This window comes from Tenrec ecaudatus, chromosome 10, assembly GCF_050624435.1.
Source record: "Tenrec ecaudatus isolate mTenEca1 chromosome 10, mTenEca1.hap1, whole genome shotgun sequence".
Taxonomy (NCBI): Eukaryota; Metazoa; Chordata; class Mammalia; order Afrosoricida; family Tenrecidae; genus Tenrec; species Tenrec ecaudatus.
This window is the reverse complement of record NC_134539.1, coordinates 14104965-14249143: the sequence shown is the minus strand read 5'-3', so window position 1 is coordinate 14249143 and position 144179 is coordinate 14104965.

The window sequence follows — 144179 nt, the reverse complement described above, 5'->3', positions numbered from 1 at the left end:
GTCTGGCATGCCCTAGAACTGCGAGGCAGTCCATTTTTGTTGTTTTAAGCCTCTCAATGTGTTGGGGCATGAAAATTAAATGCAGTCCTTGATTACAACACCTGTTCATAGATGATTTACTCTCTATTACTTCTTGTCTTGGAAGAAAAATAGTCAGCATGCTCTTTCCAAGTAAGGATGGTGAGACTTTGTCTCATGGACTTTGGACATGTTGTCAGGAGAGACCAGCCCCGGCGAAAGGACACTGTGTTTGGGAAAATAGAGGGACATCCCCAAAGGAGGAAGATCCTAGACAAGATGGATTGACACAGTGGATGTGACAATGGGCTCAAAATTTTTTTTTTAATTGTGAGGATGCACACAGGGGTGCTCTGAGTCAGAACCAATTCAAAAGTAGTTGGCAACAACACCAAACTAACCTAAAAGTGGGCTGTTCAGTCCCACCCAGCTGTGCCACAGAAGAAAGACGCAGTCACTTGCTTCTGTAAAGGCTACAGCCAAGGAAACAGAATGGAACATTTCGACTCAACAAAACCACGATCAACTCAGTGACAACAGACTGAGTTCAGTTTGGTTACAGCAGTCTCAGGAAACTAACACACAGACCTTCTTTCCAGGTATAGCTTTCTTTTGTTTTTGTGCATTGCATGTTATATATTTGTTGTATATTCTGGGGTTTTTTTAAGTCATTTTACTGAGGGCTCACACAGCTTGTATCATAATCCATACATACCTCTATGGTGCCGAGCACATTTGTACATTTATTTCCATCATCATTTTCAAAACCTTTTCTTTCTACTTGAACCCTTGGTATCGACTCCTCATTTTTCCCCTCCTTCCTAGACCTCCCCTCCCTCATGAACCCTTTATAGTTTATAAATTATTTTTTTTCATGTCTTATACTGACTGATGTCTCCCTTCGCCCACTTTTCTGTTGTCCACCCGCCCCCTTTCTCCTCCCAGTTTACCCTTACCCTCCTGGTATTACTACTCTCATTATTGGTTCTGAAGGGTTTATCTGTCCTGGATTACCTGTGTTTCCAGCTCTTATCTGTACCTGTGTACATTCTCTGGTGTAGCCAGGTTTGTAAGGGAGACTTGGGGTCATGATATTGGAGGTGGGGGCACTAAAGAACCAGAGGAAAGTTCTGTTTCCTCAGTGCTGCACTGCTCCCTGACTGGCTTGTTTTTCCTTATGGTCCTTCAGTAAGGGGATGTCCAATCGTCTACAGACTGACTTTGGGTCTCCACTCCACATTCCCCCTCATTCACATTGATAGGATTTTTTGTTCTGGGTCCTTGACCTGATCCCAACGACACCTCAAAATCACACAGGTTTGTGTGCTTCTTCCACATGGACTTTGTTGCTTCTCAGCTAGATGGCTGCTTGCTTATGTTCAAGCTTTTAAGACACCAGATGCTATATTTTTTGATGGCCAGGCACCATCAGCTTTCTTCACCACATTTACTTTGTACCCATTTTGTCTTCAGTGACCGTGTCAGGAAGCTGAGCATCATGGAATGCCAGGTTATTAAAACAAAATTTTCTTGCATTGAGGGAGTACTTCAGTTAGAGGCCCTTACTGGGGACTCTTACAGATCTTATAACAATTTATTCATCAATTCTATCAAGCATATTTGTACATATGTTGCCATAAATATTTTCTAAACATTTGCTTTCTATTTGAGTTCTTGGTATCAGTTCCTCTTTTTATCCTCCCTCCCCCCTCCCACCCTTGTGATCCCTCAATAAATTATAAAGGATTATTTTCATATCTTACACTGACCAATGTATCACTTCCCTGTGGTTTCTTCCCTCCTCTTCTCCCCAACTTCCCCTGATATCCCTACTCCCATTCCTGTCCCTAGATTCCATGCGCTCTTATCTCTTATCAGTACCTGTGCACATGCTCTGGTCTTGCCCACAGTGAAAGGCAGGACTAGGGTCATGATAGTGGGGGGTGAGCAAGCCTGAAGGAACCAGGAGAATACTGTAAGCTTCATCAGTGTTACACGACACTCTGGTTGACTCATCCTTCTGTCTACAGATGGGTTTGGGTTCTCTGCTCCGACCCCCCTCATTCTCAAAAGTCATTTTTTTTCCTTTGTTTCTTTCTTTGATGCCTGTTACCTGATGCTATCGACACCTCATAGGTTGTTTTTTACATGAAATTATCCTTATTTTACTCTATCCCTTGAATGATGGTTTAGGTAGAGCTAATATGCTTGGTTGACAATTCTTTTCTCTCAGTACAATAATAAAGTCAATTCTTCGCCGTATGGGATCTATTGTTGCTGTTCAAAACCTATTTCTTTCCTTTGTATTCTTCTGGAAATTATCTTTTTCTCTGGTTATTGTTAGAATTTTCTGTCTCTGGTGGTTAGTAGTTTTAATAAAATGAATCAGGGTGTGGGTTTATTCTTATTTACTCTCTGTAACTTACAGTTCTTCTTAAGCATGAGAATTCTTGTTTGATATTAATTCTTCAAAATCCTCAATTACCACCCCCGTGCTACCCAATGCTGGTCTCAAAGTCATGTATTCCCTTTCTTGGCTTACTCTATAGAGTGACTTCAGCAAGTTGCTTTCCCAATTTTCAAATTTGTATCTTTAATTGTTTTAATATAGTTATAATATATATAAGCTATTTCAATTAACTAAGTTCTAGAGTCTGAACTTCATTTTTTATTGCTTTATTCTCAAGTCGATTGTATTATTGTGTGCTTAATATTATTTTTTTTTAACTGATGGTGTCCAGTTATCAAAAGATATAGATCCTGGAGTCTTAAAGGCTTGAAGATAAACATGCAGCCATCTAGCTGAGAAGCAACAAAGCCCACATGGAAGAAGCACACTAGCTTGTGTGGTCACAAGGTATTGATAGAATCAGGTCTCAGGCATCAAAGAACAAAAAAAGTCTAAAGCCTATCATTGTGAATGAGAGGGAGTGCAGAGTGGGGATCCAAAGCCGATCTGTAGGCAACTGGACATCCTCTTACAGAAGGGTCAAGGGGAGGAAATGAGCTGTCAGGGTGCAGTATAGCAATGATGAAACATACAACTCTTCTCTAGTTCTTTAATGCTTCCTTCCCTACACTATCATTATCCCAATTCTATCTTACAGATCTGGCTAAACCAGAGGATGTACACTGGTACAGATAGGAACTGGAAACACAGGGAATCCAGGACAGATAAACCCCTCAGGACCAATAATGAGAGTAGTGATACCAGGAGGTTAAGAGGAAGTTGGGGTAGAAAGGGGTAACTGATCACAAGGATCTACATATTCCCCCTCTTAGGGGGACGGACAACAGAAAAGGGAGATGTTGGACAGTGTAAGATATGACAAAATAATAATGATTTTAAAATTATCAAAAGTTAGTGAGGGAGGGGGTTTACGGAGGGAGGGGAAAATGAGGAGCTGATACCAACGGCTCAAGTAGAAAGAAAATGTTTTGAGAATGATAATGGCAACAAATGTACAAATGAAGTTGACACATGGATGTATAGATGGATTGTGATGAGTTGTAGGACCCCCCCCCAATAACAATATATACACCTTTTTCTTTTTTAATTGGCATATAATTCACATAGCATACAAATCAATAGTCCAACCATATTCAGAGGGTTGTACAATCACCACCACACTCAACTTTAGGTTATTTTCCTGCTTTATTGTAGTTATTTTTATTAGCTCCCCATTTCTCCCTCCCCAACCTCCCTTACCATGTTCCTAGGTAATTATTAATCTAGTTACTGTCTCAATAGCTATACCTCTCCTAGCTCTCATATGCAGAAGATCATACAAAACAAAATTAAGAAACAAACAAAATGAATAACAATGAAAAATACAATAGTGGAAAATGTCAATGGGACAGATAAAAAATCTTGACAACTGAAACCAATTTAAAATGGATCAGAAGGGAGGCAAAATTGTAACATGACATTTTCCTCTAACTGCATCCGCTATGATCAACTTTTCCACGCTCTCTGTATGGTGGCGAGACTAATCACACCCGGGCTATGGTTAGAGGGAGCCCATGGCTTAATACATACGGGGACACTACAAATGAATTGGGGCTTTCACTGTCGTTTCAAATGCCAGCAGTCACTCAAAATGAGCAGGTGTCAGCAGGGCTTCCAGACTAAGAACAGACAAGGAAGAAGAACTAGGCTCCCCATTTGAAACACCAGGGACAGAGCTGAAAGCATCACAACCACACACAAGCCTCCACAGTAGACAAAGTGACAGGCAGATGCCCCACTTTGGAGGAAGGAGCTGTTGGAAACCTTGTGCGTCACTCACTGATGACCCCAAGAAAGGAAGCAGAGCATTGTGAGAGGACCTCCCAGAGGGTGGGCCCTCAGGTTGAGGGTGCTGGAAGTGTGACTGAATAGGAGCTGATTTCTTGGAGGGGCGTGACCGCGGTGAAGAGAAATGAATTAATCAATGTATTCTATTCTTCATAGAGTCTTGAAAATTCATCTTTACCTCCTAAGTAGTTCTTCTCTGGTAGATACATGGGTGCTTCAAAAAAGTCGTGGAAAATTTCCCATTCTCCTTTAGTTCGATTTTCCCACAAACCTTTGAAGCCCTTCCCTATTGTCAATAATATGAGGTGAATATTTTATGTAGCAATGATAAGAAATTTTTATTCATATTTTCCTATTCTAAAATATTCATTAACTGGACCCTGGTAAGTAGGCATAACATTGCCCTTGTAATGCTTTTGCTTCTCTTGGACCACTATCGCTACATGGCCCTCCTTCGAGACTCTGAGCCAGGGGTAGAGGGAGGAAGTAGGCTGGGAGGTAACAAGACAAAACACTAGAAGTACCGACTTGTGCTCTCGCACAGCTGTGACATTGAACACCCCACACACGTGACCAGCACTAGGTTAAGTTGTTGCCATCGTTACGCGAAGTCATTTACGTGAAAATTAAGCAACCAGGTTGCTGTCAACTTGGATTTCCCTTAAAATTAGAAGCACTCTGCCAGCTATTTGCTAGACACTGCTTGAAAACATCACAAGACACTACAGGGTAGATGTTTTTAATATAAGAAGGGCTGAAACCCTGAGAAAATAAGTAACTGGCCTAAAATTATGGAGCTATTAAAAAGTGTAGGAGCTAGGATGAGACTTCAGTTCTCTGCGACGAAACCATGTCATTTCCACTACCTCATGCTGCTTCCCAAGTAGAGAGTATGTTCATTCTTTATGAGAATGTGTGATCCTGAACTGCCTAGCTATTTTCGTAGAACACATTAAAAGTCTGTTGGGTGTAGGTATTTGGGAAATCTTGAATTCATTATAATTATGTTTCTCTCGCTTATTGTTCCTTCAAATAGTTTTCTATTTTTTAAGTCACTTTTCTGATCCCAACTGAGGGGCTTTCAGGAAGTGTCGCGCTGGAGTGTCAGCAGCAGCACTTTAAAGGGCATCATGTAAATATTTACAGAGCATGTGGCAGATCACCAGAGTAACCGTCCCTGTTCTCCTGCTGGTTTTGGAATTCCAGCGACTGGACTGGAGACAGAGGATGAAAGTCAAGAACATTTCCAATGTTGGATGAAAAGGTGGCTCAGAAAGTTCTTCACCCCGATCCCCGCCACCAGCGTTTTCAACTTCTGGAAGAGAATATGAAGAGTAGCTCATTGTGCTGCCCGACGCAAGTCTCTGCATCCACCTTGCCGCTCTCTTCACGCCTCCGGATGAGCGGTGGCCGTGTCATGCTTCCGTTCGATATCAACCACCTCTGCAGACCAAAGGGCATCCCCACGAGTTTTCCCCCCGCAGAAAATTGGAAAAAGTGATCACATAATGCACTTGAATGAAAAATCAAAACCACAAATAGTTTAGAACTTTCTCCAAGCAAGGGGAGATATATGGAAAAGAAATAGTCCACAAGATATTTTTCCCAAAGACTCTCACTTCATTACCCCTGTGAAAGGGTTTTAAATTGCTAAATTGCCTCCTTCTGGGGCGTGTTTGTTTAATTCCATCAGTTATGTTATGTCAAAGGGTTCAGGCTCCAAAAACTCAAAATGTATTCAGCAGTGGTTGAAAACAATGGGAACCCTAGCCAGTTACCCAAAATAGAGAACACTTTTTAAAAAGATTCCTCTCCTGACCTATCTCAGCCCTATAATTTTCGACCATTTCTAAAAATCTTAAAGAGATCTCGTCGAACGAAACATGTCCTAGCTCAGCTCCCCTCAGTTTTGCTTCTCTGCCACGTGGAATTTTGCAGGACGCCATATTTCCTTGCGCTGTCACATCACCTCGAGATGACATTACTCCAATTGTCACATTTTCAGAGTATTTTTAATAAGGAAAAAATTTTAAAACACGTTTCATGATTTTGTTCTACTTCCTCACATTCCCAGGGAAGTTCTCTTTTGGCTTCGGGGCTCATTGAGTTAATTTTAAAAATATTCCATTAAGCTGATTAAGATCATTCACTGCTGCAGGTGTTGCTCGTCGACGGTGTGCTGCGAGCACCATAATCACTCAGGATTGCAAAGGGATTCAGCATCTGGTTCCAAGCGGCTCTTTCTAGAGGGTCTGCTTGGCACGGGAGCGTTATTCCGGAGCAGGGGGAAGGAAAGAAAGCAAGATCACTGATGGCGTGTACCACAGTTCAAGCTTGTTTTGCTGAACTGCAGCTGTTCTTGGAAAATGCCCCTGGTGAAGGGGACAAATATGCTGCACTTCCAGGGCCCCTTCCAGGACACACAATCCTCTCCTATTATCATGGGCATGGATGATCAGAGTCACAAGGACCGCCAGGAAGATAGGGAAGAGGGGTGGGTGGGAAACCCACACGGAGCAAGCAGTTTGCAAGGGGAAGCAAAGAAGAGTGTGTCTAATTAGAACTTCAGGGGTAATATCAAAGGCCTGGTATAATTACCTGAGTGGGAAGTTAGCCAGATAGAAGGCAACACCTCGAGTCAGGAGAACAAGTTCTATTTATAGTCACACTTGTTCAACTATAATTTCTAAGTGCCCAGGAAGCAAAATAAGATTTCTACCTTTCAAAATGTTGTGTTAAGTATGTTTTAAGGTTCCACGAGCCACGGTTTTACTGGAACTTGACATCATTAAGCAACAAATGACCTATTGATCCGGTGTGAAAGTGGGTCTGTTTGAGTTAGAGGCACAAACGCTGAAGGCTTTGTTAAACTCTGAAATCAGCTCAAGTGATTCTGGCCTTAAAATCTAAAAACACATATTTAACAGTTCATCACATTTATCATGTTCTAATCAGGGTGCAGGTTAAAATGTCTTTAATCTATTTTTTGGATACAATGTTTTAAAACTCATCAGATTGTAGAAAGTTATAGTACCACGTCATTGAACATTTCTATACATGTATGATTTAGGCTAATTTCCATTTGCTCATAAAAAGAACCAACTAGAATATCATCCTGGCAGAGAACATGCATGTGGAATAAGGATTCATTTAAACGTGGAGTAGCAACTCAGTCAAGTCCAGTAAACACTGATGACCATTGAGTCAAACACCACTCTTGATGACGCCGTGAGCTCTCGAGTAGAACAGAGCTCCGTCACTCTCTTGTCTGTGATCTTCTTGGAACAAATCTCTAGGCCTTTCTTCCACTGAATGAATACAGACTGCCTTCCCTTAGGTTTGTAGCGGAGCATAAACCATTAATCCACACTGGAGCCAGAAAGCGACCTAAGCATACTTATTTTACTCTTACCTGGCACAGACGGATTTCGCACCGTGCAAATGCTTGTGTACCAGAAAAGCAAGGCTAAGAATCAATACTATGCTAGGTTTCTTTGGCTTTACACTCACAGATGTCAGAGTTGGAGAATGGAGCTTCGTTTACAGGACCCTTTCTAGTGGCTGCAGACTGCTCACAGCCTCCATGGGGCTGGACAGGGGCACATAGTCACCTCGAAGCACAACACAAATGTCCAAGAGCCAGCCATCTGAGTTTGCAGAAGTAGAGCACTGATTCCGTGCCTTCTTACATGAGGTCCAGGCCTTTGTGCTTCTGCTACGGCAGCTGTCACTTTAAATTACTTCCTAGGAAGCACCAGACTATGGCTCCTCCATTGGCATAGAAAAGAGCAAACAGTACATCAGGATAAGAAACAATGGCGACAAGGTCAAACCAGATGCTTATGGGTTCTTGTCGATTGAACTGCGCCCCCTCTGCCAATGCCCCCGTGTTACCATCATCAACCTTGGACCAGTGAATGAGAATCTTCTTGGAAGCAATTAATTTTGTTATATTAATATTATCATACCAATGTGGTGTGCGTCCTAAACTCATTTACTTCTGAGTTATAAAAAGACATGAATAGATACAGAGATCCATAGAAGAAAAGCCGAGTGGTGTGTGTAACTGCCAAGAATGTCCTTAGCTACCACAAAAAGGGGGGGACTGTAGAGTGGGGGTGGGGTGGATACAACCAAGCCTTTGGCTAAGACTTGTAGCATTCTGAACAGTGAGAACATAAATCCATGCTCTTTAATCCCCACCCTCTTTGGTCTGTGGGTGACGGTAGCACTATGTCACGGAGGGAGTTGTCATCTCAACGTTTCATGTAACCAACACTTCCATCTGACAGTTGCTGATAGTGGTGGCCTCAAGTCGATGCTGGCTCATGGGGATGCCATGTGACACAGCAGATCTTCTCGGTGGCGTTTTCCAGGTTGTCACTTTCCAGAAAAACATGGTGCATTTTTCCCCAGGAGGACCACGGGGTGGATGGAACTCCTAATCTTTCCGTAAGCAGCTGAGCACCTAAGGTTGCAGCCCCAGGGGTCCTTCTTGGTTGGTTCCATGAAAGAGAGTCCTTCTTGGATCCCTGAAACTTACTGCTACAGAGTCGATTCTGGCTTTCGTTGTTGTTCGGGGACAGGCAGTCTGTTCCAGCGCTTAGCGACGCTATGTAACCACAGGACGAAGCGCCGCCCGCTCCTGTGCTGTCCTCACAATTGTTCTTATGTTTGCGGCCATCGTTGCAGCCACTGGGTCAATTCAACAGGTAGCGGGCTTCTTCTCTTTGTCATGGCCCCTCCACTTTACCGAGCATGATGCCCTTACCAGAGACTGATCATTCCTGGTAGCATGTCCAACATATAAGAGGCGAAGTCTTGCCTTCTGGTTGCTAAGCAGCATTCTGGCTGTACTTCTCCCAAGACAGCTAGGTTTGTTCTTTCTGTGGTCCAGGGTACTTTCAATATCCTTCCCTAATTCAAATGCATCGGCTTTTCTTCAGGCTTTCTTATTCAATGTCCAACTTTCACATGCATATGAGGCAACTGGAAAATACCATGGTTTGGGTCAGGTGCACCTTAGTCCTCAAATAACGCATCTGCTTTGACCACTTCAGAGAAAAAAAAAAAACTTATGTGCATCAGTTTTCCCCAAATTGATGTGTAGTTTGACTTCTCGACTCTACGTCCATGAGCATGGTTTGGTTTGGGGATACCAGCAAGACAAAATCCTTGACAACATCAGCCTTTTCTCCATTTCTCATGTTACCCATTGGTCCAGTTTTGAGGAGTGGGGTTTGATTTAGATTGAGCAGAAATGCACATGGCAGGCTGCAATCCGTGCTCTTCCTTAGCAAACACTTCGGGCTCTCCGCCCTCTCTCAGCAAGGTAGTGCCATCAGCCTCGAGGGCTGCTCAGAGCCTTCTTCACATCCTCATGCACCAGTCTTCCTCATATCATCCAATGTCTCTGAGGATTTGCTCAGCAGACAGACAGATTGAACAAGCACAGTGGGGGGATACAACCCCAACGCCCACCTTTCCTGAGTTTGTGGTCTGACATATGGTGAGAGGGTTACAGGGACTTAAAAAAATCTATTTAGGAACTGGCAAATTTATCTTTTGTCCTTAGACCAGCTGGTGGAATTTGAATTGCCAGCGTGGTGGTGAATAGCCCAACGCGAAATCCACAGTGTAATCAGGCATCTTCTCTTGCATCCAGTGTCAGACAAAATTTCAATGGCTGTTACTCTGACAACAGCTTAGAATGAATGATCGCAAAGAAAGTGGACATGCCGCTTCCCCACACGCTGCATCGCTTCTTTAAACGAAGGCCTTTGGCTTATGATTTCAGACTCTAATGACCCTTTCTTTTAACTATTATTAAAGCTTCTATTGATCCACCATTGAGTATATGATAGCATTTCATTAAAATAAGGATATCTAGGAAGGATTAGAAGTATTTACTGGAAAGCTCATTTCGCTAAAAGCAAAGCGGCCAGCAACTTCCTGGATTCTTTAGCTTAAAATTTCTAGATCCCCCAAAGGTAGAGAAAGTATTCTGATCCCAAGTTCATGTGCAGCTCTTCTTATTGGTAGAGGTTGTGACTTCATAATATTCAGAGCCTGATAATTAGGGGAGGAAGTCTAAGCCTAATCTCCCAGGGCACACTAGATACTAGGAAGGTGGATGTCAAAAAGGTCGAAACAAACACACAGGCATGAAAAACAGCTACTTCAAAGCCTATATAAAATCTTGAAATAAAAACTCAGACCATAGCAGGAAAGATAACAAAAATGAGGGTTTAAGTAAATATTCGCATCTTATCTCAGTGAAGTGGAGACCCTTGTGCTGTCCAGTAGGTGCTGGATTGTTAACAGCAAGACCCATGGTTCAAACTCACCACCCCTCTGATGGAGAAAGACGAGGCTTCTGTGGAGGTGTATGGACTCTGAAAGCCTGTGAGTTAGAATTGACTCAATGGTAGCGGCTTTGGTTTGGACTCTTTCCGGGAGGAAGAAGAGTAGGGGTTTACAAAGCAGAGGATTTCTCTGGTGAGTTTGAACTAGAGGAAGAAGAAGATATGCAGAAGACGTCCAGAAGGAATTCTCACTAGTGAAAACTTTTGCGATGGCATCGTGTCAGGCAGGTTCAGAAATGTGTTTGGAACAAACAGAACTAACAGAATCAAACATAACAAAACCAGACATTTCAAAGCAATAAGATTAATTGTTGGGCCGAAAGAAGCTTTATAGAATACAACTATTGACTTTGGGGTAAGATTTTATTTAAAGAGACGGAAAATAAAACCCATAGAATAATGACAGAGTCGCAAGCAGGCAGCTAATAAAGTAGAAGAGCCAAGACCATATCCTAGATCTTAACTCCAATCCTTTGCTCTCCCACTGCTTGAAAGAACATCTTACCAAGTGGCTTATGAGACGTCTGGTGGTGTTAGGACTACAGATCAACTGAAGAAGTGGTGGAGGCCTCACTTAAGAGACTTACGGGCAGCATGGTGGAAAATAACTCAGCTTTTTTAGCAGTCTTATCATTTTATTGTCCCAGGTTTTTAGTGCGGCTTGCCAGTAAATCAAGTTTTCACGCAAAGCAACTGCATGTGACGGAACAGAATTGTCCTGCATTTCCTAAGCTCTACCTTTATGGGACCAAATCACCCGGGTGCTTTCCCACAGAGCTTTTGGGTGGGTTCAACATGGCAGCTGTTTGGTTAGCGAACAAGCACTTAGCCATTGAGCCCCTCAAAGCCGGTTGATTGTCTCATGCTCAGCTGAAAATCCTGCAAATCATCTTAGATTATATTAGGAAGGGCACATGTCAAGAGGGTGATGATGATTGCTTTTCTATCCTTTGACAAGGCCCCCTCAGAAGCTCTCTATGCACGAATTGAAACCCCATAGAAGACCAACAGGTGAAAAGCTCATTCAAAATAGAGAATCTTAAGTTAGGGGATTGCAAACCATGTTATTTGGGCAAAGGCTAAAGCAGAGGTTGTCCATCTAAGTGCTTATACAATGCTGGCCATGAACACAAGTAGTCAAAATAGCATGAGAATAGAAAACACTTCTCTATTATTAGAAACAAAAAATCAGTGTAAGCCTGACGATAAACACAACCCGGCAGGTGACGACAAGACAGGCAACACCATAGAGGATATCAGAGATGGGGCGCATTGGAGAACTTAAACCCAGTCTAAGGACAGTAAGCCCTAAATACCTCTAGCCAAGTCATGCAATGTGGCATGCTTTGACTCCATGGCAGTGAATTTGGTTTTGTTTTTGTAGACATGTTCACCACGTGGTGACAGAGCTCCTGAAATTACTCCTTTTGAGGGATCAAACCAAGTTCAAATAAATGCACTGCCATGGAGTCAATGCTGAATCATAGAAGTCCCCTGAAGATTTTGGAGACCGAAACTGTTGATGGGAGCAGAAAGCCCAGTCTTTCTCCCTTGGAAATATAAAATATTATATCATCAGTCTATAAATTAGATGAAGGATGTGGCCATTAATTAGTGTTTAACATGTTAATTTTCTATCTGCATTTCTTAAGGGGTTATGATAAGCCATATTTCCCTATTTGTCTTTGTCCTTTGGGACCTCTGACACTTCTATAGTCCAGAGCAACTTGCAGAACTAATTATTCCATAGGAAACATTTTCAGAATCTCTGCCATAAATCATAACCATGGAATATCTGGTGTATAAATACTCAGAAGCAATCTACTCCAATTTCTCATTTCACGGTGAAGTAACAAAACTTCTGAAGGTTTGAGTAATTTTACTATTGATTTGCTTGATGCTGCAGTGATTTTCTTGATATGGCTCTTCTTGTCCTAATCTTTGTAATCCCCACCAAATGACTGGGTGTATTTCCTCTTTTCCTGATGGGCTGGGTAAGGGAAGGTGGATTATGTAATTCAGCAGTGTGAGATAATTGTGATTGTGAGAGCCGGGAACTCTAACGTGGGGATGGTCAATGTTGCCATCCTGCTGGTCATAAAATGAGTCATTTCGGTGCTAAGAAAGTTTCATAACATTGTACAAGGAGGGGAGAGTCTAGGCCAAGTGGATGTTGACCTGAGAGAGGTTGGTCTGTTGGCAAGGGCATGATAGAGAAAATGCTATCCTAACCGAAACACTGTATCTTGAACATTTCGGATCCTAAATTGTAATCTGTTAGCTTACCTAAAACCACCATCATCTTGAGTTTTGTGTGGTCATTGTGATGTGTTTTAAAAACTATAGAGAATACCATGAGAGGATGGCTAGTGTCAGAATTAGTAAGAAGGTAGGAGGGAGAGGCATGCCTGATCCCTGCCTCATAGAAATGGACTTGGACTGATGTGTAGTTCGATCTTTTGAAGTCTGAGTTTTCTGTCCCCATGCTGTTTTTCCAACAACTCTGCAAAGTATAGCCAGAATGGAATCAGGCACTCATAAATTTCACCACTACTTCATACTGTATTTCTTCACAATTTTTAATAATAAAAGATGGGGGCAGTTGACCATTGAATCAGCTCACCAAATCTACCTGGAAGAAAATGATCAGTCCTTGAGTGTAAGTGAGAGAGAAAGATATCAGTTGCCAAAACTTGAGAACATGGATACCATTGCCCACACCTTTGCTCTAGTCTACACAACACAGCCCTAGAGCTGGCATCTCAGTTTCATGATATCAGATAGAACCTAAGGAAACAATAGGATTCCTGATCTCAGGTAGATGTAAAAGAGGATTGGACAGAAAGCATTGTAATCTCTGTTGTTCTGCTCAGTGGGAGATCAATTTACATATTAGATGTTAAACAGGAAATGGGGTTCAAGTATTCCTCCTTTCAGAGGAAGTTCTGGTCCTATAGGAGGGGTGCGGGGAGCTCTTTCCAGGAAGAAGGCAGACACAGAATGCTGAGCTAACAAAAGGTGCAGCTATACAATCATACAGATTTTGCTTTGCTCATGTTAGCGAATTAAACAGGCAGCCCACTCTTGTCAAAGATGCTGAGGATTCTTAATTCTAGTCTCAATCAAAGAACAGTTAGTTCTTATAACAGAGCCCTGTGGTCTACTCACCTTCATGAAGAGATGGCTGAAGATCAGGGTGCTACAGCAAAGTGTGGTGAAGAAAGCAGATGGTGCCTGGCTCTCAACTGGGATAGTGTCTGGGGTCTTCAAGGCTTGTATTCAAACAAGCAGACAGCTAAGTGAGGCCTCAACTAAGCCCACCTTGCAGAGCACACCAGCCTGTGAGATCCAAAGATGGCGGTAACAAAATCCAAATGCGATGAAGGGAATGGTTTCAGAGCTTAAATCAGGACCACCCAATTTGTAGAAGACTACAGAAGACGGTGGGAGTCCAAAACCCATCTGCAGAGTGTCTAGTCTGATTAAGCCTCTGGCCGAGTCCCCTCTGGCCAATGGTGGGAGACTGGAGCAGCTTTACTGTCAGACAGACTATTGGAAACTTGATTATGTTGGATTGAGTCATGGCATAATATGATACTTGGCCAGTTGAACTCCCGCTTGACCCAACAATGTGCTGTGGGCTGAAATATTTCTCACGTGCTCCCCAATAGAAATTTCTTCTCGGGCTTTTTAAGGATTGTTGGTGGTCTTTTCTTTTCTACTCCTTATCTTGCTTTTTATCTTGTGCTGTTATTGTTATTTTCCTTCTGTTTAATTTTAGTTTTGTTTTGCTGTTGTTATGTTGTTTCCCAGCTTATAAACACAATTCAGTGGTTTGTCTGGGACTTGGGTGGGGAGCATGAGGAGAGTGGGGAGCAAACTGTGAATGTGGAACAGGGAGGGGAGCACTAGAGCCGATTGTGACGATGTATTTGCAACGCTCTTAAAAAGTGACTTAACAATGGAAGTGTATAAAATGTGAATTTTATATCAAGAAAACTATTAAAGAAAAGAGAAACAAAAATTGACCAATGGAATCTTTTTCTTTAGGTTGACTAGGAAAACAAATGCAGAGACACATGTGTGTAAGAGTAATCGTATATTGAGTAAGCATGCCAGCCCGGTCCGTAAGTCCGAGATTAGCCCATATGTCCGATACTGTGCATAAATTACTCTTCAGACTCACACAGCAATGCAATGATGGCACCTGCAATGATGGCAAACGCAGGGAGATCACAGGCCAGTGGGTGGACAGTCTTGAGGACACAATGCCAGTGGAAGCATCTCAGCCTAGGCAAGAGTCTCATGTGGCTCCTCAGCTGGAAGGCGAAGCAGAGAGAGAGTATGGCCCACCTCTTGGGAGAAAAAGAGGAAGTTCCCAGAGTCCTCTTGAAAAGGCGACGCCCACATGGAGGCATCATCAGACTGTGATTTGATTGACAGGCCAGATCCATCCCTATACTTGTTTATCAAGTTGACATGAAGTTATTTAACTACCACTGATGCCATGGGTGAAAGAGGAAGTGTTTTTGCTTAGGGGCCATTGAGTTTTTGTTAATAGTGGTAGAATAATTTGGAAAAGGATATCAATAGTGGTTTCAAAATATAGTATAATCAATGGCACTGAATTATACATGTAGGCCATATTGAACTGGATGTTTCATTGTGTATATTTTTGTCACAGTTAAAAGAATATTATGCTAATAATGAGTACAAGAAATAATAAAATGTTCTGAAATTGATTGTGGTAATGATTGTGTAACACTTCATGATACAATTGATCTATTTTATGATATGTGGAAGAAATGCCAATAAAACTTTAAAAACTACAGTAAAATAAGATGTTGGAGATAGAAGAAATATTGGAATAATTCTTTTATCTAATACTTTATCAAATATTTACTGTATACCTACTATGTACCTGGCATTGATCAGCATGTTAAGAATATATTGCTAGTTGAAGCTGATGCAATCTCTGCCCCCATGGAGGGACTTTTTAAGTCTTGCTGGGGGGGTGGGGGAAAGACCACCAGTACAAAAATATATAAATAGATATGAAGTTACTTGACAATACTTAAGAATAAATAAAAGCTGTATAAAGAAGGAGTGAAAAAGAAAGAAGATTCTTTTAGTAGGAATTTTTACCAGAGATCTAAATTAATGAGAGACTAGCAGAATGCAGAGGGAAAAAGGGGAAAATCAAAACAAGGACTAAAGTGTGTTCTGGAAAAAGCAAGAATATCCAGAGTGTGCACAACGACTCCTTATTACAAGTCCTCAAAAGTGATCATGCCATTACCACAGAGTCAGTCCTGACTCCTCCTGACCTTTTATGGAGCTTCCAAGGACTAACTACAAATCTTTATGGGAACAGGTAGCCTCATCTTGCTCTCATCCAGCAGCTGGTGGTTTTGAACAACCAACCTTTCAAGTAGCAGTTCAAATTAGGAATAATATATAAAGACTATAATTCATGGAAATACACATTTAAAACCCCAAAGTTAATAATAAGGTCCTCAAAGAGGGACATGAAATCCAAGTTTAGAGTAAATCCTAGGAAGACCAATTTTCCTTCCACAAAGATGGAAAGACCAGAAGAAAAACTAGTTACTCATGTTTGTGACTTGGACGTTATTAACAAATTTTTCATATGGATGACTTACAAACTATATATCTTATTGTGATAAAATTATATAGCATTCTTAATAAAGATTAAGGATATACTTAATTCATGATGAAAACTTAATCTTAACATAAATTCAAGTTAAACATTCCTTTGGGCACAGTTACTTAAGATAACAGAGTCAATATTCTAGTGTCTATTTTCATCTACCTGAAGAGTGTAGATTTATATAAAATATTCTGGCAAGCCATTAGGTTTTAATATATAAAGAGTCTTTAAAAAATCCATGTCATTAGACACAATAATTCCACTTCTAGGAATCCACCCTAAGGAAATAAACAACTACAAAGATTAATATGCGGTAATAATTTTAAAAGGTCTACGAAAGGTTTATAATAGTGAAAAATTAATAACGGCCTAAATGTCCAAAACAGAAATTACTGTACATCTGTTGATGTGGTGGAATGTTTTATGGCCATTGTAAAATGCAATCTCAAGTATTTTTCATAAGAGAGGAGAATTGTATGGATGAGCATTAAATAAGAAAGCAGTTGAAAATGTATAAATACAAAATACACAGAAGCACATATATTTATACATATCACGGAGAAAAGGTTACTAGAATATGCACCAGAGAGCTGTGTAAAGAAAAACTAAAACCACCACCAATAAAACCCCCTCACTGCTATTGAGCCAATTCCCACTCATCATGACCCTGTAAGGACACAGTAGAATGGCCCCAGAGGGTTACAAGACTGGTTTATAAAATCCTGTACAGGAAGAGACAGCCTCAGCTTTGTCCTGAGGAGAAGCTAGTGGGGTAGTATTTTAATTTGTAGCCCACTACACTCCTGAACTCTTGTGTCATGCAAGGAGAGATTGTTTTTATTTTCTTTATGTTGCATGTGTTTTCAAATTTTCTAACATCAGAACTTTTATTTCATATGTCGGGGCTGGGGGGAAACATAAGTATTTGGCTGTCCCTGGGCAGTTCCCTTTGACAGAGGGAGGGAAGGTGGGAGTTTGGGGATATTGGTATTTTGCTCTTTTTTGTTGAACTCTTCAGGTCTTTTTCATAAAATATCATCTGAAAGCATTCCAGTGGTACAAATAATCAACCACTCAGCTCTCACCCAAATGTTGGGAGTTCAAACCTACCCAGAGCCTCTGGGCAGGACAAGGGGGAAGGGGAAGCAGGGCATCTGCCCCCAAGCAAATGACAGCCTAGAAAACCCTATGGTGCAGTTCTACTCTGTCACATGCTGTTGCTCTGCGTCGAAATGAATTCGATGGTACCCAACCATAGCAACCAAAGAAGGGACTAACTAGAATGTATCACTCTCCTTGCTAACTGGGTATGTGGATTCTGCCTGCTTCCAACTCTTACATGTGATTTCAGAACTCCATCTTCGACTCTGGCTTCAAAACCATCTTCTTTGGCCTGATGCCACATCTTTGTCATCTAAGAACTTGTGCTCTTTGTACACCCCAGAATTCCCATTCTCAGGGAGCTGACATATTTGTGTCCAAAGACCACACAGATTAACAACAGACCTGACGGCTTTATACAGCAGAAGGTAAATCGCCCATTCAGGCTAAGAATTCAGATTAGGAAAAATGCTTCAGACCAAACCAGGGTTTCCGACAGCACATCCCACTGGGTTTCAAGGAGATGCTCCCTGACAATTATATCTCAAAATAGATTGAAAGACAAAATGTCTTGAAGATATTTCCGAGATAAAATAGAGTTCCAAAATTCTCCATGGTGCCACTTCTTCTGAGTTCATGATGCATATCAAAATGCTAAAGTTCCAAGGACAATATTAAAATAGAAGAAAAATAAACTGAATTTTTTTTCTCCCCAAATATACCAAACTGACCAAAGAACGCACTTTTGTTTGTTTGACTTCACATATTTTTAACATTCTTCAGAATCAGAGTTTCATGAGACATGTTATGTAGGATAAATATACATTTGGGAATGACAAACACATAACGAATGTTTTTAGAAACCCAAAATGCTTTGGAAAAAAATTCAGAATGATTAAACTTTTGCAAATGGAAACTAGAATGCAACTCTAACCTGATAGTCTCCCTGTGTTCTTATTACCAACCCAAGTCTCAAAGGTGTCATATTGCATTTTCTCGGGCAGTGGAGTGGTGAGGCATTTGGGTCACCTGCTCCCATAAAGATTTCTAGTCTCAGAAACTCAAAGGAGCAGTACTACTCTGTCCTGTAGGGTATCTCTGAGTGGGAGCCCATTCGATGGCAGTGGGTTTGGTTTTTTTGTTTTCTGGTGGTGGATATGGTGTTCAAGTGCTGAGTGAAAGGTTGGTAGTTCTAATCCATACTGGGGTCCGTGGGAGAAAGACCATGTGATTTATCTGCATATATATTTCAGCCTAGGAAACCAACCCTATAGGACAGGTTTACTCTGTCACATGAAGTCACTGCATCAGAGTCCACTCAATGGCACCAAGAGCAGCAATATGTGCTCATAGGGCTAACTGGTAGACTGAAAATGTTTCCAGGTTATTCCGTGAAGGTGAGCAGAGTATGCCTTGGAGAGGGTGGTAACTTGAAATGTACTGGTAGTCCATCTTTGTTTGCCTACATTATTAATAAAGAAGCAGAGCAACATGGGAAAAGCTTTAATGCTTAGTGTGTCGTTAGAGAGTTGAGCATGGTCAACTCCATTTTTCAAGTAGAACCCAAATAATGTGAAGCTACCTGCTCACAGACACATAGATATACTTAGTCTTCATCCAAGATATCTTGACTCTTCTCTGAAGAAGAATTGGAGGTGAGCGGCATTAGCCTGCCTCTGAATCTTTCATTCTCAGCTCTCTACTCTGGTCTACAACCATAAAACAATAACCCAACCTGTTCCGATGCCAATCAGGTGAATGCGAGTATGAAAGAGTAGAATCACTCTACAGGGTTTTCATGGTTTTAATATTTACGGAGTAGACTGCCAAGTCTTTCTTCTGTGGGCCTAGGTGAGATCAAACCATCAACCTTTAGCCTAGAAAGAAGCTCAAAACTCGGTGACATCGAATCAATTCTGACTCATAGCACCCCTCTGTGGTTTTCCGGCACTCTATATTCACATGAATCAAAAGGCCAGTCGTTCCCTGCAGAGCTACTGCTGGTTTTGAAGTTGAGGGTCAACTACTTGTGTCATTTGAGCTCATCTTCCACCCTTCTAAGCTCCAAACCCCACGACAGCCACTGCAGATTCAGAACTCAGACCAGCTCTCCAAAATCCCATTGTGTTCTACGGTCATTGGGATCAGAATTTGACTAATATTTCATTTCCAAGTGAAGATTTATTATTCTACCATAAGCAGATCCAAATACTATGGTCTAACCAGGAAACTCTCTATAACCAGGATATCTTTCACCCCATACCGATATGAAACCACTATTCTGTTGGTGTCTTTCCAATTTGGAGGCGGGGTGGGCGCTGAGCCATGTAGGACCCACCACTTCCAGAGCCCTCAGACCCTCTTTTGATAACTCCACTGACTGGGATCTTCTTCTAGACGTCCTCTTAGGGGGACGCCTGAAAGATTTCCTGGCTTTTAAAACCATTAGACACAGCGCCCAAGTTGTTTTCAATAGCTGATTTTTCAGAAATAGATTGTCTCATCTTTTTGTTCTCGCGATGCCTCTGCATAGATGTGAACGTCCCACCTTTTAGTCTGTGGTGAGCATTTGAACTGTTCACATACCGCCTCGCCCCCACCCCACCCCCCAAGATTCCTGAACGAATTTTGACTTTGTAACATTCAGAAAGGCTAAATGACTCGAAACAGAAACGTAAAGTCTGAATACTGCTAAAAATTAGGGACAGAGAAAATTCATAGGGAGAATAAACAAAACAAGATAATAAGCACAGTCACGGTACCTGCTGTTTACTGAGTGCATATGATTTTCAAGTCACCATAATAAAGATGTTTTCACTATTATATGTAGAGCTCGCAGGAACCTAGTCATCCCCACTTAAAAAAACAGACAAAAATAAGGCTTAAAAGTAGTTAAGTAGTTAGATCTCAGAGCTAGCAACGCCCACATGTCCCCTCCCTCCAAAACCCACTCAAGGGATATTCCAGTTAATCAGTCCCAGAACTTTAGGGTGAGACCTTCTTCTCAAAAAGCAAGAGGGAAAATATATATTTCTGAATAGAAAAAGCTAGGCTTTAAAAATAAGGATGTAATTTGGTATGACCCCCAAATAAAGAAGATTTTTTTAAATAAAAAAAGCAAAGGGAATATTGCAGCATGTTTCCCACCGATAATGCTGGTTAATTCAAATGGTAATGGTATACAAGAAGGCAGATATCAGAGCTCTAGTTCTTGTGTGGGCCTCTTAATTTTTTTTCTTTGGCCATAGATTGAGGGATTCTTCTAGCCAGCTGGCCACTGTCTACGATTTGCTGGTAAGAAACTTAGGGATTCTACTCTCATAAAGAGTTACAGTCTCGAAAACTCGCAGGGGCAGTCTTACCCTGTCCTATAGGGTGGCTGTGGGTCAGAATCAACTCGATGGCTGTGAGTTTGGGGGTGGGAGGTGAAGTTAAGAGACAAGGTAGCAAAGCAGTATGGGAATATTTATGAAATCCATTATAATGATACCCAAAACTACCAAGAATAAAGTTCTGCTGTTGGTGGTCAATGCCATCGAACAGGGTCATATAGGATCTCTACATGAAGGAGTTCCTCAGGCACCCAGTGGGCTGGACGCAGAGCTCTCGGTCTATACTGGAGCCATGAGAGGTGACAACAGTTTCTGTGGCTATCCCATAGCCCCATTTTACCTACTGTAGATGTCGGTCCCAAAGATTCTCTGCGAAGATGCTAGATCACACATGGAAGGAAATGGGAGGGCTTCTTAAAGTTTCCACCAGCAAATAGTAGGCAGTCAGTGTTTTGTTGCTGTTTTTCTTCCTTTTCTTTAGCTCCATGATTATTTCATCAGTGTTGAGCATATGGAAATATATCTAACAGAAGATGTGAGAGTTTAAAAGGTTCTTTTGAGGTGTTTATAACTAGTTCATCTTAGGATGAGGAAAACAACAAATAGAAATGTTCTCTCTTGACTTATAGGGAGATAAAGTGACACTGGTGACTGGTTGAATATCACATTGTTTTCCAAAATGGAAAAATAACTAGCTAAATAGATAAAGCTTATTTGCTATTTCCCATGAATGCAGATCACACGAACAAAATAACTCACTCAACATTTCTTCTCAAAACACGTGTAAAATTCTTGCATCTGATGTTTGAAAAGTATGCACCAAAATAACAGATTAAAGTGGTTTGGTATTGTAAAGGTTTTGCAAGTTTTAAGTTAAAAAAATATTTCCACTACCTATATTTGAGTAGTAATTAGTTTAAAGAAGTGTACAACTTGAAGGCCAGTGCGTATATAGGTCCCCGGCCAGCCTCCACCACTGGTCTTGTACTGCCAGCCTCTGATGTCACCATGGCTGTCACACGATAGGTCTAATGAGCCATGGATGTCACATGCTTTATGAATATTGCATTCCATTTGAGCACCTCTCTCTTTCTGTCTCTTTAACTAGAGGAGTCCCTCAGCGGCACAACTGGTTAATCATTTGACTACTAACCCATGGTTAGCAGTTTAATTACACCCAGAGGTGCTTCAGGAAAAACGACTCGTCCAGCCTTGGAAAACCTTGGGGCGCCTCTCTACTCTGCAGCACACAAGTTGCCCTGACTTGAAACTGGTTTTTGTGGGCAACTGTTTTGGAGCGGCTTGCTTTTGTGTTTGCTGTTGGTTTCTAATTTATTTTATTTCATTTTAAAAGAAAACTCCAGTTTAACATGATTTCAATGAAAATGAAGACTGATTTTCTTCCCCCTGTGTGTGCAATGTGCGGATCTGACCACAAAGGGTAAAAGAATGGGGCACATAAAACCCCGGACACATGCAATCAGATGACAAAGACTGGCTGACTGTCAGAGTCAAAGGCTTCCCTCTGCCACATCGCAACGGCAGACTTCCACACGGACCAACCTCTCTTCCCACCTGAACTTGGTTCTCCCTGTGAACAGGACGACGAAACAAACTGTGCTCCTCCCAGCTGCCTCAGAACTCACACCCTCTCCCTCCCACTCCATCTGTGACTCTCTCCTTTGAGTCGCTTTCCTCCCCCACCCTCCAAGACATGGCTTGAAGATAGAACTTTGATTTCCCTTAAGTTTGAGTTTCCTGGCTTTTGTCACTTTAAACTAGATCCTTGATGTTATTTAAATGTGGGTGTTTTTTTCTTTTCTTTCTTTCTTTTTTTTTTAATCCTTTGGGGCAAAGGGTGGGGAGAAGAATTTAATGTTATTTTTAACTGAACTATCTTGTTAACCTTGGGGGACATCCCTGGAGTTGAAACCTATTCAAGTAATAATAGCCCCCCACCCCTCACTCCCTGCAGACAGCTCGGGTGAGTCTGGAAAAGCTCTTTCAAAGTAGTGTCTCTGCCTGGCTCTTTTCTTTTCATTTCTGTGGGGTTTTTTTTTTTAAGTAACAATTTTTAGCCGAGGGGGTTACCGACTATTGTAAAGGGGGAAGGAATGAAAGGAGAGATAGGGCGGGGGACCGAGTGGTGGTGGTGGAGAGACGCTGCTTGCAGCACTAATTAAAACAAACCCTGGTTGTTTAAGCTGGGTCCCCTTTCGTGCAAAGGGACAAACAGCATTGGGGCCTCTCAGCCAAATGCAGCTCTTGTCTGTAGGGACTTAAATTTTAAATACAATTATAAGTAATGCTCCTTTGTTGATGATACTCTTGCTGCCAAACTCGAGGAGGGCCCAATCTGCCAAACGTTTACTTTTAAACTTTGTGCGGCGCAGAGCTGCCTTTCAAATGCTGTCATTGTCACCCAGGCCGCGGGAGCCAAGGAGGACCGCGTTCCCAAGCCCTGAGTCCGTCTGTCGCTGGGACGCTCAGACAGAGGCTGGCCCTGAGACTGAGCAGAGCCGGCCGGAATTTCGCGTCACTCTAGCCCTTACGTGGAGATAGGATTGTCCTTGCTTCTCGATAATGCCAGCCTTTGAGAGTGGGAAAGCCTCCACCCAAGCAGAGACCCCAAGTGGCTAAGGAGGTTATCCAGCCCCGACCTCATTAAAAAGGCCTGTCAAGTGAGAGAGAGCGCACACCCCACTGCCTGCCCCAGGCCCTGTGGATTGTCAAGCGCAGCTAAGGTTACACAGCCCACTCGAATCGTATTTACAGCACCCCCTCCCCGCTGCATGCCCTTGGGAGCTTAGTGGCTGGCCCCGTTCCTCGCTGTTCACGACCACGATTATTTTACAAGCCCTGATTGTAGTGGGGTTTATTGGACTTCACCTTTTTAGCGTAGCTTTATGCCTGGACGGTGAAGGAAGCATCGTGCCAAAAGGAAGGCGCCATGGGGTGGGGCGGAGGTTGACATGGGGAGCACTGGCGATTTAAAACAAAACGTCCTGGGGGTATTTTATATTTCCCAATGTGACATCTATGAGAAACATCTAGTTTTGATTCCCTGGTTGTGTGCGTCTGCAGAGGTACAAAGAGGTCCTTGACCTGACTCCGGCTCTCTCTGTTTGCCCTCCTAGCTTCTGCCCTCTTTCCCTCCCAGCGAAGGAAGCATACAGGAGGGAAAGACAAGGTGCAGCACCCCTTTACAATCCAAAGAAAGAAAGCAAAAGTATCAGACTCTCTCCTTCTAGGGCTGGTACTACGCTCGGTGAAGACACGGACGAGTGTGGTCGCTGAGGCAGGCCTGAGATGTAAGGTGCACTTCTGATTCAAGGCTCTGCGTATTTTGCAGCAATTTCTTCCCCTTCTAATGCAGCTCCATTGGGTTGCAAGGGGTTTTTCTCAAAGGCTGCACTTTCTTTGTGAAATGTTGCTAATTTCTACAGGCCCTGTATTTGACAGTTCCTTGCACTATGCATCTCTGATTTCTATTCGATCCTACAGGGGTAAATATTTGACATCCCGCCATTCCCAGCGGTGGTAGACCAGTGTACTAAACACAGAGCCGTTTCATTTCTTCCAGAGATGAAGTCAGACTCCAGGGGATAAACAGACATCCATAAATACCCTCTCAGAAATAGCCTAAGGAACATGTCCCACAAAGAAATCCTGGCTCAGGACATTCTATTTTGTTTATTTTGCATAAAAGTTTTCTTTGTCTAGATTTGTACAAGCATAAAAGCACTTTCAGCAAAACTTGCTGTTAAAACAAAACCAAACCAAGGAAGAAGAAGGGGGGGTGGGCGAGTCCCACCTGAAAGGAAATTAACTGTTGCCTTTTGAAATGCCAGGAGAAAATAAGCTTACCTGACATTCTAATGACTAAAGAGTGGGGAGAAGAGGAAGGAGGCATGACGGGAATTCTGTGCCAAGTGGGAATGCTCATATTCTCTGCCAGAAGCCCGAGCCCAGTACAGTACAGCTAGAAGCCCTTTCAATACCTGACCCTACAATACCCAGAGCCTAGTGTTCTCAATGATAAACATGATAGAAAATCTATCATTGGGCCAAGATGAAACTGACCAGACAACCCTCTGAGTTCTTTAAGTGTCTCTCTTTTTGGCAATCTAGATGAAATTGACTGCTTTTTAAAATGTCCTTCTGGAGCTTAAATTACTGCATTTGAGTGAGCTGAATTCAAGCCACGGTGAACATGGTAGGAAAGGGTTAAAATCATCTTTGCTTTGAATTGTGTTCACTTGGAGAGTTGTCTTTCTGGGCACTGTCACTTTGGGCACTTAAAAAAAAGTGATCCAATGGATACATTTGAATGTCTTATGTCAATTTACAAAAAATAATGCGAGGGTGACAGAGGCGTCAAGGGATCGACTAGTAAGTACAAAGTTCATATTGACAACCAGCTCCAAAGTTTTTAATCAATCAAACACTTAAGTTTTTTTTTATAATAATTTTATCGGACACTCTTATAGATATCATAACATTCCATAGTGCAGTCACATCAAGCAGTATTTGACTCTTGTTACCACAATTAGCTGATATCAGCTTCCCTTTATCACTAACCCTCTCCCCCAAATCCTTATTACTATTATATATACATATATATTTTTCTGTATCTTACACTATCCAATATATCCATTCACCTATAATGCTATTGTTCCCTCCCCTTGGGGGAGGTTTTACCATCATCATCACTATCAGCTCCTCCCTCCCACCTCTCTCCTTGTACCCTCAGGAAAATGTTACTCCCATTCCTTTTTCTGAGGGGTTATCTACGTTAACTTTCATGCATTGAATACTCTTAATTTTATCAAAGAGCATACACACATCTAACAAGGTTAATTAGGCAGAACTGAAACCATGGTAGCAGGGGGAGGAAATATTAAAGAACTAGAGGAGTTATGTGTTTCATCAGAATTCACCCTGGATTTATCATCCCTTCCTTTTGGCCCTTCTGGGGTGGACTGTCCAATTATTTTACAAGTAGGTTTTGGGTCCCACTACATCCATGCTCCTTCCCATCAATTTGGTTGCTTAATTTTTGCCTTCGGATATCTATTCCCATCGACGTCTCATGATCACACAGGCCGGTGTGCTTCTTCTATGTGGGCTTTGTTGCTTCCCTGCTAGATGGCAGCTTATTTAACTGCAAGCCTTTAAGACCCCAGACCCTATATCTTTTAATAGCTGGGCACCTTCAGCTTTCTTCACCCTACTTGCTTATGCACCCATTTTGTCTTCAGCAATCATGTCTGGAGGGTAAGTAGCCTACAATGCCACATTGTCAGAAGTTACCATTCTTGTACTGATGTAAGATTTAAGTAGAGGCCCAAAGTCCATCTGCTTCCTTGCTGTACACACACACACACACACCTACATTTATATAAATACTTAATTTTAAATGAATCTAAAGTCAGTTCTCCTTAAAATTTCCCTGGCCCTTTTCTCTGAAAAAAAAAATTTTTTTCTACCACATCTGGTCAAATTATTACCATATCAGAACTCTGCCATTGGCACTAATAACTTTCCACCATCTTTTCCACCAAGGTATCCTAATTTCCACCTCTAGATTAATTAACTTAAATCTGCTATACATTACATATTCACCTGCTCAAAGTTTGTGTTGGTGCCCCCATTCTGAATTTAGGGATGACAGAATAAACCATTCTTACAACTATTGAGAAGTTTGAGTCCATTGGTGCAACCACTGTGTCAATCCATTTTCTTAGGAACTTCCTAATTGAGTTGCCTCTCTGCTCTACCGGGCATACTGTCCTTCTCCAGGAACTGGTATCTCCTGAAAACCTTCCCAAAATATGTGACAAACGGTTTCACCATTTTCCCTTCTAAGAAACATGCTGCCTGCACTTTGTCCAACACAAATTTGTCCATTCTGCTGGCAATCCATAATATACTGAGTGTTCATCCCTTACACCAAATTTCAAAGGTATTACTTCTTCTTTGGTTTTTCTTATTAATTGTCCAGCTTTCATATACATCATAAGAATCAATTGAAAATAGTATGGCTTGAGTCGAGGGCACCCTAGTCCTCAAAGTGACTTCTGTACTTATGAACACTGTTAGAGAACTTAGAGGTCTTCTTCAGTTGATTTCCCCAATGCTGTAGCATGCCTTTGGTTTCCTGACTCCTGCTTCCATGGCTGTTTATTATAGCCCCAAGTAAAATTAAGTGAAACCATTTATTATGATGTTACTGATTGGTTCCCATGTGATGTTTTTGTTTTCTTAAGGTTGAGATGAAATCCATATGGAAAGGTATGGTCTTTGATCTTCATCAGTAAATGCTTCAAGTCCTCTTGGGTTTCAATAAGCAAGGTTGTATCATTCTACATAATGTAGATTATTAACGAGTCTTCTTCCGATCCTGATGCCATGTGAGTCAGTTCAAGTTTATTGTGCCAACCTTGCTGATAAACAGATGTGGGGTCGAGAGATAAATGGCTCAGTGAGCCTCACCTTTCTAGTTCTCGGGTATCTTGCTTTGTGATAGTCGGACCAGGGTGCAGCTGCCTTAGCTAGTTCCCTGCTTCAGCTGGCAAAGCTCACTTCCTGTAAGACATCCCCAAGGAGAAGTTGCATGGGCCTACCCTGATGCAGCCCTGGGTGCTGGAGCAGCCACATGGGACCCCTGCCAGTGCTAAGATGCTTACATGTTCACTTATTTGGCTTTCCTCCTGCAGTTGATGTCATAGTGTGTGTTTTGTGAGATGGAGGAGGACTTTTTGGATTGTTGGATTTATGGGCTTGGGCAGCACTGGGGTGAGATATTTGCTTGATGTGCACTTAACCTTTATATAAACTCTCTCTTATACATGAGTTTCTGTGAATTTGTTTCTCTAAAGTACCCAGACTAACACAGCATGTTTGTCATCATATTGTCCAATCTTTTTGATTATTTGCTCAGAATAGTGATTAAATAGTGTGGTGAAAGGGTGCGAGTGAAATGCACACTGTTCCTAATTTTAAACCATGCAGTAGCCCTTTATTTTGTTCAAACCATTGCCTAGGTAAAGGACCCACACGGCACAATTATCTGGTCTTTGATCATTAGTGATCAATGCAGCTAATCCATTTTTCAGATAGGTTCTAAATTCCCTACCTCCCTTTCTTTCATTTTTTCCTCTTTATTTCTAGGCATTATTTGAATCAAAAAATATTTTAAAACACTTGAACCTCCAAAGTCTTAGCTATAACTAAAGTCTATCATCTTTTCTTTCACATCATATATATGTATATATATATTTAAAAAACAACCTCAGAGTAAATGTTAACTATAAAATACCTAGAAAAATAGAAGAAAACATTGTGATTTGGGAATGGGCAGAGATTTCTGCTTTTTTAAAAATCATTTTATTGGGGGATCATACCACTCTTATCACAATCCTTACATCCATCCATGTGTCAAGCACATTTGTACATTTGTTGCCCACATCATTTTCAAACAGTTGCTCTCCACTTAAGCCCTTGGGTTCAGATTCTCATTTTTCCCTCCCTCCCTGCTTCCTCTTCCCTGATGAAATCTTGATGATTTATAAATTATTATTATTTTGTCATGCCTTACACTGCCTGACATATCCCTCCCTTCACCGACTTTTCTGTTGTCTGTCCCCCAGGGAGGAGGTTATATGTAGATCCTTATAATCAGTTCCCCCTTTCTACCCCATCCTACCTTCACTCTCTGGTATTGCCACTCTCACCACTAGTCCTGAAGGGATCATATGTCCTGGATTCCCTGTGTTTCCCGTTCCTAATTGTACCAGTGTACATCCTCTGGTCTAGCTGGATTTTTAAGGTAGAATTGGGATCATGATGGTGGGGAGGGGTGGAAGAAGCATTTAAAAATTAGAGGAAAGTTGTATGTTTCATTGTTGCTACACTATACCCTGACTGGCTGGTCTCCTCCCCGCAACCCTTCTGTAAGGGATATCCTGTTACCTACAGATGGACTTTGGGTCCCTAATCTGTACCCCCTCTCATTTACAATGATATGATTTTTTGTTCTTTGATGCCTGATACCTGATCCCTTTGATACCTTGTGATCACATGGGTTGGTGTGTTTCTTCCATGTGGGCTTTGTTGCTTCTGAGCTAGAAGACCACTTGTTTACTTTCAAGCCTTTAAGACCCAGATGCTATATCTTTTAATAGCTGGGCACCATCAGCTTCTTCACCACATTTGCTTGTGCACACATTTGTCTTTAGCGATTGTGTCAGGAAGGTGTGCATCATGGAATGCCAATTTAATGAACAACGTGTTCTTGCATTGAGGAAGTACTTGAGTAAAGGCCCAATGTCCATCTGCGGACAAAGATTTCTTATAGAGAACACACAAGGCGCAAACCGTTAAAGAAAAGTACTGACAAATGGAATTTCATTTAAATCAGAAAACTTCTGCTCTTCAAAGATACTGATAACAAAATGAATATACAAGATTTGCATAAGGACTAGATATTTGCACAATATACATCTTATAGAAAACTTATAGCCACAATAATGGTTGCAAGTTGATAATACAAGCAATGAAACAATTTTTTAATGAGGGAAATATTTGAAAAAGCAATTGAACAGAGCAGGATGAGATGGTAAATAAATTGGCAAATTATGCTGAAAAGATGCTTGCCACTGTCATTAGGGAAATCAAAATCACTGTGAGACACCATAAAAGACTTGTAAATATCCAGAAACGTGGTATACAGAACTGTGAGAATGAAGCAATGTGGAACTTCAAAGGGAGAGTAGAACTGGCTTTCATAGAGAATGTTGAGTATACCATGGACTTCCAAAAGAATGAACCAACCAGTGTTAGAGGCAATCCACCCGGGATGAGCCTCAGCAGTGAGTGTGGTACCGCTCCGACTCACTTTCATTGGGCATGCCCCCATGACTGACTAATCCCTAGGAAATGAGCTTTGTATATGGTCGAGATCCAAGAAAAATAAGGGAAACATTCAATGAGATGGAGTGACACAATAGCAAGACAATGGATTCCGAGATCACAAGTATGGGGAAGATGGCACAAGACAGGAGAGCATTTCGTTCTGTTTTACCTACGGTCATCATGAGAGACAGCTGATCGACAGCAACAAAACAATAGCAAGAGAAGCATTCCAGAAATGGTTGAGAAGTTTCTTTAAAAGCGAGCATACACCTACCACCTAATTCACGAACTCATTTCACGCCTCATTATTTATGCAAGAGAATGTTGAGGTGAGGGAGGGAGGGAGAACAGATTACAAGGATCTACATATAATCTCCTACCTGGGGGACAGACAGTGGATAAGCGGGTGAAGGGAGATATCAGATGGTGTGAGATATGACAAAATAATAATTTATAAATTATCAAGGGTTCATGGGGAAGAGGGGAGCGAGGGGAAAAATGAGGAGCTGATACCAAGGGCTCAAGTAGAAAGCAAATGTTTTGAGAGTGTTGAGGGAAACAAATGTACAAAAGTGCTTGACACAAGGGATGATGTATAGAATGTGATGAGTTGTATGAGCCCCCAATAAAATGATTAAAAAACCATTTCAATGTCCCTAAATTTTAAAAAATTGCAACATAATAGAAGTGAATAATAATAACAATAATAAAGGCATTTGTGAAGTATTTCCTATGATAAGAGAGTAAAAGAATGTCATATAAAAAACCCCAAATCTGAATAAATCAATGTAATTAACATGCCTTTAATAAACTTTGAATTTGATTCTGACTTCTCAGTCGCTGTACAAATATAAAAACAGCCTACTAGATTGCATGCTTTATGTGACTCAGAAAACTGGGATGGTCTTTTCCTAGGTTTCCTTGTTTCTTAGGTTTTAGCTGTATTTGAGGAACCACAATGAAACCAAACCTCGACATTTCTGTTTCCTTTCATTCTATGCACACATTATAAAAATCCATATTTTATTTGGCCGAAGTTGTGCATATTATGGCTTATAGTGCACATAAAAATGAAGTTTGATTGCAAACTGGCAGCTCACTTTGGGTAGTCCTTATTTACGACACCAGCACAAATGAAAGAGTTGAGTAATGTCGTCTAGGGGGTCGATAAGCACCCTCTGCAAAGGCAGAATTCTAGCACAGTGCTTCTTGCCCTCGGGGCTGTAAGTTCCTCGTTCTGCTTGCCAGTGAGAAGCAATAGCTAGAAAGAAAACCAAGCTACTCAAGTGTTAAAACAGATTTCTGTTTATAGTATCTGCTTTTAACTTTGGATGTTTTTGGTTTCTTTTCTCTTAACTCATGTCTGTCTTTTGGACCTTATCATTTTTAAATTTTAATCAAATCATGTATTTATGAAGACTCCAACTGGATGTAATTTGTTATAAAAAGCAACAACCACCCAACAAAAATCCTTCGGGAAAGTACTATTTGGACAAGAGGCTGGGAGATGGAAAAAGAAACAAGATTCAGCTCAAACTTATGAAACAATCTCAATCTTACAGAAACTCCAGGCAACTAAAATAGCCTCTGGGGAGTAACATTTCATGCTTAGGAAGAAGTTATTTACTTCGCTCAGGAAAATACTTTGCTCTTTAGAGGGGCCTTGGCTCACCATAATATTGGGTTTGGCCTATCATGGGAGTAGACTTAAAATATTTTATGTTCTCAATTTATTTTCTCTCGCATCTGGATTAGGGATAATTTTTCTAGACCTGAATTATGGAGATTTTCCCTTGTCAAATCTGTATGCCGTTCTTGACTATAAACATTTTGGTCTAAAGGCAAACTTGACCACTGGGGAAGCTAATTATTTCACGTGTGGGTTCAAGGGCGAATATCTCTACCTTTAGGTAAACCACAAACACATCTCTCTGGAAACTTGAAGGGTTGTGCTCCCCAGTGAAGCAAAGAGGCATTTCCTGTGGGGTCCTCCCATGGGGAGCCTTATGCTTTTGGTCAGGGGTTGTTTCCTCAAACTAGATGGGGGGGGGGTTCCTCTTGAACACAGGGGAATTGTGGTGGTCCTTTGAGGTTGCCCAGGGAATTATTTGGGTGCCTCCTTTCAGTGTCGCTCACATCCCCTCAGCGTTGCTGTAACAAGGAGCCCATTCTCTATAAAGACTTTCTTTGGCAATGCCTTAGGGGAGCTATTGCTGCTCCTTCCCAGACCCCCATGCATGCAGCAGCCAAGGCAGCAGAAGACAGGGATTCCCTTTTAGCTTTGTGCCCAGAGCATTCACAGTTCTGGATTGTTTTTGGAACCGGGCAGGAATTGTCAGTTTTTATTGTCTCAAAGTAATTCTTTGCAAGCTCAAACTTTACAGGCAAAAACAAAAACAGAAAAAAATACATATTACTGAAATGGGGTGTTGTCTCCTTTTAGAAAATGTTATGCCCAAGGCAGAGAGCAAGTAGAATTACCTACCAAATATAAATGTCAATTGTGCTGTGTATGAAATGAAATCTTTGATATGCTACTTATTGTGCTTATACAATGCATTAGCTGCTGTGTTAGACACAAAGACCATGAAAGTAAATAACACTTGGTCCTACTTTGAAAATATTCACACACACACACACACACACACACACACACACACACACACCTGCCTTGGGAACTCACGGTAAGGAGGAGACAGATACGTAAGCATAGAATTATAATCTCATGCATATGCCATTAAAGCTTAGAAAAACAGTGAGCTTTACTACCACACCTTAAAACAACTTGACTTGAGAGCTGTTTTTTCTTGTTTGTTTTGTTTTGTTGGTGTGGGTTTAGGAGGTTAGATAACAAGGACTGACAAGAAAAGAGAAAATCCCTCTTTCTAGGAAATGAGGACAATGTGTACAAATGCTCTGATTACGCATTACCATCTCGTCGATTCAAACCCATAGGTACCCTACAGGACAAAATAGAACTGGCCCAGTGAGTTTTCAAGACTGCAACTCTTTAAGGGAGTAGAAAGCCTGGTCTTTCTCCTGCAGTGCAGTGTGTGGGTTTGAACTGCTGGCCTTGTGGGTTACAGCCCAGCTCATCACTGCTGCACCACCCTGACTGCATAAATGGACAAAAAGTCCCCGGAACTCCAACCCACCGACTCAATTCCTGCTTATCATGACCAATAGGACAAAGTAGAATTGCCTCCATTGGGTTTCCACATCTTTATAGAATCAGATGTCACATCTTCATCCTTCAGAGTAGCTGTTGGACTTCAACAACTCACCTTTCAGTTATCAACCAAACACTTTTACCTCTGTGTCAATGGAGTTCCTCACATCAAGGTACAGATTCCCAGAATGGTAGGAATGTGTGGAGACTAGACAGCCGTATGGTCTAAGGTCAAGCAAGGAGTTGGAGTGGTTGGAGTGATGGCAGAGGAGATGGCAGATGGAAAAGAAGAGCACGTGGAGGCTTTGGGATGTTATTCCTTAAGAAATGGGGCACATGCTCAAGGATTAAAGAAAGGGCGGGTGGGATCATTAATTCAGAATGTATCCAATGCTACACGTTGGTCTAAATGTTCTACACAAGTTTCCTCATCTCTTCCTCATTATCCGTGATGGTACTGTCATGTAAGATTCAAATTGCTCAGCATAATGTCAGTGTTTCAAGCCTGGACAACTGCTACAGGAGAAGGGAATGAGATAGTCTATTCCTGTAAAAAAGTTAAAGCCATGGAAACCATGCAGAGGGTTGCTATGAGTCAGAATTGACTCAGTAGTGATAAGAAGTTTGGGCATTGTGGCAGTTATATAATCTGGGGGTCAATTTGAGGATTCAGAGTGAAGGGGTGGAGTCTAGCCTGTCAATCAGGTCCTAGCCAGTGAGGCCTCTGTGTGAGCATGGCCTTCTCCTGAGGATTCTGGGAATTCCTGTATTCCTCTTTGGAGGTGGGAGACACACTCTCTCTCTGCTCACACCCTGAAAGACATTTCTGACAAGAAGCCATATGAAGATAAACCTAATTCAGCCAGAGCCCGGGAAGTTGGAGAAGCCACATGGAGACCCCTGCCAGTGCTGAGATGCTAACAATGCCACTGGATCAACAAGACTGACCACCCACTAGTCTGTGATCTTCCTGCATTTGGCATCATTGCATGTGATTTGTGAGTCTGAAGAAGACTTTATACGTTGGGGTCGGACATATAGGCTAATATTGGACTTATGGACTTGATCTGGACTGGGCTGGTATGTTTTCTTAATATTCAACTGTTCTTGCATATAAAGCTTTTTCCTATACACATGAGTGTCTGTGAATTTGTTTCTCTAGTCTACCCAGACTGACAGGCAGAAACATAGGAGGGATGGACTGATTTCCAGTTTATAAATATTTCTGAGTAAATTAAAATTTCTTCATCTCTTTAAATTGATCTCTGTATTCTACACAATCTCAATCAAACCCACAACAGTATCTTTTATTAAAATTGGCTAACTGATTCTAAACTCGTATAAAGATAACATCTCAGTCATGCTGTGAGGGCTTCTTCATCTTTCTGAGCCTTCTGACTAACCTTACAAATAAATAAGTAAAATACAACTCAGTCTCCAGCTACTCAGACGATCAATATTTTGGACGAGACCATTGTTGCAGCCACTGTGGCAATCTAGGGGACTTCCTTTTTGTTCCCCAATAACCCCTCTGCTTTATCCAACCTAGTCTCCATTACCAGGGACTTGTCTTTCCTAAAAACATGTCCCAAGTACATGAGACTGAGTCTTAGAATTCTTTCTTCTAATGAGTGTCTGGCAAGATGCTATGTTGTTAGATGCCATCGAATTGGTTCTGACTCACAGTGACCTTATGTACAACAGAAGGAAACAATACCTGGTTTTGTACCATCTTCACATTTTTTTGGTTTTGTTTGAGCCCATCTTTGGAGCCATAGTGTCAATTCATCTTGTTGAAGGTCTTCCTCTTTTTCATTGCCCCTCTATTTTACCAAGCGTGGTGTCCTTCTCCTGGGATTGATTTCTCAGGCTTGTCTATTTCTCTGACAACCCATAATACATCCAATACTTTGCAATAGCATAATAATTCAAATTAATCAATTATTTAGTCTTCCTTACTCTTTGTCCAGTTTTAACATGCATACGAGATTGAAAACATTTTAGATCACACATACCTTAATTTTCAAAGTGATATCTCTTCCTTTAAGCAGTTTAAAGGGGTCTTTTTGTAGCACATGTATCAAATATAATCATTTGGAATCTTGACTACTGCTTCCCTTGACAATTATTGGGAATACAAATAAAATGAAATCCTTGATAAAGTCAATATTTTCTCTGTTTATCATTTCAATTATTGATCCAAATATCGATTGTAAGACTTTTGTTTTCTTCATGTTGAGATAAAGCACACTGACGTGGTAATAGTTTATTTTCATCAGTGAGTGCTTCAAGTCCTCTATTTTCAGCAAGCCAAGTTGTGCATACTGCACATTACAGGGTGTTAATGAATCTTCCTCCAGCCTTGATGTCTTGTTCTTGTTTATATAGTCCAAGTTGTTACGTTATTGGGCTAGCAAACAGTTTGGTGAAAGGATACACTCCTGTTGCACAACTTCCTCGATTTCAAACCATGCAGAACCCTTGTGTTTTGTTCAAAAAACCGACTTAGTCTGTGTAAAGATTCGCAAAGAGCACAATCAAGAGGTTTGGAAGTCCTTTCTTCAAATGATACCATAGTTTGTTATGATCCAATCAAATGGATCTGTATTATAAAAAAATACAAGTAAACATCTCTGTGATATTCTCTGCTTTGAGCCCAGTATTATCTGACATTGGCAATAATACTCCTTATTTCACCAACCCCTCTCCCCTCAAAAAAAAAAAATCTCACTGCCATGAAGTTGATGTTGACTCATAGCAATCTTATAGGACAGTGTAGAACTGCACTTGTGAGTTTCTGAGACTACAACTCATTACTGTTGGAAGCCCCGTCTTTCTCCCAAGGAGCAGCTGGTGGTTTTGAACTGCTCACCTTTCGTATCACAGTCTAACAATTGACCATTGTGCTTAATCTTGAATTTCTGACATTTTCAAGTTGATGCAAAGCTACAACCATTTTTGAATTATCTTTAGCTTAAGTTTACTTGCATGTGCTAGTATTTGCATATGATATTATTGACATTGTTCAATGATTTTCACATGATACTGAACAACCATTATTTGGATAGTCCTATATGGATCTCTTCCAGTTGATTGGACAGGTAACCAATTTGCATATTCCAAGTGAATGTTTCCAATGTTGCATCTGTTTTCCATAACATCTTCAGCTGGTATGCTGTCAGTTCCTGGAAACTTGTTTTCCAACCATGCCTGAAGCTTCACATTTTCATTTGGTGCCGCCAGTTCCTGAACACATATTATCTCTTGAAATGGTTGCATAATGAACAATTCTTTTTTGTTCCAATAACTCTGGATGTTCCTTTTATATTCTTTTGCTGCTTCCTGTATAGTTCAATGCTTTGCTTATAGAATCTGTGGTATACAAAATTACTTTATATAGTTCTTCCAGCCAAAGTCTTGGTAAAACATACCACATGACCAAGTGGGACTATGACTAGGATCTATGGGTCTCTGAAATGGGGTTAGTCAGCCTGGCCATTCCAGTGAACTCTCAGAAGCAGAATGCGGGTAATCTCACTACCGTCAAGATAGAAGAGACAAGAAGAGAGTAAGCCATTAGAACCCTTTGGTCCTTGTATGTTGAACGCCCTTGAAGCAGGACACAGAGACATATGACAGCAGATGCAGCAGCACCAAGAGCATATGATAGAGTGGTGGGATTCCCAGCCCGAGGAGCACGAAAATTTTGGACAGTAGGCTCACTCGTGGAACAAATGGTCTCCAGGCATTTAATTGGGAAGCTACTTTTACAGACCCAAGAAGCTAGACTTATTGCAAAAGACATGTTGCATTGGGTAAATCAGCTGCACAAGACCTCGTTACAGTATTGAAGAGCAAGGATGCTGCTTTGAGGACCAAGTTGCTCCTGATCCTAGCCATGGTATTTTCAATTGCCTCCTATGCAAGCGAAAGTTGGGCATTGAGTAAGGAAGACCAAAGAAGAATGGATGCATTTGAAGTATGAGGTGGGGGGAGAAGATTGAAGGTACCATGAACTTGCCGAAGAACAAACAGATCTGTCTGAGAAGATGTACAGTCGAATGCCAGGATGGCGAGCTTTCTTTCATCTCACCTACTTTGGGCACGTGATCAGAAGAGTCCATTGCATGGGGAAGGATATCTTACTTGGGAATGTAGCAAGGCAGAGCAAAGAGGAAGTCCCTGACCAAGAAGGATGGACACAGTGGCTGCATCCATGGCTCACACACAAGAACCATGGTGGCCCGGCACAGTGCCGGCCAGGGTGCAGTACTGATGCGTGCAGGGAGTCAGACTGACAGGAGAGTGCTGACAACAACCAGTGTCAGACTATTTAGAACAGCTAGCAATTCGTATAAGAAATCAGCTCGTGATCAGCCCTCAGGATCATAAAGGTTGTTTCTGCAGCTCATCATGCAGGCACCCAAGACTTGATAGTGTTTCGTGAGTGGAGTCCAACTGCACACCAGCTAACAGCAACAGTTTCTTACTGTTCATCGCTTCACTCTCCAGAGCAGCGGTCCTCAACCTTCCTGACGCCGCGACCCTTTCATACAGGTCATGTGGTGGGGACCCTGTATGTGGGCGTATCTGCATGTGGGCGGACCCGCCTGGAGACGGATAGAGGAGCTGTGTCTTCGTTCCTAAGACCATCAGAAATGTGTTTTCCCATGGTCTTAGGCGACCCCTGTGAAAGGGTCGTTCAATCCCCAAAGGGGTAACAACCCACAGGTTGAGAACCACTAAATTTAATTTTAATGCTATTTAGAGTCATATCAATATGCCACCTAAAATCTCTTTCAGGGTGGGAAATTTAATGTTGAATGGACCAAGGTGTTTCAAAGGCCTCTTATGAAAAGGCAAAACAAACAAAAAATGAAAAATCAGTCTACGTCATGCCTATTATAGCTGTCCTGATATTTTTAATATTTCTGAGGGGGAAATGATATGTCCCAATCATGTCACAGTGCATAGGGGGTGAGTCCCCATAGGTACGCAGACATTAGTGAAAATGATAGCCATTTTACTGCGAGACCTCATATATGTTCAATATGCTTACATACATTCAAGGTGCTTACATAAGTTCAAGGTGCTTAAACATATTCAGTGTGCTTGTTAGGACTTACAGTGGATAAATGAGAGGCAGAGACCTTGACTGGTTCAGTCCTTTCTTAGTGAGCCCAGTGTAAGAGGGGAAGTGACTGCTGACCATTAGTGGCCTCACAGGCAGTGCCTGAAGCAGCGTCTTCTTTATAGCTATTGGACAGCATCTTATCTTTTTTCTGGTGAGCAGAGCCTACTTTCTATAGTTACATTTAGTGAAAGAGAGTGCCCACCAGCTTACCAAGGGCACAAAATTGCAACTTTTGTCATCCAGTAACTTTCTTAGGGTGATTTCAGTGTGGTTTGGGTCTCATGATGAAGACTCAGTGTTATCTTCAAACCATGTGTGGAGAATACACAGTACGATCCTTTGGGTTTGATCTATGCTACATACATACATACATACATACATACATACATATACACATACATATATCTGTGACAGCCCTTAGTCAGCATTTGTTTCTGTTCCCCCAATGGGCTGCTTCTTGTGGCACCCATCAACCACAACATCTGGGGGGGGAAACTGGTTTCAGAGAATGCTTCTAGTAGATCAAAGCCATCATTTACCTTTACTTCTCCTGACAATACTAGTCTTTGACTCTGTGACTCTCGACCTTTAACGTAAAACTTTAACCTTCAGCGCCATTGGCTCTTTGGATCAATACGTCTTTGTTTTTGAGGTTCTTCTGTGTATTTGAAACTTTACTGGTCTCTGTCCTCTAGGTGCCAGGACACACGTCCTGGATGTGGCAACCCCAGATGTCTCTAGACACGTCACCCAACATCTTCTGGGGATCAAAATCCATCTCAGAGAGACCCACCGCCTAAGGGTAGCTATGTCAGAGTCTAGGTGAAAGCCACGCATAGGTCTTTGTAAGGCCCGTCTCAGGAAATGAAATCGAGGATTTATTGTGTCAGCCTTCTTGTTTAAGGTTGCTATTTCCTCCCAAGCAGCGACCATCAATAAGAAAGTCTCCTGTGCTAAGTCAAACAAAAGGAGATGGACATCTTTTCCCCAGGGGCAAGGATCCACTTTCTTTACATTTACAGACCTAAGAGGGACCACTTAATATCTAGGTTAACACAACTTTAACCCAGAACACATTATGGCGTATATTAGTGAGGAAAAAAGAAAGCTAAGAAAGCTTCAGTAGTGTTCCTTGTTTCATTGCAATTTTTATTGAGTATCATCTTCAAATAATTTCACTGAAAAAAAAAATAAGCCAGTTAAATAGCTTTACTATCATGCAGACTGTATTGGAAAGTAGATTGTTCGAGATACAGCTAAGTTAAATTTGATTTCACTTAGGATCCATTTAAATTTGTTCTAATTTTTAATATTTTCTGTTTTATTTTCTATTAAGGTTTTTATCTAGTTCACTTTGTTGTTCTCATTAGCTTTGTGTTTGCATTTTAGTGTTTTTCTGCATATGAAATTCAGGATAGGTAAATCTAAAAGGACAGTAACTGGCTTAATGGTCCCTTGGAAGAATGGTAGGAGAGGCTGGGGGAATGAGAGCTAATAGCGACATGTACAAGAATGAAGAAAACGTTCTGAAACTGATTTGCTGATGATTGTACGACTCTCCTTGACATGATTGAACTATTGATTTGTATGGATCATATGCTGATAAAACTCATGGAAAATGTTGGAAAGAGGGAACTGATTACAAGGATCTCATGTGACCTCTTCCCTGGGGGACGGACAACAAAAAAGGGGGTGAAGGGAGACATGGGACAGGGCAAGATATGACAAAATAATAATTTATAATTTACCAAGGGCTCATGAGGGAGGGGGGAGCAGGGAGAGAGGGGGTAAAAAGAGGACCTGATACAAAGGGCTTACGTGGAGAGCAAATGCTTTGAAAATGATGAGGGCAAAGAATGCACAGATGTGCTTTACACAATTGATGTATGCATGGATTGTGATAAGAGTTGTATGAGTCCCTAATAAAATGTTTTTTAAAAAACTGATGGAAAATAAGTAACTATGAGTCTCATAGACACTGCACTTTAAAATTTGATTTTTAATATTGTGCCTTAGAAGATTGAATACAATTCTCAATGCTTACTACTAGAAAAGGGTGTGTATTGCTTCTTGCGGTCTACCCCCTGCCCTCTTGTAACAGCTGAATAAGTAAAAGTAAGTGTTTCTTGAAACCAAATATAAGCAAACAAAGGGTAGTAATTAGAATTCATGTTCCGTCCTCATCAAGATTGTGCTCAGCTCCTCGGCTGAGCAAGTCTTTGCAAGAGATGTCATTTCTAATCGGTGTTTGACTGCACCCGCAGCTTTCAGGCAGGAACATGTTCTCAGTGACCTCTGCTGAGCTGAGGAACTGAGCAATGCTTCCAAAGCTTGACAGTGCCAAGGTGTCTTTGGTGTGTGAACTTTTAAGACCAATGTTATCAGTGAATGGGTTGATGGTTTCAAAATGTAGATTAGTTCTGATGATGGATTGGAAGCTGCAGGGAGAAATTATGGAGAAAATGAGTGTCTGAGCTATGAAAGACTGGCTCTGTTCTTAGCAAACTGACTGAGCCTCTTTTATTGTCTGCAGCCTTCTTTGAATGATCCCCCGGGATTTCCCCTGAGTTTCCAAAGGCTGTCCTTGTCTTCCATATCTTTTCCTTCCATCACTCTTTCCCCTTGGAGTTCCATATGCTCACATATCTGAAAAGAACTTCCCTTGGAAGCATGACTCAAAATTTTATCTCTTGGGTTCAAACTTCTTTCCTGGGGTGGGGGGTGGGAAGGTGGAAGTGCCTTTAACTACTTCCTGCATCCCCTTTGGATAGTCTATATCTTAACCCAGATATGCCGAAAACTAAGCCAATATCTGCACTTCCAAAAATTTTCTTCTCTGTGAATGTCATCCATGCCCCCAATTTAGGATTCATTCCCTTCTGTATTTTATTGGGGACTCTGTATCATTGATAACCAAGGGGCAGTGCTTTCTTTCTGTTTTTTTTTCTTTTATAAATCATTTTATTGGGGGCTCGTACAACTCTTATCACAATCCATACAGACATCCCTCGTGTCAAGCATGTTTGTACATTTGTTGCCATCATCTTTCTCAAGACATGTTCTTTCTACTTGAGCCCTTGGTATCAACTCCTCATTTTCCCCCCTCCCTCCAAGTCCCATCTCAGTTTATAAATTTTGATTATTTTGTCATGTCTTACACTAGACAGTGTTTTCTTATTCAATCAGGATCCATTCTCTATGGTTATGATTTCCTTTACACTGTTCTGTACAGGCCAGACATCCTCAATCCAAATGCCACCTAATCAGAACTGTCATCATCTCTTGTCTGGATTTGACAATGAAATTAGTGTATCTGCCATGAATACCTAACCTCTTCTTTTATCCTTTGCCTTGTTTTTGAAATTACCTTGCTAAATTAAACAGATATAATCATGTTACAGCCAATCTTTCATATTTCCAAGGATACAGTAAATCACCAATCTAGCTATCCCTTCTCTCCTGGAAAGATGGAATAAAAGGGTAATAGAATTTTCAGGGAAGTCTGGGAGTCTTCCTCATGTGTTCATTTTATATTGCTACCACTGAGTCAGTTCTAGTTGTTAGTGACTTGTCGTGACCCTAACGCGCAGAGCAGAGCTGCTCGATAGTTTTTCTGAGATTAAACCTTTAGGGGAGCACACAACATCATTTTTCACTCACAGAACAGCTGTAGGGTTTGACCTGGTGACCTTGAGGTTTGCAGTGCAATGCTTAACCCACAGGCCCAGTAGAAACACACAGACACACAGATTTCATTTATGTTACTATTGTTGATAATATTCACAACAAATGATACATCAATTCAGTAGTTTCTACATGTAGGGTAACAAGGAATAAACCTTCTTCCCTTTCTTTTCTTAGTTTTCCCTCCCTCACTAACAAGTTCACTAACCAGAAGGTCTCTATCTGATATTCCCATGTGCGGTAGTGACTTTGATTCCATACAAATTGTTTTTAAAAGAGCCGAATGTTCAAGGAAGATCCTTTTTTTTTCCCCCCTTTTTTTTTTAACTAGAAAGCTAAACTCTCTTTTGGTTAAGAAGACTTTGCGAGTTATTTTTGGTTGAAGGTTTAAAGATTATCTCAGGGCAATCGTGTCAGGGCTTACCCTTTTTCCATGGCTTCAAGAAGTCTAGGATCTGGGAAAATGTGAGATTCGGCCATGTATGTCCCCTCTTTGGATCAGGATGCTTCTATGGAATTTTTGTTCAAAATATTCAGTAACATCAGTCAGGGGAAGGCACTATTTCAATTCTTTGGGTCCCCTGGCAAAAGGAAGCATGGTCGAGGGAAGCAATGAACTAATAGTCTCCATGGACAACTGCCCCATACACAAGGCATCATCCAAAAGCTGATGAAAAATGTGTATGATGGCAAAAAACACAAAAATTTCAAAACATGTTACACCAAAATCAACGTGAACTAACTTGGTACAAGTTGCCTGAACAGGGTCTAGTGTGAAGCTTTCCCAAGGATAAGGTATCAGCTTGCAAAGAGTCTCTCTCATAGCAACATGAGTTCTAGTAAAAGTGAAGCAAGAAAAAAATAACAAATTGCTGGTGACTGTGCATAAATGAATGCTGAAGTCTTCGATGCTGTACAAATGTTTGTGGCAGGAATTCCCAAAGAAATCACAAGCTTACAAATGGATGACTCATCTTACAAAGGAACAAGGTGATGTTGAAGATGAAACCTGTGGGACATCCATATCAATTTCTGAGGGGAAAAAATCCTGTTCATGCCCTAATTAAAGAAGAGCAGCAATTAGAAGCAGAAGTGATAGCTAATTGCACATACATCTCAATCTGTTCAGCTTACAAAATTATAGCTGAAATATTAAAGTTGAGGAAACTTTCCACTCAATGGGTGCCAAAGTGCTGTATACAGATCTGCTACCAACAAGAGCAGCACTTTCTGTGGAAATTTTAAACATGTGGACCAAGAGCTTGATGCATATCCTGGAGTAGTTTTAATAGGATACAAAACACCGGTTTTTTAACAGCATGATCCTAAAGACAAAGCACAATAAAAGCAACAGCTACCAACAAGTGGAAGTGGGTCAAAAGCAAGAGTGGACGAGTTAAGAGCAAAGGCCGTGGCAAAGGTGTTTTGGGGTGCTCAAGGCATCTTCTTTGTTGACTTCAATTGATAACATATGCTTATTGCTAGAGTGTTTTGAGAAAATGAACAGAAACCACCTGAGAAAATTTTACACGTAGTATTTCTCCACCAAGACAATGATCCCGCTCATTCCTCTCATCAAAGAAGGCCAATTTTGCAAGCGATTAGATGGGAAATCATTAGGCATCTATGTTACAGTCCTGGCTTGGTTCTTTATAACTCTTCTTCATTTCTTAATCTTAAAAAATAAAAACTTGAAAGAGCTCCTTTTATGCAGGTAATAATATAAAAAAGATTGCATTGACATGGTTACATTCCCAGGACACTCAGTTCTGTAAGGATGAACTGATTGACTGATATCATTGCTTACAAAAGTATCTTGATGGATCTTCTGTTAAAAAATAAATTATATATATATATATATATATATATTTCCCTAGAAGATTTTTGTAGACTTCTCATATTTTGTGAGGTTATTAATGACTTGAGAGCAAATGTTCTTGCCACCAGTATTATGAAGAAGCTTCATAAAGTTTATGGGGAAAAGTTCCATTATCTTTTAATTTCACTTTCCAAGAACTTTTGGAAGCCCCTTAATATTTCACAACTCTCACATTGGGTACTTTCTTCCCGCAGTGCCTTACAGTATCACCTGCGCTACATCTCTTCCTTTAACAGTGTTTTCCAACGACTATTTGTCTTCCCAGTTAAGCTTATTTACTTGCATGAAATTCAATCAAAAGTAAGAATAGCAAATAGCTGACTCACTTACACGACATCAGGAGAGATCAATCACCAGAAAAAGACGTTGTGTTTGGTAAAGTGGAGGACTGGCAAAATTAAGGGAAGCATTCAGTGAGCTGGATAGACATAATGGTCACAACAGGTGAGGATGTAGAGCAGCAGTTCTCAACCTGTGGGTCGCAACCCCTTTGCCATTCAAAAAAATTATAGTTATGAAGTAGCAACAAAAATAATCCTATGGTTGGGGATTCACCACACATGAGGAACTCTATTGAAGGGTGGTGGCATGAGGAAGGTTGGGAACCACAGTGCAGAAATCAATAGTTTCTCCTTATGTTCCACATAAGGTGACCATGAGCCACAGCTGATCGACAGAACCTGCTAAATTAATTTATTTGATTTGATTTAAGACAATGCACCTGGTAGGACAGAACAAGACTACGCCACAGGATTCTCCTAGAGCAGCGATTCTCAACCTGTGGATCGAGACCCTTTTGGGGGTCAAACGGCTCTCATGGGGGTCGCCCAATCTATAACAGTAGCAAAACTCACAGTGATGGCGTAGCAATGAAAATAATTTTATGGTTGGGGTCACCACAACACAAAGAACTGTACAAAAGGATCGTGGCATGAGGAAGGTTGAGAACCACTGTCCTAGACTGTGGCCTTTACAGAGGCACATTGCCTCCCCTTTCTCCCTCAGAGCAACTGGATTCAAGCCCCCATCCACTCACTTAGCACCTCAAGGCTACCACACAGAAGTGTCTTTGAAGTATTTTATTCCAAATTATATTTGCCACATAAGTTAAAGTTCTTAGAAACTCTAAGAGGTTAGAATAATCTCAGGGTTCTAGAATAATCTTGGGGATCTAGTTCCCCTCATTTATTATGTTCTTTGCCCCAGTCTTCACCTAGTGAAAGAGCCCTCTTGAGGTACTGAGTTATGCACTGAGCTGCTCACCACTGTTAGCAGTTCAAACCCACCAGCTGCTCCCCAGGAGGAAGAGGAGGCTGCATCTCCTGGAAAGATCTGAAGTCTCCAAAGCCCAAGTCAAATCTATTCTATCCTATAAAGTCTCTAAGACTCAGTGTTGACTTGATGACAGTGAATTTTAGATGAATATTGAACTTATGGGTTAGAGACATGAATCCACAGTCAATTTTATAAACATTGCTTTATAAATTGGTGGCTTATAATTTTTGTCAGGAATTTTAAATCTTTCTCAAAGATAAGACAAATACTATTAACAACGTCATCAAGTTGTTTTAAGAGTAGCAGCACCGCACCAGGCATAAAGAAAGAGCTCAATAAAAGCTCACTATTATTTATTATACTTCTGTCTCCCCTTGAAAGCCACAAAGTCTTTGAATCTGTGGAGTTTATGTGTTATTTTAGGTGTTTCCACAATATTGATTTAATAATGAATAAGAGAATAATAAAAACAAGAATTCAGAAATTAAGTAGAATTTGAAGCTTATTTCAACACACAATCCTATTGCTCTTCTTTTCCCCCTGAATTGTCCTAATGATCTAAGGCTGTTATAACAGAAATATCACAACTGTCTTTTCCCATAATTTAGGAGACTACATGGCTGATTCAGGGCATGGCTGTCAGGGGAGGTAGTCTGTGTTCATTTTGGCTCCTGGTGTTAATAGCACTCCTTGACATTTTTGGATTCACAGAAGCATATATTTCCATCCCAGATCACTTCATATACTCGTGAGGATGCTGTACATGGATCAAAAGGCTTTTAGTAGAAGAGAATCAGGGAATACTGCATAGCTTACAATCTGGAGAAGAGTTTGTCAGTGCTGTGTCCTGGCAACATACTTGTCAATCTGTATGCTGGGCAAATAATCAGAGAAGGCACCCCACTAAACCCCCCCCCAAAAAAAAAACAGGAAAAAAAGCTCTGCTGAGTGGAGCTTTTGTACTGTGCATTTTCCAGGTAGGCAAGCATGAAGCAACTCACTCTTAGTTAGCGCACTCAGTGGCATCACCTGGGAAGGTTCTCTCTGGTCACAGTGAATTCTTTTGTAATAGAAGTTTCACTTAAATCTTGTTTTTTTTTTTTTTTTTTTTGGTGAAGGCCAATTTAAAAGAACAGCGTGGAGCTGTGAAATTTTGTTTCCTGCTTGGGAAAAGTGCCACAGAAACTGTTGTGATGTAGAACACTGCTAACAAGGACAGTGCTATGCAAAAAAAATACTCAAGTGTATGAGTGGTTTTCTTGTTTCAAAAAAGGGGAAATGTCGATCAATGATGGACCTTGTTCTGGGCATCCATCACCTTCCTGAACTGATGAAAATGTTGCCAAAATTCATGCACTTTGTGCTCCAAGATTGATGACAGACCACTGAAAAGAAGATGTGGGAGTGAGAAATGTTGCTGGAAGCTTTGCGGCTAGGGTTCTGCCTGACCGGCAAAAAGAGTGTCAACGGGAAACATGCATGCTTTGAAACAACAGCAATGAAGCCAAGCAGACGTTTTCCCCAGCATCGTTACTGGTGACAAGGAATAGGGCTTGTCACCAAGCAACATCAATCAGGCCAGTGGAAAATGCCATCAGCAACTCACCCAAGACAAGCTTGTCAAATGAAATAAAAAATGAAGACTATGCTCATTTGGTGACTTTGTTCCACCAGGTCAGACTGTTAATCAAGCTTTCTATTTAGAGGTTTTGTAAAGATTATATAGAAGTGTGTGACAAAAAAGGCCTGCTTTGTGGCAGACTCGAGACTGGTTCTGCCACCACAATACACCTGCTCATGCAGTCATCTCAGTGCACAGGTTCAGCCAAAAAGAAGCATGCCTCTCTTGCTCCACATGCCTTACTCACCTGATCTCGCTTCATGAACTTCTTTTTGTTTCAGTGAATGAAGCGGGACATGAAAGGACAATGAATTGATGATGTAGAAGAGGGAGGTGCTGTCAGTCATCCAAACAGATGAGTGTGAAAAATGTTTCCAGGAATGGGATTGCAGATTTGACAAATGAATTGTCATGGGGAGTACTTTGATGGTGATAAGGTTTTTTTGCTTTAAAGAACTTGAAATACATAGCTTTGAAAAAAAATCTGGTTTGGGGGGGTACCTCCTATTATGAATAATGTGACATCAAGATCAGAGGAAGGCTTATTAACAACCAGAGATATGCAGATGACACCACCTGCTGTGCTGAACATGAGGACTTGACGCACTTGCTGATGAAGATCAAGGATTGTAGACTTCAGTATAGATTACAGCTCAATATAAAGAAAACCAAAATCCTCACAACTGGACCTACAGGTAACATGATAAACAGAGAAAAGGTTGAAGCTGTCGAGGATGTTGTTTTGCTTGTGCGGGCAATCAATACTCATGGAAGCAGCAGTCGGGACATTAGGTGGCGCATTGTTTCAGGTAAATCTGGTGCATAAGATTTCTTAAAAGTTTTGAAAAGGAAAGATTTTACTTTGAAGACTCAGCTGTGTCTGACCCAAGCCATGGTATTTTCCCTTGCCTCAGATGCATGACAAACTTGGACACTGAATAAGGATGACTTTAAAAGAATCAATGCATTTGAGTTATGGTGCTAGAGATGAATATTGAAAGTGCCGTGGACTGCTAAACGGACAAACTGGTCTATCACGGAAGAAGTAGACCCAGAGTACTCCTTGGAGGCAAGAAAGGCAAGGCTCTGTCTTACATATTTTAGACATGTTGTGAGAAGAGATCACTCCCTGGAGCAGGACGTCACGCTGGGAAAAGCGGAGGGGCAGAGAAAAAGAGGAAGGCCTTCAATGCGACGGATGGACGCAATGGGTGCAACAATGGGCTTCGCACGGTAAGCAACAATTGCAAGAACAGTAGTGCAGGTCTGTGTAGTGTTTCATTCTATTGTGCATAGGGCTGCTCAGGGTCAGAACCAACTCAAGGGGACCTAACAGATCTCCATGATCTGATTTCTTCACTCCAGTGTGGGTCCTCTCTCTTCTGCTTTTCTTTTTCTCTCACACTGGTGAGTGATCAAGTGCTGAATCTGCATGTGTTAGTTTGGGTTGACGAGAGAAACAAAGACTCGCATGGATGTAAGAGATAATTTTATATCAAAGGGTAATTGTATGTTAAGCTAACATCCCAGCCTAGTCTAGATCATGTCCATAAGTCTGATAGTAGTCCATATGTCTAATACCAGTCTATAAATTCCTCTTCAGACTCCAGCAGCACATGCAATGACACCAAATGCAGGAAGATCACAGGCCAGTGGGTGGAAAGTGTAGTGGATCTCAGTGGCGGTGGAAGTCATTCACGTGACGCCTCCAGCTCCAGGGCTCTGGCTCCATCACAGTAGTTCCATATGGCTTGTCAACAGGACTGTGTTTCAGGGAGACTGTGGGTCTGGTCCCCAGTGAGCTATTTATCTCTGTTGCACCTTTAAATGAGGTCATCAAGCTGTGACCTGATTGACAAACTAAACCCTACCCCCTCACTCTTAATAATCTCAAATTGACACCAGATTATGTAACTACCACATCACATTATTCTGATATGACCTCATCTGCATAATCAAAGACTGTTCTGTTTCCAAATAGGGTCATGCTCACAGGCACAGTGGGTAGGATTTCAACACCTTTCTGGAGGGGACACAAGGTAATAATCCATAGCAGTAGAGATTGGAAGACAACATTGATGTCATACTGGAACCGCCGAGGAGATCATGACTAAAGACAGTATTTCTATCCAAGAGAGAATATGTTGGCTAGATTAAATCACAGAGATTGCATTACTTTATTGGGAACTAGTGTAAGAACCATTATAAATGGAGAAAACCTTCATTAAGTTTGTATCCACAATCAATGCCCATGGACGGAGCTGACAAGAAATCAAATAGCTTGTCACTGTGAGTAGACATCGACTGGATGGCAGTGAGTTTGGTTTGGGGTTGATGGGTGTTAAGGTGGTGTGGCTTCTCAGCTGGAACATGATTTTCAGTTGTTTAGTAGTTATGATGTAGTTGTTCCTCAAGGTGAGATCTGCTGTGGATCTAATCAATTGAAACTGAGTTTCCTTGCGGTGTGGCCTGTTTCCAATATATGAGAATGCTCTGGCAAAGCTACCTTAGAGTTTGTTGAATCTGAAAGTCATTATGAACTTCCAACCTGTAGGTCAGCAGCTTATCTTACCTGCTGACCTTGCCTGTATTCATTTTCACAACCTGCCATTTACCCTGCTATTCTGGGTTTCATCAGCTCCTAGAGCTACACGACGAAGGAGAAGCCTCCAGTCTGGCATCTGACCCATGGGCTTAGAACTTGTCAACTCTGCACCTGAACTATTTCCTTGATATAAAGCTCACTAGACATCTACATACACCTGTACTGACTTAACTAGTTTTGCTTCTCCACAGAACCCAGCATAGGAATCCTTTAAAGTGTTCCAAAGGAAAGATGTCACTTTGAAGACTCAGGTGCACTTGACCCAAGCGAATGGTTTTCCGGTTGTTTCATATGAATGCAGAAGCTGGACAATAAACAGGGCAGGCCAAAGGGGAGTTAATGCCTTTTAATCGAGGTATTAGAATATTGAATACAAGCATACCGTGGGCTGCCAAAAGAACAAACAAATCTATCTAAGAAACGCAGAGCCAGAATGTTCCTCTGGACAGTAAGACTTCATCTCATGTACTTTGGACATGTTCTCAGTAGCAACCGGCCCCAAGAGAAGGACATAGTACTGACAGAGGATAAGTGAATCAGAGGTTCAATACTTTCTGTGTTTATGGTGATTCTTGCACTATTTGTTACAAAAGTAATTAACACGGTGACTGCATCAGTGTGCTCAAAGATTGCGATAACTTTGTGGATGCTGACGGCCCTGGCCCTATTCTCTCTATTGCACCTTGGGTCTCCAGGAGCCCGCACAGATGCCATGGCACCAAACAACATTAACAAGGTGAACGCATTTTGTGCAGCTCTTTCATTCGCAAACAGTGCCTTAATCTTTGTCTATTTGTTTCCGTATAATTCATCCCCAGCAAGAATTTCAAAGTGTGTGATAATGGAGCAGCTTTCCAAGACGACAATTATGCAGAGCTCTGTAAAATAGTCTAAGGTCCCATTTTATCAGGTAGTTCAGAAAGCAAGTCGATCATGTTGCTTATTTCCCAAAGACATTTTTTTCTGTGGACTTGGTTGACATCAAGGGTCAAGTTATATACAAGTGAAAAGGATAAAATAGTAAAAACAACAGCAAAAATAAGGCACACAAACACAAATGAACCCGTTCTTTGTATTATCACAGAAACGTGTGTTGCTGTTAATTGCTTGAGTTGATCTTGACTCAGGGTAACCCCACGTGTTGAAAACAAAACCAAAAAACCAAAGTTGATGTCTACTCATAGTGAGCCTACAGGACTGAGTAGAACTACAAGGTTCCAGGCACTGCATAGTTTTATAGAAAGCCTCACCGTTCTCCCTTGGAGAGGCTAGTGGTTTTGAACCGCTGGCCTTGTGGTTTGTCTTAATCGGAGCAGATCATCAGAGCAGAGCATTTCTTCCATGATCCTACAGGGTGGGTTTGACCTTTCAATCCTCAGATTAGCAAGCATTTGTAAACAGTTAGCACCACCTACTTGTCATTAAATAAATGTCCTTCATTATCTCTCTGAGGATTATGTAACCCAAACAAAAATTTAAAGGAACACTACAATCAATGGTGGTCAAAGAGTCAAACATTTCCCAAATAGTCAAATACTCGGCAATACATAAATATTTGATTGATGCCTAATTTGATCACTTCTTGCTAATCCTCATTTCCACCCTGAGACTGAAACTTGTACGCTCGGTGATTGCTCTAGAAAAGCTGAATTAACAGTTAGTCATCTCAAAAAGTATAGCTCCTTATTGACTTCAAGGTGGTCACGTAGGGAAGTGTTAACCAGAGGCAGTGGGCCTGTGGTTAGGTGTTTCTGGGTTTATATTAATTTTTTAAGTGCTTATGTCCAACAGCTCATTTCCAAAACAAATAAAAACAAGGGCCCAGTAGCCTGAGACATGCCCTAACTTTCAGTGAGGGCCTGGAAGGAGGAAGGTCCTTAGAGAATTATCTAGGAGTGGATGACATACAATTTTGTTTGTTAAACATTCTTGACCTCTTGTCCTCGGTAAAAATAGTTTCTTTCACTGCAGCTGAGAAAGCTGTGATTTTGCCGTTCAGTCTCTCTGGGCTGGTGGCTTTCAGCACCTTGAAGATGGGCATGGTTTAATTTTCAAGATGAATCTGGGGGGGACAGCGGGGGGTGGGGGGGAATGGAGTGTGGCAAGTGTACCGTCTTCAAATCCAATGACACAGATTCATTAACTTCTTTTTCTTCTGCTATTTAGAATCACCAATGAAGAAGGCACATCTAACACCTGGAATATCAAGCACTTTCTCTGCTGCTTGTCTTGCTCTGACCCCCTTCTGGTACCCCTGACTTACTCGGTCCCATGCTTCCAGGCAGCCCGAGGCGTCGGCTGGACATTTCCACGGAATCCCACCTCTGCCGCTGTGGCTATCTCAGCCAAAGGATTTATGAGTTGCGAACGTTCATTTTTGTTTTTGCTGGTACAGCGCCAGTAAATAAGTCACCCCAACCAGGGTTGAGTGTCATTTGATAGGAAAAGGCTGGGGTCACAAGGAAGCCTTCTGTCTTTCAACCAAACAGAGAGAAAGAAGGGGGAAAAAACAGGGAAGGAAAATGCTGAGGTAAGCAGTGTCAAGCTCAGCTGCATCAACATGGTGTTGGGATGAGGGCTGAGAGTCTTCTCTGCCGGGGTAGGAGGCTACAGTGCACCCGGGGTCTGGAGAGCGAGCACCCTGGAGCCACCACAGGCTGAGGGCACCCAAGCTGCCAAGGGGCTCTTTTCCAAACACCCAGGGTTGATAAGAAAACCCGTCTGTGGCACACAGCACCCACGGGGCATCTGAAACGCTGCTAGTCAGGAAAATCTCAAACTAATGAATCAATGGGGGGGGGGAGGTGTCTATCTGTCTCTGTCTGTCTCTCTCTCTCATGCACACATGCAACTCTGGGTGAGGAAATCGGTTCACACACAGCTCTGTCTTGGCCTCAGTGGACACACACACACACACACACACAGCTCTGTCTGGGCCTCAGTGGACACACACACACAGCTCTGTCTGGACCTCAGTGGACACACACACACACAAACACACACACACACACAGCTCTGTCTGGGCCTCAGTGGACACACACACACACACAGCTCTGTCTGGGCCTCAGTGGACACACACACACACACACAGCTCTGTCTGGACCTCAGTGGACACACACACACAGCTCTGTCTGGGCCTCAGTGGACACACACACACACACAGCTCTGTCTGGGCCTCAGTGGACACACACACACACACACACACACACAGCTCTGTCTGGACCTCAGTGGACACACACACACACACACACACACAGCTCTGTCTGGACCTCAGTGGACACACACACACACACACAGCTCTGTCTGGGCCTCAGTGGACACACACACACACACACACAGCTCTGTCTGGACCTCAGTGGACACACACACACACACACACACAGCTCTGTCTGGACCTCAATGGACACACACACACACACACACACACAGCTCTGTCTGGACCTCAGTGGACACACACACACACACACACAGCTCTGTCTGGGCCTCAGTGGACACACACACACACACACAGCTGTCTGGGGGAGAAGTGTGTTCTAGCCCAGGGCGTGCGGTGGGCAGGGCTGTGTCCAGGCCTCTGGGGAGCCGCAGGGTGGGAGAAGAGGCGCAGGACACTGAGACAGGGGGAGGCTGACGCTGAGACTGGGCCAGCCTTGGCCCCTGCCCCAGGCCATGCCGCCAGCTCCCTGTGACTGTTGCCCAGGCGATGGCTGGGGGGTTAGCAGGAATGCCTGGAGCCTGTTTCCCTCTTTGGGACTCATGGATGGAGCTGAAGGGGGTGCATGGCTTTTCTCTGGGTCCCCCCCTTTTCATATTCAGCAGATTAGAGGGGAGAGTTGCTGTGGCGACCACACGGCCTAGGGCTCCGCACACCTGCACCACAAACGGGAGCCCGCCGGCATGGCCGGCCCCAGGCCGTGATGCGGTGGGAAACACAGGACAACAAAGAGGAAGGGAGCCAGACCCCAGGGGTGGCGCGGGGGGAGGGGCGGGGCCTGCGGAGCAAACCTGCCAGCCCCTGGAGCAAAGGCGGGGCTGCCTGAACTTGCAGGAAAAGTGAGGCCCCAGCAAGGCCAAGGTCAAGCGACTTTCCATTTCTGCCTAGGGCCTTCTCCGGGAAAGGAGCGCGTTCTAATGTGGAAAAAGAAAAACAACACGATGCGCTCTCTTTTCGCGGTTACAGACAGCAAGTGGGGGGAGGGTGCGTGGTGGAGGGATGGAAAAGGGCTGAGTTTCTAAAGTGGAGTTTAGCTCCGCCTGTGGAATGTTCTGGCTCTCCTCCAGCTTCTGCTAATGAAGAAGTCAGCCCCGTGCGGCGCGGGCGCGGGCCTCACCTTTCCCAGAGGCTCCGCGGGCCTCCGGCAGTCAGTTCCTGCCTGCATCTGCCCTCTCCCCATGCCCCCCCCCCCAAACCATCCTCCCCCCCACCACCCTCCCCACCCCCTGCGCGATCGGCTCCCTCTCCATGAACAAAACAGCGCCGTGCATTAGCCTGTCCGCAGCACTTTACAATGACAATATTTACAGAGGGCTAAGTAATATATGTGTAGGGAGATGGGTTGTGACTATGCAGGAGACCTTTTGTACTTTGAGCATGCTGGGTTTGTTTTTTAAGCTGGATTCTCCAAGATGCTCCGGTTATTGTAGTCGCTCTCAAACAATTCACTTGCAGAGCAAGATGATTAGAAGAAAACATTTTCCCCCATTTTTCTTTTCCAAGTAATGAGACTAGCAGGGGGCCTCGATGTGTATTTTTCACTTTTGGAATCGGGGGTGGGGGTTGGGGGGGTCGACTCACGAGGACCTCATGTGTGTCTATGTAGAAATGTGCTTCCTCTGGATTAAATGGCTGGTTTTCAGTGTGTGTAGATAGTCAGGCTTTTATTCCAAGGAGCTTCTGGTTCAACTTGAACTTCGAGTCCGTCAGTTAACAGCTGAGCGTGTGCCCAAGGACTCTTCTTTAATTTTCTGTGTCCAAACCAAACTGACCGACATCAAGTCCATGATTACTCAGGCAGGGTACAACTGCCCTCATAGTTTCTGAGACGGCCGCTCTTTACAGGCGCGGAAAGCCTGGTTTTTCCCCAGAGAAGTAGCTGGTAGTTTCCAGCTGTTGACCTTGCGGTTAGCAGCAACCAATCTCCCAGGGTTCCATTCACTCTTAGTACCGCCAAAAATATTTGCTTGGGGCAAATGTACCACAATGAACAGAAGTTCCTGAAATTCTGGATCTGGTTTCTTATATCATGGTGGCTAATAGATTGGTTTTGTTAGAGACTCTGATTTTCTCAGTGTTTCTCTTGATGTAAGTATGGACTTGCCTTTGACGTTAGGGGGAATGTGAAATGTTTTCACAATAAAGATAGTTCTATAGGGATTGACCGCCATGTGTGGAGTCTCCCTTGTCTAGTGCAATTGTAACAGAGCTCTGACAAGTGGGTGGTTTTGCAAACAGGTATTTTTTATCCTCTCCCAGTTGCAGGAGGCTGGAAGTCCAGATTCATGGTACCCGCTCTGTGAGAAGACTTCCTCTCTCGGCCTTGTCTCTGTTTAGGAATCAGCTTGGCATCCTTTAGAGATTTCTATGTGTCTTGGCATGATTTTCCTTTGGGTGTAAGGAGTTCCCAGTGCAGAAACCTCAGGTGCAAAGGACACACTTCACTCCTCTCTTTATTTCATAGCCCTTCAAAAGAGACTGAACCAAGTTACAGACCTACCTCAGATACTCTGGGCGTTTAGTTCCATACCACCAAGTCAAACAAATGTTATACCACAACTAGTCATACAAATATAGAATGGTAGACTGCCTCTGCGGGTTTCTAAGACTGTAACTTAAAAAAGAAAAATGTTTTACTGAGGTATGATGAGCATATAATTCAATAGTTCAATCATATTAAGAAAGGTGAGTAATCACCACCACAATCAACTTTGGAACATTCCTTCCTTCTTGTGCCCTTTGCTATTGACATCCTGTTTCCCTCAGGGGATTATTAATCCAGTAGCTGCATTCATAGATTCATCCATCCTGTCTTCCCTATAAAACATATAAAACAAAGACCCAGAACAACAATCAGCACCATAAAGGGGTCCAGCAACAATGGCCAAATAAAAGAGAGAAACAACCTCAATCAAAAGGAAAGCAGAAGATAAAAATAAAAAAAGAATAAATTCAGAATGAGTCCAAAGAGAGATCTATTGAAACTGCATTGCATTCCAGCGTACCTAGTGAAATCTGCTAAAGCCTATTTTAAAATATACTTTATCTTATATGAAGACTATTCCCCTTCCTAAACCATGGTCAGTGGGGGTTCACCAGAGACTCAGTCTGCATAAGGTCCCTCCAAATGGTTTATCCATAGCATTCCCCAAACTGGCTATTTATAGTTTAGGCTCTGGCACCATTCCTCCCCCAAGGTTAGATTTTATTATTTACAATCCTTGGATCACACAGGCTGATGTGCTTCTTCCATATGGATTAGCTGACTCCTCCAATGGCTACTTATTTTCAGATAAGTTTTTTCTGATCCCAATGACTATTTTGTCTGCTAGCCAAACACCATCTGATTTCTTCAGCACCCATATCTTCAGTGATTGCCTCATGACAGCGAATATCCAGTGGGACCATGTCAAAAGCCCTTATATGAGGGCTGTGATCAAGTGAAAGCAAATCCATTCATATCTCTTATGATTTATATATATGATATCCCTGTTTCACATTAGAGATGTGGGAGTAGAAAGCCTTGTCTTTCTTTCAAAGAACAAATGGTGATGTCAGACTGCTGCTCTTGCAGTGATGAGCCCATCTGACCAGTTGGCCACCATGGCTATCGTTATGAAAAGGCTCGCGATGTCGTGAGAATTGGTGAGATGAACAGAGAGACAAAAGTGAGGGTGTTCTGATGGGGAAATGGCACCTATGCACCAAAGAGTTTTTGCAAACCTTCCACTTAGAAAGAAACGTGATTTATGAAGTACAACAACGTGAGGGACACCTCTACAGCCTGCTCCTGTAGCGTGTGCCCTGCCTCCTTGCCATGGCTGAATCGAATCCTGCCGCATTTATATCATAGAGGGTGGGATTTCCAACACAGAGTACTCACATCAGATCATCCGGCAGAAGATAATCACATCAGAGCGCAAACGGAAGATGATTGCATGACGCCAAAGGCTGGTGAGATTATGTCAGGAGACCAAACCGAGGATTATTGCATAATACTGAGCACGCTGACTTCGCCAAATTGACAGATTTTGGGGGGTGAGGTGGGGGTGGGGAAGGGAGATCATTTCAATCTATAAAACATGGTAAAGGGCCAAATAATAACTACATTTTAAAGTTTATATTGTCAGGAACAGTGGTGGTACCATGGGTTAAGGGTTGGGCTGCTCATCACAAGGTCGGTGGTTCAAACCCACCAGTCATGCCATATGTGAGTCTATTTGCTCCCCTAAAGATTTACAGTCTCAAAAAACCTAAGGATGAGTTCCACTCTGTCTTATATAAACAGTTTCTAGGAATCATAATGGACTCAATAGTAGTACTTTGATCTGCTTTAAGTCACTGTAGCAAGTACTGAACATGCTGTTGACTAATCCATAACATATAATTGTGTGGACATGGCTTTTTATTGTGGACTGAATTACATTTCACAAAAAAAGTTATGCTGAAGTGATAGTCCACTTTTCTGTAAATATGAGCCTCTTTTGAAATAGGAATTTTATTTTGCTATTCTAATGAGGTCATGCCAGAATAGATGGACCCTAAACCTAATCCCTTCTGAGCAGCGTCTTATCAAAGGGAAAGCAGACACAGAGAATAACACACAACGGAGTCGAAATCCTATGATGAATTGTCTATAGGCCAGGAAACGCCGAGGACAGAGAGCCTGGTACACTGACAAGGCTAGACCCTCTCCTAAAACTACAACTAGCCCCAGGACTATGAGAAATAAATTTCTATTCTCTAAAAGTATCCAATTGTGGTATTTCTTCATTATCATCACACCAGGAAACAAAGACCCAATATCAATAAAACGTTATGTATGTGTGTGTGTGTGTGTGTGTATACAGCCTAATTTGTCCATTCTCTCCTTCTCTACGTACAGCATACTGATAGGTAAGACCATTCATAATTCTTTCAAAAAATTTCACTGTTATGCTCTTATTTGAGTTCCTAATCTTACCATGATTTCTGGTAAATAAGTATAAATAAGTACAACATATTACTTCAGTGAAGTCTGATATTAGCCCATATGTCCAATACCAGTCGATAAATTCCTCTTCAGACTCATGCAACATATGCAATGACACTGAATGCAGGAAGATCACAGGCCAGTGGGTGGAAACTCTTGTGGATCCCGTGACAGTGGAAGCATCTCAGTGCTGGTGTGGGTCTCCATGTGACTCCTCCAGCTCCAGGACTCTGGCTAACATCAGCATCAGCATGGCTGCATGTGGCTTAGCAACAGGAAGGAGAAGCAGAGAAAATGGTTGTCCTGTCTCCGTGGAGGAAGGCAGGAGTTCCCAGATTATCAGGAGAAGGCCATGCCTACACAGAGGCACCATTGGCTATGACCTGATGGGCAGGCTAGACTCCACCCCTTTGCTTAAGTTGACAGATTATGTAACCAACGCACTCTTATTCTTTACTTGTAATCATATAAAATTATTTGGGGTTAGGATAAGCACATGTTTCAATCTAGGTCTTGAAAAGACTTATACTTTGTATGTGAATATGTTGAGAAACATTACAAAATAGGATGCATCCCAAGAATTGATTTTCAAGATAAACTTAATGTTAAAATCTTTGGGGAAAATAAGTTGGTATTCTTGGTAAAGTTTACTTAGGCAAAACGTCTGGAATTTCAAGAGAGTGGCTATTTTCCTTCAATAGGACTGATTTGGGAAGTGACCTACGTGATGCAACGTTCGTGTCTCCTGGGGGGATTTAAATAGCAGATGATTACACTGATATGTTGCAATTTATTAAAATGGATTACAGCAGAAACACAACACGATGTTAGATTTTCTTTCTTTCCCTGTGCACTGATTGGTTAATTTGGGGGTAGACACCGGGTGTTTGTGTTTGTGTTGGGCAACATCACACCGGTTACAAGATTTTCCATCTAGTTTGCCCACTTGGTTGGACTTGACTACTGAGGGTGAGGATTTATAACTGATTCTAATTAATATCCTCACTTGCTACAGAGAAAGAAGAAATGCCTTCCTCATTCTCTTTCACAAAAGCAGAGGGAAAAATGATAGCCTATATTATTGTTCCCTCTCCCCTACAATTCCAAGTAACCGAATAATCAAACCAGTTGCCAGTGGGGAGTGTCACTTAAAAAACAAAATGTGTGCTGTGAGAACTGAAGTTTGGTTCTTTAACTTTAGAAGTAGAGTTGTAGTAATCCCTAGTGTGATGAAAAAGTTAATTGCTGGGAGAATTAGTGAATGGAAGATAAAGGAGACCATAATTTCCTTAAATTTATGCCAAGCATAGTAATAGTATCAAATGCACACAGAACTGTATAAGACAGATGGAACTGTCCATTTACAGAAAAGGAAACTGAGACTCAAAGAGCCTTCACAGCTGTCTGAAACCTAATCGACAAGTAAAGTCATGAATTGGGGGTCTTTTCGATGGTCGGTGACCAAGAATGATAATTTCTTAATTTGATCAAGATCCTATAGCAACAGATAAAGGGATGTACAATGGAATTATGAAAACATTCTCCCACAGCAGACTATAAGTACTGTAAAATGGAATGAATTCTCAGGTTTATAAATTGACAGCAAGCAAATATAAATATGCTTCCAACTCATTAAGTTGCTACTAATTGTTACTAGCTTAATGACCCTGGTTCAAGCTCACAATTTGCTAAGCAAAGAGCACCTAAAGAGAAAAAAATTATCATTGTTTTTCAGGATACGTAGTATACTGCTTAAGTGCCTGGCTGTTAACTGAAAAGTGAGTGGTTCAAATCCACCCAGTGGCTCGGCTGTAAAAAAGACTTGGTGATTTGCTCCCATAGAGAGAATAGCCCAGAAAAACGTACTGGGCAGTCCTTATCTGCCAAACAGGAGGGAAACAGAGAAAATGGTTTGCTATTAGAGGTCCAATTCATACACACAGGAATTTAATCCAAATGAAAGATGTTTGAACATATTTCTATGATCACTGGATTGTCAAAGACAAGTTTTCTCAGCAATATACTGTCTTAGTCTTGGTAAGGTGCAGTCCTAAAGAAGGTTTGACCAAAGCAGTGGCTTCTGAGGGGATCTTCTGGGCCCAGTTAATTAAAAAAATCTGCAAGCCTAGATCAAGGTCATTTATAATTTTTCACAATATTTCAAATAATCCTGTCAATATAACAGCTTATAAATTAATTATGCTCCATTGTTGAGCCTTGATAAAAATATATGTAGGGTGACGTGGAAGACGAGGTTCAAATTGATCAGTCTCAGTTCATTGGGGTTTGGCAGAGTAACATGGCAGCAAGTGGGTCTTCAACTCTCAATAGATTCAAGGCTCCATTCTGTACCGTGACAGGAGTGTGTACGTATGGATTCTCTGGCTTATACTTACAAGCTATCCGCTGCTCCTTATACACTCACACACAGAAACACACACAACAAAATAACAAACACACACACATATTAAGTGGCAATGGCTATACTTTGCACAGCGTATCAGCATCCTCATGATTTCCATGGTAGCTTCCCTGTTTCCAGTCACCTACCTTCCCTATCCTTTCTTACCTTCTCATCTTTTATCTAAAGTAAGTGTTGCCCATTAGTTTCATTGAGATGATTGTATAGATAGATTGATTTTACGATCCATTCTGCCTCTTGGATGATAGGGGAACACTGGGAGTGGTGATAAAACTCTTTTAATGAATAAATATAATAATAATAATCACGCCCATCAGGTTATCCTTCCCCAAAGTAGAAATCTCAGGATTTCAATGAATATTTAGAAACATCTTCAACTGGGAGCCATTCTACCACTCTTTTTCTCATAGTTTCGTTTACAATCACCACCTTTGTACATCCCCCTTTCTGTTGATCACAATTGTAAATTATTTATTTCTTGACCATAGTGTTTTATAGAGTCATGTTGCATTTCAGGTACATTAGTTCACAACTTATAGCCATCACTCTCTTTGCTCTTGTTTCAACACTGACTTTTCTCATCTGCATTCAAAACTATGTGATACGTGCACTTTTCAGCAGCATCAATCACATTGTAAACCAACAACGATCAATTTGATCTTTTTCTGCCCCCCTAGATCTAACTTTGTATATTGGTAGTACTTTAGGCTACACACCTATAGATGAATGACGATGAATAAGGCAAACTGAATAAGAATCATGATGTTGACAAAGAATACTAACTGTACCACATGCCACCAGAAGTATGAACACATCTGTAGTGAAAGAAGTACAGTCAACATGCTCCTTACAAGCGAGGATGGCCAAATTTTGTCTCATGTATTTTGAACACATTATCAAGAGGAACTAACGAGGCCTTGGGAAGGACATAAGGACGGGTAGAGGGTCGACAGAAAGAAGAGGACTTCAACTCGATGGATTGACCCAAGAGCTACAACAATGGGCTCAAATAAATCAACAATTATGAGGCTGGTTCAGGTCCAGTCAATCTTTTATTACGTTGTACATATGGTTACCAAATTAGAACCAACTTTAGAGCACCCAAAGACACCTATTTCTATAGATAAGAAGGGGCTTCAAAACGCTTGTGGAAAAATTCCATTATCTTCGCATTCCATTGCTCTACTAAATTTAAAAAATTTTGTTTTATGAATTGGGAGGTTTATGGAGCATTTAATCAGTTTCATATTCAACAACCCATACTTATTTTGTCTAATTTCATTCTTTTCAATCCTCTCAATGTAACATCATTTATCCCACTTCTTATCCATGTTTCCTGTTTCTACGTCTACTTCTTTCCCATCTCTTCTGAATGTTGTCTTTGAATAAATGTGGCGCTTTTGATCTCACATGCTTATATATTTAATGCGCCTATGTCTCACTGTTGTTATTGCTCCCTTAATGGGCCTGCCTATTATTTGGTTGAAAATGACTGGGGCAGGTGTGTAAATTCTGTTTCAGAACCTGATGGTCACAAAGGGCCAAGTCTTAGGGGTAAGGTCAGTTTGTATTGAACCACAAGGTCAGCAGTTTAAAACTACAAGCTGCTCCACTGGAGAAAGTTGAGGCTTTCTACTCCTGTAAGCATTAGTCTCCGAAAACCACAGGGCAGTTCTACCCTGTTTTATAGGGTTGCTATAAATCTGAATGAACTCAATGGCAGTGAGTGTTTATTTTTATCTATTGAAACAGTAATCCTGAACTTTTTTTAGGATTTTGAGTGTCATTTCCATACACTCCAGCTCCACTATATCAAGGAGCCTCTAATGACCTTTTCAGAGCAATTGGTAGTGGCCAGAAACCAGCTACTTCTACTCTTGGAGTTATGGAGGTTAATCTTTGCATGATCCATTCGTTCATTGCACTGTTTTCAAATGACTTTGACCTTCATCACTCTTTGTTGCTCCAGACAGGGAGAGCCTAATAGTTACACCTTACATTGCTGCACTTGGACCTTAATCCATACTCACTGAAGTAGAATGTGAAACATTGTCTTTGTGAACTCTGTTATGCCAAGCGATCCGGGGTTCCCCTCCTACAGACCTGCGCCACCAGGACTACCTACTGGTGTCCTCAAGGTGTTATGTCTAAAAAGTTCTCACAATTTTGTCACTTGTATACTCTGTTACATTCTTGGATATATTTGCAGCAAGGATAAGTGCACATACACCTTTATCCTCTGTCAGATTCATATATATTCATAGGTATACTACCTTTCTCCCACACACCTGTTCAGCCTGCATCTCTATTCAAGCATCTACTCAAAGATCATCAATATTGCAAGATTGCATATTGAACAGTATTTGCCTCTGTTGCCTTAACTCTTGCAATCTTTGTAGTATCTTATTTATCTATTTATCTATCTATATTTATTCATTGCCAACCTTCCTTTCCTAGTGTACTCATTTGTAACTTGGGATGTATTATTTCCATTTATTTCTAAAAAGAGATCCTCTGCAAGTTTCATTAATTCCTTGACACATTCATGCTCCTAAGTACATTAAAATAGAAATTCACTTTGTCAATTATCTTTAATGCAATTTTGGGCATGACCCTTCCTGCTAATTATAATTCAGTCTTACTAAATTTGAGTCTAACCCGTTCCTTAGTTAACATATTATGGATTCATAATTATGAATTCATGGAATATAAGTGATTGCTGTCCAACACTTAGCATATGACAATTTGGTCTTTACTTGCTTTGAGAAAGTAAATTGGGTAAATTTTGGCCCCAGGTTGAAGTTGGGGATTGGCCCTGATGAAGATAGGAAGCATAGAAATTTATAAAGTCTAGCTCAAATTTGGCTGCAGGGCACAATCCTACTTATCTGTGCAGGTATCAGAGAAAGGGTAGGGGATTTAGATTAGGTCTCAAATTCACTTAGGACACTTAGAAGCACCCAGATTTGGAAAAATTAACCCCTTAGGCCTCAATATTGTCATTTGCCTTCAAGTAAGTTCCAATTCATGGAAACGTGAAAGCACACTGCCACGTCCTGCGGCCCTTCATGATCACCGGTATGCTTGGACCAAGTGTAGCTCTCAGAGTGTGCTTTCCAACGTGGGGCTCATCTTCTAGTTTTATACTGGAACATCCCTGTTGTGACCCCTGATGATGTTACTGGCTAGTGTTCAGAAGTAGAGCCCATGTAATTCTTCCTACTACGTCTTAGACTGGATGATCACTGATTCCCGTCCGCCCTGAATAATTCTATTTATAGTTAAATTTCTGGTGTCATAGCTTCTAACCTCATAGTCGCATGCAAGACAATCTGTCGGACTGCCGGTGGTCGTTATTTATCATTTATAATACTCTATGGTTATATTAATTCTATAGTCTCTTTTAACATTTATATTCTATTCTTTAATCCCTCTGCCAGACCTGAAAATGCTTCTATTAGTTACTAAAGATTTGCTGAGAAAGTGGATCACAGTATTGGAGCCGTAGCTGTCTAATGCCACAATGAAGGTGCACTAAACATTTCAACAGAGGGTTGGTTGTTCCGTTTCGTGACAGGAGCCATCGGAAGTGACAAAACAATGAAGTCTGAGAATGTCACTGGGAGAGAGTGGGAAAGGGAAGAGGAGAGGAGAGTGTCAGATAGTCAAGAAATAATGTGATCTCAAAATTCACTCTCACTGAGCCAATGCTGATTCATAGTGACCCTCTAGGATGGGGGCCTAGATCACTGCCCCTGTGGTTGTTGAGACGGTAACCTTGTGAATAGAAAGCCTCATCTGTCTTCCTCAGAGTGGCTGGGTGCCTTTGAGATGCTGACCTTGCAGTTATCAGTCCAACTCATAACCACTACCCCACCAGGGCTTTTATTATTAGTGAGCTGACATATACTGGTATTGGTCATATTTTAAATCAGCCCTCAAATAACTTTCTATGCCAGGTCTGACAAACTGAAGATGGATAATATCACAATTAAGAAGTCCTGGTGGCTTAAGAGGGGTGCCTTTTGGGCTTCTTATCACAAGGTAAGCAGTTCAAAAATCACCAGCTGCTTCACAGGATAAAGATGAAGCTTTCTACTCCCATAAAGAGTTCCAATCTCAGAAATCCACAAGAGTTCTGCCCTATCCTATAGGGCCACTATGAGTCAGAATTGACTCAAGGACAGTGCAGTTTTTGTGTTTCTTATTTTGGGAGTGTTACATTCATTAGTAAAACTAACATGTCAAGAACTATCCTGTAGTACAGCACTGTCAATGATAGGATACCCATATACAATAATGATTAGTAATATAGTTACTTTTCCAATTTACATACCAAACAGTAATGCCAAAAATGAACAAAGTGAAGGTTTTACCCACCTTTCCATCTGAACCTGGTCAAGCACGCAATCAAGAGCATTGTTAATTACTGGTTATTGGAAAGTGAACTCAGTATTGGGGAACTATAGAAATGAGATCACATGATAGAATTTCACATGATCAAAGATCTGGTCTTTGAAAATATTTTTCTTCCACAGCACAGCTGGTGATATACAGGTGGACCTCACTGATTACATGTACATAGAGAAATCAAATTGACTGCATCGATTAATGGAGACAGTCCGTGTCATCAGTCATCATAAACAAAGCAAATGATTATATTGGGCTATATTAAAGGAAATATAGCATTGCATTAGTCATGTTAGCAGGAGAAAAAAAATTCTTTTCTCTAGTGCTTCTTTAGTTCTAATATTCCACTCCCAGGGGTTGTATCTCCAAAGCTTGGTAGATGTAGAGCCAATATCTCTAGCCTTGATGTGTCAAGATTAACTTGTTCGTGTCAGTTATTTAGAAGCAAAATAACCAGGTGGTATATATGTTTCCTTTACTCTAAAAAGATGATTGCTGACCCTTGCTCAGCATGTTATTGGAACGGGAGTTGAATAAGACTTACCGGCCTGCCAAATACCGAGTTTTGTCCTGCCTCAAACACTGCTCCCTCAGTCCAAAGTTCTATGCATTCCTGGAAGCATGTTTTGTATCTACTTCCTTTCTCAAGGACTCTGGAAACTTTGCACGGTGGCTAGAAATTTGCATGCAGTTCCTGACATCGCTCTGTGTTCTTTTCAGAAGGCAAGAGGGGGAAAAAAATCGTTGTGAAGGGCATCATTCTTTCTTTGATTAAAGGATTCATATTTGGGAAGAGGCAATGACTCCATACCAAGGGAAAACCTTTGTATCAATGCCCCTCTAGCCCTATCTACCAATTAAGTCAGCAATATTATTTTTCAGTGTAATCTTTGCACCCATCATTTCGCAAACCACATAGTTGGCACTTGATAAATATTGATTGAATAAACACAGGAGATCAGATGTTATCTTTTCCAAGAAGTCTTTTTGGGCCTAATCAGTAGAACTAGCATTTCCTCCTCTGTGCCCTACTGCCCCAGGATCCTCCTTTTCTTAATTTATTTTAATAAATGACACCAATTCATCTACTAGAGATCATCTCAATCATTTGTGCATTCGTAGCAAGGACTACCAAACATACTTTATTATCTCTAATAGCAAATACAAAACAACAACAAAACAAGCACAGGATTCTGATGCACAGTGACCCCATGTGTTATGCAGTAGAGTTTACGCCATGGAGTTTTCTTGGCTGCATGCTATAATTTTAATGAAAACACATTGCCAGGCCTTTTTCCACAGCCGTATTCAGTAGGTTCAAATCCCCTAAATGTAGGGGAGTATGGTTAGTGTTAGGTGCCATCAATATACAAACCCTATGTATAAACACAACCCAGTCTCTCACAGGCCTCGTCACTACAATTATGTTTGAGCCCATTATTGCAAGCCCCATGTCAATGCATTTTAGTGAGTGCCTTCCTCTTAGTTTTGCTGCCTTTCTACGTTACCAAGCATGATGTCTTTCCCAGGAGCTGGTCTCTTCTAAAGATGCCCAAATTGTGTGAGATGAAGGCTCATCGTCCTCTCCCCCCCAAGGGGCAATGTGGCTGTCCTCCCAACGGGCTTGCTTGTTCTTTGACAGCCTGTTGTTCTCGCAATATTCTTTGCCGGCACTAGAATTCAAATGCACCACTTCTTCTTTGTTCTTCCCTTACGTAATGCCCAACTTTCACAGGCGTATGAGGTTATGGCTTTGCTCAGGTGCATGCTAGTCCTCAAAGCAACATCCTTGCTCTTCAGTATAGGCTATATCCGCAAACTCTTTGTATCCCTAAAGACTAGCACCAAGTGCGCGTGATGTTTAAAATAAAGACACTGTCAAACAGTTGTGTTTTTTTAGTAAAAATATCATTAGTAACCTTCCCTATGAAGCTGCCCCATGTACTTTTTAGATTTTCCAGAGATTTCTCTTCACTAATTATCTCTAGAGCAGATCCATTTCTCTTAAAGAGTCATTTTGCTTTAGTCATGCACACTCAGTTTCGGTCAAATAAATTTCCAATTAGATTTGCATTCATTTATATTCTCCTCGGTCCCATTTTAGGCACCTACCACCATTTTCTTTTGTCTTTCTCACCTTTTGACACATGCTGTTTTGTTGTATTCTATTTACGTATCATAGAAAGCCTTTTTCTAAAATATAATAATAATAGGACGTGGTATAAATGACTTACATCCCTTAAAAAAACCGGAATGTAAATTACATAGATCCTTTAAAAAATATAAGGTAGGGTATAAAATCCCTATAAGATATTTATAAATTAAATGTTTTCATTCAACAAATGCTGAGCTAGGAACTACTGGCAAATCTCAGTGGTATACAATGCAGTGCTCTCAGTTTCTTTGTTTCATAGACATGAAACTCACTAGGGAAGAAGGAGCTGTCATGTCTCATGCAACGATGTGGATGCTGTCATGCTCTGAAATCGGGAAGAGAGCACAAAAACCACGTATGGAAAGTCACTGACCACAACTTTAATGTAAATATTGATTATACTAACAGTTGTATGGCCTTTTGTGAATTACAATGCACTGTAATGCAAGCAATAGGTTCCATAATAAACATTTGTATAGTGATTCTAAGTTTATAGTGGTATAAAGAGTGTTTGTTTTTATACAACAAGGCTGAGAGAGCGAAGAGATATGTCTTGGAGGAAGCACAGCCAGAGTGTTCCCAAGAGATGAGGAGACTTCACCTTACGTACTTGGGACACGTTGTCAGGAGAAACCAGTTCCTGGAGAAGAAGGCCGTAGTCCTGCTTGGTAAAGTAGAGGATCAGGGGGAAAGTGGCTGTAACAATGGGCTGAAACATAGGAACAACTGTAAGCACAGGCCCAGGCAGTGCTTAGGGTCACGATGAGTCGGAACTGACTTGCTGTCACCTACCAACATAGCAGGGGCCAATAGAATTGAATTCCCAGGTTGCAGATGAACCTGGGTCGCTTCAGAGAGACTAAAGATCCTAGAAGGAACTTACAGAAAGAAAGATGCCTTGGGGAAGAGGGAGTGGGCCACTGGTTCCGATGCTATCGGATGGTCTGTCTCCCACTGTACTTCTCGGGTTCTAGAGACACACTCACAGCAGGACCAGAGTAAGAAATGCTTTGCTTTATTACGGTGAGGGAAAAAGCCACCGCTGAAAGAAGCATTATAACCGGATGCCTTTCCCATTGCTTACGATTGTGTTCGCCAGTGATCATTTCCTGAGCACTGCCTGCAACAGTCACCCCTAGCTCCAGCTGCCTGGGTTCTGCCAGGGTTAACTAGTGCCCAGTCTTCTAGATTAATGGTCCATCTAGCAGGACATTTAATTGGAGGCTTAATTTAATAAAAATCTGGAGCAGAAGTATTAGAGTGACATTTCTGCCACAATTTGCTGACTTTTTAATAAAGGAGAGTGGCATGTGCTAAGTATTAAATAAAAACTTGATTGAATGATTGATTAATACACAGAGCTTATAGAAACTATTCTGTGAGGATCAAGTCTTGGAAGCATTATCAGACTTATGGCTAGACATGTTTACTCACACCATAAGAACATTATACCTTACAGCATAGATTGGAGGCATTTAACTGCAAAGGCATACATTTCCATTTTGATTCTTGGCTCCTCCACAGCAGACAACCATAAGAAATTGAGCTCAGGATTAAGACAGGGTTGAGTCGAAGGCTATGGCCTCTTCCCGGGAACGCGAGTTGCTGACATCTCTCTCTCCTCTGGGGGCAGAAATAGAGTCCAGTGGTAAAATGTCCTCTTCCAAAGGAGGTGACCCAGCTCCAATACCCTTAGCTAGTGTACCTCATGCCCAGCCCCACCAACTGCCTGTCAGGTGTCCTGATGCTAGGACACTAACCAGGTGTCAGCAGAGCATCTAGACTAACACAGACTAGGAAGGCCTGGTGAGCTAATTTGCAAAGTCAGTCAGGGAGAACCCCATGGATCACACCAATCTTCCAAATTCCCAAACAATCAGCAGATGGCATAGGGCCAGGCATCATTTTGTTCCATTGGGCACACATCACCATGAGTCGGAGGCCAACTGCACAGTGACTCACAACAACTATCTGATCCGCATGCTGGGACTGAATGCTGATTGCAAACCCTAAGAACCATAAGGCGAGACGCCCCGATACACATTCTGATAAACCCACCAAAACGGAACCTGCTGCCATCGAGTTGATTCCAACTCACAGCAATCCCTGGATAGAGTTTCTTAGAGTACAGATCTTTGATGGCGAGGACATCCTTGTCCTTCGCCCATGGAGCTAGTGTGCTTGAACTACTGCCCTGGCGATGGGTGGGCCAAAGTTTAACCCCCAAAGGCACCATGGTTCCATTCTGTATAAGATTGTGGTTATTTTAGGGAGTCCCTGAGATGCCTTGTGGGGGGGAGCCTGCTCTATCTAGTAAGACAGGTTTGAGATTCCAGATTTGAGATCGCGAGATACATTCTTGCAAGTGCTAATTCCTGTTCCTGAATCAGAAAAATAAAAAATAACCACAAACATAAATCCACAGATTAAAATATGATTCTGACTTGGTTTCATGGCATATATTCTAGAAATCTATGACCTCCACCAACCCATGGGGCAAAAAACAAAACAAAACACACACCGAGCACCTTACATATCTGGGTCCTGAGACCAGCCTCCCTGACTAAGACGTCTTTTTTCCCTTTCCACCCAGATAGGGAGCATTTAGCATCCGTGGGATCATCGCATTTCAGTGCTGGAAGGGAAGTCCTCCCTGCCTGGTTTTATCTGTAGGCTGGATAAAGGTTTGGGAGTTAGCAATAGGCTTTGCTAGCTCAGCTTGTGAAAAATCACATTCTTTATCAGCTCCCCAGATGGTTTAGATCATTAAAAACACAACAAAACAAAACAAAAGCCCTTCAGAGTGTACACTGTGAAGATATTCTCTAATTTCCAAGAAAAATAAATATATGTCAAATTTCTCACAGATTTCTCACACTTCCTCGGTATAAAGGCTGGATTGCTGGGGAGAGTGGGAGGCCGTAAAGCCACGGCGCTCACAATCGGCAAAGCCTCCTGCGGAATACTTAACCTCCAACAGCGCCTTGGCCTTTCCAGTTGATCTATCAGCCTCTGACTTCAAGTCAGTATTTATCTGGTAGGGCTTAGCGTGCACACTGCAAAGTGGATGTCTTTATTCAGTGAATTTGGGGCAACTGGCTCTCAATAAGCAACGAAAACAAAAAAAGGCTGTTTCAAGTCAAAGAGACCTCAAGAAACTACCCCGCCATCTGCCGAGGAGAGGGAATTGAGCGTGTGGACCCAAGCGCGGTCCTGAATAGAGGAAATTGTATTGTCGTCTAAATTTTCGGCAACATCTTTGGATCAAAATATTATCATGGCAACAAGGAGATGCAGCCAATTGATGTGGCCACACTTAAGGGATCCTCAAAGGGCCAGACGACTGCTTGGCTTGTGTCATTTACTATCCTGTGGAAGCAAACTTGGGGGCTCAGGGGGTTGGGACTGGCGGGAGAAAGGGAGGCCTTGCGTGAAGCTGGCATGCACCAGTGGATAAATGGCTGGCATTTGCAGAGCTGCGTTGCAGGGGAGCTGTGAGCAGTTTGCCGCTGCCAGCTGATGTCTCTGTGTGCATGAGTGCCAAGAAGGCAGAAAGGAAAGCAGGTGCAGGGGCAGAGGCCCTGAATGTCGGGGGCTGGGTGGGGGGATCCAGCAACAGAACCTCTGTTGTGAAAAATTGGTCGCCTCCATGAAAACCAACACAATGCCTCACTTTCACTCTGCATAACATGTTGAGCCCGCTGGAGTCCGGCGCACCCACTGAAGACGAGCGTCTTACATCTGTGCACTGGCCTCCGAGACGGGGTTTTGTCTGTCTCTCTGAAAAGCTGGGGGTTGTTTGCAGGGTTGCTCAAGTCCAGTGGGAGCAGCTTGCCTTCAGAAGCAGGGGCATCTGCTTCTCAGAGCGGCCTGGCCCTCCCAGAGGAGCCCTCCTCTCCAGAAGGGGACCTGGGCTGGGAACCACGGCTATGCCTGCGGCAGACGCGCCTTCTTCATTCTGGGCTGGGGCCGGTTCGGTTCTCTAAAACACTGTTGTCCGGTGAGAAAATAGAGGGGACACGGTCCAGCCTGCGATGTGCAAGGCCTTCAAAAGCTCCCCGTTCCGGTAATAGTGCTACCAAAGTCCACAAGTGACACGAGGGAGCACAAACACACAAACCCAAACAACAGTACCCAGGAGAACACACCCACTGCCACCGAGTCAAAGCTGACTCGTAGCGACCCAACCCCTATGGGGCTCCGAGACTGTAACTGTTTACCGGAGTAGAAAGCCCAGTCTTCCACCCGTGGAGCTGATTTCGAACTGCCAACCATGCAGATCACAGCCCAATGCCTAACCACTACACCACCAGGGTTCCCAAACAACAATCAGCATACGCAAAAGAATAGTAAGAAGATCAAAACAGATATAATAATTAGCTATAAACTATTAAGGGACCAGGGGGAAGGGGGGAGTGGGCAGGGAGGGGGAGGGGAGGGGGGAAAAAAGGGAAACCAAGCTGATTCCAGGAACCCAAGTGGAAGGTGAATTTTGAGAATGACGAGTGCAATGAATGTATAAGGGTGCTTTGCTCAATTGATGTATGTATGGATTGTGATAAGAGTTGTATGAGACCCAATAAAAAGATTTATTAATAAAAAAAAAGAATAAATAAAATAAAAAATACTGTAAAAAAGAAGATCAAAGGAGATATCTAGGGTCCCCAGAGAAAGAAGCAAAGCTTGAACACTAACAATTGAAAATGAATAAGGGGTCTCTTCCACCTCTGGGGCCCACATAGCTGTGCCAGTCTCAGGGTGGACCTGCCAGGCCCTGTCCTTCCACACTACAGAAGGCAAAAGCCACCATTCAAGGACGGAGGACCAAAATAACTGTCACTTGCATCCTTCTCACGACTGCGACGGAGGGAGAGCAGAGCTTACCAAGAGGAGAGAGCAAGCAGCCTGTGCTTGCCTGAAAATGCCCTCCCTGGTCTGTCCTAAGGGACACGAAGCCAGGGAGGAAAGATAAAGCCTCCTTGTTTGTTTTTACAGGCTTTTAGAAAAGATAGAAAGAGCCAAGGTCATCGGAATCCCAGACATTCTGCACAAACTAGAGAGAGCTCAGGCTCTGAAAATGATGACGCCGCCGCTTGGATGTCAGCAGTGTGGCCTGAGAACGTCAGATGGCCGTGGGGTCGGGCTCCTCTCTTGTCCTCCTACGTGGGGTGGGATCCAGTCAATCCAGAGAGGGCCAGCCAAGGCGTGCTGCTTTTGTCCACAGTGGCTTGGATATTGCCCAATCTTAAAACCCACAAGGAAGTTGAAAGACCAACCCCCCAAATAGATAAGAGCTAAAATCCAAACAACAAGGGGGTAAAAAAAAGAAGAAGATAGGTAGGGTCAGATGCCAAAAAAGAGGGAGCATGGAAAAACCCTAGTTCGCTTAGCAGGGAGACTTGGCGTTTTCGACATCAAGAAATCTTGAGTTGGAACGAACAGCGTGTTTCAAAATCCGAGTGAAGTGGGCTGTTGTCCAGAGTGGCCGTGCAGTGGGTTCTGACTCATCGCAACCTCACGTGGAAGAGCTTACTCGGAAAAGGTCACAGAGATCTGGCCGAGGCTAGGAAGAGGCTTTCCCAAACCAGAGACAGCGAACCCCCTAAAGCAAGGTTTGATCTGGGGACTTTCCAAAGGAAAACAAGGAAAAGTAGAAGAGAAAAAGACGACCTATAACGTGTGCAACGTCTCCTGAAGATGGCCTCGATACTTTGAAGGATTTGCGGGAAATGGCCTCAAGGATGAAGTCCTACAGGCATTACCACGGAGCCCGGAGCCCGGTGACTCAGCTGCAAGCACACGGGTCCTCGGTTTGAATGGCCCAGTGACTCCAAGGGAGAAAGAAGACACAGCGTGCTTCTGTCGGGAAGAAAGGCTTGAAGTTCCACTCTGTCACATGGGGTCACTCTGAGTGGAAATACACCCGCAAAGCACTCAACAGCAACCAAACCAAACCAAACTCACTGCCTCAGAGCAGCGCCCCTGTGGGTTTCTGAGTCCGTAACAACAAGAGCCACGTCAGAATGAAGGAACAGCGCAGGTGGCACACTAGTAACAATTTTTAATATTAGAAAGCCCGTTGAACACATTTGGAAAGTGCACTTGACTCTTATATTGACTTTAATTTACTTTGTGTTTCATTTTACACATAGACGCTAATGTCCAGAAGATAGAGAACTGATTCTCTTTAGACTGGTCACTTGTGTGTATTTGGCAAACAAACAGGCTAACCACAAAGAGGATTTGTGTGTGTGTGTGTGTGTGTGTGTGTGTTTCTGAGCTTGGGCAGGTTTGATTATCATAATGTGAAAAATAAGGATTATAATATGGCCTAAAAATATTAGGTCTGGAAATGCTGCCTTAATCATGTTTTGCCTTTGTTTCTACGTAGTTGGGAAGCAGGCCGTCCCATTTCACGTGGGCATGATGTAAAAGAGTGCGGGTTAAAAATGAGGGGTCAGACAGGGAAAGGAAAGGAGAGGGAAGAGGAAGGGCAGCAGGAACTGAGCCAGCTGCCGGCCTTGTGCTAGACTGTACTCTTCATGTGTAATTTACTTGGTCATCTTCCTGCTTGCCTACCCCCTGCTCAGATTTGGAACTGAGCTTCAGCGACATGAAGCAAGTTTCCCCAAAGTCATGAAGAATACAGACTTAGATATATTTCAGCTCCGACGTCCCCCACTCTAATTCACATCATTCTGTCCAGATTGTGAGGTGCTGTCAAGTTGGTTCCAACTCACAGCAATCTAAGGAACAACAGAACAAAACGCGGAGCAGCCTCGTGCCATCCTCACAAGTGTTTCTGTGCTTGAGCCCGTTGCTGTAGCCATGTGATTGTTGCGGGGCCTCTTCCTTTCCACTGGCCATTCACTTCAGGTCTGATCTCCCCTGACAACATCTTTATAGCATAGGAGGTGGAGTCTGGTCATTCTTGCTTCCAAGGACCACCAGGGCCATGCCTTTTTCCAAGAGAGATTTGTCCATTCTGCTGGTAGTCTATGGAATATTCGATAGCATTCACCAATACCGTAATTTATATGCTTTTCAGGTCTCCCATATTCACTGTCAACCTTTCACATGACAATGAGATGACTGAAAACACTACCGTCGGAGAGGTGCACTTTGAAAGTGCCCCTAGTGATAGCTTCGTTCTGCACGCCACAGACAGGCTGTTTGCAGCAGGGTTTCCCAATGGAAGGCACCACTGGAATTCCACCAGAAGATTCTATGGGGGTAAATGGTAAACACAAGTACAATGAAATCCCGTACAGTCAATTCCCTCTTTCTCGTGATGCTGCCTTTTGACCCCGTTTTGACCGACTGAGCCAGTGCAGCGAAAGAAAATAACCCTGATATAGCATCTGGGATCTTAAAGGCTTAAAGGTAAACAAGCGGCCATGTAGCTCAGAAGCAACAAAGCCCACATGGAAGAAACACACCAGCCTGTGTGATCATGAGGTGCCGAAGGGATCAGTTATCAGGCATCAAAGAACAAAAATTCATATCATTGTGTGCTCACCTTCATGATATGATTGCTGAAGACAAATGGGTGCATAAGAAAATGTGGCAAAGAAAGCTGATGGTGCCCGGCTATCAAAAGATATAGTGTCTGGGGTCTTAAAGGCTTGAAGGTAAACAAGTGGCTATATAGCTCAGAAGCAACAAAGCCCACATGGAAGAAGCATACCAGCCTGTGCGATCAAGAGGTGTCGAAGGGATCAGGTATCAGACATCATCAGAACAAAAAATTATATCATAGTAAATGAGGGGGGAAGTGTGGAGTGGAAACCCAAAGCCCATTTGTAGGCCACTGGACATCCCCTTACAGAAGGGTCTCAGGGAGGAGATGTGCCAGCCAGGGTGTGATGTAGCAACGATGAAACATACAACTTTCCTCTAGTTCCTAAATGCTTGCTCCCCCTCTACCACTATCATGATCCTAATTTTACCTTACTAAGCTGTCTATACCAGAGGAAGTACACTGGTACAAATCGGAACTGGAAGCACAGGGAATCCAGGGCGATGATCCTTCAGGACCAGGGGTGTGAGTGGCGATACTAGGAGGGTGGAGGGAGGGTGGGTTGGAAAAGAGGAACCGAATACAAGGATCTACATGTGACCTCCTCCCTGGGGGACGGACAACAGAAAAGTGGGTGAAGGGAGACGTCAGACAGGGAAAGATATGACAAAATAATAATTTATAAATTATCAAGGGTTCATGAGGGAGGGGGAACAGGGAGGGAGGGGAAATGAGGAACTAATGCCAGGGGCTTAGGTGGAGAGCAAATGTTTTGAGAATGATGAGGGCAATGAATGTACAAATGTGCCTTACACAATTGATGTGTGTATGGATTGTGATAAGAGTTGTATGAGCCCCTAATAAAACAATTATTAAAAAGAAAAGAACCATGACGCATCCCTTTCCTGATTTTAAATCATTTAGCATCCTTTGGTTGTGTCTGAACAACCGCTTCTTGATCTATGTACAAAAGTGTACTGGAATTCCTATTCTTTGCAATTTTATCTATAGTTTGTCCTGATCCTATGGTTGAATGATTTGAAGAGCCGATAAAACAAGTGAGCATCTTTCTGGAATCCCTCTGGCATCAACTGGCACATTCCGTGAAGCACATCCTCTTCTGAATCTCCCTGGATTTCTGGGAGCTCCACTGTTGGTTCACCACTGCAACCACTGTTGCATCATCTTTGCCAAAATTGGGCGGGTGCTACACATTCCTCGAGGTATGGTTGGGTTTTTTTTTTCTAGAACCCATATCATCTCTGTGTGATTTTTAAAAAATCATTTTATTGGGGGCTCATGCAACTCTTATCAAAATCCATCCATCCATCGTGTCAAGCACACTTGTACATTTGTTGCCATCATCGTTCTCAAAACATTTTCTTTCTACTTGAGACCTTGGTATCAGCTCCCCATTTCCCCCCTCCTTCTGCACTATCTCCCTCCCTCGTGAATCCTTGATAATTTATAAATTATTCTTATTTTGTCATATCCTACAGTGTTCGACATCTCCCTTCACCCACCAATGCCTTTAATAAAGCTTGGATGGCTTCCTTTGATATCATTTTAAAAAATAATATGCTACCTCTTCAAATAGTTGAATGTTAACCAGTTCTTTTTGGTCTCTCTCTCGCTCTCCCTCTCTCTCTCTCTCTAATGATCATTTTATTGGGGACTCTTACAGTTCTTATAACAATCCATACAACAATTGTTATCAAGCACATTTGAACATATATTGCCATCATAATTTTCAAAACACTTTCTTTCTACTTGAGACCTTGGTATCAGCTATTTTTTCCCAATCCTCCACACTCCCTTCTCAAGAACCCTTGATAATTTATTTTTTATGTTCATATTTTATACTTTCTGCTGTCTCCCTTAACCTACATTTCTGCTGCTCATCCCCCAGTGGAGGGGAGGCAGGTCATACATCAATAATTGTGATTGGTTCCCCTTTCTCCTCCTTCTCCCCCCACCTTCTGCAGAGGCCTTGTAGGATTGCTATTCTCATTATTGGCCCTGGGTGGGGGTATGGTATCTGTCCTTCATTCTGTGTGAGAGCACTTATCTATACCAGTATGCATGCTCTGGTCCAGCAATATTTGTAAGGCAGAACTGGGGTCACTCTAGTGGAGGCCTGGGGGGAGCATTAAAGAACTAGAGGAAAGTTGTGTGCTTCATCGGTGCTATACTGTACTCTGGCTGGCTCATCCCTTCCTTGTGACCCCTTCTGTAATAGGTGTCCAATTGTCTACAGATGGGTGTTGGGTCTCCATTCCTACCCCCTTCATTAGCATTGAAATTGTTGTTTGTTTTGGGTCTGTGATACCTGATCTTGTCGACACCTCATGATCACAGGAGTGGATGTGCTTCTTCCATGTGGGCTTTGTTGCTTCCCTGCTAGATGGCCGCTTACTTAACTTCAAGCCTTTAAGACCCCAGATGCTGTATCTTGTAATAGCTGGGCACCATCAGCTTCCTTCACCACATTTGCTTATGCACTCATGTGGATTTTTATGATCATGTCAGGAAAGTGATCATCACAGCCTGTCAGGTTATTAGAACAAAGTAATCTCGCACTTTTGATGGTTCCTGCATCATTCAATATTTTCTCCATAGAATCTTTCAATATGTCACCTTGAGACCTGCATTTTGTTCTTTAGTGCTTTCAGGGTGAGAAATACTGAGCACATTCTTCCTGTTTGGTTTTTTAGCTCCAGGTCTTTGCACATTGTGTCACCACACTTCACTTGTCTTCTCTACCTGCCATTCGACAGTTTTTGTTCAGCTCTTTCCCTTCATCATTTCCTCCAGTGACTTCATGCAGCTTCTCAAGAGAACGTTCGAGTCTCTTCTGACAGCTCTTTTCTTTCCTGTCTTTTGCTATAAAAACCATTATGTTTATTTAACAAAGATTTACCTACCATTAGTTAGGATGAGTATGTTTATATTTATTTAACTAAGATTTGCCTACCATAACTTAGGATATTCTGGGGTAAAATACAAACTGCTTTGTAATTGTTAGTAGATGCTTAACACCTGGTTCATACCTGGTTAGTAAAAAAAGAAGTAAGAGCACTGTTTCTACCCTTGCTCCTTGCATATGTTTCCGTCCCCTTTAATGCTCAACATAATTCTTGGAATCACTGTACTAGGCATTCTCAGAATGCAAATGTATGTTATTACTTGGTAAATATGATTCTAATTTACTTTTACGTAAGTCTTATTCGATCGGTGCCAAATTTCCATTCTAATACACGTTTCACTGATTATTGGTTTGTAAGAGTTGTATAGAAAGCCCTATTCTTCGTGAGGACTTTTATAGAGGAGTCTCCGGGAACTATATTACAGGCTAAGCCTTATTTACGAGTCCCAGGGTGGCACAAATGACTAACCACTCAGCCGTTAGCTGAAAGGCTAGTGAGTTCAAATCCACCCAAAGGTATGTCAAGAGACAGGCCTGTTGATCTGTTCCCCAAAAGTAACAACTTTGGAAGCCCTGTGGAACAATTCTTCTCTGTGGCCGTGGATTTCCTATGAGTTTAAACCAACATAATAGCCATTAACAGCAGTCAAGAAACTGCATGCTGCACCCCTGCACCTAGAGCGGTGCCAGCAGAAGAGACAATCCATCAGGAATCACTTTCTGCCAGACCCTCAGCTGGGCTGCCCTTTTCTTTTTTCCACTTGCAACCAGTAAGTAGAGATAGTAGAGATACAAATTCAATAATATGAATGTGGTAATACATCAGTGATCTAAAGGAGAGGCCCTCTGTCCCCAAGTTGATTCTGACTCATATTAACACTACAGGGTGGAGTAGAAAGCTTGGGGTTCCTGAGACTGTAAATCTTTATGGGAATAGACAGCCACCCCTCTCCCCTGCAGAGTGGCTGGTGGGTGGGCTTGAGCCACTGACCTTGAGGTTAACAACATAATACTTATTACACAACACTACAAGGACTCTGTGATGAGGCCCCTGTATATTGCATAGGATTTCATTCTCACCATATTTTTGGTGGTATTATTTATCATCATTTAACAAACTATAATACCAAAGCTTGAGAGGGTAATAGACGCAAGATCAAAGAGCTAGTAAGTGATGGATTTGTGATTTGAACCTAGACCTCTCAGACTTGAGCCCATGGATATACACACAACAGTCTGGTGGCTCTCTCTAAGAAAAATGTCATTGTTTTTAGCTCTGGTCCAGACAGGATGGCAACACCAGGCTCGACGGAAATGAACTATCTTGATCCATAGGATTTCCATCGGCTGTTTGGTTTTTTAAATAAATTAATTGTCTAGAAATGGACCCTGGATTTGGGGCACAGAAGGTGGGGATTCTACACTGAACAACTACTGCCCTTAACTCTAAGAAAGTTAGGTAACTCAGATGCTGATGAAGCCCTGGTGGCACAGGGGTTACAGGTTGGGCTGCAATCCACAAAGTCTGCAGTTCAAAACCACTAGGTACTCATTGGAAAAAAGGTGGGGCTTATTACAGGCTCAGAAACCTGCAGGGGCAGTTCTACCTTGTCTAATAGGATTGACGTTGAGTCAGAATTGACTTGATGGCTGCGAGCAAGAATGCTGATGACAAACCTCCAGTATAATTGGTGATGTTCACATTCTGTTTCTTTCCCTAGCAGGTGCAATGCCTTTCATCGTCTTGTTGCTGAGCAAACTGCTAGCCTTTGGCTTATCCTTTTCAATGTTACTGCCAATAACTATAGACCTCATTCAGTACCAGGCATAATACTATTAAAACAATCTCCTTCTAGTGTACCTGGTAAATATAGATATATTTCTTCATTGACTGGGGCAAGACTCTCAGCACAGCTATGGATCCCTGCTCTGGGATGGATTTTGTTTGATATGATTATGCTGGTCACCATTCTTCTTTTTCTCAGTAGCAACCTACAAGTAGGTTTCCCCAGACTTATTGGAAATATGTTTCTCCTATATTCTTCATCTCAGGGAAAATTCTCCCTCAAAAGTAGGTTTCTTCTAGGAAGATCACATTCAGTCTGGAGACTGTCTATCCTTTGTGAAAAAAAAAAACCTGACTTTCTCTGTTACTTAGGAATATCCAAGTTATTAAAACATAGTGGTAGACTAAGGACAAGACATCCACTAGTGGTAAACTTCTCCACCCCACCCCTACCCCACCTTTTCCTCACTATCTAGCCCAGCTCTCCGGAGAAGGCTCTTGACCACACACAAACTGTCATGAGAGCAGAAGGTGTGGAAATGGGAATGGCAGCAGGCAGCCCCAGAGTCTGCAGAATGGAACGCAATGGAATCCGTAAGTAAGCACAAAAGAGAAAGAGAGAATTAAGCAAAAAGAGGAAGAATCTTCCACTGATAGCTCGATTCTCCCCTTTTTACTTGATGTTTGCATCCATTCAGAGTCAGGGTCAACTCGCCAAGACTGACTCTTCCAACTTCATCGCCCTTTGTAAAATCACTCGTTACCAACAAACCTAACTCATTGACTCTTTTCTAAGTAAGAAGGCTAATGAGACGCCAAACGTCTCTCATTTAAAGTGAAATACATTGGGCTTATTTTTCTAGGCTATCGACGTTAGGTATAAATTAAATTTCATCTGAAATAATGAACTTGCTCGATATTACTCAAAAAATAAAATGTAGAGTAGGATTGGAGGAAATGAAAATCCAAACTAGAAGAAGAGGCTTCAGAGAGCCCGTGGACAAAGTCCAATATCTTGTCGCTTCATTTTCCATGAATAGTTTGAAGCTCCCCTCGAACACCACATTCACTCAAGAAAAAATGAATTCTTGCTTGATCTATTAAGCAAGTGATTTTTGTTTCTTGGACCTAAATAGAACCCAGTGTGACCATCTTCCTGCATCAAAAATTGCCTGGGCTGTTCACGTTGGCAGTACTTCAAGCTCGAGAACAGCAGAGCCATTTCAGCCTGTTCCTTGTGTTTCATTGCCAGGAAGCTTTTAATGAACTACTTATTCTAATTACTCTAAATAGACCCATATCTGTTCATGTCTCTTCCTGGACCCAAGGACACACAGTCCCTGTACCACACCCTGAGGAAGATTTTTAATTTTTTTTGGTATGCCTGTGTTTTACTTCTGTGGGTGAAACAGGAAAATATAAGAAGCTATGAATCTGGTTCCTCTAGCTTCTGTCATTAGTATGCTATTATTACTGATAGGACGTGTTCACCAGTTTAAGGCACCTTTTTGGTTTTTTTTAACATGAGGCTGTACCATTAAAGGGGCCAAAGCACAACCAGAAGTCAACAGCACAGCAAACAACACAGGAGGTGAAACAAGCCCTAAAGTCCTTGAAGGAAGTGGGGAGAAAGATGAAGGAAAGAGCAGAGGGTCAGCGGCCTAGGTCACAGGCACGTGCTCCTCCAGCAGCCCGGGTCTGTAGGCCAAGTTCAGCAGAGGAGTGCCACACCTTTGTGGAAAAGCTCAGAGGGAATAACATGCCCCTTTATTCAAAACCTAGAAGATGAGAAAATATGTCCGCTCCTCGGGATTGGGAGTCTAACTTAAAAGCTTTCCACAACAAAATGTCTAAAACACGCATAATTTTAACTTTGGAAAGGGATGGAAAATTTGTTCTAGATGTAATTTCCTATTAGTAGTAAAAATATATTATTCAAGCTTTGGCTGTAAACTGAAAGAACAGCACAAACAGCAATACCAAGGCAACCCACTGCCATCTAGCAGAAGCTGGCTCAGAACTACAGGATAGAGTAGAACTGTTTCACATAAGGTTTCCAAGGCCGTGCATCTTTCTAGAAGCAAACCAGCATCTCTACCTTCCAGGGAGCAGCTGGTGAAGTTCTAACTCCTAACCTTTTGGATAACAACCTAACCCTCAGCCCCACTGTGTCGCCAGGACGCCTGCACCATCAGTCATATTTTTAGGTGCATTGGAAGAGGTACCAATTCACAACGACCCTGTGAACCACACAATGGGATATGGCCCAGTCCTGTGCCAGTCAGACAAGTGTTCTTCTGTTTGAGCCCATCCGGGTAGCCCTGTGTTCATCCATCTTCAAGAGGATCTTCTTCTTCTCCATTGTCCTGCACTTTATCAAGCATGATGTCCTCTGTGGACTGGTTTCTCCTAACATGTCCAAAGTACGTGAGGGGAAGTTTCACCATCCTTCTCTCTGAGGAGCATTCTGGCTGTACTTCTCTCAAAAGAGCAATAAGTCAGCAAAAAAAAATCTTTTCAAAATACTAGCTCAGGCAAAAGCTTATTAAAGGAAAATCTAGATGATGAAACTGGTATTGCCAGCCAGTCTTTTAATTTTGGACATTTTGAATACCAGCCAAAAATAATCATTCTTCTGTTGGAAATCTATGAAAGAGAGAGGGGAAAGAAATATCCCACCCATTTCTATTTTCCACCAAAAAAATACATTCATGCCCTGTTATAAATGTATCAATACTGGCTCATAGTCATTAGTAAATATGCCCCCCCATCTTTTATTTTGGTTTTGTTTTTCAATCCTTTTTCAGAAAGTTCTTATTTGGCAAGATCTTGTTTCTAAACGTACTTTTCTATTTTATTCTCTGACTTTACATAAACAATTCAAAAAACAAAGATAATCTGGGGAGATTCAAACATATACTTAATTTGGAAAAATAAGATTTTGTTTGTTTTTCAATGTGTTCTTTAGGTGCTTGCAGTTATGTTGATAAATCTAAAGAAAAATGATTGTCTGTTGAGGAAAAGCCGGGACGAGAGATTAAATTAATTATTTATGCATTCATATTTATTATATACTCTGCATAGACCTTTAGAATACTTGAAGAAAAATGTCCACACAATATTCTATATATAGGAATGTGCTTACATTTTTTAGTTCTTATATTTTTAATTTTATATCATCACCAACCAGTTATTGCTTTTATGCCAACTATTCTTATTAAGTTGTATCCTCAATGTATTGAAGATTCCTTTTTAAAAGCTGGGTAGACTCTCTCAGCTTCTACAGTTTTCTGTATTACAGGAAGTGGGGAAAGTATCAGTTCTCCTATGGGACAGACTGACAAACAGTTCTTCAATGATTACTCCTGCCCCCTTGTCCTTTGCTGAGGCAAGAGGTCCTTCTCCTTCTGTTTGTTGGGTGAGAAGATGAATTCATGTTTTGCTCCCCCCCCAATTTTTTTAAACTAAAACTACTACTCACAGTCAGATGATTGTTGTTGTTGATAGATACAATGAGTCTGTTCTGAGTCATCGTGACCCATGTGATAGAGCGGAACTGCCTCGTGGAGCTTTCCAGGCTGTCAGGTTTATGAACTGCTAAACGAACTAACAGGTCTGTCTTGGAAGAAGGACAGCCAGTAAGTTCCTTCGAAGCCAGCATGGCGAACGTTTGTCTCGTGCACTTAGAGCATATGACCATCCAAGGGCAAGTTCCCAGTCAAGGACATCACACGTGGTAGAGCAGAGGGTCTCTGAAAATGAGGGGACCTCATGCCAAGATGAGTTGATGCATAGCAATGATTGTGTGCATGGAGCAGGATTCAGGAATGTTTTGTTTTCTTCTACACTCAGGTGTTATGAGTCAACTTGATAGCACTTAACAACAACAATTTTGGGGGGAGTAGAATGTCATTTCTTTCTCCTACAAAGCTGCCTAATGAGATGGAACCTCGATCCTTTAAGTCCACCTTGTATCTGTGGCTCGCCTTCCAGGCATGACCGGTGCGTGCGCGTTTGACCAAGTGTGACCATACTCAGCCCTTCATTTTCACTACACATTCCTGTGAACGCTTTGAAGATTTAGACTAAATCATTGATGAATAGACCTTTTCATTGCATTGGGGTAGTGCTCCTTAAAGTGTTTAAACTTTCTCTTTACACTCAAGTTGCTTTCCCAGATACAATACACAATGCCAACACTACCTCATGGAAACAATGCTTTCATCTTACAAACAGGTCAGGAAATATTTAAGTAGCCAATTATTTTTATGTTCAGATAATTGGATGGTTATTTTATGTTTCTGTTCAATGGTTTCCCCTAAAGAACATCACCTTAATCAAAGAAAGATATTGGCTGTGACAGTAATCGAAACATCCTCATAGGTAGGCTGTAATTCCATAAGAAGTTGCACAAGCAAAGGGAGAGAGGTAAGTGTGGAGGGAGCTATTGTAGAAAAAAATAGGAAGTCTTCTCAGAGTGAGAGAACACAAACAGAATGTCGAACTTCCACAGCCAATGGCAAAGCCACCGGCGAGCCAAGATACATAGAATTAGAATCGCTGGTTCTCCTGGTAAGGTTCCAAAAGGAAATGGGTCATTCAATTCGGGTTTTTTTTTCTTCTGTGAAAGAGATAAGTGAAGTCAAAAGTTACATAACTCTTTGCTAAACATACAAAATAGACAAGGGTTTGCTTAAATAAAATGTAAATATGCTATATTTAAGTTTTGAGGATGTGAGCTTAAATACTCTCAAATAGCCCATCTTTAGTATATTCCTTTATTTCCAAATAATCTTTAATCAAGTCGGTATGTATATTGTAAAGCCAGATGAGGAGAATATATCATGAGTAAAAGTAGCGTGCCATCAATATTTTAACATCGTGTATTTATTATCCTCTTAGCTTCTACGTACACGTCTGTATTATCAATTTCCTGGCTCTTTTCACTGTCAGCATTGTAAATCATCACTTTAAGAAGACTTCAATTTGCTCAATTTCATAGCATGTCAGGAAGTAGAAATATTGTGCAATAGATAAAATATAATTGGAAATAGTTTTACATGAAATATCTGTCTGGTGGCCCTGGGTCTCTGTTTCCCCATCTATAAAAGTGTGAGTGGAACCGAGAGAATCTCATGTTCTTTCCAGGTGAAAAAAATATACATATGATCTGTTCATTCGCTCCACAGTATTCAGTATTAGAGGAACACGAATCACTCCCAACGAGCTGCTTGAAGGGTCCGTGTCACCCTAACAATTTAGGACTGAACTCCCTCCTTGGCTCAATTTTCAGCCGAACAGTGAGCCCATCTATAAAGAGAACAATAACCCGAGGGAGCTATGCACGCCTCCGAACAATGAATCATTTGAGATCAAAGGGAAAGCACTGACCCAAGGTCAACTTTAAGAAAGTAGGAGGAAGGGAAACAGGAAATGCAGGGAGGAAGTGGGAGAGGGCATGCCACATGGCAAGTGTCAGAATGGATGAGATGAAACAGAACGTGTAGAGATATTTGAATGCAAAACGATGATCTGCTCTGGAAACCTTTCTCCCAATTCACAATAAAAAGTTAAAAAGAAATGACTTTAAAAGGGAACTCCAGGTACTCGAGTAGGAAGAGTGACCAAACCTTCACATCTTCTGCTAACGCCTGAAGAGGGCTTGAGAAGAGAATCGAATGGCAGTACTGTGAAGAGGGAGTTGATATTTATTGTTTACTATCGGGTCACTGTGAAGCTTGACAGCAACCAGTTCGAGAGCAGTCAATGTCATATTTTATTGTAACATAAGCTCATCTAAAACTGTACAGGACACATACCTTTTAAACGAAGAACAATAAAGCAAAAGCCACTGTTGTTTTGTTTCCCCGCTTCTCACGGTGACATACAGGACAGGAGAGAAAAGCCCCACAGGGATTCTGACACTGTCCACATTAAGGGAACAGCCTCATTTTCGTCCTGCAGAGCAGTTAGTGGGTTTGAACTGCCCGAAGTGGCAGCACAATGCTTAGCTCACTGAGCCATCTGGGATCTTACTTAAGGAAAGACTCAGGTAAATACCACCCTGGTTTAAAAAAAATCGAACAATGACAGCTGATCTACTTTCTGTGTCTATGTCTATTCTAGACATTTCACGTACGAGTGGAATAATACCACATCTGTCATTTGGGGCCTACACTTGGTCTTCATTTAAGCATCGACCAACCAACCAGATCCACTGTTGTCTGGTCAATTCTGAGGGACCCTATGTGGGTTTCACAGCTGTAAACCTGTGTGGGAGCAGATGGCTTCCTCTATTTCCTGTGAAGCAGCAGTTCAGGTGTATTTGAACGGCTTACCTATGGCTATCACTCAAATGCAGCAGGCATTACAATGATTTTTAATTATATTACACTCAGCATTCCTCTATATCGGGAGTGATAGAGATGGTTATTAGCATCGTTTCCCATCATGCAACATTTACAAGTGAACAATACTGCAAAGAAAGATAGATACATTTGGGGAGCTTGAAATACACCTCTTTGACCAGCACATAGGGTTCTTGGTGGGAAAAGTATGTTGGAAAATTGAAATTAGAAAATAATCCAATCATTAGGGTTCTTGTGAAAGCCAAGCAATCCGAATAAAGTTTAATCAGGAGCGTGGCCTGGCCAGACGGGAGTCTTACCCGTAGCGGCAGCTGTAGGGACTCAAAGTCAATTGTCATTGATTTTTTCATGAAAGCTCTGCAGCTTCTCTTTAAGTTATTCTTTAGAGGAGTGTCCAAAGGTATTTACTTTCTCCTCCAATTTTCTCGATTGAATGACTTAATTACAATGACCGTTTGCCATTTGCAGAATCAGAAGAAACATAAAACTATTTTTCAATTCAAGAAAGAAAGAAATCCAAGACCTCAGGTTCTTAATTGAAGAAATATTTGCATTCAGTCGGAAATAAAACAAAATGAAAGCAGTCGACAACAGCAACAACAACAAAGACCCAAGGGTGAAGCCTGTCCCTCTAAGTCCAAGTTGACTTCAACTCATGAGGCCCCGTGTGTGACAGAGGAGAACCGCTCCAGAGGGATTGCTCAGCTCTAATCTGTCTGGCAGCCGCTCTTCAAGTCTCTTAGAGTCATAGCAAATGGATTCCTGAGGACACAATGGACTCCCCTTTCAGGCATGTCTACAGAAGCAAGGTGATCTTTCATGTGGTGTTGACCTTGGCCAACAGAGCGCAGGGGTCCATGCGGAAGCTCACAGAAGCTCTTCTCTCGGTGTGCCTCCTTCACTGGTCAAGGACGTGCTGCCTGGCACCTGGTGTTTCAGCTTGATATGAAGCATCTGCCAATAACCCACGAGCAGAGATCAACAGGCTAATGGCACGATGCCTATTCAGTTATAGAACCATACCGTCAAGATCAACCCTTCCCCTTGCACTCCCACCTCCCACTACTCTGCTGTCTATTGAACTCATATTTTACCAGGAACCTCGGTATGTGTTTTCTCATCATTGAGAAAATAATATTGCTAAGGACTATAATGTATTAAGTTTTTACTATATTCTAGGATACATTATGTCCCATGCACATAAGTGCATTATAACAAGTGGCTTCAAAATGTTCATGGAATAAGGAAATTAAAAGATGATGGAAATTTTCCATGAACACCCTCCTACTCATATATACAGTTTAATTTATTTTTAACATCAACTCTATGACGCAAAAGGCTACTTTCCCCCATTTTATGAATAAAGCAACAGAAGCTCATGAATAACTTGCTCAAGATCATGTAGTTTATTATCTGTTCCACAAATATTTGTATAGAACCTGCAGTCCATGCTCCAAAGCAGTGGTTCTCAACATCTCTAATGCTGTGACTCTTTAATACAGTTCTTCTTGTTGTGGTGACCCCCCAACCATAAAATTATTTTTGTTGCTATGTCACAACTATAATTTTGCTACTGTGATGAATCGGGCAGCCCCTGTGAAAGGGTCATTTGACCCCCAAAGGGGTTGCGACCCACAGGTTGAGAACCGCTGCTCTAACAGCAAATACATGACATAAATAATATTTTATATATTCATTAGATCTGAAAGTAGGGATTAGAAATCTAAAAATCATAGATATTAAGTAATAAGCCTTAAATTTATATGTATCCTTATCAAAATTACTCCTTAATCTGATTTGTCATCTTTTTCTAAGTTGCCCAAGAACTAGACCTATGATTTTCATTGTAAACTCCAGGCTTCTTAACATCTAGCGGATGTAAGAGGAAAGATGTTGCCACAAGTTACCACTGGATGCAGTCTAGTTGCTCTCAGCTCCTAGCAACCCTAAACACCGCAGAATGAAACACTCCCCAACTCTGCAGTGCTGTTAACACCTTCTGCTTCCCTAAGTGACATGTCCTTTTCCAGGGATTGGTCTTTCCTGACGACATGTCCAAAGTACATGAAACGAAGTCTAACTCGCCTCACCTCTCAGGAGCACGCTGGCTGTCCTTCCAACACAGATTTGTTTGCTCTTCTGGCAGCCCCTGCTCCTTTCAATATTCCCCCTCAACATCATCCAGCATGCTTCCGTTCTTCTCCAGTGGCCTCTACTTCTGGCCCAGCTCCCACTTGCCTATGGAGTGATGGCAAATGCCAGGGCTTGCCTCAGTTGCAGCTTTGTTCTCAAAGGGACACCCTTGCTGATTAACATTTGTGAAGCAAACTGGGCTTGTGCAGAAAATGTGCTGCTTCCCTAAGAGATGATTGCGGATCCAAGGAAAATTAAAGTCTTGACAATTTAAACCACTCTCGTGTTTATCATGATGTCGCCGATTGGTCTAGTTAGGAGGATTTTGTTTCCTTTACATTTAGTTGCAATCTATGCTAAATACGTGAATCTTTGATTTCCACCAGCAAGTGCTTCGAGACACCCTGGGTTTTAGCAAGCAAGGCTGTGTCATCTACACAGGTTGTTAATAAACCCTACTCAAATCTCAACACGAGACAAATACCAAAATCATCTCTATTAGTAAATAAAACAGAAATGCAAAAAGAAAACACAGTGCTGTCTCCTGATCTAACATCACTATCTAACATCATATAAGTTTTGTATGAATTATTTTTCCCACCTTCAACAAGCAAAATTATCGATAGCCTACCTATTTCTAATTGAAATCCTTCCACTAGGCACCATATCCATGGCCTCTGTCTAACACACGGTGACCAGTATAACTTAACTTACTCTTATGAAGTCAAGATCAGTGTGAGAAAATTATTCTCTGATTTACTAAAATGTAGTTATGCTAATAAAGTACAACTCTCAAATATGATCGTTTCTCTTGATTAACTTTCATCTCAGAGCCTTGTCTATTCTATCAGCTGGTTTGGCTCCTGAAGGCTACTCTGGGAAAACGCGACGCTCCTTGTACTTTGGATTGTGGGACAAACAGACTCATGGACGGAATAAGCATTGAGAGTGAATGGAGTATGAATATAGAGATATAGAGTAGATCAAAAAGGATCTGATAACACCATTGTTGTTGTTCCGTGACATCTTTAAACTATAATTTTTGAATTTTTGTGAGGTGGGTAGAGAAAAAGAATTAGGTTGGAATTGCCAGAAACCTCAGTCTTGCTAAACGGGGTACTTGTTTACGTGGTGTGGATTTATCAGGTTGGTTTTAGTAACGGTAAGAGTTTTCAACTAGCCATGATTCTCCTCCTCTATGTTTTATTTCTATGTCTTTTTTTAGTTAAATGTGAGTTGAACTTGAGTCATTGATAAGATCAGAGGGTATTGTGATGGAGGGGAGACAAATGAAGTTGATGCTACAAAAATTCCATACCAAAGCTAAGGATGAGTTGGCTCTCACTTATATACTTCATATTTCATTTGGGAGAAAAGATTGAAATTTGAGGCCATGGCATGTTATTAGCTGTCATGGTCAGTTGGAGGTCAGACTCGGAACTAGGCCCTCAGAAACTCAGTCCCAGGTCCATTCAACTCTACTGTTCTTTGCATAATATAAATACATTATTTGAGAAATGACAGTGCAATAATGCTTTAATGTTTATTCCCATCACTTTATGCCAGTTGGTCGTATTAAAAGACTAAGCTTAGGTCTCAAAAGAACAAGGAAGCCACCTTGCATATTATAAAGAACAGAAACCTAGTCTAGCCCATGTAAGCCAGTCAGCTATGTAATCTTTTCTGCTTATCTTTTAGTAAATATTTAGTAAATATCTCAAAGCATACTAGATTAAATGATTGTGAGCAATCCTTCTGTATTAGGAACACACCAGGCCAAAGCGGTGTGACTTATGAAGCCCGGCTCAATCAAGAATATTTATTGAACAGTGCTTAGGCTGTCTGCTCGCCTAAAGATTTCCAGTTTCTGAACCTTGGTATGGCAATGAGCATGGTTGGGGGGTGAGCACTGTGCTTCCAGGCACCGTCTGGGGGCTTGTGATACACAAAAGACACAAAAACTCCACCGTAGTGGAGTGTTCATTCTCACAGTGGGAAAATCGGAATGAACAATCAGTGGAATAGTTGAGTAACTTTGTGTACATTAGAAATGGGCTGACAAAAGTAGATCAAGGAGGGGGTGCCAAAAGCTTGGGTAGGGTGGGAGAAGAAGAGCAGGTGCTGTATAATTATTGTACACAACAATGATTCTGCCCATCTCAATATCAAATTCTCTCTCATAGTCTCATGTCTGTGAACCTTATTCTCTTAGCAGGATGTTAAACTACTATGGTTTAGACTTACTGTTTTGAGGATCGTGCAGTACTGGGCAGTGTTTCCTGCTGTGGCACCTTGGGTCGCTATGAGTCAAACCAACTCAACGGCACCTGACAACAAGAACAGAATAATGAGCAACGTTCTAGTATCACAGAGGGAACTCCATAGATATTTGGTGGCTTACTATATTCTCATCGTAAAAGAGTTGTGGTGGCGTAGTAGGTTATGCATTGAGCTGCTAATCACAAGGTCAGAGGTTTGAACCCACTAGCCAGTCTGTTGGAGAAATGAGGCTGTATACTCCTGCCAAGGTTGAAAGTCTCAGAAACCCAAAGAGGGAGTTCTACTCTGTCCTACGGGGTCACTATGAGTCAGAATCAACTTGATGACAGTACGTTCTATTTGGTTGTTTTTTTCTTAATTATTAAAAATATGTGGGAGAATAGGGGTAGGTACTTCATTGAAGACTCAAAAGATAAAGTAAATTTGATGTGTCCATTAAGCCCATCACCACTGAACTTGAGTTCCTATCCCCTTTTGGGAAGATGCTAATGAGGGTCCAAACTGCCCTAACAAGAACCAGGGCTTTTGCCAGAAGCCAGAGCAACAAGACAGTGTGTAAGGGTAGTGTTTTAGGCTAGGTGACTCAAGAAAAAAATCTGGTGATGCTCCTGTGTGGAGGAAAGAATTTTATATCAAGAAATAATTATATATCAAGAAAATATCCTAGCCCAGTCCAGATCAAGTCCATAAAACCCAGCACCAGTCCCTAAGTCTGATATCAGTCCCTAAGCCCCTCTTCAGACTCATGCAGCCACATGCAGTGCTGCAGGATTCAGGAATATCCTGGGCTGGTGGGTGCAGAGCTGTGTCGATCCAATGGTGGTAGATCATCACAAGACTGGTGCATGTCTCAGCATAGCTCTGGAAGGTCTCCCAGTGACTCGACAACCACAAGGTGAAGTCAGAGAGAAAGAGAGAGAGAGAGAGAGGTTCCTAGGACCCTCCTTATGAGAAGGTCATGCCCACAAGGAGGTACCATCAAACTGTGACCTAATTAACAGGCTAGTTGCACCCCTGTACTCATATCTTCAAGTTGGCATGATAATATGTGAGGACCACAGGTAGCTTTGAGTCCAGAGGAGTGCATGGAGTCCTTAGTGTCAGCCATGATGTTCAGGAAAACCCACAACTAAATCTTCAATCATGGAAAACACCCTGGAATTTCAGTACCCACTGTAAAAAGATACACATCATCTCCTACATGGCAGGATTATCAGGCTTGGAAGAACAAAGTGGAATTTCACAAAATCTAAACATGACTCCAGGCTGCACCTGGAAGTGGGCGGGATAGCCTTACAGACAGCTTGCCTCGGTTGAGACCATCAACCCAATCTGGTGACGTCGCTCAGGAAAAAAACAAGCAAAGTGCTCTGGATTTCATAATTTTTTATCTTGCACTAATGATAGCAATTATCAAAAGCTCACATCCATTGAGTACTGAGTATGTGTCAGGAGCTCTTTGAAGTGTTTTTCAGGCCTTAATTCATTGAATTCTTTAAACATCCCTACACTGCCAGGACTCTTATTACTTGCTTTTAACAAATGAGAAAGTCTGAGAAAAAGAAAATGAACCATGATCACACAGAAAGCCCTAAAGACACAACACAAAGAGTTTTGGACTCTCGGATTTGGGGAATTCCATAGAAGCATGCTCTTCCGGGTATCCTCCATGGGCCAGCAGCATCGGCTCCCCCTGGAGGCTTTGATCAAAAGAAGACTCCCCAGGTTTCACCCCAAACCTCCTGGGCCAGCAGCATCGGCTTCACACATCACTCATCAAAAACCGTCAGTGTCTAGTGAAACTTTTAAGCTCTTCCCAATAACATTCTCAGAATATTGTTCTGAGAATATCCACACAATTGCTAATCTGGTCTCTACTTGAATGATTCGAACATAGAAGCTCATTAATATACATACTGTTGTTTCATAGGAATGCTTCCATGGATTTTTAGAAAGATCCATCAGCTTCCACTATTCCTTCTACTTCCCATGTTTGTCCTCTGTTCTTTATTCACAAACTGCCTACAAGGGGAATCTCTCTTCTTCCATCACCCCCTGAAGTATTTGAGCACAGCTACTGGTTCAGATCTGAGATTACCCCTCCCATTCGCTGTCTGTGCCCTGGACTCACACTCTGACTTCATCACTCCCACCCTCTGATAAAAGCTCAAGCCCAGACAAAGCAATCTGGGCCGCATGAAGCCATTTTCAATACATCCTGATGCATTGCAGTTCATCAATGCCTTTTACCCACTGACACTGCCAGCAAGTCAATTCCAACTCACAGTAACCCTGTATACGATTTCGGAGGCTATAAATCTGTATGGGAGCATAAAGCCTCATCTTTCTCCCACTGAGTGACTGGTGGGTTTGAATCACGGACCTTGACTTTAGCAGTTTAGTGTTTACCTGGAATCAACATCAATTCCTTCCAAGAGTGAATTTAATTCCAGGTGTGGTCATTTAACTCCTTTACACTAGACTCGGTCTTCCATCTCAGACCTTTTCCTTATGGGCTTCCTTTTACGTTTTATAGATGACAAGCACTACTAGGATACCCCCATAGGATGCACTGAATTCTCAAAGCTCTCCAGTGGCATTCTTCACGCATCTCCCACCGATTATGGTGAAATAAGTTAAAGGTTTCATCCTATCCAGCTGTGTTTTCTCTTCTGGACCTCCACATTAGTGAATCAACTTGGAATCGTTCCTTTGTGCATTCATCACCAAATTTCATGATATAAAAGTCCTTATAAAATTTTAGTTGAATAAAATCAAGTCCTTCCCCAAAGCCAAATAACTGCCATTGGAAATATTACTCTTCACTGTTCTATTTTTAATAATTACATAAGCCTAGCCTAAGACCTTATGTACCAGATTAGTATTTTTAGCTAAAACAGAAAATCATCTTCTTTTTAATTTCTGAAAATAATACAAATATTGTTTTCAGAATAACAGACTTGATGGTGAATGGTGTCAACAATCAGAGTACCAAAATATCACTAAGACAAAGGAACACATGGAGCAAACAGCTCCTGCCCCTCCTCACAGAACCCCGTTGCTGTTGATGGGAGTTGGACCCTTAGCCACCCCGTGTGTGTCCGAGAGGGACTGTGCTACTTTGCAGAAGTCGATGACCGTGTCTTTATTTCAAGGTGCCTCTGGGTAGAAATCTCACCAAAGGCATTGTTAAAACATAAAACATTAAAACCCCCATGACGTGAGTTTCTAAATCACAGGGCAGGGCAGCACCTCCCAATTTTCATTGCGTAAGTCAGAATGAACTCTATGGCAGTGAGCGCTGCCTTTATCCCCACAAGACAATGGTTCCCAGAATTTCCTTCTCTAAGCACAGATGTAGGTCATTACCAACGTACTCCATGCCGCTCTCCAATTTATCAAGAGCTACAATGTGTGTAACGTTTAATATTATTTGGCAGGAAGTGGTCACAATTAACCAATCGTTACTAAGTGCATTCTGTGTACGTGGCTCCAAGACTTAATCAAACACCTAATTAGAATCAGGCTTTAAAACTTTCGACAAGGAGAAAGTTCCAGATTATCATAATCGTCACTACATTTTACAAAGAAAAAGCTACTAGGAACAGGGAACTAGCAATCCAAGGAGGTCACAGGGTCCCTAGCATTCCAAGAGTTGCTCGTGATATATGGGTATCTGGCCAGCTTCACACATGGGCAGCATCATTGTCAGTCGCTGTGTCTTTTATTACAAATGAGGAGAGATCCGCTTAAAATGGTAGAATGACAATCTTATGCACTGTCTCCATGTTCAGAATTTCCCTTTCCTTTCTAAGCTGTATTCCTGATAAGAAGCTTTGTGAACGAAATTTTCTCTTTGCATAAACTAGATCCGAATTTATTACATACCTTTCCAGATTTAAGTAGGCTGCCAAGTGGATCAAACAGTCATAAATACTATTATCCATTTCACTCGGACCTGTTGGTAGAGGTTGTAACTGTTGCTTTACCTCAGCTCAGCAAAACTCTTGCGTGAGTCAAAATGAAAAACCTCTCACTGGTAAATTTGTTCCCAGCATGTGTGTGCGCTGAGATGCTGAATTTATTCAGGTGTTATCCATTTATTTAATGTTGCTGAGCACAACAAGATGCACATGTGAAAGTTATGGTTTAATTGAAAAGCATATAGCATAACTGAACCAGACCCTCCTGCATCATGCTAAAAGCAGCAGCATGTGGGGCGAAATTGAAAAAAAATCTAATTATAAAAAGAACTACGGTAAAGTTCAGCCAATGCCTCCAAGCCAATATTTAGTCTTTTCAATAATAAGTACTGACTATATAGTTGATAATTTACAAAGCCTGGCGCTGTACCGGATTGATGGCGACAAATCAAACACAAAACATACCCATATGCGCGCGCACACACACAGCTCTAGACAACCTCCATACAAATCAGCAGTTACTTGATTTACAAATTCTTCCGAGTACATATAATCTAGTTCATGTGTTGTTTGGCTCTCATTCAGAATTTTTATCCTCAACATAGGACAGTTAAATAAGCTTTTCACCTGGTAGAAATCAACCTCAATTCATCATGTGCAGTCACTGAGCACAAGGTTCAAATGTAAACCCTCTGATATTGAGAGATGGCCTGCACGTCACCAAGTCGGTAGGCCTAAGGAGGAGGAAGCACTCCTCCGTGCAGGCTGTAATGACAATGGGGACTGCTGGTGGATGTCCATGATTGAGTGGATGCTCTGTTCCTTTCTGCTTCCTGTAGTTCCCCTTTGGCTAGTGTGTGGTGGCTTGTTTGTATGTGGGGGCTTTGAACCAGCAGAAAACTGTCTTCATTTACCCAGGTGGCAACTTCTCCTTCTCTTCACGAGCTGTGAAAATACACTGAGCTGAACATGTACGCTAAGACTTACAACTTGGAAGTTCCATACGGAGATTTCTTGTTTTCTGGCAAGGTCTGTGGATGCTGTTGTTGCTCACTGCCATCAATCTACTGATAGTTCACGATGACCTTCTATATGAGAACAAAATATTACCTTGTCTGCAATTACCTAGTCGGTATGACCTAGTCGGTATGACCTAGTCTGCAATTACCTAGTCAGTATGACCTAGTCGTGCTTGTGGTTACATTTGAGTCCTTTGTTGACTCTCATGTGTACGACCTTCCACCGTGAAGGATTCATTTTCCAGCACGATATTGGACATTATTCTGTTCTTCTCCATGAAGTTTTCTTTAATGATCAGAAATAGATATCCAGGTCTCTTCCTAATACATCTTAGATCAGAGGTTCCACTGAAATTCATCCATGAGGGGTGACCCAGTGAGTGTGGCAAAGTTTCCAGCATCTGATGTGCAAGTGACCACAGTGATGACCGATTGACAGAAATACGATGGGAAGCCAACTTCCTCTTCTTTCTTCGGTGTCATTGCGTCCATTCAAACTCATCGTAACCCTACTGCATGTAAGAGACCCGGATCGAGTCTGCATCATCCTCAAAATTGTTGCTTTGCTTCAGCCCATGGCTGCAATACGATGCCAATCCATCTCATTGAGAGCCCTCCTAGTTTCCACTGGTTCTAGTTCACTAAGCAGGAGGTCCTGCTACACTTGCAGCCATTCTCAGCCTGTGGGTCATGACCCCTGTGGTGGTCAAACAACCCTTTCACATGGGTCACCCGATTCATAATAGTAGCAAAATTCCAGTTATGAAGTAGCAATGGAAATAATTTTGTGGTGGTGGGGGGTCACCACAACCTGAGGAACTGTATTAAAAGTCATGGCATGAGGAAGATTGAGAACCACTGTTCTACAGGGACTAATTCATCCCAATAACATGGTCAAAGTATATGAGAAGAGTTGTGCCATCTCACTTCTAAGAAGCTTTGTGCTTTGTCCGATACAGAGTTGGTCCTTCTTTGGCAGTCCATAGTATTTGGAATATCCTTCACCGTCACCATATTCAAATGCACCAACTCTTCTGTGGGTGTTCTTATTAGTTAACAAGCTTTTTCATGCATATGAACACACTGAAAAACACTCATGGGCAGCCATCGAAAGGGCAATTATTGGTCTCTGGCCATACAGAAGAAAGAGGAAGAATAAAAATTAAAAGACATATGGAAACAATTAGTCCACTCAAGCATCACTCTCCACAACCCTGGAAACAGACAAACCAGATAGAGCCCAGATACCGCTATCAAATGCTCTGAAAAGGATCACATTGGAAGATCCTGGATAGGATGGGAGGGAAAGATGTGAAACAAAACTCAAAATCACCAAGACCAGGTTTCCTGGTCTGATAGAGACAAGGCGATGCCCAGGACCATGGCCCTTTGTGACTCTTCAAGTCTGGAATAGAATCCAACCCTGTGGAAGAAAAATCAACCATTTAAAATGAAAAGAACAGCATTTATCCAGTAACCATGTTCCTAGGTTGGGAAAGAAGGAGCGATCGAAATGGAAAACATGAGGAGAAAGCAGAATAGGTGATGTGCATTCTGGGGGTGGCAATGCCTGAGTTGAAACAAAATGAGTATGAATTATTGAATGTAACACTAGTGGTCTGTTCTGTGAACCATTATGTAATTCACAATAAACACATTAAAAAAATCAATTGGACATCCCCTTACAGAAAGGTCACGGGGAGAAGACAAGCTAGTTGGGGTACAGTGTAGCAATGATGAAACATACAACTTTCCTCTAGTTCTTGAATGTTTCCTCCATGACACTATCATGATCCCAATTCTACCTTAAAAATATAGCTAGACCAGAGGATGTACACTGATACAGACAGGAACTGGAAACACAGAGAGTCGAGGAGAGATGATCCCTTCAGGACCAGTGGTGAGAGTGGTGATACTGGGAGGATGGAGGGAAGGTGGGGTGGTAAGGGAAAACTGATTACAAGGATCTACATGTGACCTCCTCCCTGGAAGAGAGACAACAGAAAAGTGGGTGAAGGAGACTTTGGACAGCGTAAGACATGCCAAAATAATAATAATTTATAAATTATCAAGGGTTCATGAGGGAAGGGGGGAAAAATGAGGAGCTGATGCCAGGGGCTTAAGTGGAGAGAAAAAGTTTTGAGAGTGATGAGAGCAATGAATGTACAAATGTGCTTTACATAATTGATGTATATATGGATTGTGATAAGAGTTGTTTGAGCCCTAATAAAATGATTTTTTAAAAAGCAATCGAAAATATCATGACATAGGTCAGAAACACGTTAGCCCCCAAAGTAATATCTTTGCTTTTTAAAACTGTAAAAAGTCTTCTAAAGCAGATGTGCTTGGTGTAAGACCTCATTTGGTTTTCTGACGGTTGTGTCTATGAGCACTGATTGCCGATCCAAGTAAAATGAATCCCTGATCATTTCAAAATGTCTCCATTTTTCATGATGTTGTTTCTTGGTCCAGTAGGTAGGATATTTGTTTTCTTTATGTTGAGGTGTAATCCATACTGATGACTGGAGTTATTGATCTTCATCAGTAAATCCGTCAAGCCTTCTTGGCTTACAATAAGCAACTTCATGCCATCTGCATGTCACACGTTGTTAATGTCTCTTAGAATCCGGGTGTTGTGCTGTACGTCACACAGTAGAGCTTCTCAGGCTGTTAGATCAGTACACAGACTAAATAAACATGTTGAAAGAACAGAACCTGATTTTAAGCCAGGCAGTAGCTCCGTGTTCCATTCCAGTGGCTGCCTCTTGATTTATGTAGAGTTTCCGCAAGAACACGATAAAGTGTTTTGGGATTCTCATTCTTCACAATGTTTTCTAAAATGTGTTACAATCCACACCGTTAAATGCCTTTTCATGATAACTCTGTGTAAGATGTGCTACTGGGCAATATCTTCCTTGCTATCAAGGAAATACACCATACAATGTGTGAAATACACAATGCAAAGCCCCACCCACAGTAATCCTCTAGGTCTCAGGTGCCTTTCCGTAAAGATACGGCATACTAAAGCCTCAAGTTCATAAGACAGGAATAAAACAGATACTTATTACCAATACAACACCCAACCCAAAATCCTTGTCATCACTAGCCGTCTGAGCCTAAGGTGACTACGAATTCTTATTAAATTTTCAGCACATCTTGCAATACTTTTTGAGGATCTTTGGACCGAACTGTAAGGAATATACATAAAACTTATTGATTCTAATCCCTGTCAAATAATCAGTCTAAGACTCTTGGTAGAACGTGTTTATCTCCAGAACTGTCTTTAAATAATGCATGGTAGCAAGAGAGTGAGACTTTCATCCAAATTTTCATCCCACCATCTAAACTTCGTAGAATTTTTTTCTTTTAAAAATATATTTAACTATTGATTTCAGCCTTCAGTATGGACTATTTACTCAGTGCAAAGAAAACCAAAATCCTCACAAGTGGGCCATGACAAATGGAGAAAAGATTGAAGGCATCAAAGTTTCCGTCCTGCTTGGATCCACAATCAAATCTCACGGAGGCAGCAATAAAGAGATCAAATTATGCATTGCACTGGGTAAATCTGCTACACAAAACCTCTTTGAAATGTAAGGTGGTTACTTGGAGAACTAAGGGACACCTGACTCAAGCCATGGTATTTTCAATAGTTTCCTATGCATGTGAAAGTTGGACATTGAATAAGGAAGACTGAAGAGGAATCCATGCATTTGAATGATGGTACTCATGTAAAGTATTGAAAGTACCATAGCCTGCCAAAGGAACAAGCCGATCTACTTGGACATGTTAGGAAGAGAGACCAGTTCCTGGAGAAGGACATCATGCTTAGTAAAGGAGAGAGGCAGTGACAAAGAATTAGGCCCTTGACAAGATGGATTGATCCAGTGGCTACACAGATGAGTTCAAATATGGAAACATTTGTGAGGACGGTGCAGAAGCAGGCAGTGCTTAGTTGTGCTATAGATGGGGCCACTATGAGTCAGGTCAAGTTTGCCAGCGCCTAACAACAATAAGCTTTATTACAAAAAAAACCCCGCTGCTACGGAATTGATTCCAACTCTTAAGAACCCCTTATTGGATTTTTAAGAACATATAGAGAAGCAGACGGTTTTACCTTCATCCCATGAGCTGGTGGGTTTGAACCTCAAACTTGAAGTTAGTCATCCAACACTTAAAACCACTTGTGTTACATAGGTTGGGGAGGGGGGCGAATTAGAGATGGGAGAAGTGAAAAAGAGGCAACAGATCTATCATTATTTGCAAATAATATTGTTATATACCTAAAGATTTGTGGAGAACTGCAATGCAGTGAATTATTATTTAAGAAGACTCATCTAGCCTCAATCTTCCTTACTTCTACCAAATGACATTCATATTTTCCTGGTAGTCTGGGTAAGAATGTGGAGAAAGATACTGATAGGATCATGCGCTCCACAATGGAATGAGTGCTTACAAGATTAATTGTGATTGTCAGTCATCTCAGAAATATGAAGGGTGATGTTACTAACACCAAGACAGAAGCTAATTACAGTAAATAATTAGAAAAGCTGGATTATATCTCCACTCATAGCCACCCTATAAAACTGAGTTAGAACTGCCCTGTGCATTTCTGAGACTGTAACGCTTTACGGGAGTAGAGTCGCAAGGGAGCGGCTGGTGGTTTCGAACTTCAGACCTTGAGAATCACAGCTTGATGTGTAACCACTACACAACCACGATTCCTCCTGATAAATAGAGAAATGCAAAGATGTTCTGAAACTGTTAGCTATCACATAGACAAGCATCACAAGTTTGAATGTGTGGACGATGAATCTATTTTGAAAAGAAGAAAACTGTACCTGGGAATATACTTCATAAAAAGGCTCTCACCCTACAGCAATAAAACCATCACCCCAAAATGAAACCCCACACCAAAGGAAGACGTGAGTGGTCAGCAAGATCTAGCAAGTCTGAGAAGAGGAAAAGTCGACATTGTAGGTGGATTAGTTTTCCTTGAATTAATTAATAAATTTAGAACAAACTTAATAAAAATGGTAACATTCTTAAGTTAGTAATCTGACTCAATTAAAGATTTATACTGAAAAAGAAATAAAGGAAAACATTGTTTTAAGCCAGGAAATTGCCAAAAGAGAAGAATGATGACAATAAGCTAGACCTTTGAGTTTTAAAGTATAAAGTCTTGAATCCTAGAGCATATGGATGGATAAGTCAATTGACTGGCATAGGATAGTCATATATATTGAGGCAACTTATTTGGTGAACAATAGTGAAACGATGGCTTATACAATAAATGGTGTGGGGGAAACTGGATAACCACCATTACTCAGAATCCTAAATTCCAAATGAGTCAAAACTATATCTAATATATGATCAAATAAAAAAAGGGTTTTGTTTGTTTTTTTTACAACTAGGACTTAAATTCCAAAAGGAATAAAGTAAATACCGATCTGGTAAATCCCGTAAATATCAACTCTCTTGGCGCCGGGAACAGAGATTCTAAGAAGTTATATACACACATTCCCCATCTTCCACGCACTCAGTTTTGCAGGTACCACCCACTGCATGCGCAAGAAACCACTCACGTTCCTATTTATCCCACTGCAGCTCATTTATAGGATTTCAAGAACATCTAATGTTAGATTTTTATTTATGCTATGCTTTAGAGAGATAACAAGGAAGAATGGTGATGCAATGGGTTACATGTTGGGCTGCTAACCACATGGTTGGCAGTTCAAACCCACCAGCCACTCCTAGGGAGAAAAATGAGACTATCTACTCCTGTAAATTCTTACAGCTTTGGAAACCCACGGGGCATTCTACTTGGTCCTGTAGGCTTGCTAGGAATCTGAATCAATTCAATGGCAGTGAGCTTTTAAGTTTTATAAAGAAAATATTCTATATATACTATTTTTGCACTTTACTGCTTTTATTATATACTATGTCTTCCCAATCTTCCTGTACATATCATAGTATATGGATAAGCCTTCATTAATTTAGCACGTACCTCCATGATGCTATTTTAGGTTATTTCCAATCATTTTTTCTTATCAAAATATTAGAAGTGTAACTGACAACTTATTTTAAAAATTAACTTGATGTAACTCTTAGAAATATAACATTCTCATTCAAGAAACAGACTTTAGAAAAGGTGTTATAAAATCCTGAAGGCGTATCATAATTAAACTACTAAAGGCATTGTTGATAAGATAGAACAGTTTTCCAAAAAAATGTTACAAGTAAATTTAATGCGATGTGACAGGCAGTGTTAAGAGACTCTCTCATATAAAGTGAATATGAAATTATAATCATTATAATGATCAAATTACAGTAATTAGTACATAGAGCAGAGAATTTATCTGTGCCAATTCCTCATACTAAAATAGTTTAGGCAATAGTTATCTTGTAAGTCACAATCCTTCCCAGGAAAGAAGTAATGACAACTCTGTAGCCTTCTATTTTCAACTTTGCATCACAGAACTTGTTAAATGTTATTTTTATTCCTAAATGATAGTAGCAGAGATAGGATTGTGACATAAGGGATTATAATGGATTCATTTACTCCTTGTGGCACACCCACCTCTTCATTATTTCAACCCCCTTCTACCAATAACCTTAACCTGATTACTCATCAGAGATGAGAATCAATATTTCATATGTACATGTCCCCAATTTTTGTCCAAAGTGTCTTTAAAATGTTACACAGTGTGCTCAACAAGAGGAGAAGTATCACCCAGGGTTCAGACACCCATTAATCATTAGGGATTTTGTCTTTCTAAAAGGATTCTTGGTGGGGTGCTAGAATGGTAGTCATTAATGGCAGTGTTTGGTTTATCCTCGACTTTTGAGTTGGAAGTTATAAGATGATATATTTTTGCTGGAAGGTGCCTGAGACATAGAAGATCACTACTGCTGGTGCTTTGTCTTGCACTGTTCACAACTGCCAAGAACACCATTGTCCAATAGTATCAAACCATATCTCTCACAGAAGCTGCTGCTCTTAACAGAGAGTCCCTGGCTTTTAGAAGTTAGAATACTCTCCTTATAACTTGCTGTCACCACTTCTCATTCTCCAGAGCATGGCACATACACATGCTACATCCCATGCTACATTTTCAGTTGATTTAACATTGACACAGCACTGAGCATTTTCCACTTCTCTTTAGACATGTTTAGTCTACTAAGGGGTAATCTCTAGCAAAGAGGTTTCCATAGATACAAATATATCTTGAGGTATACTCAGCCACGAAGACCAATATATTAATAAGAGCCAAAAGAGAATAACCCATTGATTCTTCAAGAAATTGCCTTGCTATATATATTTGGATATCACGGTCCCATGTGAGCTGAGCAGGAATATTGAGATAGTCATAACTCAGTGGAAAGGAATTGAGTCATTAAACATCTCTATGCCCAAATGCAAAAGAATATTCTGTATTTCAAATAATATGAAGAGTGGAGATGCCATCCTGAGGCCCCTGGTGAACTAGTAAATTGTCCAATGTTCAATGCTAAAATGATTTCAAAATGGAAGCTGCCATATTTTATGGAATTATTCCAATGGCAATCAAACTAAATGTAATTTCTTCAAAACAAGAAGGAATGAAATGAGTGTTCAAACACAAAACAAATCACAGGAGTTCATGGTGGAAATAGCATGAACTTAGGTCAGGCTGATCTCAGCAAAAATCCCGCCTGTGCCATTTTCAACTGAAGGTTGACCTGAGATGAGACACTTTACATTTCCCAGCACGTTTTCTGATCTCTACAATGAAGGCAATGATGGCTGCAGTATGACTGTGTCCGTATTACTTGAGGTAACTGCCATGCACATGACTGCCACAGCCCGCTTGCTCATGGGTTGGTTTTCAATCATGGCAACCCCATGTACGTTAGAATAGAACTGTGTTCTACCCTGCAAATCGAAGGTTTACAGGAACTGATTTGAGGCCTTGTTTGTTCTTTGCCAGCTGCCTCAGGATGGACTCGAACCTCCAGCCTCACAGTTAGCTGCCTAGCACATGAACTGTTGGCACCACCCAGAGACTCTGCCTGGCGTTGAGGTCAGGACTACCTTTGGTTCACCTTTCCCTTCTCTTTATGAACTTTCTCTGGAAAAAGAAAACAATCATCTGCAACCATTTGTTTCTGACGTCGATTGCTTATATTTTATATACAATAGTAAATCAACTTGATTAAATTTTACCCTAAGCCCTAGCCACATCTAAATCATCTCTAAATCATTTCAAGCAGTTTTATATGTATCTTTTATGATCATAACACACAGGATGTCTGGAAAAGCACATTCCGCAACACTTATGAGCTGGACACAATATCCCACGACCTCCTTGTCATTGGCATTCTCAAGTCAGTGGAACAAAAGTTCTTTGACCTTCCTGCAACCACATTTTCTCTCCTCTCTCTCATCAGTGCAGTTGTTGTCCGATCGATGCTTAAACCACATCATCTCTCTGTAGTTTTTATACAACAACCTCCAAATGAAAATAACAGAGAAATCACAGTGTTCCAAGCAGAGCGTTCGGGGGTCCCTATAGAATATCAGAGGCATGTAGTTGACAGACAACTAGGAAAACATTTTGCTTGGAGAAATATGTGGACTCAGAATTAAATTCCCTATGCCTGAGGAATTAAAGTGAAATTCCAACTATAGGAATAGTAGGCTCAGGGTTTGAGTCGGTAGCAATGATCTGCTTCAGGAACCGAGCACCATTGTCATTTTCATCGTGTGAGGGACTGTCATGAGAAGACTAGATGACAGACAAAAACAAAAATATGGAAGGCAATTCCGGACTTTGTACCAGGGATTAACTACAGCAGAAAGTCGTTGCAGACAGACAGAAAACAGTTGGACTCGACACTACAAAGGCATATCACAGGGCTTCAGAATGTTTACGCAAAAAATGAAATTAAATGATAATGAAAAATGTCCATGAACTTTTTGAAACCTACTCATTACTGAGATCAAGAGTCTAGTAAGGAGAAATCAATGAAAATTCTTTATTTGGGGGGATACCTTAGAAGGGTATTGCCTTCAGAGGATGATTCTTTTTAAAAATCATTTTGTCAGGGGTTCGTACAGCTCTTATCACAATCCACACATTCCATCCATCGTGTCCAGCACATTTGTGCATTTGTTGCCATCATCATTCTCAAAACATTTTCTTTCCTCTTGAGCCCTTGGTATCAGCTCCTCAATTGTTTCCCTCCCTCTCCCACCTTCATTCCCTCATGAACCCTCGATAATTTATAATTATCATTTTTTCATGTCTTACACTGACCAGTGTCTCCCTTCAACCACTTTTCTGTCATCCGTCTCCCTGGGAGAGGCTTCATGTTGTGCTTGGTTCCCCTTTTCTCCTCCCACCCCTCCAGGTATCAATGCTCTCATGACTGGTACTGAGGGGTTCATCTGTTCCGGATTCCCTGTGTTTCCAGCTCTTGTCTGCACCCATGTACATGCTACGATCCAGCCGGAATTGCAAGGTAGAATTGGGGTTATGATAGTGGGGGAGGGGAAGCATTAAAGAACTAGAGGAAACTTGTATGTTTCATCAGTGCTATACGGCACCCTGACTGACTCATCGCTTCCGAGTGACCGTTCTGTAGGGGGATGTCCAATTATCTACAGACAGGCTTTGGGTCTCCACTCCACCATCCCCCCTCATTTACATAGACATGAACTTTTTCTTCTTTTTAATCATTTTGTTGGGGTCTCATATAGCTCTTATCACAATCCATGCGTACATCCACTGTGTCAAGCACATTTGAACATTGGTTGCCATCATCATTTTTCAAAACATTTTCTTTCTGCTTGGTATCAGCTCCTCATTTTTCCCACCCTCACTTCCTTATGAATCCTTGATAATTTATTAATTATTATCGTGTCTTATGTATTACATTGACTGATGTCTTCCTTTACCCTCTTTTCTGTTGTCTAGACCCCTGGGAGAGGATTATATGTCATTGTGATTGGCTCCCCTTTCTCCCCCACCTTCCCCTGCCCCTCCTGGTGTCACTACTCTCAATATTGGTCTTGAGGGGTTTATCTGTCCTAGAGTACCTATTTCCAGCTCTTACCTGGACCCCTGTACATGCTCTTGTCTAGCCATATTTGTAAGGTAGAATTAGGGTCATGATAGTGGTGGGGAGGAAGCATTAAAAAACTACAGGAAAGTTGTATGTTTCATCAGTGCCATACTGCACCCTGACTGGCTTGTTTCTTCCTTGTGACCCTTCTGTAAGGGGATGTCCAATAGTCTCCACTCTGCACTACCCCCTCATTCACAATGATATGATTTTTTTTTTGTTCTGGGTCTTTGATGCCTGATACCTGATCCGTTTGACACATCATGATCACACAGGCTGGTGTTTCTTCCATGTGGACTTTGTTGCTTCTCAGCTACATGACCGCTTATTCATCTTCAAGTCTTTAAGATCCCAGACATTATATCTTTTGATAGCCAGATACCATCAGCTTTCTTCACCACATTTGCTTATGCACTGCTTTGTTTTCAGTGATTGGGAAGGTGAGCACCGTGGAATGCCAGGTTATTAGAGCAAAGTGTCCTTCCATTGCGGGAGTACTTGAGTAAAAGCCCAATGCCCATCTGCTACCTTAATACTTTATATATAAACATATAACATGTAATGTATAAATATAATGGACATGGATCTATTCCCCTACTATTATATAAAAATATACTTACATATGTACATGCCTGTATTTAGACCTCTTTGAATACCCGTTGCCTCCTAGTTCTTTCCTCTAGTCAGAGGATGCTTCTTTTTATTTGTTTGGTTTGGTGTTGGTTTTTGTTGTTTTGTTTTTTAGTCATTTTCTTGGGGTCTTGTATGACTCTTATCACCATCCATCCTCCATACATTGTGTGAAGCACACTTGTTGCCCTCATCATTTTTAAAACATTTTAAGGATGAATCTTAAAATAAGTCTAACTCTCCTTAAAACTGCCATCAAGTCAGTGCTGACCCATAGCGACCTCCCGGCAGTTTCAGGAGACTAGAACTGTTGATGGCAGTAGAAAATCCAGTCTTTCTCCGGGGTTGCTGGTGGTTTCAAACTGCTTGCTAACTGTGCAGACTGTAGCCCAGAGCCTAACCACCACACCACCAGGGCTCCTCTTTAGATCTGTTAAACTGCAGGCTCATGGTAAGTCAGAACTGACTCAATGTCAGTGAGCGTGTTTTTGTTTTGGGTGTTTGTAACTACAGCCATTCACACTGGAACCATCACACCAGAACCAACCTCATTTCAATGTTTCAAATATTAAAATGATATTCTTGGTAAAAAACAAAACCTGGCTTGATTCATTCTACACAGTAAAGAGGAAAGATTCCAATAGAAGCGGTGACATAAATGTGGTAAAGGCTCAACTGTTTTTCACTGGGGGGGGGGTGCATGTTCTATTCCTCACAGTTTAATAGCTCTCTGTCCATACTTCACTCCCTCCCTCCTGTCATAATCACCTATCATAAGATTGCTCATTAAAATGGTATTTGCTCTGCTGTTATTGAAAATGGGAAAGCTCTTGGAGAAAGAGACTATGACTGGCTGTCTTTGATGGGTGCCTGTGGCTGGTCTAAGGCCAAGTTCACCAAACTTAGCAACAATCAGAGGCACTTCAGCTTTAATTGGAGAGATATCATTTTTGTGTGGGCGCTGGAATGCAGACAATGCCTGATGTCTGGAAAGGAAAAATAAACAGAGGTAAATGACCAAGCTTATTTTGGCAGGCGGTGCAAAAACACAGACTAAGGGCCTGGCCCATCTGATAGGCTTAGGAGAAGTCCCTACACATTCACACTGTGACCCAAAGGGAAATAGGAACCTGACATGGAGGAAGCAAGAGAGGAAAGACGGAGGGGTGGGCGAGCAAGGAAAACATGTACTGCCAATGGGGCAGAAATGTTGCTTTATTGTAGAGCCTCGCCTTGAATTAGTCACTGATCCAAAAACTCTAGAAATCATTTCTTTTTCAGAAAGCAAACAATGGTCTGTGGTTACAATCTTATTCTGCTGGAATAAGCCACAAATCATTCATTTGCAGGGTGTGTAGACAAAGCTGCTTTTTCAACAATTACACACAGGGAACTGTGAGCATCAGCCTCAGGAAGGAAGTCTAAGTCGACCATCTCAATCCCTTCCTTTTGAGCAGATGAGAAATTAGCAGCACAGTGAAGGTCACCGATTTTCCCACTGTCACTCTGCAGGTTGGAGCACAGCCAGATGAAGAACCAGGGCTCTGGCTCCTAGTCTACGCTGAAGTGCCCTTCACAAGCCTGATACTCATAAAACACATGCTTCTCCCTTTCATGTTCTCCCGTCCCCTTTCCTCCCTTCCTCTTAACTCTCTCAGTCTCCGTGTCGCTGGACTGCCATGGAAATTTAAGTCCATTTTCTTGGACACGGTCAATGACTAATTATTAGAAGTTCCTCAGCAGCCTATGTGTTGGTAGTAAATAGAATAAGTTATTTCCCTGAGAAGATAATTCTTAAAAGAAATCCAATTCTCCTTACATCTAAAAAAAACCTGACATGTTGTTGAGTACAGGATCACTGTGTCACTATGAGTCAGAACTGACTCAACGGCAGTGAGTTTATTTTAGGTTGGTTTTGTTCTGTTTACTCCAGCTATAACATTGAAAATCGCAACCAACCTAAACATGATGGCGAGTGCAGGTCGCCTCTAGTTGTGCGTGTTCCACGTGGTAGAGATGAGGGAGCACGTGGATGGTGGTGATGTCCTCATCCATCATCTTGCACTCTCCACTCCCTGGTAAATGGCTCACAAATTGATACAACCATGTGCATTTTCCCTTTCCTAGTTTACTTCTTCATTGGATGAAAAATAATATCACAGAAACAGCAACAAGTTCGATGCTGTTGACTCTCCCTCCACTGAGAATTCAGGAGCTTTAGTCCTTATTTAAATCTTCTTTCCCAAGTACTTTTGGAATTCCCTAGAGACGCGGATGCCTGGATGCCCCTCTCACTCGCTAGTGCTAGATGAGGTTTCACCCAATCACTATAAGGGCACCTCAGATTGATCACTGTTGCTAGCTGCTCTGTCCTGAAGTTCCAAGGACTGACAGATATAACCAGCTGGAACCTCTCCCAGGCAAAACTGCCACACGCTCAGCCACCTTCCCATCGCCACTCCATATCACTTTCTGGAGGGCCCAAGGAAGCACTTCCTTGTCCCAATGCTTCCTGGAGAATTTTGGTTGAGATAACTATTTTAGCTTGTTTCTTACAGAGTGGCTAACCATGTGGAGAGAGATACCATGCTGTCTCTGGACTCTCCCAGATGGCTTTACGATGATATGTTGCTCTGGGATTAACTTGGTCTGCTTCTAACCTTGCTTCTCTTAGAATGATTTATTCACCACAAGGCTTTTTAGCCACTCCTGCAGCTAAGATTCCTGGAAGATGCAATCCACGGGTTCACAAAAGCATAAAACACACAGAGATGCACAAGCGATGGAGGAAAAGGCCAGTGAGGCCCCCATTCCTGCCCTTCCTCCATTCACCATTCTATGCAACCATGACTGTGTCCACTTTCATGGACACACCTCTCTCTCATTTACAGATGAAGTGCAGCTTGGCTTGAATTCTTAGATTTAAGCTTCAATAAGAACTCCTTCTCTATGGAGAACAGGATCATAACTTTTCATTTATTCTTAAAATATTTCAGGAGCCCTGAACTAACTACAAGCTTTTCTCTTGTGAACTGTTTTGTTCTGCTCTTTTTCAGTGGTTTGTTCTTGTTGGTTTGTTGTCTGGTTGTACACTGTTGCTTTGTTTTCCTCTGTCTAGTTTTCGTGCATGTTAGTGACTCCACAGGTCTGTCTGAATAGGACAGGCTGGATGAACTATCTGGAGGAAAAACAACGGGACCGACAGTTCCGGGGGGACTTGGGGTGGGGGGGTAGGGGGGCAAGGAAGTGGTGTTAACAAACCCAGGGACAAGGGAAAAACATGGGACCCCAAATGGTAGAGAAGGGGGAGTGGCAGGCCTGGTAGGAAATAATCAAGGATAAGGTTGCTTAGAGAAGAGGTATACTCTAGCCCAGGTGGCGATGAAGCATGGTAGTAGGGCAGGAGGAAGGTCAAGGGAGATGGAGGAAAGAGCTAGGAGTCAAAGGGCATTCGTGGAGGTCTAGACAAAGACATGTACATGCAAATATATATAGGAGGATGGGGAAATAGATCTATGTGTCTATATTTATAGGTCAAGTATTAAGGTGGCGGAAGGACCTTGGACCTCTACTCAAACACTCCCTCAATGCATGAATACCTTCTTTTATTAAATTGGAACTCTATGATGCTCACTCTCCCGACACAACGGCTGGAGCCAAAGTGGGTGAACAAGTAAATGTGGTGAAGAAAGCTGATGGTGCCCGGCTATCAAAAGAGATAGTGACTGGGGTCTTAAAGGCTTGAAGATAAACAAGCGGCCATCTAGCTCAGAAGCAACAAAGTCCACATGGAAGAACACACCAGCCTGTGTGATCGAGTGGTCCCAAAAGGATCAGTTACCAGGCATCAAAGAACAAAAAATCCTATCATTGACTGCACACCTCCATGATAGGATCGCTGAAGACAAATGGGTGCATAAGCAAAGGTGGTGAAGAAAGCTGATGGTGCCCGGCTATCAAAAGAGATAGTGTCTGGGGTCTTAAAGGCTTGAAGGTGAACAAGCGGCCATCTAGCTCAGAAGCAAATAAGCCCACATGGAAGAAGCACACCGGCCAGTGCGATCACGAGGTGCCCAAGGGACCAGGTATAAGGCATCATGCAAAAAAAAAAAAAGATATAAGTGTGTGTATGTATGTGTATATATGTATATATATATCATATTAAATGAAGGGGGAAGTGCAGAGTGGAGACCCAAGGCCCAAGTGTCGGCCAATGGAGATCCCCTCATAGAGGGGTTTAGGAGAGGAGATGGGTTAATTAGGGTGTGAGGTAGTATCGATGAAGAACACAGCTTTCCCCCAGATCCTGGATGCTTCCTCCCCCCAACTACCATGTTCCGAATTCTACCTTGCAGGGCTGGATAGGACAGAGGCTGTACACTGGTACATATGAGGGTTGGAGGTACAGGGAATCCAGGGTGGATGATACCTTCAGGACCAAGGGTGTGAGGGACGATGCTGGGAGAGTGGAGGGTGAGTGGGTTGGAAAGGGGGAACTGATTACAAGGATCCACATGTGACCTCTTCCCTGGGAGAGGGACAGCAGAGAAGGGGGGAAGGGAGACCCCGGATAGGGCAAGATATGACAAAATAACGATGTATAAATTACCAAGGGCATATGAGGGAGGGGGGAATGGGGAGGGAGGGGGGAAAAAAAGAGGACCTGATGCAAGGGGCTTAAGTGGAGAGCAAATGCCTTGAGAATGATTGGGGCAGGGAATGTATGGATGTGCTTTATACAATTGATGTATGTATATGTATGGATTGTGGTAAGAGTTGTTTGAGTCCCTAATAAAATGTAAAAGAAGAAAAGAGAAAAAAATGATTAGGGCAAAGACTGTACAGATGTGCTTTATACAATTGATGTATGTATATGTATGAACTGTGAAAAGAATTGTATCAGCCCCAATAAATTGTTAAAATAAAAAAAATTTAAGAATGGAAAAGAAAGAAGAAAAAAAAATATTTCAGGAGATGGCCTGCAATCTCTGGGTGGTGCAAATGGTTAATGCACTTGGCTGTGAACCGAAAGGTCCGACATTCAAACCCACTCAAAAGCACCTAAGAAGAAAGGCCTGGCAATCTACTTCCTAAAAATAAGTGATTCCAATTCTGACACCCATGAATTCTTCGCGAGTCAGAGTCAACTTGATGGCCCCCGAAGAAGAAATGACTTCTCCGTGGACATAGAAACCACTCCAATATTTACTAGATGAACTTGACCGGGGGGGGGGGGTGGTTGCAGCTAGTTTACACCGAGCCACAAAAATCTCTGTCCCTGGTAGCTTTACTTGGAGATAAGAAAGGTAGAGGATTTTCTAAAGTACAAAATGTTGGCTTTTTTATCAAATTCTACAATCAAATTCAATTAAAGTCCAGGACATTTGTTTCTTATTGTACACTAAATCTTTGATGAAGTGTTGTGCTCAGAAGCAATTTGAGTACCATTTTTGACACACCTTTGGTACTTCAGCCAAGGTACATATCCCTTCTCTCAATATGCAAAGTGATGACAGTCTGGGGAACAATGTTTCGTGACTGTGATATTAGCAGCATTGTCAGCTTTGCTCCGATACTCTGGGGTGTGAGGGAAGCCGATGGCTTTCCCTAAGTGCAAGCTCCAACTTCAGACACCAGTGTCCCACCCTCTGTTTCCATCTTCTCCTTGGTCTGTGCGGCTGGGCTGTGGAACTACTGAACCCTGGCAGAATCGGCCATTGGTTTGCTTTAAATAATCTCTTCCTGTGTTCAGTCAGTCACCATGCCTTCATTTGCTTCCTCTCATTTTGGGAAAGTCTGTCCTTCAAAATACATATGTAAACGTTTCTCAGTTTACCGTTAAAGTTCACCGACTCAGCCCTGGCCCTTCACAAAAAGTCTTGGAACCCACAAAGATTAAACTCTGCCACACAAAAAGTCAGACAATCCAGGCACAGAGCTGAAGTGGTTCCCACCCTTCACACTCGCCACACCCCATCAGCCAACAATAAATCCCCTCCTGACATAAAAGTCCCTCTCCCCCACTCACCAGAGAGTAAATCCCCTGTTGGCAGGAAGCCAGACGGAACAGATGTGTCTGCCACCACTTCCTGGGGTGGGGTCAGGCCTCACCAGCTTTGATCAAGCAAAAGGAGGCTTTTCCAGTGTGAAGGGCCCTCCACAGAGAAATCCCCAGGGCCCACGCAAGAGGTAAAGGGACCAGGGATTAAAAGGCAACGAGGAGCATCCCAACTGGGCAGAGCGACACAAAAGATGGCTGTGTTCAGAGAGGTGATGGGCTTGGTCACTAGCCTTGTCTCTTTAGACGGTCACGCAAGTGTAAATAAGCCCACCTTTCATAGCTCGCAGCTCCCCCTGAGGAAAGGACATGCTTTCGTACTTCCTGAGTGCAGGCCTTCCAAGTATTTCGGCACTTTTGCTCATGAGCTAGACACACGAGAAAGAATGTGAATCCTAATGCAACTCCAAGCTGTGCTGTGCTAATATTAATAGTATTCATACTTAGTCAAACCTGGACATAGCCAACCTGTTGGCACAAACTGTTGAGTGCTCAGCGTGGACTGAGAGGTGGGGGTACAATCATACCAAGGGGCTCTGTGGGAGACAAATCCGCTGCCATAAAGATTACAGCCAAGGAAACCCCGAGGGACAGGATTACTCTATCACATGGGGTCGCTGTGAATGGGATCCAATTACAGCACCTTGAGCAAAAAATCATGAACTAGCGTGATCAATCCATAATGCAGACTCAGAGACATCACCTGTTTTCCCCCTAACCTTCTCACTAGAGTCCATGTCGCACTCTCTAGAAAGACAAGCCCTTGAAGCTGGGCCTGTGACAGCCTTACAATATATTGCAACACTGCTCACTGAAATTGTGGGGCATTTCTATGGATAAAATAAGACTACTTGCTCGATCAGCCGGGTTTGATGTATACTGCTACTTCAGAAAATCGGTGAATGTTGTGAGTTATTCCTGGAAGATTCCCATATGGCAGCTTATTCTCAAGGTTGTGTTCATCAAAGTAGGCTACCCACTGTATGAACAAGACCTAGTGTCAGCCACTGAGATCTATGGCTTATCTCACTGTCCTGTGCAGTGGGAGAAGGGACTCTGAGTCTGTTTTGGAAAAAGCAGAGCCAGAATTCTTCTTAGAAAGAAGGATGCTTTAGACATCCTATCAGGACAGCCCAATCTCTGGAGAAGGGCATCATGTTTGGCGAAGCAGAGGGGCAGTGGAAAAGAGGAAGAGTCTAGACAAGATGGATTGACAACATGGTTACAATGATGAGCTCAAACATAAGAACAATTGTGAGAATAGTGCAGGACCAGGGAGTGTTTCATTCTGCTGGGCAGTGGGCAACTGCGGTAGTTACATAATCTGTTGTCAATTTGAGACTTACCAGTGAGGGGGTAGAGGTTAGCCTGTCAATCAGGCTGCAGCTTCGTGACCTCATTTGAAGGCATGAAGGAGATAAATAGCTTGCTCACTGGAGATGGGACACACACGCACTCTCTGCGAGACATCAGTGTGGAGGAGACACATGGAGCTACACTAGAGCCCAAGAGTTGAGGGAACCACGTGGAGACCCCTGTCAGCGCTGCGCTGCTTAGAATGCCACAGGATCCACAAGACTTCCCACCTACTGGCCTGTGATCTTCCTGCATCCAACATCACTGCATGTGTTTCGTGAGTCTGAAGAAGAATGTAAAGATTGGGATTGAACATATGGACTAATATCGGACTTACAGGATTTGATCTGGACTGGACTGGGATATTTTCTCAATATTCAATTGCTCTTATATATCAAGGTCTTTCTTACACACATATATGTCTCCCTGGATTTGTTTCTCAAGCCAACCTGGACTGACAGAGAAACTATGATTTAAAAGGATTCAAAGGCCCCTAACAAGAGTTAGAGCTTAAAGATTGTACAGAACAATTCCACCCATATTCTTGTGGTTTCCTCTAAGTACAAGGGAGACTGGGAAATTTAGTCAAGATCCATACCTGGTAATAAAAGAATGCAGTCTATTAACAGTGCTTTACATTGAAAATTTGTTGTATTGGTTAACGCTTTGGAAAGAATTTGCCCTTTAGAAAGGTGGACATTTTAGTTCTTGAAGAAAGGTTAACCATTTAGATTAGAATAAGGAAAATAATGCACAACCTTCTCTATACAACATAATTGTTTTAGCATTGATATTTTCAATTTTTTTTCAGAGGATAGAAGATGCAGGTAGAAGAAGAAAAAAAAGAGCAATCACACACACATTCACACAGACACACGGATACACACACACACACACACTTTGAAGTGTGAAAGCAAAAAAGAAAAAAAAGAATGTAAACCTACAGTTACATTCACAAATATAGACCTTCCCAGGAATAATCAAGGTTTTCTAGCACCTCTGGCTTTTAAACATATTTTAGTATAAAATGAAGACGTATTCTGCTGTTTATAGCTATTTTATTTTATTGAAAATGCAAGAGGTCTGGGGGTTGTGGAGAATGGGGATGGATGCATATAAGGATTAAGCTGTGGGAGGAGACACACTACTATTTTGAAAGGTTATATCTTTACTAAGTGGCCAACAAAATTGATAGCAATGCATTGTTGTGTGCTTCAGATAAAGATGGCAGTTGTTTGGGTCAGTTGAAGGGTATGAGACATACTGCGAGCAAAGGAAAACAGAGATTACTGTCCCTTCCTGTTTGAAGGCACAGGCCAGCAAAGCAGTGAAGGCCACCACGTGGCAGAGAGGGCAGGTGGAGAGAACCACGGTAGTTGGAAGTTGGTTACATTAAGTCAGTAAGCAAATATACTGAACACATTCTAAATACATTGAGGCCAATGAAAGTCCACCGTCTTGCTGTTAGACAAGATGTATTTACAAGTAAAAGAAGGAAAAAGCATATAAGGGATCTGAACTCATTGTACACAAGCACTCAAATACAATTATATGCACATCGGTGATAGGATTTAGCAGGCCCACACCAGTTGGGCTGAAGGGACACGTGGTTTTTGGTTGAGCTCAACAACCAGGCTGTTAAATGACATTTGTATTCAGGATGCTCCCTCGGGTGGAAGCTGTGAGAAAATCTGCAGAGAGCATGGAGAGTGACAAAGAGTTCCCAAACATAGTATTATGACACTGTTAAAACCATTGCTCCTGTTTTGTTTAAATGATCCCATAAAGGAAATTAAGCAAGTAAATTGGTTGAAAACATTTATTGATTTGATATGAACTATTGTTTATCAATCCAACAAGAACCAAATGGAACTTCCCAACATATCCCAACTACCTGGAAGAGAAATTCTACAGACTGGTAGAGCTGGGACAAAGATGGGCTCCCTGTAGTTTCAGGTCCACCCTAGCTATGTGGTGCACTTACCCAGCATTCTCTCATTTTTATTTTTCAAAGAAAAAAAATACTTAGTTATGGCTTCTCATCTTGGAAATATGTATTTTTAAATGATTTGGCATTGATGATTGATATTTTAAATAAAATTTCTCTTCTTTCAAATGCACTCAAGCAAGAAATATAGACATAATAAAGACTGGAAAACTTATAATAAACTTTACTAACATATTTCAAATGTTTGAAAAGGAAAAATGTCCAAAAAAAAAGGTGATGAATTAATTACTTCATAAATCTTCAAAAATATAACATTTGTAGAACATCATCAATTTGTCAGCTTCTTCTAATGGATTGTAAACATTTAAAACCAAGTTATACAATAATTATTGTACAGCATAAAGAGTATAATAAATGTCACTGAATGATTGGAGAATATTTTATGTATATTTTTGCTAAAATTAAAAAAAATACATGAATAACAATGTATGTTATTCTGAGTAGACTAGAGAAACAAATCCAGGGAGACTCATATGTGTATAAAAAAGAGTTCTTGTAGAGCAGTTGAATATTGAGAAACATCCCAGCCCAGTCTAGATTGAGTCCATAAATCTGATATTAGCTCATATGTCTGACACCTCTTCAGACTCATGAAACACATGCAATGACGCTGAATGCAGGAAGATCACAGGCCAGTGGGTGGGGAGTCTTGTGGATCCAGTGGCATTGTCAGAATCTCAGGGGTCTCCATGTGGCTTACAGGGGTCTCCACGTGGCTCCTCTGGCTCTAGAGGTCTGGCTCCATCATCCTCTCTTCATGTGTCTTCTCCAAGCGATGTCTCGCAGAGAGTGAGCAAAGAGAGACTGTTTCTCCCACCTCCAAGGAGAAAGACAGGATTTCCCAGAATCCTCAGGAGAAGGCCATGCCCACACAGAAACCTCATTGGCTATGATTTGATTGACAGGTTAGACTCCACCCCTTCTCTCTGAATCCTCAAATTGACACCAGATTATGTAACTACCACACAATAAGTACAAGGAAACAGTAAATGTTCTAGAATTGATTGTTCTAGAATGATTACTCAACTCTTCTTGATATGATCGAATTATTGAATTATAGGACATGGACAATGTGCCCAAAAAAACCCTGTTAAATAATAAATAAATAATAAAAGCAAGTTGTAGCCAATTTCAATATAGGAATGAATGACAATTTCTCTTATTTTTTGTTTAGCCAGATCACTGGAATTTTGAAGAAGTATTAGTTCCAAGGAAAGCAACTTGAAGAATTGCTCCTATTTAATGACATTTTAAATACCAAATTAATATTAACGGCTATCAAGATTTTCTCATAAAAGTTCTAAAGAATTCCCAGAATAATGTAATTTTTTAAATGTTCAAAGAATTTAAAATATTGCCAGTACAATTGCTATAAGTTCAGCAGAAGCAGAAAGGGGTTTTACAAAGATAAACAAAGTATGTTCAGAGAAGAGAAGTCTCCTACTTCTAATATATCCCAAATAATGACTATTGTCTAATTGACCTACCTGTAAAGGAATAAGATCCTACTCCTATGGTGAAAAGATGGTTAAGGATAAATCACACAGTTGATTATGCTTGGCTAAAACTGAAGAATATTGCAAATGAGAATTCCAATCAAATAGCAATATGGAAATAACTCAAACAATGCTATTTTTGTCAGGTATTATTTAATATTTTTATTAATAGTTTAAAACTTTCTTATAACAATCTAGTCAGGTGTGCCTATTTTTATCTTTCTTATTTAAGTTTTAATTGTATAAAATAAAAATTCCATTTCATGATATATCTGTTTCTAATACTTTATCTACATACAAAAATATATCTAGAAATTATTAGATGTATGTTGTGAGGATTATATATATAGTATATAAACTTATTGGTATATCTACACATATACTGACTTGCTCTCCACCAATTGCTTAGCATCTAGATCCTGACTTCTAAATACCATTTCCACTCAAAATAACCAAGTTTCCTTTGAGGAAATGCAATGTTCATGACTGGGACAGGAAAAAATTCCAAGATGAATCTGGAACATCTTGTAACAGAAAAGAAGGAAATGCTCAGAGAATGGCAGATGCGTATCCAGAGAACATAGAAAGCAGAGGGAAGAAGCTTAACCCAAGAAGAATTTGAGAATCAAAATAAATGATGATGTTAATAGGTAGGGATATACAGATATAAATACATGACTAAATACACTGGTGGGGAGGCAGAGAGAGTTCTTCCACGGAGTACAAAGGCAATTAACAAACTAGAAAGAATGATGGAGAAAGAGAATCACCATTTGGGAAACATCTCAGAGATAGTTGATTTACCTATAGGCTAAACCTGGAGTTGAAAGCAGAAGATTAGTGAAATCTCATATATATATATATATATATATCCACAATATATTCATAATCAATTATGGAGGGAAAATTAATGAATTTGAGGTGACAAGACTTGGCAAGGTTAACAATATCATGAGTGATGGGATGGGTTGAAATTGTTTGCTTCCTATGATATTGTAATAAACAGAGCAAATCTTTCTGTGCCTTTGTGATGAAAATGTATGATCTATGTCTGATCATGAGGAAATATCACGTGGATCCAGGTAGAGGGTCGAGATAGTCACATATCAAATGAAAGGTCTGTATTCTTTAAAAGTGTTCAGACTTTTAAATGAAAACCTAAAAGGGCTAAATAACTGTTCCAGAATGAAGTAGCCTAACCAGAATGATAATTAAATGCAAAACCCATTTCTGGATAGAATCCTGAATCCGAAAAAAAAAAAGACGGTGGCTTGGATGGTTGCTGAAATTTAAAAGGGCTCTTAGCTAGACAACCATGTAGTGTCAATATGAATTCCCTGACTTGGAGCACGTATGCTGGTTAGGTAGAAGAATGTTCTTCAGAAATACACACTGGAGTGTATCCGGATTGAAGGAAATCGTTTTTGTAGTTTGCATTCAGAAGGTTCAAGAAAAAACTAATGGCAATATGTAAATATATGAGTGGTGAAGCAGATGAGATGAAGAAGATATGAACGTTCCCTGTACTAATCTAAAGCATAATAGGTTTAAAATGATTTAAAAAGAACCTTTTCCATTTAAAATGAAGTGTCCTGGGTTTCTAATTAAATCTGCTTTAATGTGCCTGAGAAGCTCCAGTAGGATTTTTAATTGCTCTTAACTATTTTTTCTGGTTGTACTGTTTTATTTATATGCAATTACATTTCAAGACAGCACTCACAGAATCCAAGCTTTTATACTTAACTTTTATTAAATGCACACCAAGCTTTATTTAGTGATAATATGTAACATTATTTTTTAATAACAACAACAACTGTCAAGGGAGCCAGCCCCTTACAAATCATCACAGGCCTGGTAGGCACAATTGTACAGTGATAAGTAAAGATTATAGTAAAGTCATAGAGAATAAGAGAGATAGGAGAGAGAGTAAAATGAAGGAGTCAGACATATTTCATGGTAGCATGCTCACCTCAGCTCCTTTTGATGGTACAGGGCAGGAGAGAGAAGAGGAGTGGGTGAGTTATTGCTAACCAAGGCTTATGTATCTTTGGGGGCATACATGCGCCCTAATTACAGGTAAAGACATACGTCACAGGAAGGGGTTGTACTATAGGTAATACAGTAATGAGAGGAGGATGATCTAGGGATATTCATGCAATAGGAAGGGGATGGATTGGGGTACACATGTGACAAGGTGGGCGGATCCTAGGTTCAGGATGGCAGCCTGACTTTGGATGTCACTGAGCAGGTTTGACCTGTTCTCTGGCTCTCCATGGAAACAATTACTATCCTTATCAGTAGGATGTGAGCTCCAACTATAGTGGACCAGACCATAGTCTGATGGCTGAATGCCTTCAGGGAGAATATCTCTAAGCATCTGACTGCCCCACCACCATGCTGGCAAACAGCCTCTAAAGTTGGGGGAGACAAAGCTGGGGAAAAGTCTTTTTACATCCCACAAACAACTTTATATTGAGATGGTTTTTATCAAATGGCTGATTACTCTATGGTGAGCATATCTCCCTAGTGTTATACTTCTCTTTATAGGCCTGTCTATGTTTGGCTGAAAATTGTACCATGGAGATCCGTTTAATTCCAACCTAAAGGGGGACTAAGGACCATACTTTTCAGGTTCCAACAGTCTCGATTTGAAGTGATCCTGCTCCTTTGCATGATTTTGAGGTTGTTCCACATTTCTCTCCCCATCTATCCAGGAGCTAATATGATTCTTTTCAGAAAACGTGGTTGGGGTAGCTGGGCGCCATCTAGGTCTTTTGGTCTCCGGGTGTAGGAGACTGATGGTTGCGTGGTCCATGCACGCGTTAGACTAATTGCTTCCATGTGTCTTCACCTTCCTTCGGTTTCCTTTCCTCTTGGATGGTGGCCCATAAGTTTTTAAGACCCCAGTTGCTACACACCAGAATAGAATGTAGAACCTTCTCTTTGTGGACTACATAACAATCTAGTATATCAAGGTCAGCAGTTTAAGCCCTTTCCATGAGAGAGAGGTGAGACTGTCTGCTCCCATGAAGACTTACAACTTTGGGACGGCCTACATAGGCTTCCTGTGAGTCTGAATCACCTGATGGTAGTTAGTTTCTTATCTGGGGTTTTATTCTCACAACATTTTCACATTCCAAGAAATAAGTAAACAAACATGTGTACCGACTCATGCCATTCTTTGGAAATGAATAAAGGTTCTTGCATCTTCTTTAAGGTCTTCTAGAAATATTTACGGGTAGTTCTGTGGGAGTCTACCAGATGCAAATTGCCTAAAACTAGACAATGTGCCTTATCCTATCAAGGCATCTGGAAGACAGTGAAGTCCCTGTTTGAAGCGCTGCTTCACCAGCCATTATGCCCCAAGGAAATGGGCAAGAACTGAGGACCTGCAAGCAGTGGCCGTCTAGAATTGTGCCACTCAAGCCTGGGAGCTGAGACAAGGGTGTAAAGTTTTGACACACTCTTTGTTCACTGCCTGGATAATTTTACTTTTATAATGAAATCTTTCTATGTTAGAAGAGGAGGTGTCTGTTGGGGGGGGGGGCGGTAAGTGGGGGGGGGGCGAGTTTCCCCAAATTGTCCAAAGAAGAATTGCTTTTGGCTATTTCGAAACCTAAATGAATCAGCCAAGTCCATTTCAGTCCAGTCTTATTCAAAAGAACAACAACAACAACTACAGCAATGAATTTCCGGAGTGTGAGATTGTGAAGGTCAAGGTCAACTTGTTGTAAACAAAACATCTCAGTAGAGAGGAGTTAGAGGTTAAATAAATATTTCTAACAACTAGGACTTAATAGCAGACCATTAAAAACATATTTCGCTGCATGTAAAAAGAGAAACAGGCAATCACTGCGTGGAAGCTTTACTCTGAGTTCTGAGTGGAAAATAGAATTTCATGAAAATACTCTGGGACCAAGTAGAGGCATGGCTAAAAATGCCACTGAAAATATCTATATATAAGTAACACCTAAGGAAATTATTGTTCTAAAGTTAATTACATCCGAAGTATTTTGGTAGCGTATGGACTTTACATTTTTAGTTTTAATATGCAGTGATCTTTCCCCCCAAAATATCCATAGTCACTGATCGAAATGAAAAGCTTATAAATGAGTAAGCAAAAACTAAACATCTTTGCTAATCCCAGACAGTCTCATCTCTGACTCATGGAAAGGGCTAGAACTGCTAACCTTGATATACTGTACTGTTATACAATCCACAAAGAGAATACTACACATTAGTCATAGTTTGGAGAATCCCCCCGTTTCTGTTCTGTACATATTCAACCATACGTTATAATTGCCCCTCAATTAGTTTTATATTGCACATACTACCCTGTAATGTCTTTTCTCACTTGCAAGGAAAAGAATTATCCTATATCATTAAATATTATTCTCAAACATGGTCTTGAAATTGCTGCAGATTACTCTTTCTTATGTTCCCACATCATTTCCTTGACAATCATTTTATTGTCATCTGAACACTAAAATTATTTTTAAGTGTTTGTTATGACAAGCTGACTTGCAATTTATAAAATTACTATATGAAGTGGCAAGATCACAGGTAGTCATTTGGAACTCTTGGCAGAATGATGCTTTAACAAGTGGTACCGATTCATTGCTGACAGCTGGTAAGTTTCCATATATCTCTGTCTTCATTGGTATAAATTCAGATATGTAACTTTATCCATCAGGCTATTTTAATAATAAGTTTTGTTTCTTTAACTTTTCTTAAAGTTAAATGTTTTTCATATTTTGAGTATCTAGTGATATTGTTTTTGTGTGTGTTGTTTTAGTTTATTCCTTCCTCAGATTCTTTGAATATTTTCTCAAAGAACACGTGATTTTTTTTCTAATGAACTTGCTAGGATTCATATTCAAGGTGATAACTGTTTTTCCAAGGTTTGCATGTACCTGAAAATGTTGCTTATGGTTCATTTGTTGTTGGTTTTGTTAGACGAAAATATTTTTATGTAGTCATACCTATTAAGGAGTGTTTTTTTAAATATATAAATCCTCTTGCAAGTTTATAAAAGACCTATCCTATTATGCTCTAACCTATAAGGATGGAATAGAACTGCCTTACAGGGTATCCTAGACAGCCAATCTTTTCAGGAGGAGAAAGCCTCTTCTTTCTCCTGGAGAGTAGCTAGTGGGTTTGAATCACTGACCTTGAAGCTAACGGTCCAATGTTTAACCTACAGCACCACCAGAGTTGTTTTAGGGTCATGGGGTGACAGAATCAACTCGATGGCCATGGGATTTTTTTATCTTATTCCCAGCAGGATAAATGTACAGATACGTTTGTAGTTGTGAACATTTCCATTTAAATTGCAGTGGTCCATCCAAAGGAATGATAGCACACACCGATTTTGGAATCCCAATGTAATGTTACAATCCACTCACGGAGTACATGGTCAACTGAAATCACTGGAAAGTCATCCTAGGCTGCTGCAAATAAAGGAGATTTCTGGTCTTGTCCTATAGGGAATAGAATTAACTAAAAGACTAGGGACAATTGGAGACATTGCCCCTTCCAGGTAAAAGTCAGAATGGTTTTTATCACTGTAACCATAGCCAGTCCCTAAGACCTATCTGAGCAATAGCAAGCAATTCAGGCAGCAGGAAACTGCAGTAGGCATTTTGGATAACAGGCATAGGAAGAACTTACCCAGGCAAATAGAAACATTAAGAGTAATGTAAAAAGTAATGAGATGACTTGTTATCAATTGAATTGCATCTATCAAAAAAAAAAAACACGTTTAAGTCCTCACGCTCCTACCTGTGAATGTGACTGTGCTAAAGTGAAATTCATCACTTATGCCTCTTCTGTGGAATAGATACAAATATGGATCTCTTCCAGTTGGGAGGCCAAGTAGCTGTCTTCCAATTTCCCTGGCACCAATGAGTGGGTACATCCAGTACTTCATCAGCTTGAAACATTTCCATCGTCCCATCCATTCCTGTAGCCTTGTTTGGGGCTAACGCCTACAGGAGAGCTTGGACTTTTTCCTTCGATATGCATTCAAAAGGAAGGTGACCCAAGAGAATGTGCAAATTATACAACAATGTCATTGACGTCACGTGCAAGAGGAATTTTGCTGAAGATGATCTGAGCAATCTCCGTAATGGATTGAGCAGTCATTGACAGAAATTCAGGCCAAATTCAGAAGAGGATGGAGAACAACAGATACCATTGCTGATATCAGGTGGATCTTGGTTCAAGAGCAGAGAATATCAGAACAATGTTCAAGGGTGCCTCACTGACTATGAAAAGGTATTCAATTGTGTGGATCCTAACAAACAGTGCACGTGTGGAAACTGTACCTGATTCAAGGGGCAGTTGTGAGAACAGAACAAGGGACTACTGCCTGGGTTAAAGTCAGGAAAGGTGTGCATCAAGGTGGTAGTCTTTCACCATACTTAACTGATATACTGGGCAAAAAAATACCAGAGAATCTGGATTATATGAAGAAGAATGAGATATCAGGATTGGAGAAAGGTTTACTAACAACCTGTGATATGCAGATGACACCACCACGATTGGTGAAAGTGAGGAGGACTTGAAGCACTTGCTGATGTATCAAGGACTACAGTCTTCATTATAGATTACAATTCAGTGCAAAGACGGCCAAAACCATCACAGCTGGGCCAATAGGTAGCATCATGATAAATTGAGGAAACATTGAAGTTGTCAAGGATTTTGTCTTGCTTGGATCCATGACCAATACTCACAGAAGCAGCAGTCAAGAAATCAAAAGATGAGTTGCCTTGATCACTCTGCTGCACAAGACCTCTTTAAAATACTGAAAAGCAAACATGTTACTGTGAGGGCTGGGACTACCCCACGCCATGGGCTTTTCAGTTGCCTCAAATGCATGTGGAAGCTGGACATTGGATCAGGCATGCTGAAGAAGAATCGACACGTTTGAATTATGATGAAGAAAAGTGTCGAAAATACCATATGCTGCCAAAAGAACAGACAGATAGGTCTTAAAAGAGTAACAGCTAGATGCTCCTTGGAGGCAGGGATGGTGACACTGGGCCTCGGCTACTTTGGACACATTATCAGGAGAGACAAAGCCCTGGAGAAGAACTTCCTGCTTGGGGAAGTGGAAGGCAGTGAAAAAGAGGAAGGGCCTCAATGAGATGGATCGACACAGTGGCTGCAACAATGATCTCAAACATAAGAAGGTGGAGATACTTGTGAGGACGGCACAGGACCAGGCAGCATTTTGTTCTGTTGTCCACTGAGTCAGGATGAGTCAGAATGGACTTGATGCCACCAAACAACAAATACATGCCTCCTCCATCCATGTCTCTGCAAGTCCCACAAAATGATGGGTGGTCCCATGCAAATAAGGTGCACTGAACGCTGACTAGGGGATGGGTCAGTGTTGCCATTCTCCTGTACGTGAGGGAGCCTTCTTAGTCACAGGAAGAGAAAGTATTCCAAGACTCTCAAGAAGCAGCAGCCTCCAGTGAAGGATGTGTTAGATCCCTGTCTAACCAGGTAGCAATACCACGAAACAGTGAGGTAGAGAGGCAGGCAGGTTCCTGCCTCCAGGAGACAGAAGCTGAGGAACCGCATGACTGAGAGGCTGAGGATCAGGGAGAAACTTGGCTGGTCGTTGAGAAGAGGTGATGCTGTGAACTAAAGACTACCCCCTGATTGTTTTCAGATCTTGGCTTGTGTACCCTGTTAACTTCCCCCAAAATAAGCCTCGTAATTGTCAGTGTTGTCTGAGTTTTGCGTGGCCATTGCAATAAAAGATGATTGAACCCAGCTGAGCAGTACAGCATCTTGGGAGGGACGGTTAATGTCAGAACAGAGCGCAAGAAGGGTGGAGGGTAGAGGCATGTCTGACCTCTGCCTTGTGGCACTGGGCCCTCAGCTGGTGACGAGCAAGAATCTTCTTCTCATTGGTATAGTCAGAGGAAGCCAGATGTGGACTCCACACCAGGTCCTCAGTGACCTTGTTTGGAAATCAGATCTTTGAAAATGTTAATCAGTTAAATTAACATGAGGCCACACATTAATAGAGTGGGTCCTAATCCCACTCTTTTTACAAATGAAGAGATGGGAAAGAGAGTCAGTTAGAGGGAAGATGGCCATGTGAAGATGCTTCTACAGTCAATGAACCCCAAGCACTGCCAAGAAATGCTTGGGGCCACTGGAAACCAAGAGAGACAAAAGAGGGTCTTCCTATAGTGCCTTGGAACTTCTGGCCTCTAGAGCTGTGAGAAGTGAATTCATGTGTTTATAACACCCCACCCCACCCCCGGGTATGATATTTTGTTACATCAACCTTTGAAAAAGTCACACACAACTCTATTCCAAGGCTGTGCTTTGCATAATTGCATTAAGAAAAAAGGGGTGTCCATCTCTCTTTCAATAGAAACTCGTGGGAGAACATGGCATGTGGATCAGCATGGATTCACTGCGCAGGGTCCGTAGACAACTGTAAAGCTTTCAGACGCCAGAGTAATATTTGCTTTTGTTAATGAGACTGTGGAAGACAATTTTACCAACTCATGTGAGTGGCAATTGTCCTATTAACACTGTTTATGGATTAGAAAAAAATTCATGTAAAAATAATTTTACCAAACTGGGAGAAAATGTATAATATGTACAGTTAATTATAAGTCATTAGCCTTTATCATTTCTTGAACCTTTGTCATGTCCTGGGCATTATGCTAACTAACTTCACCTAAAATGATCTCATTTAACCTTTCGAGGCCCCTGGGATAAGGGATTTCAGCACATTTTATATCAAAGGGAGTTGAAGTACCACAGATCAAAGAAATGGGCATCAAACAGGAAGTGCATAATGGAGCTAGACATTTTTTTTCACTTAGAGATTTTCACTCCAAACTTGATAGTCCATCCGCCACAGGGAAGTGAGCAGATATCATCCATAAGCATCACTAGCAGCCTTCTTGCAAAGAGAGTGTTGGGGAAAGGAAAGCAGAAGACTCTACCGGCAGGTCAGAATCAAGGGAAGGTACAGCAAAGCTTTAGCTGGGTCTTTGTCCACAGGGTAAAACCAAAGGGAAACAAAAGAGCCAGCCAGGAAGAAATGTTCGCAATTTTTAGTTTCTGTACTTTGATTTCCCGGAAGAATTGAAGAGTTGGGAGTAATGAAAGGACAGTTTTCTGGACATATGGGAGCTTGCAGACTGTGGGGAAGATTCTTTTAATTCTCTTGCTTGTAATAATTTAGATGGCAAAATCTAAAATGTAATGCTGGTTTGGGGGAACATATGTGAATTTGACCCCCGCGTACTTGTTGGACATTTACATGAAGAAAGAGCATCTCTAAAACTTTATTGGTGGAGAAATATTCAAGGGTCCCAATCTTGGCTGGGTCAGTAACACCTTTGGTCTATTCTGTGAGACCTTGGAGAATGAAAGTCAGCCAATTATTTAATTTGTTAATTGTCCTCAACTCAGTTCCGACCCATAGGACCTCTATGGAGAACACAATAAAAGACAACCCGGTCCTGCACCATCCTCACAATTGTTCCCATGGTTGAGCCTCTCGTTGCCGTCCATGTGCCAATCCATCTTGTCAGAGACCTTCTTCTCTTGCGCCGCCCCTCTGCTTTATCAAGCATGATGTGCTTCTCCAGGAATGAGATGTAGGGAAATGTGCTAAGGAAGCAGCAAGTCAGATGGAGATGGGGTGCGTAGACTCAATTTGTGTGTTGAGATGGGTGTAGCCCAGCAGAGGCAGACACCAGGAGACCTGAAGACAGCCCCACAAGATTTAGATGCAGCCTGGAGAGAAGCCAACAGAATGGGAACGTTTTAATGATGTGGCTCTTTGTCATGAACTATGAGAAGAATCATATGCCGTGCTCGGTTTTAAGCACCATCATTTATAGTATAATGAATAAGGTGATTTTTTTGAAAAGCATAATGTGATTTTATGGAGAACTACTTTGGAGAGAAGAGAGGGATCAAGCTGTCAGAGTGAAAAGACCCACACCATGCTCAGCTAGTTGTTCTGAGGTCGCTCTATAAACCGAAACACAAAGAAGCAGAATCAAAAAACACAAATCAAAAGCCCACAGTCATCCGGTGCATTCCAACACATCGTGACTCTGTGCAGGGGTTCCAAGACTTTGTCTTCATGGAAGCTCACTGAAAACTTGCCATCCAAGAGTCTATTCTAACTCACCGCAAGCCTATGGGACAGGGTTGAACGGGCTAGCCTGGCCCTCTGTTGGTTTCCAGGCTCTAACTCGGTGAGCGTAGAAAGCCTCGTTTCTTTCCTGTGGAATCGTTGGTAGGTTTGAACCGCCTTATAGTAAATGGTCCAGCACCTTATCGGAAAGCACCAGCAAGCCTTCTTAGATCTTCTAGCAACTCTGGGTGGCTGTACTAGAACCCTGCAGCTAAGACAGAAGCCATAAAGGGGGAAGAATAACTCTCCAGCAAGAATGAGCCAACTGCCCTTTCCCCCAAATATTCTAGACAGGAGACCAGTAAGGAGAAGGGGAGCAGGAGAATTAATTTATACTTAAAAGAAAATTGGCTAGAACTGACCATGAAGAGGTCGGCCTCCTCCAGATGTTGAGGAAGGCGATCTACCAGAAAATAATCCTGTGCCCACTAGCGTTGCCTCGGCAGTCACTGTGAGTGAGAAGTAACGTTCATTTTGAAAATTGCCACCTAAAAGCAGCCCTTTAAACCTGGATCCTGCTTTTCCTCAACTACATGGTGTTTTTCTCCTTTATAAAAGACAACAAAATTGACCCTTTGGTCACTCCCACAGAACCTGAAAGACCATCGAAGGGAAAACAGGACATGGTTAAGGACAATGATGTGTTTGCAAGCCACAAACAGAGCCAACTGATGAATAAGCCCCGGTGCTTTTTCACCTGGTGGAAGCAAAGCAGGCATTCAAGAGGAGAACAATGGCGTGAAAATAGCAGGTTAATTGTGCCCAAACCGGATAGTTCTACCTTTCCACTGTGACAGTTCATGGTCACGTGAGAATAATGCCTGGAAATGAACTTTGGTACATCGAACGCCCTCTTGCCTGGGTTCTGAAGCCCGCTCTGTGGTTTTCAGTGTTTATCATTATTATTGCGATCTTGGAAATGACCAGAGACTATGCCCGACAGGGAATCCCTAATCCTTCTAACCACAGATTATATATTTATATAGAGAGATGCACCCTCACACATTGCCTAAATTACATCTGTATCCATACCAAACCCACTGCCATGAACCCAGTTCTGGAACAAAAAGATCATTAAAAATTACTAAGAACTTTTTTTGCCTGTGAAGCCCTTGCTTTATAATATGTCTTCCATAAGCATTTACTTTTAATCAGTCAGTCAGGAAAAACATGGGTGAAGCAAAGAGCCTGTAACCAGCTCTTCAAAACAATCATATTTGCTCTAAAGCACTGGAAGATTAGAGATTGATGCCACAGGGATAGAGAATGGATACAGAAGACTCTACGTAGGCATTTTGCAGTTTCCACAATCACTGTCACAACATAGCACCTGTGAGCCAGCGAAGAATGAACAAGGGCAAAGGTCGACTGCAATCAATAAAGCAATAGCAATGCATTAAGATATTGCTCTCCCTAGCACTCAGCTTTTTCCTCCTGCTGCATTACCTTTAAATGTCCTTAATCTAGGGATGAGGATTTTTAGAATTTGAGGCAGATTGTAAAGGAAGACATAATCATTTAAACTTAACTAATTTAGAAGAACATTAGCCCAAGAGCAAAATATTAAGCACAATCTATTAAATTTACTATTTCTGCTATTCATCAATTTAACTGATCGTTACAAATAAGTACAATATGAAGGCTATAGCCAAGGCACTTAAACTAAATGAAAGAGAAAAGCTAAACTATGCAGTTTTTAAGGAGTTTATTTTGAAAGTTCTTTTACTTTCTCCCTCGACCCACATCTTTTGTATCACTTGTAAAAAATAATTAGAAATGGTAAAAGTCAGAAGAAAGGTCCAGGAAGCAACCTATGAATAGGCTATTCATGAAAAATTGGCTTGCTCATTTAAAGAGCCACAAAGTGCTTAACAGACACGCCTGTAAAATTTGTGAGGAAAATGGTGGCGAGGACAGTCCTGCTTAGATCCTGGAGATGGTTGGGTTGGTGGCTCATGGCACATCATCCTATAGGTTTATAATGTCTCATCCAAATCGTCATATTCCTATAGGTTCCCAGTACATCATCCACAGCTTCATTTCAAGGGGCACTTTCAAAGGTGCTTTCACTGCTCCTAACCACAGGACTACCACATAATTATCAGCTCCCTGAGGGCAGAAACTAAGTCTCATTCACCGTGTCTTTATTCCTAGTGACTCACAAAGTCTTTGGAGCACAGAACTGTAACTGCTTAATAACTGAATGCTGAAAGACAGCCTCAACAGCGTGCTTCAAAATAATTTTGGACCTGACACTTAATTTATGCTTCCAACTTAACTTGTCTTCACTTTAACGTGTAATACCTAGATCACTAACCTGAAATGGCATTGGTCAAGTGGTTATCCAAGAGTGCCCCTATTTCCAAATCAGTTCTGCTTCTTACCTGATTTTATTCTGCTGTATATCTTGGCACTTGAATATCCTGGCTGAATTTTGTTATGACGATATTGCTGACACAGGTAGAAAACACTTGAAATTTATGGGTTCTGTCTTTTTTTTTTTTACAGGTTGAGTGATGGATCACTTTGAAATCCTCTGATTTTATACAAAAGCCATCAACATACAGGACGGAGCAGTGATTTATAGATAAACATATGGGTCTACATTTCCAGGTGGCCAAGCCGGCTGCTCCTTCACAAACACAGTGAATTTCAGTGAAAGTCTATGGGCCCAAAGAGAATGCTTCCTTTCAGTTCTCAAAGCGTGGGTGATAAGCAATGTTCCTTGGTAATGAAAGCCCCTTGTTAACTCATTGATCACTTGCACTGGGGTGGAAAATGTCTCATCCAAATCCCAAGTCATGTCTTCCTCCTTGTAACCTACCCAAAGCAAGTGAGAACCAGTCTCCCCCTTCTCCCTTCTAAGAAGAATCCTGGCTGTACTTTCCTTGAGACCAATTTGTTTGTTCATCTGGCAATCCATACTTAATTTTCTTCGCCGATACTGCAATTCAAAGGCAAACATTTGTCTCTTCTCTTCCTTATTTACTGTCCAGCTATATTCCCTCAAAAACGTCACAGTATCTACCAGCAATTTTCTACTCCCTCAACTCAAAGCTTCTTGGTAACTGTGGACCACCATGTCTGGGCACTAATATCTGGACCTTAGTGGAAAGGAAGTGCCTAGTGGAATTGAAACACAGACACTAAATAAGTTCGTCTCTCCAACTCCGATTTGGATATAGAGCAGTCCATTGAAAAATGTCAATCTTGGAAGGAGACAGAGTAGAACGCATCCTAGCCCACCAAATCCTGAGGATAATATTCCTGCTCACACCACCCAATGCACAGAGAGGACCATAGGGCCGGCTCCACCACAGGACACGACACCCCTCACTGACTCATAGGGTTACAGAGAACAACACTGGAAACACAGTGTGGAAATTGTGCCTGATCTAACCACACAACACCAGGACAAAACACTAAGGGCATGCAACAGAGTAGCAAGGGGAGCAAAGCAATGAAGTCCCTGGGGAATACCAAAAATAGACTTTGGGGCCAGGCTGTGGCACCCTAGTAGACTGGAGCAGAAAACACTCCTACGATCAACAAATAGACCTGGAACTATTTATAGGCTTTCCTTTTTTTGTCATTGATTTTTGTTGTTTGTTTTCTTTTGATGTTTTGTTTTTCTTTGTCTTGTTTTTGTGCTTATTATTGTCTCTGCATGTCTATCTAGATAAGACTGGAGAGATAAACAATCTGGAGGAGTAAACAACGGGATCAATGGTTCTGGGGGGACACAGAAGAGGGAGAGGCGAGGGAAAGGAAGAGGGAGATCAACAAACCAGAGATAAGAGAACCTGACCCAAGACTATGGGACTTTTAGAGAAAGCAACACGGAAGCTTTCTGGTCCCTGCAGACAGAGATAAATGGCCCAGGTGGCTAAGAGGCTAAGGACCAGAGACAGATTTTTCTGCTGGCTGAGAAGATGTGTTGCTGAGGGCCAATGACTCTGTCCGTACTGTATACTGATCCTGACATGTGGTAACCTATGAACTTCCTTCATTAACCCCCATCATTGTGAGTTCGGTGGGGCCATTGCAAAGAACTACGGGATCTACATGAAAAAGTAAGAGAATGCTTTTTGAGGCAGAACACAGACATGCTAAAAAAAGGGGGGGGGGAAGAGTTACGGAGGGAAAATATAAGAACAGGGACAGACCAGTCATATGTGTTGCTGCTGCCACCTCTTTGGGACTCTGCTGTTTCCCCCCAAATTTACTCTACTTATAGATTTCTCCATCTTGCTGATGACATGTCCATTCTTTTCCTGATCGTAAAGAAACCTGGAACCGTATAAGTGTGCTTTACACAACTGATGTATGTGTGGATTGTGGTAAGAGTATGAGCCCTAATAAAATGATTTTTTTAAAGATGCTTGGAACCAGCATGAACTCTTTCCTTCTCTTCATTGACATGCAAATGATCAGGGACTCCATCACTGTCACACTGGTGTAGCAAGAATTCAGCCACTTTTCATCATCTGCCATCACTCTCTTTCTGTGCTGAGCTACTGGGGTCTTTTTCCTGGATTATATATGCGCCTTCGATCATCTCTATCGATATCTCCTTTTGCTCTGCATTAGTTTATTTTCATCACGGCAACTGAAGCCATTTGTTGTGCCAGTCAGGGCCCATTCGGGAGACAGAAATCACACCCCCTCTGTTAGTGGAGAGAAACCAACATAAATGCCAACTGGGCATCAGGATGTTAAATGGGTAACTGGAAAGAGATCTAGAGATATAAACCACCCCGCTGCCAGCAAGTGAATTCCAGCTCGTGACATGGCTCTCCAGGGTTTCCAAGGCTGTCAATCTTCACTGGAACAGATAGCCGTCTCTCTCTGCTATGGGACAGCTGGTGCATTTGAACCTCTGACCTTGTGCTTAGGAGTAGTGGAAGGGGAATGTACAGGGAGAAGCTAACAGGGCTGAGGGAAAGATGAAAGAGGTGAGAAGTCTGAAAACATTGTAACTCAGTCCTCCAAGAAGAGCTATTGATGAGCAGGTGCTGGTGTTTCTGAGAGCGAGCCATAAGGCCAGTTCTACCAATGTTAGTGAAATTACAAGCTGTTGCTTAACTACAACTCCTATGTTGAAGAAGCATTGCTGGGAATTGGAAGCAGATCCAAAAGCTACAGGAAACAAATAAACCCAAACACACTGCCATTTGAGTCAGTTCCAACTCATTGTGCTCTGTAAAGGGTGTCCATCTTTACATCTGTCACGGTGTATATCTTTATCAGAACAGAGTAGCTGCTGGGCTTGAACCACCAACCTTGCAGTTCAGCACTTATTCAACAGTGCCAAATTCTACGGAAGCAGAAAACCTCACCTTTCTTCCATGGACCAGCTGGAGGGCTTGTACTGCCAATTTGAAATGAGTAATCCAGTACCTAACCCATGACACTGGTTATGAATGGGGTAGGAAGAGGCAAGTCATGCGCACCTCCCTCACTCATGCAGTTTCCCTCCAGCACCGTGTACTGGCCCTCAGATGCCGGGGCGAGTGGCAAAGCTGAAAGGACTTTGCAGCATCCCCGTCAGATATAACAAAGCCACGTGGACAAAGATGAGCTTGGATTGAGAGGTAAGGGGTTAACAACGACATATCCATTTAAAAAGCATTTCTGATCCTGTCACTCCTCTTCTCGAAATGAGGCCAATGAGTGGAGGCTGAAGTCCTTGCAGTGATCTCTAGGGTTCTGAATGGCGGGGGGGTAGGGGGGCGGTCTCCAATTCCTCTACCTCTCTCTCTGCTCTGGTTGCCTTAGTCTTTCCCCCCGTTGTCCCCACTTCTCCTCGGACACGTGGCCTCCTGGTTGCACAGTGGGTCACACTGTGGACTGTGAACCACAAGGTCAGAAGTGCGAAACCACCAGTTGCTCCACTGGAGAAAGAGGAGCCTTTTTCTCCCAGAAAACCCCCAGGGGCAGTTCTCCTCTGTCCTACAAGGTCACTTTGAGTCAGAATCAACTCTGCCGGCAACAGTGAGTTATGAGTCTGAGATATCTATAAGGTGAACTGCCTCCCTATCTTCTTCATGTCTTGGATCATAACTTATCTTTCAACAAGGCTTTCCTAACCCACTGCCAGTGGGTCAATTCGAATGCATAATGACCCACTGGGACCGAGTAGAAACTGCCTCATAGGATTTCTGAGACTGTACATCTTGAAAAGACCAGAGAGCCTCATCTTTCTCCTGCAGAGCAACTAGTGGATTTGAACCTCTGACCTTAGGGTGAGTAGCTCAAAGGTCAACCCACTGCACCGCTGCACCACGAGGGCTACTAGGCAAATCTATTTGATACAAGCCCACCCACGCACTCAATCCTGTATCCCCAATTCTGTGACTGGCTCTGTGCCCCCAGGCTCCCTTGTTTAATAGGATTCACCACCTTCTACCACACTGTGTAAATTGTTTTCACATAATGTTTGTGGCCATGACCTCTCTCTTGGCTGCTATTGCGTACTTTCTACCACTTGTCTGTCTGTTAGCTGCTTGTACTGTGTTGCTATGGTGCTGGAAGCTAGGCCACTGGCATTTCAAATGCCGGCAGGGACACCCAAAGGGACAGGTTTTAGTGGAGCTCCAGGCTAAGAACAGGCAAGGAAGAAGGGCTTGGATCCCCACTTTGAAGGAAGGATCCACTGAAAACTTTATGCATAGCTTGGAAACATTGCAAATAATTAAGGCCTAATGAATGGAATCCGATTATTGCCAGACATAGAGCTAAAAGATGACCCCCTTGGGTTGGAAGGTACTCAAAATGTATCTGAGGAGGAGCTGATTTCTCAGCAGAGCTGACCATTTCTCATGGAGTTGACCATGGTGACCTGAGCGGGTAAAGCCTGAGGGAGGGGAGCCTTCAGGGTCTTCATTTGCTGATGAGGCATGACTCGAGGTAAAGAGAAACAGCTGCAAAATTCCACCGGTGACGGGAACTTAGAATATTCGAAGTATGAATCTAAGAAATTTGGAAGCAGTCAAAAATGAAACGGAACTGATTCAATGGCATCTAACAACAACATGTGCTTTTGCTATTGCCTTCAAGTAGTCCCATGGGGACTGGTAGTGAACACATGCACATCAAGATAAAACTCTGCCCGCCTTTTGCTTTCTTTATGATGACTCGTCCGCTTGAGTCCATTATTGCAGCCACTGTGTATTGTGAGTGCCTTGTGAACTTTGGGGTGGGGGTGGGGCACTGATTTTTATAGGCAGATCACCAGACTTGTCTTTAGTCTGTCTCAGTGTGAAAGCTCTCATGTAATCTGTCCGGCACAGGTAACCTACTGATGTTTGAAACACTGGTGGCTTTGCCTCGACAATTGTCACAGTTCTAGGCAAGCCTGCATAGCAGAGTCAACAACAGACATGCTGCTCTAATGTAAGTTTCACCACAGTGAGGATCTTTGTTTCTTCTCGGGTTGAAATCAAAGTCCTGGAACTAAGCTTAGCGCGTAGTAAGCACACGTGAAATGTTTGTTGAAGAAAAGTATTTCGCTTCAGTCAGATTGGTAGAGTTGCTCATAGTAATGGCAAGACTGGCCTTAAACTTTGAATACCTCAAAAGTACTGCGTGTGGGCTTTCTAGGATCACTGGGAGATTTTGGAGTTATTTTACTTTATAAGTAAAAGGACTTGAGCTTTCTCTACATTAATATGCTGATTAATATACTTTTATTTGGATCAGGCATTCCAAAAGCAGATAGCTCTGAAATAAATTAAATGGCTGTTTAATGAGAAAATGTAAGCAATCATTTAAAAAAAGCCCTCCCAGATAACGATAAAGTGTTGACTTACATGTAAGAGTCGATTGTCCAGCAAATATATGAACATAAAATAAGTGTACTACTGAGAAATTAAAAACCGAACTAATATTCCTAATTATTTTCCACAGGTCAAAAGGGACTATGTTTTAAAGGATTTTTTATGTTCACAAAAGAGCAGCAATTGAAATAATAAAATGGTAGTGACATAGTCCCTAGTTTTATTTCACAGAACTGAACAAATACATTTTATGGACCTTCTCTAAATGCATATTTTATTTCACAATTGCCCCAAACCCACTTCCATTGAGTTGATTCCAATTCTCAGGCACCCTAAATATCCAGGTAGGGTTTCCACGGCTGTGCATCTTTATGGGACCAGACAGCTCATCTTTCTGCCATAGAACACAAGATCCCAAAACCCAAGCCCACTGCCTTTGAGTCGATTTCCACACATTGGGACTCCAGATAGAGTTTCTAGGGTTTTGTAAATATTTTTGGGCACAGAGAGCCTCGCCTTTCTTCCCTATTTACTCAGGAGAGGTATTAAAAAATCGCTTGAAAACGATATGCAGAGAGATGCTCATGAAATCAGAAACAGAAAACAAACGGAGGTGTATTCTTGAGCTTAGAGACACACATGGCAAATCTCCTCCCTTCCTCCATGTCCCTGGGCCCACTTCGTGGTGTGCATGTTTAGTGCAGCCCCAGAGGGTGAATTGGGGGGAGGGGGTGCTCTGGGAAACCCCAGGCAGGGGGGTCACCCTGGCCCACTAGGTAGGCAGGCAGCAAAGAAACAAAGGCCCCGCAGTGTTCTCTCTCAGACAGGACAGGATCAAACTCCCTTTGAGTGATGAGCCTCTGGGGTACCCAACAAAAACAGACACGCAGGTTCTTAAAACAAAGTAACAGCTTTTCCAAAGCCAATAACTTCTAGCCTGTGTGAGCCCTGGGAATCCGCTAGCTCCTTCACCCAGGCCTCCTCTGGAAGCCTGATTGCCCAACATCTACAGAAAGTTCAAGCACTCTTCTTTAAGGCGGCAGAATAAGGGACAGATTATTCCAGAGCACAGATGGGACACTGCTGGAGGAACCTGGATGTGAACTTGAAAGAGAGGCAGAGGAGAATCCGTTGATAACTTGCTGACTGAGCAATGACAAAGTGCTAACAGGAAGGGAGAGGCCCTGTTCAGCCTGAAGGCAAAATAAACTGACATCAGGCCAGGAAAGAGGGGACCGAGGGAGAAGACAAAATAGGCATATACTAGGAGCTGTCTCAGCAGGCCTAGACTGAGAAAATCCTGGCCTGCTCAGAAATCAGTATGGGTTAAAGACTGTACAATGAAACGGGAAACAAATTAGTGCCATAAAAATACTGCATATTATCCGATCTAACAGTGTCTTCTGTCATAATGTAGCCAGAAAATACCGCATAAAGTCCTTGGACTTAATCCCCCCATCCCCTTTAGAACCCTCTTGTCCATGCACAAGGGTCACTCCATGGTTCTGAAGCAGTATCAAGGTTTGTAAAAATCAACATCCTTCTCTCCCTACATGCTAGGATTCTCTCATCTTGTCTTCTACCTCGCCTAGCCTGGAACCACAAATGGTTAGCTTGGCCACTGGTTAAAAGTTTGGGAGTTCAAACCCATTAGGGAAAGTTTGGAAGGCAGACCTGGTGAACTGCATCCCAAAAGACCACAGTGTTAAGAAACCCAATGGAGTAGTTCAGTGGTCGTAAGCGAAAACACAACCATCCAAGGGATGTTAGAAATAACTTGTGTGGAATAGGCCTAAGATGCAAAAGTGTAAGGTAATTTTCAATTCATTTGCCATTATAAAACCCTTTTATTCTTCCCACACCCTCCTCCTCCTTCCACATAGACACAATCTTCCTGTCGCTGGTTCCTTTAGCTTGACTTAGCTCCGAGGAGGAGTTGATGTTGTTAGGTGCCTTTTAGTTGGCTTCTACTCACTGCGGTCCATTTCTAGGCCATGTTCACAGTCGCTGCTATATGTGAGCACAGAGTGGTAGCCACTGGTTCGATCCATCTCAAAGAAGACCTTCCTCCAAATATTCTATCTTTCTCCAAGGACTGGTCCATCCTGATTGTGTGTTCTAGAGATGAAGTGGGTCATCCTCATAGAGCATTTTGACTATACTTCTTTCAAGACAGATGCTTGTTTTTCTGAAAATTGATAATCTCTTTAATATTCTCTGCTAATACCATCACTCAACGGCATTCTATTTTCTTTTCCAGTCTTCCTTAGTCGTTGTCCAGCTTCCACATGCATATGAGATGGTTGCAAGGACCATTGGGTGGGCCAGGGACCCCTTAGTCTCAAAGTGAGGTTTGCCCAATCTATATGTTGTTTGGTTTTCTGACTGTTGCTGCAATGACTGTTGATTGTGGAGCTGAGTAACTGAAATCCTTCATAAGTTCAGAATAGCTTTCTTGGAAACTAAGGAAAGAAAAACCTGCGGAAGCGCAGGCTTTGGAGCATGTGTGAGCAGTCCTATCCTGATACATAAGGGGCCCTCGGTTGTAAGTTCGATTCAAACCACCAATTGTGCTGCAAGAGAAAGATATTTTTTACCCCATAGAGACTTGCACTTTCAGTAACCCACAGGGGCAATTCTTCCGTGTCCTACTGGGTTGGTAGAAGTTGGAAATCAACTCTATGGCAATGGACTTGGAGTTTTGTCTGAAGTTATAGTGATACATAGAAATCTGATCTTGATTCAAGTTGAAAAATCTTATTTGGAGAAAACTGCTGAACGTGTAGCTAGACCAGTAGCCTGTCCTTTCTACTATCTTGCAGATGGCCCGCATGGTAGATAAGATTTGGTATCCTTGGTGTAGTATCCTCTCATTATTGAAACGTCCATTGAAAGCAAAGAGTGACCCTGAGAGCGATTACATTTGGATTTTGGTCGGTGTAACTCCTTCAAACCTGATCTCCAGGAGTCGATCTATAACAAACTTATAATTACATCCATTGTCTTCAAAATATACCGCATGAAGTCCTGTTTTGGTTTCTCTCTCTCTCTCTCTTTGTTGTTGTTGTTTTTGTTTGTTTGTTTTCGCTTTTGAACTATGCCAGAGCCAGAATGCCCTTAGCTTGGTTCTTGACATATGTCAATGGTTCCCTTTCTTCAAATTTGACCATAAAACCTGTCTCATTGTGAAGTGTGTTCACTTCAGCGGCATGGTTAGAAAGTTTGGGGAAACCTAACCACCCACAATACCCTTCTCTTGGAATTACATCACCCATAGTTCCTGCTGAATGCCTAGGTTTGCTTTATTCCACACAGGTCTTCTTTCTTGTCACAACGGGCTTAATCAGAAGCAGAGTATGTGCCCCAAGACAGATCGCTTTCTTGGCTGGCCAGAATCAGTCAGCTGACTCACAGTCTCCCATGGATTTGAACGAAAGGCAGAGTGAAAGAGACTCTAGTTGAAAGGGTCTTTTAACCTTAACATTTCACTCACCCACCCCCATTTCCCAGGAAGATTTTGTGGAGTTGAACATACAATATTCACACAATAAAACCATGGTTGTTTCCATTGTTCCAAAAATGAAGTCATAATAAAATACGAAAGATGGATAGCCAAACTGTTCATCCCCTTCTCCATAATTAAACATGCGATATACATGCCTCATCTAGAGGGGCATGCTTGCTGTAGACACGGAAGCTGGACTTTTAAGATCAAATAAGCTTATGTTCGGTATGTCAGACTGTGGATAAGCAATGGTGGCCAGACCAGTGGAAAGCACACAGACAAACCAACCAGAGCTCAGAGAAGGCATGCAGATAAGCTCACCTTATGAGCCTCCATGTTGGGGACCCAAGAACTGATTCTCCATCGTATAGCCACATAGCTCTAGTTTACAGATGGCCCAACTGTACTCTAAGCCCTATGTTTAAAAACTTGCCTTGCCACAAACTCCTTTCTTTTACTTGGTAGAGAGATAAAAAGCTTTTCTACCTTGAAGCCAAATAAGGCTTAATTTAAGGAACCAATAATAGGTGATCTGGCCTTCAAATTAAAACCCACTCCTCTTTGAATCGAGCAACTCTGTACTTTTGCTGATTTTCACTATGTATACATTTTGTCTAAACACACTATAACTGAAAGTATTAGATTTTAAAGTGATATTAAATGTTTTATGGACCACGACTTGGTTGCATGGTGTTTATTTTTTCTTCTTTTTGATGTTCTGCAAACTTTTAGTATAAGTAAAGCAAAAGTTGGCAGACAATATAGTAATGGATATTTGTGAACTTGAGCTATACAGTCACTGTATGTCTGATTATAGCATTCATGAAGAAGGGGGAGAGAGAGGCACATTACGACCTGCTTTTTTAACAAGAGATAAATGGAGGCAGGTGGTCATTTCAATGATTTGCTAAGCTCATATTAAACTACACAACAATCATGAGGCTTGCGATTCGTTATGATTTTTTAAGAAAGTATGTTCCAAGAAGAAAGCTGGAGAAATATTTAGTGAGCTTTCAGAAAATCAAATATTTAGTCCATAGCCCAATTGAAACTCAGCTATCCTTGCAATACATCTAAAACTCTCTTTAAGAGCCTACAAAACAAACTTTGGTTAGAACCAGGGCAAACTGAGGAAAGTGGGAGATGTCTTATCTATGTTAGTTAGGCATTGGACATAGGCACTCACAAGCTATTCTCCCAACTGATGGCCACCCAACATCAACTTCCCAGAGCCCAAAGGGAAGCTCGTGGATAGCAAAGCTCGGCCATCACAGATGCTTCCATGAACTTCTACCCTAGGGAGAAAGGACTATGCCATGCCGGTCAGCAGGATTTAGCACACACAAGGCATGACGGACCATTTCCCTTTAACTGGAGTCCTCTCATTTTTCTTGGGGCTACCTTCGAAGGGTACTATGTTTGTTTACCAGTCTAAGTAACTAGATAGGAGTAATTCCAACCTCCCTCCCTTTCTTTCTGTGGTTCTTTCTTTGTTTTAATGTCTGCCTCACCTGCATCCTCCCATCCTCCCTGCTACATCACATACAAAGTTTCTTTTAATCCTTTATGCCTCCATCTCTCTAAAAGTTACAATGTCGTGTGTAATCATGTGTCCTTTAGCCTGATAACACATCAAAATTACTGACTGGGTTCTGAAGAAGTAATTATTGAAGTTTGCCAATGAAAAGGTATTTGCAAAATTTGAGGGTTATTTTATCTGGGTTTTTAGATTAAGCCAAGATAAAGTATAACATGCTGCATTCATCAGTTATTTGTTATTTTACCTTGGACAAGTTATCAACTTTCTCTAAGTCTCATAGCCCATACCATAAAAGGAGGATTACAATAGAAATCTTGAAAAGCTTAAAAACAAAAAGTCTACCTGTAGGTATTACAGAGCATCAACCCACTGCCAACAAGTTTATTCCAATTCATTGTGCCTCACAGGACTGAGTAGTGCCCACATGGCTTCTGAGACTAAATCTTTACAGGAGCAGAAAGACTCCTCATTCTCCTAGGGAGGAAGTGGTGTGTTTGAACCTCTGACCTTGTGGTTAACCCACTGTTTGGTAAATGGTAAGAATTCATGAAAAATCAGCTTATTGCTAATCAACTAAGTTGAATCCAGACTGACTTCCATTGAATCAATTTGGACGCACAGTGTCCCTCTATGGGGCTTCGGAAACTCATGGTTCTTGGGAGGACAGCCTCATCTTCGCCACATGGAGGAGCCAGGGGGTTCGAACTGTTGGACTTATTTTCGCAGCTCCCTGAATAAGCTACTAGGCCAAAAGAAAAAGAGGTGCAATCTCATATTTTAGTTTGTTATTTTCTTTTTTTTAACTCTCACCCTAATAATTTCATTTGGCTTGATAAGCTGGCTGAACAGGTCACTGTTATTGAGAGACAAAGTGAGTAAGTATCTTGTTGTCATTGTTTGCATGAGCTTCAAGCAGCCTCACTAGATAAAACGGGTTCTGCTGTCTACTTGTGGACTGAAAGAAATGCTTAAAGACAACGAGGCTACAACTCAAATGACCAGTTTCGAAAATATCCCCTGACAAATAACTGGCTTTTATCCAAAAACCCTAGATGTGTTCAAATCATTCAATTACCAAAGAGTTCCAATTAATTGATCGTGGCGGCCTCACAAATATCTAAGTTGATTAAAACTTGGCAGAGGCATATGTACAACTGCCTGTCCACCCCCCACCCTGCCTCCCTTTGGTGGTAGATGGTGACGGGGGCTCTTTTGAATATCGCTATTGCTACAATGTTGTACAGCAATATATGACACATTGGCATTGTACACCATATAACCATGATCTCCATCGCACCATGAAAACGTTGCGCTTTCTGTAGGTACTCCTTCAGGGAAAATGATCAACTCAAGTCTGTTTTGGGGTCGGTTCCTTAATTTTTCAAAGCATAGCTTAACTCTGCCTCTACCCAAACAGCAGTCTAAGCGTTTGAATCTGTTTCAACTGTTCTTATAGTGTTTGTGTCAGAAATGACCACCTTACACTTTCTGTAGGTCCATTGGGGAGACAGCCTAAGCAAGGGGCTAACTGTCATTGCCTGATCCTGATGATAGAGTGGCCTATTCCTTGGGCTGCTTGTCATAATTCAGTAGTTTGAAACTACCAGCCGCTCTGGGGGAGAAAGACCGATTGGTTGGAATTGACTCCACGGCAGTGCTGAGTAGCAGATGTACTTTGTCACTGGAATGCCAGCAGATGACGAAGAGGAGATGGAGGTTTGAATTACAGACTTGGGAAACAATAACCCTCCTTGCACGCCAGGGAAGACCTTCCCTATTTTCCCATTAGGCCCTTCCTAACACACATTGCCCATGGAGAGGACTCACGTCCACCCTGGGGTTAGAAATTGTGCATTTGGTTTCTCTATTTGAACGAGCGGCATTTTATGTGTTTCTCCCCATTGTTTTCCTTCTCTTTGGCAAGAATGATGCCTAGAGGTATCTTCTGTTTTGCCCTCTATCTCGGAATTAAAACCATGTTATGGATTCTATGTGCTGAGCTGCCCCTTAGCTTCAGTCTGTTAACCCGCTCACGTGCTCCAACTCTCTCCCCTTACTCATAGGTACGTTCCTGTCCCACTACTTTCAAGGCTTTGATGGTGGATGAGGGTCTGTATTAAGGTATACACGCATACACATAGACCTATCATTCCCAATTAGTTGCAATAAACTCACAGAGGGGGAAAATGTCCTTAAATGAGATTTTTATACCACTGCTTCATCACCAAAGGCTAAACTCCCCCAGTATAACAGTTGGCTTTCATTTACACTTATCTCCGTGTCTCAGTCCTGCTCGAACAGAAATCTGAAGATAAACCAAAAAGAGCTGCTCAGAGAATGCTTTGTTAAACAAAACAATCAAAACATGAAGTTAAGGTTTCACAATATATCCTCTAGGGAGGTCTACCCCATTCTGAAGACAGCGTTTTCGTGTCTCTTGCCAATCCCCGGGTGCTCCGGTGGGGTAATGGTCACTCACTAGGCTGCTAATTGTACGGTCAGCAGTTCCAAACCACCAGCCACACCATGATAGAACAACAGGGCTTTCTACTCCCGGAGAGAGTTACAGTCTGGGAAACTCATAGAGGCAGTTCCATCCCATGCCAGGAGTCAGCAAGGATTCCATTGGGAAAGCTTCCCTGAAGAATGGTTTCCCTTCAGCTTACACCCACCAGGATAGCCATGTGGGCATTCTTGAGGGATTCAACTCTTGTTCCTTTGAAAGGTTCTTTTGGTTTGGGGAACCACCAGAAGTCTGAAGGGGCAAGATGGGGATAAGATGGACAGGGTAAGGCTTCCTACTTCAATCCTGACAGAACAGCCCTTGGTATCCTTCAGGAATGAGCAGGGTCTTTGTTGTGATGGGGGAAAAAAAAAAGTTCCCAGCACAAGTTTTCTGACCTCTTTCTTACCAATGAGGTTTTCATTTCATTAAAATATCCTAATCAATGTCATGATTATCCTGTATCCTTTTGAGAAAGTCCATCACAATTATGCCCTCTGAAACACCAAAAATAGTCACCATAACCTTCCAAGATGATCTCTAAGCTTGAATTGAACCCTTTAATTTTTAAAAGTAATTTAATAAGACTAAGACAAGCATATTACTGAGACAGTCTGTCTCCAGCCATCCACTGATCACAAACTCGTGTTTAAGCATGATTTGTTTAGTAAAAAACGTGAAGGTATGAACCGAAATCCTAGTAGTAATATTTCTTTCAATTTATTCTCATACCATGAATGAGTTGCTTTACCAAACTACCATATTTATTTTCTCACAGTGAGGAGACTGCAGCCCCCAGTCAGGGAGCTGGCTTCAGGGAAGTTTCCTCTCTATCCACTCTCGGGAGAAGTGCTTTTCTGTGTTTTATTACTTTGCCACCCCTAGAGTTCCTGGTTTGATATAGCTTGGCCTGCCTTACAGGTCTTGAGGTAATATCTGCCTACCCACTGTATTGCCTACAGTGTTTGGCATCTTCTGTGCTTGTACTACTTTCTTATACACTCAACGCACTTCGTTTAAGACAAACCTGACAGCTATGGGACTGGGCGCCTCGAGGGAATGAGTTGCTGGCCCTGGGGGCTCAGAGTCATCGTCCAGAGGGACACAGAGGTCAGTTTGCAGAGCACAACCAATGAAGTCAATGTTCTGCATGCTGCTCTGACAGGTGGTAACAAGAGTAACAAGTCTGTGAACAGCCATGTAAGGTACAGTTAGTTGTTGGTTCTTCCCTCTATGGAAGAAGGAACAATCAGGAATAGCAACGGCCCATGGAAATGGCTAGTTCAGTGCAGGAATGCGTCTCAATCTCAAGTGGAGTAGTGAGCACCAGTCTTCATAACCCAGGGATCGTAGAAACTGGATGGTTCCCATCCCTACTACTGGCTGCTCTGACGGGACCACGTTTGAGACCCCTGGATGGAATCATAGCAAAATCGAGATCAGGACTGAAGGCCTGATGGGAGACCGAGACTGCTAATCAGATTGGGACCGCCATCACCTCTAAGATCAGCATTTAGTGACCCTTCAGAGCAAGACCTGAACCCAATCCCTTCACTCATTATACAACCAAATGATCGACGGGTCTATGGGAGTAATGGAGGCACTGGTATGGTGTGCAGGCCTTGAAGAGATCAATCATTTGAGGTCAAGTGAAAAGCATTTGCCTGAGATGGAGTTCAGAAGCATTGAAGAAGGAAGAATGGATACCAGGGGAATGGGGGGGGGGGTGGAATGGGGATGGGTGTGAAGAAGGAAGAATGGATACCAGGGGAAGGGGGGGGTGGAATGGGGATGGGTGTGGGCATTGTATTGAGGTCATTCCAATGGAGGAGATGAAGCAAAGTGTGTACCAATTGATGAAGGGCAAAGGTTCAATAAGCTGCTTTCTGAACCTTTGCCCAGTTCAAAATAGAAAGTTAAAAAAGAAAAAAAGTGTTTGCATACAATACACCTTATAGTGATGTGGCCTAATTAACAGAACAAAGCAAGTCTTAGCTCCAAAGGAGATTACATTCACATATATCTTGTGGCTATTAAAGTCCCCCCACACCAAATAACTTCAACCCCTAACCACCCTAATTACCAGTCCTGCACCATCTTCAAAGCTTGTATAGTTTTTGAGCCCACAAATGCAGCCACTGTGTCAGCCCATGACCTTGAACTTCCTCTCTTTTGTGTTGGCCTCTCCTCTCTCAAGGATGATGTTCTTCTATAGGAACTGGTCCCATCCTGAGACCCTGTCCAAAGTACACCAGACAGTCTCATCACGGTGCCTCCTAAGGTGCATTCTTGTACTTCTTTCAAACAGATGTGCCCGTTCTGTTGGAAGCCCTTAGTATCTTCAACATTCTCCACAAACGTCATAATTCAAGGACATCGATTGCTTGTTGGCTTCCTTATTCCTTGTCCAACGTTCACATGCATATGGCTTCTGAAAATGCTGTTGCTTGAGTAAGTTGCACCTAAGTCTTCAAAATGATGTTCCCTTCTTCAATGTCAAGAGGTCTTTTGCAGCAGACTTGCCCAATGCAGTACAATATTTCCTTGCTTGAATACGACTTCCGTGCCAAGGACTGTGGATCCAAGTAAAGTGAAGTCTTTGATGACTTGACTCTTCTCTCCCTTTATAACAATGTTGTTTATTGGTTCCGTTGTGAGTCTTTTTGTTTTCTTTCTGGTGAGGTGCAATTTATACGGAATGCTATAGTCTTTGATTTTCATTAGTAAGTATTTCAAATCCTTTTTGCTATCAGCAAGTAAGACTTTTTCGTATGCATATCATTGTTACAGATCCTTTCTCCAATTCAAATGTGAC